This window comes from Phoenix dactylifera, unplaced genomic scaffold (assembly GCF_009389715.1).
Source record: "Phoenix dactylifera cultivar Barhee BC4 unplaced genomic scaffold, palm_55x_up_171113_PBpolish2nd_filt_p 001330F, whole genome shotgun sequence".
NCBI lineage: Eukaryota > Viridiplantae > Streptophyta > Magnoliopsida > Arecales > Arecaceae > Phoenix > Phoenix dactylifera.
The window spans coordinates 1-108,441 of NW_024068660.1; the positions used below are offsets into that span (position 1 = coordinate 1).

The 108,441-nt window shown below is 38.7% G+C and overlaps 7 protein-coding genes and 1 long non-coding RNA gene across 10 annotated transcripts; 4 read left to right on the forward strand and 4 right to left on the reverse strand.

Annotated features, from left to right (window-relative positions):
* The first annotated feature begins 6,427 nt into the window (after positions 1 to 6,427).
* LOC120108435 (elongation factor 2-like) lies at positions 6,428 to 12,128 on the forward strand. 2 transcript variants are annotated; one of them, XM_039122044.1, is made up of 4 exons: positions 6,428 to 6,517; positions 9,034 to 9,088; positions 9,178 to 9,265; positions 9,384 to 12,128. In XM_039122044.1, the coding sequence occupies exons 2-4, from the start codon at positions 9,086 to 9,088 to the stop codon at positions 11,822 to 11,824; spliced, it is 2,532 nt and encodes an 843-aa protein (XP_038977972.1). In that variant the 5' UTR covers positions 6,428 to 6,517; positions 9,034 to 9,085; the 3' UTR covers positions 11,825 to 12,128. The 2 variants fall into 2 exon arrangements, with proteins under 2 accessions (XP_038977972.1, XP_038977971.1); XM_039122043.1 differs by lacking the exons at positions 6,428 to 6,517; positions 9,034 to 9,088 and having other exon boundaries at positions 9,172 to 9,265.
* Positions 12,129 to 15,237: 3,109 nt separating this feature from the next.
* Positions 15,238 to 16,615, reverse strand: LOC120108437 (low-temperature-induced 65 kDa protein-like; the record flags this gene model as incomplete). Its single annotated transcript, XM_039122046.1, has 4 exons — positions 16,478 to 16,615; positions 16,188 to 16,400; positions 15,916 to 16,095; positions 15,238 to 15,791 (listed from the first exon to the last, which is right to left on the reverse strand). Coding segments are annotated over exons 1-4 (1,023 nt in total), but the record flags the coding sequence as incomplete, so codon positions are not given.
* A 4,759-nt stretch (positions 16,616 to 21,374) lies between these two features.
* On the forward strand, positions 21,375 to 29,257 carry LOC120108436 (protein SHORTAGE IN CHIASMATA 1 homolog). The gene is made up of 5 exons (XM_039122045.1): positions 21,375 to 23,517; positions 25,095 to 25,299; positions 26,408 to 26,917; positions 27,461 to 28,936; positions 29,029 to 29,257. The coding sequence occupies exons 1-5, from the start codon at positions 21,911 to 21,913 to the stop codon at positions 29,140 to 29,142; spliced, it is 3,912 nt and encodes a 1,303-aa protein (XP_038977973.1). The 5' UTR covers positions 21,375 to 21,910; the 3' UTR covers positions 29,143 to 29,257.
* A 246-nt stretch (positions 29,258 to 29,503) lies between these two features.
* Positions 29,504 to 35,367, reverse strand: LOC120103989 (myosin-J heavy chain-like). Its single transcript, XM_039122041.1, has 9 exons — positions 34,829 to 35,367; positions 34,524 to 34,727; positions 34,331 to 34,453; positions 33,999 to 34,036; positions 33,762 to 33,891; positions 31,011 to 33,152; positions 30,366 to 30,458; positions 30,121 to 30,263; positions 29,504 to 29,978 (listed from the first exon to the last, which is right to left on the reverse strand). Exons 1-9 carry the CDS (start codon positions 34,904 to 34,906, stop codon positions 29,732 to 29,734), a joined length of 3,198 nt encoding a protein of 1,065 aa, XP_038977969.1. The 5' UTR covers positions 34,907 to 35,367; the 3' UTR covers positions 29,504 to 29,731.
* Positions 35,368 to 52,448: 17,081 nt separating this feature from the next.
* On the forward strand, positions 52,449 to 56,873 carry LOC120108432 (probable ascorbate-specific transmembrane electron transporter 1). The gene is made up of 4 exons (XM_039122040.1): positions 52,449 to 52,672; positions 53,876 to 53,924; positions 54,009 to 54,208; positions 56,246 to 56,873. Exons 1-4 carry the CDS (start codon positions 52,457 to 52,459, stop codon positions 56,552 to 56,554), a joined length of 774 nt encoding a protein of 257 aa, XP_038977968.1. The 5' UTR covers positions 52,449 to 52,456; the 3' UTR covers positions 56,555 to 56,873.
* A 13,425-nt stretch (positions 56,874 to 70,298) lies between these two features.
* On the forward strand, positions 70,299 to 77,812 carry LOC103710553 (remorin-like). 2 transcript variants are annotated; one of them, XM_008796322.3, is made up of 5 exons: positions 70,299 to 70,689; positions 72,813 to 72,863; positions 72,964 to 73,051; positions 75,879 to 75,960; positions 77,377 to 77,812. In XM_008796322.3, the coding sequence occupies exons 1-5, from the start codon at positions 70,533 to 70,535 to the stop codon at positions 77,575 to 77,577; spliced, it is 579 nt and encodes a 192-aa protein (XP_008794544.1). In that variant the 5' UTR covers positions 70,299 to 70,532; the 3' UTR covers positions 77,578 to 77,812. The 2 variants fall into 2 exon arrangements, with proteins under 2 accessions (XP_008794544.1, XP_026661797.1); XM_026805996.2 differs by having other exon boundaries at positions 70,383 to 70,689; positions 72,822 to 72,863.
* Positions 77,813 to 100,936: 23,124 nt separating this feature from the next.
* LOC120108434 (stress response protein NST1-like) lies at positions 100,937 to 101,451 on the reverse strand. The gene is made up of 2 exons (XM_039122042.1): positions 101,218 to 101,451; positions 100,937 to 101,075 (listed from the first exon to the last, which is right to left on the reverse strand). Exons 1-2 carry the CDS (start codon positions 101,447 to 101,449, stop codon positions 100,945 to 100,947), a joined length of 363 nt encoding a protein of 120 aa, XP_038977970.1. The 5' UTR covers positions 101,450 to 101,451; the 3' UTR covers positions 100,937 to 100,944.
* A 116-nt stretch (positions 101,452 to 101,567) lies between these two features.
* On the reverse strand, positions 101,568 to 101,832 carry LOC120108433. The gene is made up of 2 exons (XR_005509793.1): positions 101,743 to 101,832; positions 101,568 to 101,648 (listed from the first exon to the last, which is right to left on the reverse strand). It is a non-coding gene; the product is annotated as an uncharacterized LOC120108433 (long non-coding RNA).
* Positions 101,833 to 108,441: the final 6,609 nt, after the last annotated feature.

The window sequence follows — 108,441 nt, forward strand, 5'->3', positions numbered from 1 at the left end:
GCATATGCTAGGAGTGGGACGTGGAGACTTAAGCTTACTTCTGCACGGCATCCAACATGTTTCGATAGTTAGGAGAAACCTAATTAGTAGTTCCTTGCTTGTCCAGCAAGGCTATCGTCCTGTTTTTGAGTCCAATAAAGTTGTTATTTCTCATGGTGTAATGTTTATTGAAAAAGGATTCCTTAGTGAAGGATTTTTTAAATTGAATGTAATAGTTCTTTCAATAAATGAAAATCTTTTGATCATGAATATAGAACCTCCTTCTATTTGGCATGGTAGATTAGGTAATGTAAATTATAATACAATTAAACAACTAATGAACCTAAATTTAATACCAAAAAGTGATCTTAAGAAATATGAGAAATGTGAAATTTGTGTAGAAGCCAAACTTCCTAGGAAGCCTTTCAAATCTGTTAATAGGGATTCAAATCTATTAGAGTTGATCCATAGTGATGTTTGTGACTCTGATTGAACTTCTAGGAGAGGTAACAGATACTTTGTGACCTTCATAGATGATCTATCCAAGTTTTGTTACATCTACCTAATTAAAACTAAGTATGAGGTGCTCAACAAATTTAAGATTTTTAAGATCGAAGCTGAGAACCAATAGGAAAAGAAAACTAAAATTCTTAGATCAGATCGGGAAGGTGAATATACATCTAATGATTAACTTAATTTTGTGAAAATTATGGAATCATTCATAAAGTGACTGCTCCCTATTCTCTCCAAGCAAATGGAGTAGCAGAAAGGAAGAATAAGAATTTAATGGATATGATTAACTCAATGCTTATAAGCTCAGAAATACTAGAGAATTTGTAGGGAAAAGCTCTAGTTTTAGTCTATTATATCCTCAATAGGATTTTCTTCAAAAATAATGATCTAACCCCATATGAAGTTAAAAAAAATAGAAAATCTAATCTTAGCTATTTGAAAGTGTGGGGGTGCTTGGCAAAACTAAAAATACCTGATTTTAAGAGAAAGAAAATAAGGCCCAAAATAGTGGATACCATATTCATAGAATATACAACAAATAGTAATGCCAATAGATTTCTGGTGATTAATTCAGAAGATAGTGGTATTAGTAACAATACTATCATAGAAACCAGAGATGCAACATACTTTGAAGATATCTTTCCACTTAAGACTAGAGTAAATAGTGGTATAGCTGTAGCTCTGGTAGAATAAGGACAAGAGAAGTAGAAGTAGAAGCAGAATCTAGGAGGAGTAAGAGATACAAGGTAGAGAAAACTTTTAGAGATGACTTCTATACCTTTCTTATAGAGGATTCTCCAACTACTTTTGAGGACGCAATGAAATTCTTGGATTCATCCTTTTGGAGAGATGCTGTGGACAATGAGATGCAATCAATTATCCAAAATCATACTTGGAAACTGATTGATCTTCCTTCTGGTTGTAAAACTATAGGATGCAAATGGATCTTTAAGAAGAAACTTAGGCTTGATGGGTCTGTAGATAAATTTAAGGCTAGATTAGTTGCGAAGAATTTTACTCAAAGATCTGGAGTAGATTTATTTGATGTTTATACATCTGTATCTAGAATTACTATTAATAGGGTTTTGATAGCATTAGCCTCCATCCATAATTAGTGATTCATCAGATAGATGTAAAAATAGCTTTTCTAAACAGAGACTTAAATGAAGAAATTTATATGGATCAGCTAGAGAAATTTATAATCCCAGGCCAAGAAAAGAAAGTTTGTAAATTAATCAGATCTCTTTATGGTTCTAAATAAGCACCCAAACAATGACACTTGAAATTTGATGAAATCATACTGACATTTGAATTTGAAATCAATAGTACAGACGAATGTGTATACCATAAGAAAGTTGGAAATAAATTTGTGATCTTGTATCTCTATGTAGATGACAAACTAATCTTTGGGACATATCTTCAGATAGTTGATGAAATAAGTAATTCTTAAGTCATAAGTTTGATATGAAAGACTTGGGACAAGCTGACTTAATTTTAAATACCAAAATAATTAGAAGTGCAAATAGTATTAAGTTATCCCAAAGTCATTATGTAGACAAGATTCTCAATAAATTTAATTATTTTGATTGTCAGCCTGTCGCAACTCCCTTTGATCCCTCTACACATTTCAAGAAGAACTTCAGAATTTCCATCCTTCAAAGCCTACATGCTCAAATCATAGGCTCACTAGGATTCCTAGCAAACTACACCAGGCCAGACATAGCATATACTATAAATAGACTTAGTAGATATACTACTAATCTAAATAGAGATCACTGGACATCATTAGAGAGGATCCTTAGGTATCTTAAGGGTATCAAGTTCTATAGTTTACACTTTAGTGGGTTTCTTGCTGTTCTAGAAGGCTATAGTGATGCCAATTGGATCAACGATACCTTAGATGTTAAATCCACCATAAGATATGTCTTTCTCCTAGGAGGTGCTGCTGTCTTAAAAATTCACCAAACAAACTTTGATATCTAGGAGTACCATAGAGTCTGAACTGATAGCTTTAAACACCACTAGTACTAAGACTGAGTGGCTTAGAGATCTACTTGTAGACCTTTCTGTAGATGAGTCATCTTTACCACCTGTTTGCTTACATTGTGACTGTAAATCTGCAATAGATAAATGCAACCAAGAAAATGCCAATGTAAAAATGAACAGATACTTAAAAGTGTGTCATAAATCATTAAGATATAAATTGAAAAATAATATTATTGTCTTAAATTTTGTAAAATTAGAAAATAATTTAGCTAATTAGCTTACAAAAGGTTTGTCTAGAATAGTAGTTCTAGAGTCGTCGAGGGGATGGGGCTTAGCCTATAAAGATAGATCACCACGGTGGGAACCCAACTATAAAAGATTCAATGGGTAGAAATAAACCGGAGTGTGACTAAGAGAAGCATTGTTTTATGTTTTCCTCATCCCTATGGCACTAGTGCTCATAAAAGCAAGCGGTAAGATGAGTTTGTTTGTATAACTCTTAATGAGTCTGAGACCCAAAAGGCAAGGAGCTTTCTTGCTAGCTTTTTTATGAGAACTCACCTATATGTGCAGTCGTGAGACCGCGATTATGAAAAATGGGCGATTTCCTAAAAAGCACATGAAAGATACCTGCGCATGGCCATATTAACGCAACCCGCTTGGAACCTAAATCGGGCTATATTATGTGTGCTGTTGATTTAAACTGAGCCATGAACCGAGGTTCAAGGTTAAGACCACCTTGGCTCCACAAATATAATCAATTGTCACTAAGTGAAGGTTCAAATCGAAAGATACCTACACCTATTACATAATATAAGATATCCAACATTTTGTTTTGATTTCAAAATTATCTAAAAATTAATTTTTGTGGGGGATCGTTAAAAAAATTAAATGCGCATGCGGCCATCTTGGGCCGCGTGCGGAAGCGCCCGTTGGCGCCTGCTGTGTTTTTTTTGAATTAAAGGTGGGCTGGCCGCATCCGCATTCTGCGGATGCGTGCCAGCTCTCTTTGGCCTCCGCAAAAATACTCATATGCCCCTGCACTAATATCCTTATATATACCTCTCAATTTCATCCTATTCGGGAGACAAAAAATTAAAAAAAAAAATTTCGAACAAAAATTCTTCCACTTAGCCACTTCTGATTTTTATTTTTGCAATTATATTCAATTTATTTTATTTTTTTATTTCATTCTTCGCTGTATCTACAAGTCCGATCGGATTCGATTTGGCTTCTTTCGAGATGTACGGAAGAAGAAGTTTAGGATCGTCATATCTCTGAGGAGGATTGCCGAAAGACCCGTACGTGGGGGCAAACACTTCTTTAGGATAGCATCTACGCGCTTCGACCGGCCTTCAATCAGACTATTTCTTCTTACTTTTGTTTTAAATTTAATATTAGTTGATCTGTAGGATATACAATTTTATGATTTGAATTTATTAAATGAATAGATTTATTTTGTGCTAGAATAGATTTCTTTTATGATAAAATAGATTTATTTTGATATCGAATAACATATATATATATATATATATATATATATATATGATTTCTTTTAAGAATTTATATTAATGATAATTATTAGATTTATTTGCTTAGTTAGATGATATATTACTAATAGAACTCACCATCAATTGCCCTACCGCCATTAGAGGCAGTGCAAGTAGCTCTGGCTAGTCCTTGTTGGCCTCCAAGATCGAAAAGCTCACACTTAAGACCACCTACAACATTCCCCTCTCTTCTTCTTCCTCTTCTCACTCTTTGCTCTCTCTCCCCCTCTCCCTCTCTATATCGACTGTCGTCGATGCTGTCAAGTGCCACCCCTTAGTCATTGATTGACCCAAAACCTCTCTGCCTTCTCCCTTCCTCCCTAGTTTCTCTTTTCTCCTATTTTTCACCCCCTACGGCCGAAATCACCACCCTCTGTCACATCACCAATGGGTCACGGCCACCTTGCCGGTGAGAGCCCACGGCCCCCTTCTCCTACCCTCCTCCTCTTATTCTCTCCCTCTCACCTGCTCACCTGATGGACATCGCAGGGCCGTCCCTTACCCCCCACCCCCACACTAGAAGATTTAGGGATGGGAAAGGAGTAGGGCTGTCAACGGGCCGAGCTGCTCGGGCTCGACTCGGTAAAAGCCCGGCTCGAGCTCGGCTCGTTAGTCAAATGAGTCCGAGCCCAAAATGAAGCCCGTTTAAATCCGAGCCCAAGCCCGAGCTCGAGCCCGAGCAGCTCGCGAGCCCAAATGAGGGCTCAGTCCAATTAACAATTTAATTGGGTCACAATTAAACTTGGACTTAACCCAATTAAATTTTATTTAGCTTAATCAATTTAAATCCCAATCTGATTGAACTCAGTTGGATTTAGATCAGACCCAACCCGAGCTAACCCAAATCCATTTAATTTCTTTAAATCGAATTGGATTGGTTCGGGTTCGAACCCAACCCGTTAACCCGAACCCAACTCGTTAACCCTTTTTTTTAATCTCTTTTTTTTTTTTGGTTTCTCCATAACCTTCCCTGCTTCCAAGTTCCAACCCCTCCTTTCTTCTTCGTTCTCCTCGCCGGCTCGCCCCCAAGCCCGAAGCTGATGCCCCCCTCCCCTCCGACGACGACTATGACGAGGACGACGACGATGACGATGCCGTACATCTGATTCCAGCTCTCCGAGAAGCTCCGCCGCCTCCTCCTCTCCCTTTTCTACCCCTGATGACGATGCCGAACACGGTACACCTGATCCAGCTCTCCCTTCTCCTCTCGAGACTCCGGCTCTCCCTTCTCCGCCCCCAATGACGACGCCGTACTCCCTCCCCTGTGGCCAAGCCCGCGGTCGTGCCCACGGCCGTGCCTGCGGCCGACGCCCGTGCCGGCGGTGCTCGTGGCTGCCCCCTTCTTTCTTCTCTTCTTCTTCTTTTCTTTCTTTCTTTCTTTCTTTCATTCTTCTCTCCTCCGAGGCTCCGACGAACAATGGGGATGGGGATGGGGCGGGCACGGGCTCGGGCAAACGAGCCTTACAAGCCCAAGCCCAAGCCCGAGCCAGGCTGTACCAAGCGAGCCTGAGCCTGAGCTCAATACAAGGCTCAGTACCGAGCCTGAGCCCGAGCCTAGAATTTTCTGGAACAAGCCAAGCCGAGCCCGCGGAGACCCAGGCTTGGCTCGGCTCATTAACGGCCTTAGAAAGGAGAAGAGGAGCAAAGGTTTTGGGAAGGATTTGGAAGAGTTTGGTGTGGAAAGTGGTGGAGAGAATGGGAGACGAACAACATAAGAGAAATAGGGGACATAACCCATCGGATCCATCCTGCTATAACCTATCTCATGACCCAATCAACCTTGAGATAGATATGGGGTGGATATAGGTACAAAGTTTCTATGTAGTATGGTAATAGCCTATCCAACTGATACCAGAATGTTACCATCCTTTTAAAGTCTCAAACGAGGAGCAACTGGGCCCAACTCATTGCAAATATGGGCTACCTCACTCCTGCACATCAATAGTTGCATGTGATCTAATCTCTTTTACATCTATGAGGACTCGTGCAAGCATGTGTTTACTCTTGTATTGATTATTTGTTAGATAGATCTTGGATACTTATACAGAATCAAGAAACCTAAATAATATTTTTCAGCTAGCCATTTTGAATAAGGTTCTAGGTTGTTATAAATGGTATCAGTGTGAACCATGAGTCGATCGTGGTGTTTGTATTAAATTTGAATGGTTGCTAACACATGCGTAACCCGGTAACCTGGCTAGCTGATAATATACATCTATTGTTTTTAATTTCTCCTGCATCTGAATCGTGCTTGGAAAACTACGCGTGCCTCTAAGAAATCATTAGGGTTTGTTTATCAAATGATCTGAGCCGTTCATATCAGATCAAACAATCACGTCTACCGGCATGGGCCCAGTCCCTCTATAAATACGCAGGCCCCAAACCTACAATCTCCACATTTTTTAATCGCCGCCGCTCCTGGCTCTTTCTCCTTCCGCATCCGCCTCGGGGCTCTCAGCCCCTTCTTCACCGCTCACCATCTGAATCAGGTCCGAAGTTTTTTTTCTCTCCTTGCTTCAATTCTCCTTTCTTTCCACGGTTTTATTTGAATCTTGTCGTTGTTTCATTTGATTTGGAATGACGTTCGTTGTGCTTGGAAGGATCTATATATGGATGCTAATCTTTTGGCGATTCTAATCAGTCTTTGTTTCTGTTCTCTCTCTTTCTCTCTATTTTCTTTTTCGGCGAAGAACTTTGATCATTTTGGTCGATATCAGTGCTCATGGTTAACATGTTCTAGTATCTTGCGATTTTTTTAGCCGCAGTAACTTTATTTTTTTTCATTGATTTATGATTGGTTGGCTGTATTTGGTATCGTATGCTGTTTTGGTGTCGTTGACATAAATGATTGATATTTTGTCTGTGGGATGATCTATGGAGCTGTTTATATGATCATTGTTTCTCTTGTTTCCTTTGTTGTTCCGATGTGTTTTTTGAAATATCCGTGATGCTATTTCTAGTTGATTTGTTTTTCTTTTTCATTTTTACAGATCCCTTATACTGGTTCTTCCAACTTGTGTTAGATAAGTGCAGTTAGATCATGGGATCATGAATGTTATTTTGTGGCCTTTTGAAGGGTGTGAACCATGGAACTTTACCTTTATTTTTTATAAAGCAAGATCAATAGAACCAAGTAGAAGATTCAATGGAGCAAAACCTGTGATCATATTTATCATTGCCTCCTTCCAAGGAAAGAATGGGTTGGATTTTTTTTTTGTTTGAAGTTGTGGGAAGGGGCTGTGGTGGAAAGAGATGTTTTCTTGTTGGATCATCCTCACCTCTGAAACATTTTTATTTCGGTCTATTTATATTTTAATCTTTATGGCTTTTATTGTGTTAATGTTTTCTTTGTTTGACAGCATTATGTGGATGTATGAGTGCTATAAAATCTTGCAAGTCTTTCTGGGCAGTCTTAGAAATTGCAAGTTATAGATGATTCTACTTTCATGAGATACAAGTTGCCATATGTTTTGTTCATGTTTTTGATTTATAAGTTTTGATTTAAAAACAATAACCAGCTAAGGCCATAGATTTGATACGATGTTAGAGGATGGAAGTTAAATTATTGCATTTTCAAAATCAAAGGTGAATGCCATAATGTTTCATGTATATATCATAGGTGGGTTACTAGAAGATCCCAGATTTAACAAAAACTTTAAAGAAAGCCCTAGAGATTTGAGGTGTTTAGAGGCCATGGCAGCAAGCCCCAGATAAAAAAAACTATCTCCTATGACTTTCGGTGTGCTATTTTGGTATCATTGCTCAATCATCAGAAGACAGTGACCTATAGCTAGATCTGGAATAAGTTATCACAATCATTGCCTGATTCTTTTCCTGAGAGAAGAGTTTGATCTTCTTGTTGATAAAACAAAGCGGTTTTGACACTTCATTCATTAAAGGCAAGATGGGTTTTACCCTGATCAATGATCAGCTTGTCTTTGTTGGAGTCAGGGCATGCCATCCGGTAGATTCAAACAATGATTTAAGTGGAATTATTTGCCTCTTTGATAAGAACGATTTGGCATAAAGATCTCTTCGAACTTTTTTCAGGAGGAGCTCAATTCCTACACTTATTAACTGATTTCAGCATAGAACCAGATTCTTGCCACCTTTTCAATCAATTAGAAAGCGTATCTCTTCATTCAATTGGATGTGTACCCTGTGCTATGACATTCAGAGTCTCCAGGCAGCAGTAAGATGCTTGAGATTCCCTTCTCTTAGCAGTTCTCTTACTTTATCACAAGTTCCCATGTCTTCCAAAATTCCTGATTGACACCCTGTCTTGCCACCTCATTGCTGCCTTCCCCTGAGGTGGTGGATGGCTCTTCTTGGCTTATGAGGTTGTTGTATCATGATACCATCCTTGAGGAGGAAAAACTGCCCACCTCCCTGCTGGTTGGATGGTTGCTGGACTCTACATAAGCTAATGAGTTATTAAAGAGAAAAGAACTAGGTGCAGCAATTAAGTGCTGATTGAAGAAACATTGTTTGTGGTGCCTTCCTAAGGTAGAGATTAATCTTAGTTTTTTGCATTCTTAGCAAAGGTTCTAAGGTTTATCTAGAAATCTCTGTTGTCAGAGTAAGTGTTATGCATTTAATATTTAATATGTAGTTCCTCATATTTATATTATAGGTTTAGATCTCCCTAGGTCTTGAAATATCAGAGGTAATGCTGCCATGATGTAAACGTTGCACTCCATATATTTCAGTAATCTATTTTTCAATAAAATATTATATGAATGTCGCTTAGGCGGTTTATCTTTTAACGTAATATTTTTCTCAACCAAATGCATGATTACTAAATAATGAATAGAATATCAAAGATTAAAATACATGAATATACCTTTTGTTTGATGTGAATTTGTAGCACACTGTATTAATGTTCTAGGGATGTGTTGTGGAGGCATTATATGGTATCTTTTATTCAATTGGAGTGTTTTTTTTGTCAATTATCCGATCATACTAATATTACGTTGGCTGAAAAATATTTTTGTTGATGTTACAGGATTTTTCTTGCACAACTGCAGTTTACCTGTTGACTTTTAACCGCATTCAAGATGGTATTCATGCCAAACCACTATTTTAATCATTGTTCACTTAATTTTTTTACCATATTCTAACTGCTGATGAATATTGTTGGTATATGCAGGTGAAGTTTACGGCAGAAGAGCTCCGCAGAATTATGGATTTCAAGCACAATATCCGTAATATGTCTGTCATTGCGCATGTTGATCATGGTGTGATGATAATCTTTTTCTATTTTCTGTTTTCAACCATTCTGTCAGAGTTCTAAAAACATCACACTGCGAATCCTTGAAAGCATTGGTTAACATAAATCTCTGATGAAATATGCAGGAAAATCTACTCTTACTGACTCTCTTGTGGCGGCTGCTGGTATCATTGCACAAGAAGTGGCAGGTGATGTGCGTATGACTGATACACGCCAGGATGAAGCTGAACGTGGCATCACGATCAAGTCTACTGGGATCTCTCTCTATTATGAGATGTCTGATGAGTCACTAAAAAACTACAAAGGTGAAAGGAATGGAAATGAGTACTTGATCAACCTCATTGATTCACCTGGGCACGTTGACTTCTCTTCAGAGGTCACTGCTGCTCTCCGTATCACTGATGGTGCACTGGTTGTGGTAGACTGTATCGAGGGTGTCTGTGTTCAGACTGAAACTGTCTTACGACAGGCTCTTGGAGAAAGGATTAGGCCAGTTTTGACTGTCAACAAGATGGACCGCTGCTTCCTTGAGCTCCAAGTTGATGGAGAGGAAGCCTACCAGACATTTCAACGTGTGATTGAAAATGCCAATGTGATCATGGCCACATATGAAGATTCTCTTCTTGGTGATTGCCAAGTTTACCCAGAGAAAGGAACTGTAGCTTTTTCTGCTGGCTTGCATGGTTGGGCTTTCACGTTGACCAACTTTGCCAAGATGTATGCATCCAGGTTCGGAGTTGATGAGGGAAAAATGATGGAGAGACTCTGGGGAGAGAATTACTTCGACCCTGCCACAAGGAAGTGGACTTCCAGAAACACAGGTTCACCCACTTGCAAGAGAGGATTTGTTCAGTTCTGCTATGAACCTATCAAACAAATTATAAGTACATGCATGAATGATCAGAAGGACAAGTTATGGCCCATGTTGCAGAAGCTAGGTGTCACCATGAAGTCTGAGGAGAAAGATTTGAATGGGAAAGCACTGATGAAACGTGTGATGCAGACCTGGCTGCCTGCAAGTACTGCCCTTCTTGAAATGATGATCTTCCACCTTCCAGCTCCAGCAAAGGCACAGAAATACCGTGTGGAGAATTTGTATGAAGGCCCTCTTGATGACATATATGCAAATGCCATCAGAAACTGTGATCCAGATGGGCCTCTGATGCTTTATGTCTCGAAGATGATTCCAGCATCGGATAAAGGTAGGTTCTTTGCCTTTGGTCGAGTCTTTTCTGGGAGGGTAAGCACTGGTTTGAAGGTCAGGATAATGGGGCCTAACTATGTTCCTGGTGAGAAGAAGGATCTGTATGTTAAGAGCGTGCAGCGAACTGTTATTTGGATGGGTAAAAGGCAAGAGTCCGTGGAGGATGTGCCATGTGGAAACACTGTTGCTTTGGTTGGTCTGGATCAGTACATTACAAAGAACGCAACTCTAACCAATGAGAAGGAAGTGGATGCTCATCCAATCAGGGCAATGAAGTTCTCGGTTTCACCTGTTGTTCGTGTTGCTGTGCAATGTAAGGTCGCCTCTGACCTACCTAAGCTTGTTGAGGGCTTGAAACGACTTGCCAAATCTGATCCCATGGTGGTGTGTACAATTGAGGAATCTGGTGAGCACATTATTGCTGGAGCTGGAGAACTGCATCTTGAGATCTGCTTGAAGGACCTGCAAGAAGACTTCATGGGCGGCGCAGAGATTATTAAGTCTGATCCTGTTGTGTCTTTCCGTGAAACAGTTCTTGAGAGGTCTTGTCGTACGGTGATGAGCAAGTCTCCTAACAAGCACAACCGTTTGTACATGGAGGCCCGACCTTTGGAGGATGGACTTGCTGAGGCTATTGACGACGGGCGTATTGGCCCCAGGGATGATCCCAAGTCCCGATCCAGAATCCTATCTGAAGAGTTTGGATGGGATAAAGAGCTTGCAAAGAAGATCTGGTGCTTTGGGCCTGAAACCACTGGTCCTAACATGGTTGTTGACATGTGTAAGGGAGTTCAGTATCTGAATGAAATCAAGGACTCTGTGGTTGCTGGGTTCCAATGGGCTTCAAAAGAAGGGCCATTAGCTGAAGAAAATATGCGAGGCATTTGCTTTGAAGTCTGTGATGTTGTTCTCCATGCTGATGCCATCCACCGAGGTGGCGGGCAGGTTATTCCAACTGCAAGAAGGGTTATATACGCTTCCCAGATGACTGCCAAACCTAGGCTTTTGGAGCCTGTTTATCTTGTTGAAATTCAGGCACCAGAACAGGCACTTGGAGGCATATATAGTGTTCTTAATCAAAAGAGAGGTCATGTCTTTGAGGAGATGCAGAGGCCAGGTACTCCACTTTATAATGTCAAGGCTTACCTGCCTGTCATCGAGTCCTTTGGATTCTCGGGCACTCTGAGGGCTGCAACTTCTGGTCAGGCGTTCCCTCAGGCTGTCTTTGATCACTGGGATATGATGCCTTCTGACCCATTGGAGCCTGGGTCCCAGACTGCAAACCTGGTTGCTGATATTCGCAAGAGGAAGGGTCTCAAGCAACAGATTACACCACTCTCTGAGTACGAGGACAGGCTATAAGGAATCCAATATTGGAGACGTGTTTTGGCTGGTCTGTCTTAATTTTTTTTCCTTAAATGGTTTATTTGGTATCAATTTTTTAGTCACTGAGTTGTGCATCCAGGCAAGTGGCTGGGGTGCAGTTTTCAGTGAGGTTCCCATTTATCTTTTGGTCAGAAAACTTATAGTTGGTTTGAGAGAATTCTATTTTGGTACTTTTTTTCTGGCATTTTAAGCCAGAGTTGCTATATTGATTTTACATGACTGGAAATTTGGGGATTAAAATTCAGAATAATAATCACAGTTATACTATATATTTGGAGATTGTGTGTTCATCCTTTGTTTATGCACTTATTTGATGAGTCATCTGCACTTAAAATCGATTTATCTGAAAGATGTAATAGGATTTATTTGGATGGCTTAGTTGCTTGTTATACTTGCTGCAGTTAGTAATCTCCAATTAAATATACTATTCTGGATCCCTCCCTCTCTTGTGCTAACATTGTAATTGCTGTCTCCGTGTTTAGCCTTCTGAGATTTTGGTATGTGGAAGAAAAGGTTGTCTAATTGATATATAATTCTCAATTCAATGTAATCATATCGCCATTTTGATATACATACTGCAGATGATTTGTTCAGTTATATTAACTTGTGGAACATTAAATCCTTTTGTCAGTGATCTGACATTGCTAAGAAATCTTACATGTTTCTAATTACTATTCTGACTGCTGTGCAAGCTTCTTTCAAGGATATCTTTGCAATGTGATGGCAATGTTAGCACATTATTTGAGCAATTCATGATATGCTCTCCTTGGTATATGCACCGGAATCTGTTTTTGGCAGCTTGCTTCATTAAGCAGCAGCTCTTTTAATCTGATACGTCTTCATGCTTGATCTCACAGTCTCGCTTGTAATGGTGGTCCACAAAGCACTAATTGAAGCTTTAGTGTGAAATAAAAGAACTTAATTACCTACATCTGCAATTAGTGTATGCTTTTAGGAGGTAAAGCGTTTATTGTGATGCTTACATTCTATAGAGGTAGAGTACCTTGCTACTATGATGGCAGTTTAGGAGTTGATTTGGTTCACAAGGTTGCTTAGTGATTTAGATCAAGGTACTGACTATATTTTCCTATTTTTTGTGATTGTAACAGTGCTATCCAATTAGTGAGGAATCCAGCATTCCATGCAAGGACAAAGTACATCAAGGTTCATCATCACTTTATTACAGAGAGAATTGCAGTTGAAGAAGTCGATTTGATTCCAGTTCTCACAAAGGATGAGCTGATGACTATTTTCATCAAAGGATTTGCTGTCGAGCGGTTTGAAACTTTATATAGCAAGCTTGGTTTTATTAACATGGAATTCGTAATAAGGGAGAGTATTGAAGGTCGTCATGAATTTTCATACATTAATTAATTTTTTAGATGAATATTGGGTTACTATTTAGCTAGAGTAAGTTTTGGGCTCAAAAGAATCAGTGTTTTATCCATATTTTCATACTCATGAACCAATCTAGTGGTAAAATAATCTATCTTTTGAATTTTAGATATTGATGTTTTATTTCATTTCTACAAGCACTGCATGAACTTAATTTATTACGTAAACAACGCATGAAGTATTTTGCCTACTTTCCATTATTTTTACGGTGGAATTATGATTAGATGCAAAATAAAAGGTAAAACCTGAATTAATTGATCTAGAATTGATTTCTAGTTGTGGAGTAGCAATGCCTCAATGGTCGCACCTGTACTCTATTTGGAGTCTCTTGTTTTGAGACTTTGGGAGGTGCATTTCCAATATTTGGACTAGAGGTATTTATCTTAGAATGGATAGGCTGCAAAGAAACTAACCTAATCATGAACAGCTCAGGCTCATTGAGAACAAGCTTGTTTGAGCTTAGTTCAGCTAGTAAGAAAAAAAGAGAAGCTTAGACTTTTTTTTTTTAAGCTTAGCTTTTACTAGAGGTGAGATTGAACATTTTAGTTTTGCAAAATAAGTAGAAGCTCAAATCATCTCGAAGAGAAGCTTATATAATGTGAAGTCCTGCTTGATTTCAATTATCTCTTTCATATAAAAAGTGATGACCGAGCAGCTCCCAACTCGGTTTAGCTTGGTCAGTTAAGCACCATTGGAGCGGGCATTTCCTTCTTTTTCTTTCAACAAACTTATGGTTGAAGCCTATCAAAAGATTCAAAACTGATTTAGTATACGTAGTAATTTTTCAGAACTCAGATATGAGAACTCAGAAGGGAGGAAGCCAGGCTGAGATCCATGTGCTGGCGGTTTTTTTTTTTTTTGTGAGAGAGAGAAAGGAATGGAGGTATAATTTCTTGGCAATGCACAATCCAAGCCTGAACTATCAATCATGTCAAATATAATTCATAATTTTATACCTAAAATTAATCAATAATTTAAAATTCATAAGATTTGTGTCAAGATCACTTATAACTATTCGCCCATGAATCATTAGGTTCAGTTGGGCAAATCAGCTATACCTATCAAAACCATTTAAAAAAATAGATTACTTGCTACTCGCTATTTAAAATCTAAATCTAAATTAAAAATCTCTAAGCAATCTTAAATGGACTTGAGCAAGCCTTTAGTCTTGATTGAGTAAATCAGACTAGGATCTTCAAATCAGGTAGAGAGAGAATGCTTGCACCCAAAATGAGACCTCTCTCTCTCAATTTTTTTTTCTTTTGTTTATATATACATTTATTTAATTATTATTATTATTTTATTATTTTTTCTTTTTTTCTTCTCTGATTTTCTCTCTCTCTCTCTCTCTCTTTTTTTTCTTCATCGCCCTTTCTCCTTAGAGAGGAGGTTTGAACCTGCCCCACCGAGAAACAAGGAAAGGGAGAAAAAGGGGCCTCTAGCCTGGTAACTTTGCCTCCCTCTTCATCAGAAGATAAAAAAAAATCGAACTGACAAAATTAATATAAACCCATCTAATCACAATTATTATCTCTCTATTTTCTTCTTCTTTCTGCAACATATGACCCATTTCCGTTTCCTTAGTCATATTTACAAGCACACACAAGCATAGAACATATACAATGCCTACTAAATTAACAGACAAGAATTATTATCATAAGCCACTCCAATATTCTGCCACACTCTAAATAATGTGACATGCAACAACTCTACAAAGGGTCTTCTTATTTGAGATCCTGCTCTTCCTGCGTTTGACCTCCTGCGTCCTTATGAGTTTCTTTCTGCTCCCCTTCCCCTGCCAAAATACGACACAGACCGAAACAAGATCAGTAACATAACATAACATAGCCTAACCTAGGTTAGCAGAAAGCTGACTTACCTTTTGTTTGAGTGCTCTCGCTCACCGGCGAAGCACGAGAACCCCCGCCACCCCCGACCAAAGATGTAACCGCTCCGCGAATCTTCCCCACCACCCCCGCACCCCCGCCCCTCGCGCCGGATCCTGTCACCTCCGGTCCCCCCTCCGCCTCCTCCTCCCTCTTGTGAAACACCCCCGATATCACCTCGCTCAGCGCCTTGTCCTCCTCCCCCGGCCTCAGCTTCTCCGCCAGGTACTCCCTCACCGACACCCCCATGCCTTTGTCCTGCGCCGCCGTCGGATCCCCGCCCTCCGTCCCCGTGGTCCCGCTTGGCTTCTGCTGCACCTTTCCCTTCACAGCCGTCCCGGCCTCCGCCACCTTCTCGTAGACGGTCGACGCGATCTTCTTGCCGTACTCGGCGGACTCCGCCGCCGCGGACACGGCGGCGGACTTGGCCGCGGCTGCGGTGGTGGAGAGCTTCTCGGTGTAGCTCGGCCCCTTGGGTTCTTCGGTGCCTTGGAGCTTGTCTTCTTCTGGGGTGGGCGCCGCCGCCGGAGAGAACTGGTCGTGGGTCCCGGTCGGAGGAGTGGATTCTTTAACCTCTTCTTCTTTCTGGACGTGGGGCTGGTCGGAGATGTTCATGGCTTCGAAGGACTGGATTACCGGCGACGTCTCTATCTCCTCGCCACCTATCGAACACATCATCACACGACATACAACAAGAAGCAGCAGTATCTTGTAATAAATCATATAAATGTTCTTTGAGGAAGAAATCATGAAAGAACTCTAAGAGTTTTCTCCCTCAACAATTACCTCTGGTTGGTGGGGGTTGGGTTGCACGGTCGTGGTCGCTCGCGCCGAGTGTTTCAGTCTTTGGAACAGCAGGGTCCTCTTGAAACGTTGGGTTTATGCTTCCCAAATTGGCCTCCTGTGGTGCCTCTTTGCTCTCTTCGCCACCAATAAACTCTTGAGCCGCCGGAGTGTCATACAGTACTGCATCCACCATAGATAAGAGCTCACACATGCACGATTCTTAATTAATTACTCGAATTTTCTCTGTATAGGAGTAAGGAAGACAAACGTACTGGGAGCGCCATGGATGACCTCAGGATCCTGTACATTCTCTTCGTAACCTTCTTCTTTTTCTTCATCACTGGTGTCATGATCGTCGTCGCGGTCATGCTCATCACCATGGCCATGCTTCTTTATGTTTAAAGTGTCCTTAATCTTCTTCACCTTGTCCTTCACCTTCTTCAACACTGGCTTCTTGTCGTGGTGGTGCTCCTCTCCTACTTCAACTACAGAAAATAATAAGAAAGACTTATTAACATTATACAACTGTATACATGATTCCATAACAGAGGCTTGAGCTTACCGGGAATGAGACGAGTTCCGGATGGGTCTGGTTGGTAAGTTTGCTCCTGACGACGGGCTACTTCCTCATAATCCATTGCAAGAGAACAATAATTCGAGAGAAAAATATGTGTGTGTGGGAGTGAGTGAGGGAGAGAGAGAGAGGTCGGAGAGGAGTAGAGAAAGGGGGGGAGGAGGAGATGGGAGTTATAATAAGGAGGGAGGGGATAACTTTCGGTGATCTCTTGACACCTTTGGCCACACGTGGAGGCCGAGCTTGCAGAGTTTAAAGAGACGTGGCACGTACTGGGAGTTCCGCGATGCAGCGAGGCTTAGCCTCGAAGGTGACTACGCTTTCTGGCAACCGCCGCGATACTTTGCATGCGTTCAAACTTGGACCCAGATTCGACCGTTCAGGATGGAGACTCTACCATTGTCATCAATTAGATTTGAAAGACACAAGAGGTAATGTTTGTATCCACGCTTTACTCCGAGATATCTGAACAATGATCTAAAACGGAGGAGCCTTTTAAGCTTAGCATATTTTCCGTGAAGCTAATGAGGCTGCGAATTGGATGGCTGCTTATGTACCTAATCATGCCGATAGTAGTATCCTGTGGACTGGTGATGCGGAGTTGTACCTGGCACTCCGAGATATTCTATTTATTGATTTTATTAGGTACATACGTACTCGTCAAGTATGATCCACCAGCCTTAATATATATATATATATATATATATATATATAATCGGGTGGAGCGCGATGACCAAATTTGCCACCTTGCTGAAAATATTATTAATTTTTGTAATTCTTTAACCATTAACATGCATTTAATGGTCCATTTATTTGATCATTTTGCTTTAGTAAAAATGTAATTAATTGGATTTTAAACCTCTAAGTTATATCAAAATTATAGGTGTTAGAAACATGCTTCACCGTGCCATTCTCATTTCACAGCTAATGATGCTACATCAATCCCCAAATGCCATGATATGATCACAGTGGGACTGATCAACTTTGTTGGGCGGCTACTAATTCTTTTTTTTGATGGAGAGGGAGACAAAGCCATCCGATTTTTATCAAAAAAAAAAAGAGTTTACAAAAATTATTTATAAAAATTTTGTAAGAAAGAAAAATATAAAACAAAGTAATAAAAAACTTTTACAAAAAATAGTAGTAGACCTATTAAATTATTCAACAAGTTTAATAATCTCATAAATAATTTGAAGGATCTCTATATCTTTAATGTACAACTATATAAGCTTTGCATTCTGATGTGAGTCAGTCTTTTTTTAAAAGATAGATCAATGTCTTTCAGCGTGCAGCGCCAATATTACGAGGTTATTTTCAAGTTTGAGTAGGGCGGTTTCTCATTCAAACCAAGTCATCTTACCTTTATCACTTATTTAGGTTTATCTATTTTCTTTTTGAATATCTAAAAATTAAACGGGCGAATAAGAGTTAAAAACTTTCTACTGAAAGTTGGTGTGGAACAGAACTCCTTGTAAACAGTCCCTCTTACAGGGTGGAATTAGAATTCATATTCTGTGATCTTTGCCCAGTTGGCAGCTATCAGCTGGATGCCTTCAGGGCTTTTTTTCTTGACTCATTGCCGGCATTTTTCAATTTATGGTAGAGAGGGGAACTAGATCTCTAATGCCTTATATCATTTAGTCTTTATGGACAGCAAGAAACCAGAGGTTGTTTGAAGGTAATTCTCTCACTCCATTGCAGCTGGTAAGAAATGTTTTAAGTCACAACTTAATTTTGGATTCCCTCATACTGCACATCCTACATCTAATTTTAGTGCAACGCAAGTTAATTTACCTAAATCTTTGATCCAAACCTACCTTGATATGATATTTATGTATGAAACATACACCTGCTAAGGCTCAAAACTACTTACAAATAATATAGCATTTTTTTTCATGAATATTTTTTTAAAAATTTAAATTTACGTGAATACCCTCTTAAAACACTGTTTTTGCACAAATACCCCTAATATAATTGTTCTTCCAAAACCGTTAATAAAAACTGTATTTATTTTAATTAAAATAAATTAAAATTTTGAAATTACTTTTTTATCTCCAATCACAATCGCCTTATAAATATTTTTTTTTGAGCATCTACTCATTAAGAATATTTTAGTCATTTTAATTTGAAATCATTAATTTTTTTAATGGCATTAGATGACGTGGGTATATATGCAAAAATAAGAATAAAAAAAATAGAATAATAAAATAAGTATTTTATGAGGTTATATATGTAAATATTAATTTTGAATGAGTATTATATAAAATTTACTATTTAAGAGGGTATTCATGATTTTTTTTTTTTTTTAGTAATATGTATAGATCCAACCCAAACCGCAGACCCGGGTCAGAGCTGGTCCAACCCAAACCGTTTGAGTATTTGAATCCGGATGGATGGCGGTCGGAGGCTCGTAAAAGTTCGTGCGGCCCAGAAGGAATCCCGCCAGTGCCGTGGGACTGACCGTTCCAGCTAACCCGCGCCAATTGAAACAGAAGCGCACGATAGCATCAGCTTCTCGTCGAAACACGTATATAAACCGACTCGAGGCGCCATTTCCATTCCAAAAACGGAGACCAAAACTAACCATGAGGACTCGCTTCCTCGCCGCCGACTACTTCGCCTCCCAATCCCCGATCGAAACACTAAGAGACTTCCAGTTCCTCCCCCTTCCGCCGCCTCATCTCTCCCCTTTTGATCCTCCTCTCGGCGTCGAGATCCCTTTCTTCGATCTCGATCTCCGCTTTCCTTCCGAAATCGATGGATTTCCCATCGAGAATGCCCTCTCTCAGTTCCTCTCCGACGTTATCCCTCGGTTTCTTTATGCTGGAGAGGGGATTTCCGTCGATTCCCGCTCTCGGAAGAGAGAGCTGCAGCGATTTCGGTCGGGATCGGCCGAGATCGGCGTATCTGAGGTGAATCGGCCATTTCTTCGCGTTTTAGATTTTGGATTTAGTGTTGAAGGCTTGATTCTGGTTTGAATTTTTTTGTTTGTCACAGAGAAGAGATGATGGATTCTGGGAGGAAAAGAACCGGGAGAGTTGGGAATGCTTCAGCGCTGGAGCAGATGCTGTTGATGTATTAGATGTAAACACTTTATTTTATTTTATTTTCTTTGATTTGCTCTATTGGAGGTGGTTTTGGTTGTTTCTACTTTGGATTTTCTAGCAGGAAGTAGCGGATTTTATTCATGAAGAGAAGAGAGTAGAGAAGTGTTCAGATTCTGTCAATAAAACTCCAGAGGTAGGTGGCGTATTTCGATCTTATTGAGTGGAAAGTGATGATTTCTTCTTCTTTTTCCTTTTACTATCTAAGGAAAACTCTTCATTTTTTGTTGTATGGAGCCAGAGGAGCAAATTACAGAAAGAATTACGGTTTGAAATAGTGGAAGTGGAGCTCCCCCTGGTAAAACGACATATTTTATTTATATTACTTATTTGTGTGTCCCTCCTGCATGCATCTTTCCTTTTTTTATAAAAAAAAAAATTATTTATTGTGTTGCTGTTATGATAAAAGTTGTAGTTGTTGTTGTTGTTGCTGCTGAAGATGTTTTGGGGTCTTTTTGCAGAGAGAGACTATGAGCTCCTGTGAAGCAGAGGAGGCTGGGTTCTGCTTTGAAATTCCGAATATTAAAATTCCTCTGGTATGCCATTAACTTTATGTGAAAATAAATACGAAATTTTATGTTCTTCCTTTTGTTTCCTTCTGCTTTTTAATGCTTTATAATCAATTTTTGAGCGAGTGACGGTCTTGATATTTATTTGCTAAGCAGTATTTTAACTAGGCAATAACTGACACAATGGAAAGAATTGAACTATTTAAATTTTTGAGCTGTGGTGGAGAACTGCAGGTCAATTGGGCAAAATAGGACAAGTTGAACTGATAAGAACAGAACATTGGGAAAGGAAACTTTCAAATGAATATTATTTTCAAAAATTAACCTGCAAATGTGTGCACCTGTAGTTTAGTTACTATTTTCCTGCAAAGTTGAAGAAAACTAGTCTATGGTTGCTTCCATAGCATAAAGGTAATCAACTGCAGAAATTACATCTGCTAGCTTTTCTTTTCCATTTTTGGAGAAAAATTAAAGCGTGGTTTGAAGGAGAATATCAGATTCAAGTAGTTTTTGGAAAAACTAGCATTTGTTTCGCAAATCATTTTATTATGGTTCTGGTTTTATAGTTTTGTTTCCTTAAATTTTAGTTGAATAATCATTTGAGCTGTTAATTCTTATGAAAACAAATATGATATTGAAGCTAACTTTACAATGGGAGGGGCTGGAGCTGAGGAAACATAGAAACTTGGGGGCTTATAGTTATAGCTGAGTGTGGGACTCCTTTGCATTAACTTTGATGTGGATCTTATGGCTGAAGAGAAACATCCGAATCTTCCTATGCAACGAGTTCACTGCTTAGCAGATCTTCCTTAATACTATACGGTTGTTTTTAAGCTGAGTACTGATAATGCCTAATCGGTCGTCAACTTGTTTTTCACTTCTGTGGAATACCCTTAAGAGTGCAGTGAGAAGTTAGCTGGTGTATCTTGATCCTCAGCATATTGAGGGCAATGTGTGTTTGGCTTCGTAATCTTAATGAAGATAGTAGAGCTTAGTCTCTTCCACCTTTTTGAAAAGAAAAGGGAAGAAAAACCCATGAGGGGGAAAGCTAATGTAAGCTGCCTGATCTTTAAGGCCAAGGTGGCAGTGGGTGTGACCTGACTATGATTGCAATTTGTATATTAAAAATACAAGATGATGCAAATGAAATGCAACAATAAACAGATAACTGCATCATGGTCCTGAGAGGCAGGTTCAATCATTTGCCAGAAACTTGAATGATGGCAACTATCAATAGTTTCGGTGAGATGGAGGAAAATATGCTACATGACTTCTAAAATTATTGTCAGATCTGCGCTGAATAACATTTGATTTACTGAGGCTTCTATGTTCAACATTTTTAAGATAATGCTGTGATTTTCTTCGTGTCATGACTCTGTTTCATGTGATCGTAGGATATTATTGACATTGAAGTCGGAGTAACAATCACACATCCCATTAGGGTCGCAAAGTCACTTTTTTCGGTGGAAGATATTTCTTCCAAACTCAATGATGACCAGGACACTTTTTCTGTGAAACATATTAGCTCCTCCCCGGACAGGACATTGAATCAGTGTATCAGATTGCCCCAATTTGAGGTCTGTGAGAATGGTTGGGAGCTTGATGACAGTATTTCCACTATAGAAGCACTTGATTCTTTACTTCCTATTATCAAACCCTGGCATGGGCCACAAGATGATGGGCTCGTGGTTAATGCAAAAGAGTTTTTGGGATCTGCTAATATAGATCTTTTGGAGCATTTTTCGGGGGATGCTCCATCACAAGATTGTCCTGGACACGAACCTATCTCCCTCAATTCTGTGTTAGAAATGGACTATATAAATTTTGCAGATAATATGCTCCTTGAAAGTAGTTCAACAATCTATCAAATTGCCCCTGATGGAGCTTGTTCTTATTCATCAAGCTCTTTCCATTTACAGGAAGGCCAGATTTTTGATTTTCTTTTGGGTGATGTCTTCCAAATGTTTATCAACTCAGAAATAGCCAAGAAACTGGATGTGTCTGAGCAGATGTTCAAAGATGAAATGGATCTTGCAGAAAACTTATATGAATCTGTTGTTAGTTCTGAGTTGGCTCTGGCAGATGATGTGTTCAGATCATTGCCTACACCCATTCTTTCTGATGATAAAGCAATTAAATCACTGACTATAATTGTTGGAGATATACTAAGTGCTCTCAAACCACATTCTCTATCTGCATGTGATGGAATTTACTTAGATTGGCATCTGTTGCTGGAAGGAACATGCAATCGTGAAATTTGCTCTACTTTTATGAGCATTCTAGAGGAGATTAGTTGTGAAGGGATACAATGTGATTTGCAAAACGAATCTCAGGAAGTGGTAGCTATTGACATTGGTTTCTTCGATGATTTTCAGGAAAGGGTAACTACATTATATTGCAATGAAGTACCAACTGAGCTCCATACAGGTTTCATGCTAGCTAGCAATCTGCATGCTAAATCTGAACTTACTCAGATGCTTAACGATGGAAATTATGAAACTAGCAGTTCAGAAAACAAAGGAACTAAGCCAAACATGAATTCCGAAAGGATTTCTTCATTATTTGAGTCAACGTCACAATCCAGTGATCTCAACTTCTTCTTGGATGTGAGAAGAGGCACTCCTAGGATGAATTGTGAGGATGGAACCATGAAGAGAACTTGTAGCAAAGTCACACAACCTGTTGCTTCTTTGAAAGAGCAATCCATTCCATGTATCATCCCTGAAGAAAAGTTCCAGAAGTGGGATATTGAAATCCATCAAATTAGCCTTTCAGATCTTATTTTAGGCCTTATTGATCATATTCACCATAGTTTTTTAGCCATCTTTGAAGAAAATGCTTATTTAAGAGAGAAAATATTGTTCAAAATGGCTAATTGTTTTGAAGTTTTAAGCCTTCCAAAGCAAAAGCTGCTGGGGCTGATTAATGAAAAATTTGCAAGCCAGTTCAACTTAGGCAGTAAGGATGAAGATGCCATGGCACTTGTTGGAATTTATGCTCTTAAGCAGTTGGCATATTACTTGTGCATTTTTGGTGTCCATACTGCTCATCTATATCTATGCAATTTGACAAGAAGCATTGACTATATGGCAGAAAAATTAAGATGCCTCAAGTCCTTAATTGAAGATGTGCACTGGAAAGCTGAGAAGCAGTTAATTGAATCCCATCCATCGCTGTCTCATATTGAGAGTGTTCTTAGGTCAAATATTCACAATGACAAAAAGATACTGATTGTAGCCGAGAGAGTTTTTTGGTTGCCTTTGACTCGGAAATTAGCTTCCATGAGGATAAAATCTCATGAAGTAAGGCATGCCAATTCATCTGCAAAACAATTTGGTTCTCTGGAAAATATTGAATTTACAAATTCTGTATTGGAAGGTCTGCTGCATTCAAAATGCCTATTGATATGCCATGAGTAAGTCCTGAAGGCTAGAAATAGAGGACGTTTTCATGTTGCAATTGCTGCTGATCAAATATCAAACTTATGCTATATTCTGGTTTTCTTGAACATTTAAAAAAATATAATTATAGTCAAGTGTTTCTGTATCTTTTTTTTTTCCTGATTTTATCATGGTCTTTCTTTACTTTCAGAATTTCTGAATAAAGATTTGTGCCGTGAACCTATTTCTTTCACCTTAACAAATGTATCAGCAACATTTCCATAATCTCTCCCAAGTCATGTAGAATTATGTATTAGTCCTTGGGTGACTTGATTTGACTATGTTGAAAACTAACTTTGCTTTTACAGATTCAGGAGCTGCACATAAAGGACACTGACTGTTCTAGTTAAAGCTTGCTTTTCCTTCATATATGTTATATAGTTTCCCAATCTTCATTTCCTATGACTCTGTTTCAGCATTCAAACATTGGCTTTAGGACTACAAGTGACAAACATCAATGCGAAGCACTGACGGCGTTCATGCTCAACGATAAAATATCAAGTCTTATAAATAATTTCAGGAATATAGTTGGAAAAATCTAGTATCAAAACATTTAAGTGATTGTTTTTGTCTCTTAACTATTGAAGTACTTGAGAAGGATAAAGCAATAGCAGTGCTTTGATTAAACGAATATCACCCACCTATTTAGTTAGCACATAGATTCAAATTCATGGGTCTCATAACCTTGTTCTTTATTTATAAACATCTATTTATTTTCCTTGAATGGACTGGGATGGGGAAGTGGGGAACAAGGGTTGTTGATGCAGCCAAATAGACTTTAAGCACTAGCTCTTAGAGGCAAGGTCCGCAATATCGGTACCAGGTACTATATCGCTGTGTTATCAGTTCGGTACAGTACAGTATGGTACATCCCTATATCGAATAGCTCTCTAACTATTTTTCTCAATTTTCATTTCAGTATGTCTCGGTACATACCTCGGTATGCCTCGATACGGTTTCGTACATACCTCGGTACTCTCGGTACGGGGTGGTACATCTTGGTATGACGCAGTACGGAGCTTGTACTGACTTGAAGTTAAGTTTCGTACTAGTTTCCTCCTGGTACGGTACGATAGAGCTATTTTGGTAAGGGGTGTACCGTACTAGTTTCCTCTCTTAATTTCAGTAAGGGGTGTAATTTTCTTATTTATTTCTAAGTTAAGTTTCGTGTAGGTTTCCTCCCTTAATTTTACTGCTCCATTTTGTGGAACCAATGATTTATAATGGAAGTCTTCTGATGCATGAAGTCAATTTTCAGAATGTATTTATTTATACTTTCAAGGATACATCTCCCAATATACTGGTGCTACCTTGTTGAATGGTGTGCTCTAGGAAGGTATATGATGTTACCATTACATTATTGAGATATTTCTGCATATCCTTTGATACTTGTGTTTTCAATACTCATGAATTTATGTGATAAGATGTCCATTCTAGGTTCATTTTGCTGTGGTTGTTGATACATGACAGAAAGCCCATATTGTTGAATGTTTTATGTTTCTTGGGTATATTAGATTTTTTATAACATGTTTTCTTTTCTTGTATTCACAAGGAATGTTTTGCCTTCATTTCCTTTTAACAAATTCAGCATCATCTTGGAATATGGAGGTTCATATGGATCATCAAGATTATCCTCTATATGTCTAAATTTAGATGGTTTGCCTCGACTTCACTTCTTCCATGTTAAATTGGAACATCATAATCTTCCTGCTTTGCTTTGTGAAGGCTTTGTATCCCAGCATCCCAAGTCTACAATGGTAATCCTCTTCCCTTATGTTTGTCTAACTTGTGGCTTGTCTATTCATATCATGAAATAATTGATACTCTGAGAGTTTCTTATATAGTTGCTTCCTCACTTTGGAGTTCATCCAGAACAAATAATATAATATTATTGTTGACATATTGTCTAGTCTGAGACTTTTGAGTTTCATATGATATATTAGTTACGGAGTGACTTTTCACCTTTATCTTCTTTTTCCCCATGAAGAAATTGTAAATGATAGCCAAATGACATAGTGCTGGGGCAATCCTTGTGTTTATCTTGTTAAGGTTATAAATATCCTAGTAAATTAACAAGATGCATCAATCTTCATCTAATATTGAGTAGAAAATTGTACTAGCGAAAAACAATGAGCCATCTTTCTTCTGAAGAAATTTTGTCTGAGAGCCAAATGACAAACTGCTGGGGCTACCCTTGCTTTTGATCTTGTTATGACTATAAATCTCCTGTTAAACTGACAAAACCTCATCAATCTTCATTTAGAGTTGGATAAAGCATTATACTACTCATCAACAACAAGCTGTGTCTCATGTACTTTGTGTGGCTTTTACCTGTCGCTTCTCCATCCATGTCTATTGGAAGGCAGCGAACTTCTTCAGAACTTCCTCTTACTGCTTGAAATTGTGGCATTAACATCTTGGCAAAACCAATTCTAATATGAATGAATCATAATTCGTTTTATGCTTGGTTTCATACATCTTCTGATTTTATCCATCATATTAGTAGAAACTGAAGTGTAATGGTGGGTCGTTGCTGGCTTGAAAAAAATGATGTGACCTTATATTTTTGAACCCCGTATGAAGAAATTTAATCTAGGGAGATGGATATCATCACTTCAGTGACAGAAATTTCTCTTTGTTGGAAAGCACCAAAGTGATCTCTTACATCCAACTTAGGAGTAATATGGTGAATTTCAAAATACTTGTCTTTCTTTTCCATTTTATTCTGGTCCAGAAATTTACTATTGCATTTTAAATGACTTTTCTTTCTCATTGATCACACTTGTGGTTCTAGCACTTGGATATTTCAAGAGAGCTCAGCATCCATTCATATTCTTACAGTTCAATCCCTGGATTTTGGTTTAGGAAGCAGTCTCAGAATTCATGCCAAATCTGCAGACGGTCCTGAACAGCCAGCACATGGTAGAAATCCTAAATTTTGTGCCAACAGAGGAGAAGAGTTGTGTTTCTTCTGCATCTGCAAATCAAGTAGATGACTCTCATGACGTTGAGTCTGTTAACATTCTGTTCCCAATGAGATCAAAGAATATAGAGTCGGTCATGCATTCCTTCCCTGATGTAGTCATCGTTGTTAATACCCAAAGTTGTAAAAAAAAAATGCTCATGTCTCGAAGGTCTTCATATCAAAAAATTTTAGCAATGGAGAAAGGGGGAGTGCAAGTTGTGGAGCGAGAAATAGATCTACCTCTGGACCTAATCTTCAGTGCTGCAGTTTGCCTGGTATGGTATGAGGCTGGAATTTTTGGGGACAGCGTATCCCTGACATTAGAAACATCATCTGCTCCAATATTCGTGGAGAACATTGCTACCAACATTCTGATGTCGCTCAGTTTCGCTTTCAGTGGCTGCATACTGGTAAATGCATTTTCTGCCTTTTTTGTGAAGCTTAATATTTAGCATATGACCTGTAATTTTAAAGGAGTTCATAACTCGCCTTTTTCATTATGAGTATAATGTTCCAGACACTTGTTATGTTGGTCCTTCAGACCTCGGAAAGGTGATAAATAGCTTTCCAGGTTGACAAAGTTTTGTGGAACAATCTCACTGATGCCCAATGAGAAAGCACTAAAAATCAAAGAAAAAGTGCTCACAGAAGAAAGCTGTAGCATACCATATTTATAGGAAAGAACCACAAATCAAAAAGTTACAGTTAATGGATGGGAACTTTACTTCACAGCTGCAAAAGTTACAGTTAATGGATGAGTTGTTCCAGCTGAGACATTTTAGCTTATTCTGCAGCTTCGATTTTCTTTGTACTTGTTCAAACTCCCCAGCCTTGTTTTTACTATATGATCCTCCAGATATATCTAGTTCTTCTGCTGTCATCAAGTTATATTTCGTTACAAAATGACATACAATTGTGTCCATGATTTTCTTTTGCACATTTATGCCTACCAGATTTTTGAGGGAGGAAGCGACTTCCTTGCGGCCATAATGGAGTCGTCTGATACACTTTATGCAGCAGCTGCTAGCCTGGATATGAATTTACAGTTATTTTGCTCATATATGCCTGAATCAACTGATGAGCTTATTCTGAACTGCATTAGGAATGTAACTAAGTTAGGTAGAGGTCTTTATCCAGCAATGCCTGAGTCAGAAACCCTTGGTGAATCATTTCTTACAAGGTTTCCTTCTATAAATCCATTCTCAGCTCATGCGATACTTTCATCTGGTGGTACGCTTGTGGAGGTTCTGGAGTGGTCGCATGAGCACAGAATTCGGGCTATTGGGAAATATCATGTATCGGATGAAAGCATTTCTCTGTTCAATACTCTCTGCAGATATGGGGAGATGGGAGAATCTAAATCTGTAATGACAGAATGTTCCTCTGCAGATTCAGATATCAATAGTGGCTTATTGCAGTCACCAAGGAAAAGGAAGAGGAATGCCTCTCGAACCTTTTCCATGCCTATCAATGATTTCTTCTCTGATGTGCCACTAAATGAAACAATTAATGAGATGCAGCTGCCTCAAGCTTTCCAGGCATATCACTTGAGAAAATTTTCTAATATCCAGAATAAATTGAGAAAGACTGAGGGCCACAGTTTAAGTAAAAGGCAGGCAGTGAACACCTCAACAATAAGTAATCACGATGGGAATGACAAAGTTGGACGTGAGTATCTCAATCAAGATTTTAGTGATGAGGTCATGGATCATAGTTACACTTTGGATGAAATGTTTCCTTGCAAGTCAAAATCCTCAAGCTTCTTAAGGAGATCAGAATCAAGAAGTGAACCAGCAATCAGAAGTTCCCTTCCTACTAGCAGAGAAGCGTTTAACACAAACAGTCAGTGTACCTTCCCAACCTCTGCAGGGATCAACCATGACAAAAATAAATGGACTTCTTTAAAGGATCAAAATATAACTTTGGATGACAAAATCTTTGAAAATACAGCCATGAAGTCCATAAAAAATGACATACATTTCAAACAGCAAGACTATTTGAAAGAGGATTTTATGCAGGACTGCACAAGAAATATTCTTGGTTTATCAACTCAAGAAAGATTGCCACCACTTTACGGTGAGATTCCATACCCAAGTCCAAATCAATCAACCAGGCCGCAACAGGTCCCTGGATGGACAATTGAACTTCTTCATAGGGTCAAGAAGAAGAGCAGAGGCCATCAGCAAACCTTGCCATGCAATACATGTCTCAATTGTACTCAGAGTTTGAAGAATAAAGATACACCTTCAAGAAGTCAAAGCCCCTCCATCTTTGACAGTTACAGGTACCAAGGAAGTACCCAAACTAAGCAAACTGTCAAGCCGAAGTGGAGGAAGGATATTAAGGTACAGCTGAATTCAAATAATGAGGAAAAGAAGTCATCCCTCATAAATCCAACATGGACCCCTATTGACAAGAGAGCAAGACAGGTATATATTGGTGAAACACTATAGCTGATTTTTACATTATTGGTTAATAATTTATGTGGTGTGAATAATGTTATTTGATAAAAATGCTGCAGAATCTGTCTTTCATGAGAAATGGAAATGAAAAACAAAGCAAGCTGGTCTGGAGAAACAGAAATAGCCCTGTTACAGGTGGTAATCCGAGGAAAAGATACCGACAGGAAGGTTGATTGCCTGTTGTATAACAATGTGATGCAGTTCGTTTACTTTTGATAGATATCACTAGTTTCAGTCATTTAAACATCACTTGAACTCCTATGTATAAGTGACTTGTAATTGGTTGATCATGTGACGTGTGAAGTTCTCTGCTGAAGATTGCACCTCGTAACACTAAAATGCAGCCAACTAAAAGCCAAAGTTTAAGGACCTAAAAGGAAAATAAATGACGATGAAGTATTTTGGCTCATTATTAAATGTAGATATTTTCTGCAACTAAATTTTGTCAAATGTTGATGTCCTGGGTCATACTTGAAGTGAAAGCTTGATAAAGGAATTTAAAATGGTACATTTTTTTTTAAAGCACTCGAACATCAGTATAAGACTTTGTATGCCACTCAATCAAATTTAACTGAAAGTTGTACATTTTTTCAACAGAGGAAGCCTATAGCATCCAAATGGAAAAAAAATAATATATATGGATGTACACGCTATATATCTCCTGGCATGCCCTAGTGGCCATGCAAGAACTGGATCTGCCATCTGGTGCATCCAGTTGCTTGCCTATACAGAAAACTCAATCTCAAATAAGCTAAATCAACACTAGTTCTTCAAAGCATTTTTAAGAGTCCGAATTGTTTTCACAAGCTGTTGCCTTTCACCTTCTACTTCTGCGAACTTCAGGCTTATCTCTGAATATCTTTCTTGCATGTCTTTTAGCTCAGCTTCCATTGATTCATTTTGTTTCTTCAGTACTTCCATTTCACTTAATGTTTCAGCCATATTATGCTGATTCCAGGTACAGGGTACAATGCTTCCCTCTTCTTTCTCTGAATTAGCTCCATTATTGCTGCAGAAATGTTTCACATTTGCAAGAAGAACATGTGTTTCTTATTCAAGGTCCTTTTTTTGTAAAATGCCGATAAATATTGACCAAATTCTCATGTTAATAAGGGAAAAATCCAGAAGGTAAGTAGTTCACAAATGTTTACCTTAAGACTAGTTCTTTGCTGGCACCATTTATATCACGTATGCATGCTTTATCTCCCATCCTGCGGCACCAATCGTAATCCTCATTCTTTTTGACATCATTGGTGCTAACAAACTTCAAGTTCTTAAGGGAATGCTTTCCCTTCTGCATTTTGCAATCAACTCATAATTAGTATGTATAGAGTCGAAGCACAGTTATCCATTCCATGACTTACATTGTTGTATAAGTTATACTAAAGCAGGATACCTGTACTTGGGCCATGTCGAATCTTTCAATATTTGTTAGTATGACCTTCCCATCTTCAGGTGTATCTCCAGCTTGTTTGTTAGAGAGATTGCCCTGACACCAGTGAAGTATGCATTAGGAACTTTAAACTACTAAATTAAAGATTGCTAGTTTGAATCCAGTCAGCAATATATTATCAAATGAGTTTTATTATGATGCTGTAGATATGCTTTCTTTGTTGAAATTAGACAGTATTTTGATTTTTGTATAATTTCAAAACATATGGAAAGAATAACATCTACATCTGCATGCCTACCAAAAATTATTGTGAGAGGGAAAAAACCACTGGACATTGAGAGGGTTCCATGCACTCTGAATTTTTTTGGAGCAAGAATTCTTATCGTGCACTATGCAAGTTCCTAGCTTGATTGGCTAGTTTTAAAATTATGCTGAGCTTAAGTAAAAGGGAAGGTAGAACATATAAGTGTGTTTGTGAATGTATTTATACATATATGTTTATGCATTTTTTGGTATGTGCGTGTTGTGTGTGGCTATGTTGTGCATGCTTTGGTCTATCCTTTTGTGCTTGCATAGGAAGCTAATATTGCTAGCAACTACTTTAGCACCACGTGGTGCTAGACCAGATCATTAAGCAATATTCATTACATTTGCATTTGTTGCCACATTGCTGTCCTCAGGTTTTCTCTCCATACTTGTGATCATGTCTTCCTTCTTCTGAAGGTCACTGCATAAGTCAGAAACTTGTTTCCTCAGGTTCTCTTTTTCTAACAGATCCTCAGACAAGGAAACTTTCAAGTCACCGATCTGCACTTTGTGGGTTTCTATCTCTGCATTCAGCATTCTGATCATTTTGTCTTTTCCATCCTTTATATGCCTAAGTTCATTCAGCTCTGCCAATTGTTTATTCAGTACCTCCTTGAATGACGTGATTTCTCTTGCTAGCAGATCTCGCTCCAAATCTTTATCGTGCAACAACTTCTCATTTACTTTAGTTGATGTCTTCAATAATTCCATCTCAGCTACCAGTTTTTCTTTCTGTTCTATCTGTTCAACAAGAAGATTTTTCTCTCTTTTAAGCTTTTCAATCTCAGCTCTGAGTAACAATAGTTCCTCTGAGGAAGCTTTTATCCTTGCTGCATCAGACTTCTTTTGATTCTCAAGCTCCTCACGTTTATCTTTAAGTTCCAGGAGTAGCCTATCAGTTTCCTTTGATTTGAAATCTATCAGGTTTAGTAGCTGTTGGGTTTTAACATGATACTGGCCTTTTACTGATGCAAGCTCTTCATTAGTTTTCTCTAATAGTTCTTCCACTTGGCTTTTTTGCAGACGCAATTCACTAGCTTCTTTTAGTGTTTTCATGACTAAATTTTCGTTTGCATGAAATGTAGATGTCATTTGTTCAGATAGCCTTTTAAATTCCTCTTGGAGCCGTTCAGCTGTGCTAGCGTTGTTCCATCTTGTCTTCCACAATGCCTCCTCTGCTTTTATGGCTTTCTTCTCTTGTTCTACTTTGGCTTGTGTTAGACTTGCTATATCTGCTTCAAATGCTTCAGCCTGACTCTGAAATTCTTTCTCCAAACTTTCAACATGGGCTTCAAGGTCATTGATTGTGGCTAGGTGTGCGGAACATTCATACTGCATCCTGAGTTGTTCTCGTAGCTGGCTCTGCTCCAGCTTTGAAGCTATGTCATGGTTTTCCTGTTTCAAAATCTCATAGTCCAGAGCGAGCTGTTCCATTTGCATTTCTAGGTCTTCACGATCTTTCTTGTACAATTCTACTTCGCTGTTGAGGTCTATGATCTTCTTTTCCAGTGAAAATGCCAGTTTCATATCATCACCCTCCTTTACTAATACATCCAATGCAGCATATTGCTCTTCACCATCATGCCCAGAAGCTGTTTTGAGTAGCTCTTGTCTATGTTCAGAATTCTGCAGATGCAAGCGTCTTTTTCCATATTCCAGTTCTTGGAAATGCTCATTGATTTCCTCCCTGATATCCACTTTGTTGCATTTACTGGAGGAGATTTCCCTATTTTTCTGTTCCAACAGTTCATCAAGATCTCTGACAGCAAGTAACAGCTCAGAGTTAGCTTCTTGTGTCTTCTGAAGTTGCAAGCGGAGATTTGCATTCAGATTTTTCTCATGATTCAGCTCTTGTTTAATTTCTTCAAGCAGGGAACATGGATCTTCCCCATCAGGCTGCAACGTACTTGTAAAATTTTTATCATCATTTGTTCTTTTCTGTGGGAACTTGAGTTCTTCGCATTCCCTCTTGAGTGCATCTCTTTCCTCTTTTAGGCCACTTATTTCTCTTGAAAGATCTTGCCCTCTCTTGCTTTCCTTAACAACTTGCTTTCTGAGAGTCTGCAGTTCCAGCTCTGACACTTCTACCTTTCTCGTCAAAGAAACAATATCACTTCTTAGTTTCTCAAGGGTTTCATCTGAGTCCAATCTTTCTCTCATCCCAGCCTCTCCTGAACTGTTTGTCGACCCATCCGTGCTTCCATCTGGAGCTGACGTCCCAGACCAGTCACCTGAGCTGGTCATCAGCTTTTGAGCATCACTGTTGCTGAGAAGTGACAGCAAACCAGGTGAATCCTGATGGATGTTGTTATGCTTGAGTCCATTTTCTTTTGGTGTATATACCGAACCAGTATCTGAGCCTGATGCTGATATAGCATCAAAGCTGTGAGATTTGCTGAGGTTGCCATTAGAATCATCATGAAGCGCCAAGTTTCTGCTGGATGAGAATTTCACTCGTGATTGACTGTTGATTAGGGAGGTGTCCTGGAAAAATTTAAAACCAAAGTTCAGAATCAGTCACTGAGCACTGTTCGTAAAAGGATGATAAAAACTGAATGAATTATATTTCATTTTTTTCATCTAAGCATTCTCTCGACCTGAACACATATTCTGTATTTGCAATCAGCTTCTTGAATCATTTTGACTCAAGGAAGTTCAAATATTATTATTATTTTTTTATTGAATGCAATGGGAAACGGGGACAGTATATTACGTTTTCAAATGTAACAATCCAAATTCACTTCACCATCATATGTTCTGTTTCAAGACTAAAGTAACAGAGTCTCTGATTTTACATACAAAGTATACGCACGGAAAATGGTAAAGATCTAATTCAGAGCAGAATATGGATCATTACAAATGCTGGTTTCAAAATTAAATTTTCGCCATAGAAAGTTGCCAATGGGAAATTCATATTTTCATTTTCCTTCTTCATTCACAATGCATCCTATGCACTACAAACCATAATTCTTCTATTAAAGCATTAAGCATCAGCAAGCTTTACTTCTTTAATAATTTGCTGCTAGAAACAAGACTAGTGGAGGGGGAAACAGAAAACCTTAGATCCATATCCTTAAAAAGATTTAGCCTTACTTCCACAGAGTTGATTCCATTCGTGTCATCGACAGCCTTGGTGACTTCATCGTCATCGCACTTGCTCAACTGGCTCTGCAACGTTCTGCGTTGCTGTCTGACTGTTGTATCTCCATTTTCGCTAGTTTCTCTGACCCATTCGAAAAATGATCAACTAATTAGCAAATATACCTTAAAACAGGAAAAGTAAATCACTGATACAATAGTTTCAGTCTTTCAGAGCAGTCAGACCATTACCTTCCCTCACCATTCCCCTGCAATCTCTGCAGCGTAACCTGTCATTTGAGTTACAATCAAGCATCAGAAAATGCATACTTAACAACCAAATCCTCATGGCTCTCGGGTCACATGAAGTGTCTGAATAATTTCCCCCTTTTTTTTCTTGTTTGCGAGGGTTGGGAAAAATGTGATGAGATTTAAGACATATTGGCATGCAATAAATATTGATCAGTTCTTTATATGAGGGGATGATGATCTGGTGGGAATCTTGTGATATCTCGGAGGTTTTTTGTACGAGAAAACAAATGAGAAATGAATGCAATGAATTCAAAAAATTGGGGAATGCTCACATGCAGTACCGCTCCTGTGTCCGATGCCTTGAGAGGGAGAGAAACAGAGGTAGGCTTAAACACCTCGGCATAATCCGCCAGATCAATGGCGACTTCTCCAATGACTTGAGCTTTGGTCGATCCCTGCAAGGCCATAACAAGTCAGCGACGTCGCAAAGAACTGTGTATAGAAATCGAAAAGGATCTCTCGTACCGTCGTCGAGACGAGGAAGTGGTAAACCTTCTCACTGACCCTTCCTGTTTTCGGATCATGGACTAATTTCACGGTTTCATAGATTGGATTTGCCCACCGACAGGTTCCCTCGATCACCGCAACCTTCTCCGATCTCACGGTCGGTCTTCCGACATCCACAGGAACCAAGGCTATCATCACCATCTCCCATCCGGCCCGAGGTATCTAAACCACTCGACAACACAAAAAAAACCCAAGACATCCTTGAATCATTTTGCATTTAAAAGCGTGCAATTCTGGCACTAAATATTGATGATTCGCGTTACCTGGGTCGCCAGGAACTGGAATTTGAACACCGCTTTGACCTTGTTCTTCTCGCTCCGCCACCTCGCCGCCTTAAACATCTTCGACCAATTCCTCAACTCCTCATTCTTTCAGCCAACCCGGCAGCTCTCCGGTCGGCCTCCGGCGTCGCAATGCAGGAAAATAACCTCGTCCACTTCCTCACACCACCCAGCATTGCGACAAAGAGAAGGTCCGAAACCGGCTCTGTATCCTCCTCTGTCCTCCTCACTCCACCTGGAGAAAACAACAAGAGAGAGAGAGAGAGAGAGAGAGAGAGAGAGAGAGAGACGGAGCCTTGTGGCAGGGAAAAAGAGAGAGTATTGGAAGGGGAAGCAGATCTGAGAACTCTACTCTCTTCCTGCAGCAGTCTTGCTTTTGTTGGAGCGTAGGGATGGTATAAACTAATACAAAGTTGAGAAATTAAGAAGCTTCTGTGGAATAAACTATACGCATTCCACTTGTAGATCTCATTAAAAGACGACAACTTGATGGTGAGGGAGAGGGAGGGGTGGGACGATAGAAACTGTCAGCCGGTGAGTTGCGTAAGACTTACAGTAAAGGAAAGAAAAGAAGAAAAGAAAAGAAAAGAAAAGAAGAAAAGAGCTTGCGGTTGTGAGAGGTTTTGCGGATGGTTGTAGCGATGGATCCTCGTTGGGTTGACAAATGCGCGCACACAGGCCAGCGTGGTCTTGGCTTTAATGCATTGCTCCTTTTTGAGAGCCTTTTTAGAAGGACTAGATCGGATGCTGGTCCTCTGCATCAGAGATTGAGGAGATACAGGATGATCAGGACCGTCCAGCTAGTGGGTCACCCTTCTCCTGTGTCTTGCACTGTTGTCTCAATCCATGGCCTCCTTATCCAAACAATGCCCATGGGATTGCTTCATCAAAGCTCACCTAATTCAGTGCTCATATGTCCGTTCCTCAAAGCTCTGTTACTTGGACCTTGGTGGGTGATTGGTATTGGGACTAATTAAAATGATTATGATATCCTAATATTCTGATTGATATATAACAACCAAGACATCAAATCAATTTTTAATGTCTATACCCATACCATGAAAGTGAGGATAACAAAGTTAAAAAAAAAAAAAGTAAAAAAAAAAATGAAACTTGGGACTTGATATTTTATTTGTAAATAATTTGTGATTGCGTCATATCAATGCAAATCGGAATCACTAAGTCGAGATCTTGGCTAATGTCGAAAAATTAGGTATGTTCAAATCCATTGGCTTCAATCAACCATCATATATTCCTTGTGGAATTGAAACCATGATGGACCGGTAGCTCTCCTTTTAGGCATCCCTGAACCCTTCGTACCCTGTGTCTCATGTTCCCACCAACTTAAGTCTCTATCCCTGCGTTGCAAATTGCAACCGGACACGTCACTGAAGATTACCCATGTAGAAGGTTAAGATGATGCCGTGGTACCAACCCTCACTACCCTTGGGAAAGAAGAGGGCTCTGTTTGCCTTACTGTATTATGGACCCCAACTACTTATGCTTCATGCTTGGGGTGGAATCCTAAGAGCATCTTGCTTGCATGCAGACGAAAAAATAAAAGAAAAACAAGTATATTTCTAATGCTTGTTATCCACAGCTATATTGGTCCATTGCTATATTTGACATGAAAAAAAAAAGGACTTTGGGATATTTAGGCGATGATGAGTAATGGTGCAGCCTTTCAACCTAAGTATGTTTTTAGAGAAGCAAACAGGATCGCAGACTAGGTGGCTTCGTATGTGGTCAGTCACTCTGTGGGTAAAAGAAGGGAAGTTGATTAGGGCGCTCCAGAACTTATTATTTTTTAACTTTATTGGATGTATTTGTACTAGAAATACATGAATTATCGGTTTTCAGTAAAAAAAAAATAAAAGGCTTCTGTGTCCTGGATAGGAGGGCTCAGTCATTGCATTGCTTCTTGAGGGTGTTTTGGTCTAGATAAAATGGATTGGAGAAAACCGAGGTGGGAAGGTGAAGTCTAACGGCCTCATTTTTTCAAACTTTACACATGCTGCCAACATCATGCCCCCTTGGGGTCATTTATTTTATTATTCTTAGGAAAATGACTGCTTACCTGAAAAAAAAAAAATTCTTTCGTTTTCAGAGATAATGTTAACAAGAAGTTACATGATTTCAACCTTTCGTTTTCATGGTTTAAAATAATAGCCATTATAATAGTTTTGACTCCTATTTGTGCAGTTATATAAAAATGGTGACAAATTCAAATAATGGACATTGTTTAAGTATCATTTTGTTAAATAACTATTATGCGTGTGGATGATCAGCATTTGTTTTATTGATCCTTTTGTCCCATTAAGTGATTTGTTTACTCATGCAACCATGTTATTTTAGAAAATTTTTCCAGTTAAAATATAATTTAAATGAACTTTTATCAAAAAGCCTTTTTGTTTCCAATTTTGTAGCGATGGATCACGTTATATATTTTTTTCACGGATCCATTTCGAACATTATTAGATCATTATGCTCTGTTTATCATGACTCTTACAAGAACATATTATTTTGTATTTAACGTATATATGTGTTCTAATGCTTGTGTTTGCTATTATATCATTTAGTTAAGATTAAAATATATATTTTAGCTTGGAGGCATAATATTCAAGGCATCATCCTGAATGAAAAGATAGTGATTGTATTTTTGGCACAAAAAAAAAGAAGAAGATGTATCTTCTTTCACATGAATTTTCTTTTGGTCATTTTGAAACCTGTGCAATAGATGATCCAACAGTAGATTCGTAAGATGGAAGGTCAATATTTCTTTTGCGCGAAAGATACAACCCCTATTCTGAATGAAATAAACTTAGTAAGATCACAGGAAAAAAAAGTGAATTGGTGCATTACTTTTATAAAGTTAATTAAAAGTGGATTGTAGCTTACTACCAAGGACATGGCAAAGTCTGATGCTATTTATAGCCGTTGGTTTGACAAGCAACAAAAGAGGAAGAAAAGCCATCAGAACTTGCTGCCAAAATCCACCTTATGTTGTCATGCTTAGAAATCTTATTGATGCGATGATCTCTCCCCCATTCCTTGTATATTATGTTATACTTGCAGAACAAATTAGCTGCTACTATTCTCCATCATTTATGGCTTCACATGGATGGCTGCCCGGATTTAATATTAACCAAACCTGGCCCTACAGCAAGATGATGCACATAACCCACTGAGGGACCCAAATATCAGCTTTTGGATCCGTCATGGTTGTCAGCCCTCTCAATCTCCACCAAGAAGTTACCATGAATCATCTTTCAGTGGGCCTTAGTCTTGGCAAATTGCCACATCATTAGCTTATTCTACTGCATTTGGCTAGATTGGCTTCTGGTCCATTAGATGCTGCCTGCACTTTATGGTAAGTTTATACTAGCTGCTCGGTTGGATTGGTGTTTATACTTTGTAAGTTTCTTTTTTCAACTATAAATTCATAAATGTTGTTAATTGATATTTATCAATTATCAATTACTTGAAAAGTTTATCAATTTCTTGGCTTTGGAAAGATATGCAAGATAACATACCAAAAGAAAGACATGTGAGAAAAATAATATAAGTTACATCTGGAGAGCATTAAGAAAGTTCCTAATTTACACAGAGTTCCTAATTTGCTTTAGCTTTTAGTGACCCATGTGGACCTATATTTAGTCTCATATCGGCTATGTACTAGATAGATTTTAAAATCGGTGCAGAACTTCTACAAGTAACTAAATTTGAATGAGCGACTGACCGAAGGAAAAAAAAAAAAAAAGACATATTAACTTGAATTGCTATATAATGTTGTTTAGTCTTAAAAACTCATTTCTAATGTTGATTGTACCTAAGGTCCGAAACTAGAAGTTACTCGTTATCTTTCCATTATTTGCAATGTCCAACTCAGAATTCGATATTCTACTCAAGCCCTAAAGTGCATCCACATTTCTTTCCTACAAATTTTTACCTAACATCTTACCTAAAGTTAATTCCATCTCAATGCTGCAACAACCCCAAGCAGGTTGATTGTAAAAATCAACAACCCCAGATTCGTGTTTTATTTTCTAAAGTTTATCATGACCTTCCCATGATTTTCTACCAAACCTTTTGCCCTAATCCCAAAGTTTTAAATAACACATGATCCTATGATGATAGCCCCCAACCTCATTATTGGCTGTTATAATAATTATAATTAATAGTCCCCCACCCCATTATTGACTGTTACAATAATTATAATAGATGTTATTTATCCCAAAAAATATATTTCGAATTTTACAATAATAAGTTATTCGCTAAAATTTAACAGTATTATAATGAAAAATAATAGATAATAGCGAAAAAATAATGGCAGTATTCTTTATCACATTTTGTTAAATAAGTTTAATTTTTTGACAGCACAATGCTTTTAGAGAAAAAAATCTCAGGCAAAACAATTTGAATTTTGCACCAGTAGTTTATTTAAAAGAAGGTACAAGAAAAAATAACATCCATTATTTATGTCATAGTAATCCGTTATAATGAAAAATAATGAGAAATAATGGAAAAGTAATGATTTTTATATTTTTCTACATTATTCATCCTGCTAACGTAATGAAGGGTGGTCAAAAAACCATAATGATGGCTATTATAACGGTTGATATAGCACCGATACCATGCCCAATCCAGATTTCATGTCATTCTTAGTAGTTCTTGGATTGCATGGAGTTAATATGATGAGTCTTTTTCATAATTCGAATCATGTATACTTATGAATTTGATTTGTTCTTTATAACAACTTATCTGGATTCCTACATAAATCCTAATATGATGTTGATTCTGAACAATTAATTTTCATTCTTTATTTTCTTCTTCACCTTTTTCTTGAGAGAAGATAGGAAACTAAATTCTTCTATTTATTAAGTGAATTCTCATTCTCTTAGGTAACAGAAACAGGTCTACATGGATATAGGAAAGTGGGTCTCTTAACCAAAAAATAATCAAATATAATCCAAATATTTGTATAATAATGCATTTTAATATGATAGGAAATGGGTGCATCATTTAAATGAATGATTCCTTTAACTAAGTTCGATATCAACATCATAACTGACCTCGCTCCTGGGCTTATCTCACTTTTAATCCTGAAGTCCTTTCCCTCAATGCCAATTTTAATATCTTTGCCAATATATTTAAAATCTTAGTCCTTGCAAATTGATATATCCTTTGATGATTATAGCAGTTAAGACGAGCGAGGCTTTTCTGTTTTTCTATTCCTATCTTAATTGAGTTTTTAACAAATAAATATATGTAGAATGAACCAAAAAATGTACTTTAATTTTGACACTAATATGTCATGCTAGATATTTACATATGTTGGTCACTTTATATATAATATGAGATCCTGTATTATCTCGATTTTTTCAGAATTTTCTCAGGTTCCATCTTGGTCAAGATACATCTCCATCATCCAACAAAAACATGATATCTCGGCCAACTTTGCTTTGTCAAGGGTGCGAGCTAGTTGTGTCAGTATAATTATTTGGCATGGGATGTCAATGGGCCTTAGAACAATCGTATTTTCGCTTCCATGAATTATAGTGCTAATTTGTTAAAAAAATTGCAGAAGAAATGAAAAACAAGAGAAAAAGAGAGAGAGAGAAAAGTGATTTTATTTCTCTCTTCCATCATATTCGGTACATATCAAAAGTTATATATACTCGTATACAGACTACATAAAAGAAAATAATATAGGCCGATATAGTATCATACTAACAAAAAAACAATATTACTTGCTGATACAAATTGTAATACGATTCCTAAAATCACTCTAACAAAATAATGCCAACAAAGAAAAATAATATCGATCGATATAGAATCATGCTAATAATGAAAAATATTATGGGCCGATACAGATTGTTATGCGATCTCTAAAGTTACGCTATCATAGTTTTAATTAAAATAAAAAGGAAAGAAGAAAGAAGAAAAAAAAGACAAGGCTTTGCTTTGTCTTGGTCTTCACTAATTTGATTAGAACCCTCTTTGTTCTAGATTCTACATTTCTTTTCAACTTGCATACCACTATTTCACATAGCCAAGCAGATGCAATTCATGTTGTAGATCTACTTCCATCATGATTAATAATTCCCATTACGTGGACTAAATGGACCCATGGCATCAAGAACCCTTCTTTTTTGCCCTAATGATTAAATATCCTACGTGCCATCAGCCTCTAGCTCTTCTGTCACAAAGTGTAACAACTACAAAGAAGCCTGGTCTCTCTGACCAAATTTGGCTCCCCCTTCAAGTTCTTCTTCCATAAGCACACGCAATGATTTAGTTGTCTTTACCTCAATGGACAACACTTTCACTTCCTGGACCACTAGAGTAATGTGCAAATAAAAGGTTGATGGGCTTAGGGAGAACAATTTTGTAAGCTTCTAATGGCAAGCTTGGTGGCTCAATTTTGTAATATGGATGAACAATTTGTTCTTATCCATAATACCATCTCCCAGAGGTTGGTATAAATAGATTTATGGTGCTCAATCCTCCACTTTGTCTTGGACAAATCCTTAGCATTTCCTGCTCAAATAACAAAGGAAACCACTTGCATGTTTGGGAACCAGGTCCAAGTCTTGCCTTGCTTTGAAGGCTCTTACCAAGTGGCTTAAATTGATTTGTGCCTTCACTTGGGGAAGAGAGAATTTAGGGTTTCTGAGGGAGGACCAACCTTAGCACTGCTTGTGTAGACCATCATCAAAAGCCTTCCTTGGCATGGATATTTCTGTGTATGCTTTTCTTTTCTTTCTTGAGCTTCTTTGCACTTTGTTTCCTTTTCTTTATTTTGATTCATGCTTCAGCATATGCACATTAATTATTTGATGGGTTCAAAACCACTGGAGGCCAAGTAGATTTATCTTCAGCTCAAAACTGGAAAATTTTGAATTCGCATTTTATATGATAATTTCTTCAGCCTCCTTTTTTTAATGTACTTGCACATTAGCATGGTATGAGGTTCTTTTTCATAAAATTTTGGTGATCTCTATAACCTTTTATTTCTGCTTCTTTCGATATATTGCTTCTTGCCAACAAAGTCCAATTCTTTGATCATACAATGACTCTAGTACTATTTAGGGAGTTCTTTTCTCATTTTTCCCCTTTGATCATACTAGGGTACAGTGTGAATAATTTCATCACACTTTTTTAAGGACATCTTAAACATACTTTATCAGGCTTTTAACCTTTTAATTCTTGAATAAAAGACTGGGGTACATCCCTTAATCATGCATCTCTTATCTTTAACAAGTCTTAAATTCTTTTAGCTGCATACCTTTCTAGGATGCTCTATTTCGTTCCTATTCTGAAGGATGCGATTGTTGCTCCGCTTTTTCGAAGGAAAGCTTCAATGCTGATCTTCTCTGCGGTCCTGCTTTTGTTCAGAACTTTTTATGCTTAATCTGAAATGTTGATGTTTTACAATCCCACATGTAATCCACTCAATGTCATATCTTTGTTAGCTTTCAGCTCATGATTGAAGTAACCTAAGGTATTCATTTACCTTTTCAAAGAGCTATTTTGAAGCCATATCCATCATCATTACATTAAAGTAGTTATAACTTACCCCACCTTTGTTCAGCCTTGTTAGTGGTTGTTATATCTTACCAAATGTCTGTTGTTTGTCTGCTACCTATGACATCAAATATGAACTTCATTAATGGTGGATTCCTCTTCCACTTACTTGAATGAGCTTTCAATCTCTTTCTTGTCTCAATTTTTGACCATTTCTTCTCTAAAACAACTCACACACAGTACTTAACACACTTCTATCAGTGCTCTTCTGAAAACTAAAACATACTCTATTTTGCTTGATTTAGGCCATTAACTTTTGCCATGTGGTCTTAATTAATGGCATTTACTTTTTTCTTTTAACTTCAGTGATTCTTTTATCTTATAGGTATATTGTATTTTTTTCCCTTTTCCTTTTTTTTTTCCTCTCTTTAAGAAAAGGGAAGAAGAAGACCCCACTGGCTTTATCTAGCATTTACATGGTCTGAATGTGTCGGCTCCTCAGAAGGACCCCATGTTAGATGTGAAGTAATAGACATTAATGCTAATCTAATTGAATGGTAGCCAGTGATGTTGGTAGGATTCTCAAAGGATGGACAAGGAGACTCATGAAAATGAGATCTCACAGTAAATAAATAAATAAAATAAAATAAAATAAGAAGAGCAAGACCAAGAAGGGTAATGGCTAGGAAGGCCCAAACCTTGGATACTGCATGGTAGAAGGGGATTGGTGCAATCATGGGGTCATTGCAATATACATTGGGGCGGTGGCATACCAACTTGGCTAATAACATATATATGGAGCACATGTTGGTTCTTGAGCCATTTGTTATATTAAACAAGGATAATTTCATAATGTGCCAAATAGATGACTTGGATAGGGTGAGTGCAAGATCTCAAACTTGTATTAGATATTCAGATCTCAAACTCGCAGCAAGTCTAATCTCAAGGTTTGTCAAATGATTCATACAGTTCTAGTACAGATATATCCAAAAAAAAGTCAAAGAACAACAAGTCACGGAGCACTCTAGGCAACTTCCTTTCTCCAACCCACAAGACAAGAACTTGCCACTTCTTGCATGTCTATCTAATGATGAGTTTGTGTACTAGGGATAAAGAGAGTGCAGCTATGTGACGTAACATACAAAAGAAAAGAAGTGTTCAGGAAATCATGTATTCTAAAGCTCCAAGCAATCAAACTTTAAATTGTAACCATTTTTAATGAAACCATTTTTCTACTTTATTATTTAATTGATGCTTATCAAGAACATGTTATCCAAGTTGCTTTGTTTACTGTACATGGCTCCTAATTGTTAACAACAAACTTCTTGGAGTTACAAAAAGAATGATTGCATAGCGTGGTGTGCGCTCCAAGTCCAGATCTGACATTATAATCTATGGAGGACTCCTGAATAAAATAACAAACAAGCAATAGATTGTTTAGTCCCATGCAATCCCCTGTTCCACCTAAAAAAAATCAATGAAAGACTCATGGAAGTAGTAACTGGTTTTATTAGAGAGGTCTAATTGTGAAGTCTGGCAAGTAAAGGGTGGGCATTGCAGGTGGAGAGAGCTCGTGGTGGGGCCTCAATGGGTCAGGTTGGGTGCAGGGGTTGCTGGGTTCCTTTTACTTGCCTTTAAAGCTGGTGGTCATGCCTTTGGGCATGAAGTCCTTTAACCCTGCCAGGCTCCTCCTGTGGACAGGAAATAATGGGATGGATCTGAGAGGACTGGAATTAAAGTGTGAGTTGGTGCAGCCTAAGAAAGTGATGTCTCACTGGTATTCATTGGAAGATAGGCAAATTGTGGCTCCCCTGGGTGGATCATCATCCATAGAAGCCTTTTTTTCTGCCACACAAACCTAATTCTTGCATGTAAAATGCTGGTTAGATTCTAAAGTATGTTACTTTAGCATGTGCAGTGCCTTGGATCAATTAGGTGTAAACAAAATACTTGTTGAACTTCTATGTAACTTTAGCATGTCTCTATGATATACTGTTCATCAATTAGATTGGAGAATAATAAAACAATATGATCCTTATGATTTACTGTTCTCGTAGAATAGCCATTCCGAGCCAACATACTCAAATCCTCGTTTCTTTTCACATGCATGAAAGAGTTCTCTCTCTAGCTATTTTCTTTCTTGGTGTGAGGATATGTACGGGCGTGTGATTAGTTTCACATCAATTATTCGCTGAATAGATCTTGAGTACGTATACAGGATCAAAGAATCCAAATAATACTAATACCTTCCGGCTAGCTATTAGGTGAGATCTTGAGTTGTGACAAATAGTATCAGAGCGGATCCGGCTCATAACTTATGTGGACTAGAGGACACTGCATCACGGATCCATTGGGGCTGACCATAGGCCAATCATGATGCTTGTGATTAGATTTGACCCTTAGTCTGACGACTACGTCATGGCTTAAATGGGAGGAGTATGTCAGGATCTGTGCGGACGTGTATTTAGTCTCACATCAATTATTCATTGGGTAGATCTTAGGTACTTATACAGGATCAAAGAATCCAAATAATACATTCCAGCTATATATTTTAGATGAGATTCTGGGTTATGACACTATGTCTCTGTTTCTTTCTCTCTCTCACCATCGCTCTATCTCATTTCTTTCATTACTCTCTGTTTCTGTCAGTACACTCTCCCTATCATTTTTCTTCCTCCCTCCCTCCCTCTCTCTCTCTCTCCCCCTCCTCTATCTCTCTTGTTCTCTCACGCTTTCTCTTATCTCTATTGTGTTATCTCTCTCTCTTTAGCTTTATCTCATTTTCAGTCTCTCTCCCTTTATCTCTATTCCATTGTCTCTCTAGGTTCCTTGCTCTCTCTCTCTCTCTCTCTCTCTCTCCCTCCCTCTCTCCCTCCCTGCTTTCTTTTGCTCTTCATCTAAACAAATTGAATCAATAGAGGATATTTTACTATTATCCACCGAGACGTAAATGGTTAGAAAACTAATAAACTAATAAAATCTATATTTTCATCGGAAAATAGTTGTTAGTTTACTAGTTGTGAAGAACAAGAATGCACATATGGCATTAGGAAAGCAAACAAATTGAAATTAGCTAGATTTTTTTTATGCCCATCACATTTGATATATATTGTTTGACCCATGTCTTAAAAGCTTTATGGTTTTAAAACTGAGTAGATTGTTAGGAGCCTTACTTGCTTTGACCTCTCCAAATTCTAAGGATGATTTGGAGTTATTAAATCCAAATCCTCCAGTTCTCGAGGTAAATCATGAGGCTTGCTCAACATAGTTAAAGAGACTGTTGGTCTTATAACAACCTATGACCTCATCCAAAAATACTAGCCGATATCCGACAAGAAATCGATGTAGAACTAAACACACGTCTGTACGGATCTTTACATAATCTATCTGTTTAAGCTCCGACGTCTTCGTCAGACTAAAGGTTTAAATCCATTCAAATCTAATCACAAGCACCATGATCGATCCGTAGTTAACTTCAATAGATCTATGCTGCAATGTCCCGTAGGCCTTATAAATTATAGGCCAGATCCGCTTTGATACTATTTATAACAACAAGCCAATACCTTATCCAAAATTGCTAGCCGATAGATATTATTTGAGTTTCTTAATTCTGTATAAGTTTTTAAGATCTACCCAGCGAGTAAACGATGTGGAACTAAATACACAATCGCACGAGTCCTGACAGGTTTTAAGAAAAGCACTAAAAAGCTCTAAAGCAAATGCATCTTCTAAAATTTGCAGGAGGTGCCGAAGAAATCATTCAAAAAAAACATGAAAAATACATATCTAGCCCTTCTTGTAGTGAATCCTGCTCCATGGAAGAGTTTAATGGAGCTATCTGAAAAGGCTTTGACTATTCTAGGGGATGTAGATTCCTCATTAATGGGATTTCAATAGGAATTGAAATCATCGATAAGTGCCATAAGAAACTTGATTAAGCGCTGATTATCTCTGTAGGCAGTTCTCTTTAGTTGAATCTGTTATACATCTAGCTTGAACAAAGACATGCCTTATTGTCTTCGGACAAAAAACTAAAGAAAATGATGATAAGTTGTTCTATAAAAAAAAGATATTTGGATTACTACATTTATTGAGCGCTAATTAAAGTTCTTACTCTTTTGTGCTATCACAAGGTCATTCATATTTCGTCAAGTTGCTTATCTTCGATTATGATCTTTGATCCCTTTATACCAAAAACAAAAGAAAGAAAAATAGAAGACTCGGGCTGGGCCTGTGCCTATTTTATCTCCAGGCTAAACCGATCTGGTTAGACAGCCCATGGGCCAAATCTGGCCCACTATGGGGTTTTGCCGAGGAGCTCCTTCGCAGCGAAGATGAAATAGAAATAATTTTACCAACATCTTAAATTGCAAACCAAATGCCCAGATCTGTGGAAATTATAGGAATCAAATTGTGGAAAGCCAATTAAGTACGAATTAGGAATAGCATATTTCCAAATATTTGGACATGGTGAAGTTACCTTGATGTATCATCCCTCAAAAGAAGATTATAGAAATATAATGAATGCAAAATACCACTAACATTTGAAGGGACAAAGTGTTAAAATGGCTCTAGGTTCATGTCTGTGATCGATCGGGCATGACATTAGGGTAATTCCCTCAACATCCGACTGCATGTTAGCTCTATGGTAATCCTGCTTCATATGTAAATTTGTTTAAAAGTACTAACCAATGCACCATATCTTAAAATTGGTTTTAGGTTGGCTCTTAGTTGAATGGATAAAAGTAAGAGCATAGTATTTACCAAAGCATTTGATGAAAGAAAAAGAGAAAGTTCCACAAAGCTTGGTAGATCAGATAGCTAGAACGGATCCAACATTTGGTGAACAAAGGCAATGGAATCAATTCCTCCATCTTTCCCTGCTTTAATTACGTGGACCCAAACTTAGATCATGTCTGTTGGCCTCCTTTTTCACGTAACTCATCATTAGATCTGCTTTTCCTGTCTTTTTGCAAGTTCATCAGGAGTTCAAAGCTTAGATCATAAAGAGATAACCTTTGTTGCAGTAATTATTTTGCCATCATTATCATTGGACAGTGGCAGAAATCCAAATTGGACATATAGAAGCATGCAAATGTTAGGAACCAAAATTTCTGGGCTTCTTTTGGAAGGAAGTAAGTTTCCACAGGTTTGCTTGCTTGCATATTACTAGCGGAACCTAACATTCCTGCAATCAGGTTGGATTGGATCAGATACAAATTGGATCAGATATAAAATAAATTAAAAGTTTATCAATCTAAACCTAATATGTTTTTTAAACAGATTAAGAATCCAGATTCGAGTCTGACCATTTTATTAAACAAATAAATTAAGCCGACATATAATGGATTGTATCGAGTTAAACGGGTTAAGCGATTAAAAAATTTAGTTTGATCTTATATTTTTTTTAGAAAATATTGGTCATATATTTTGAAATTATTAAAAAAATTATGTATTTATTTATTTATTTATTTCTTATTATCATTAGTAATAGTACTAAATAATTACTAGAATATAATATTATATACTATTATTATTATGGTCCGAACCCGACACCCAAATCGACCATGTGACATGGCAACACACACCCTAAGGCAGGCCCAAGATAATATGCAAGGCCTAAAAGAACTATTGACAACCTCCATATTTATGAGCAATAATATCCTCAGTTCATACTAAATTGCAAACTTGTATAAAATTATTCTAGCTTCCTTTGACACTTAGATTTCAAATTTTAAATTTTGCTTAGACCTGGGTTTGTTCAAGACCCCGGGTAGGACCCAAACCTTGAAGCTGTGCATTGAGCAAGACTTGGGCTTTGCCAAGCTGGGCTCGGGCCCAAAATAATATTGTTGATATTAGACCCAGGCACAACTCGTCTCAATGCATGCTCGGGCCTCCTGTCAACCAAAAAAAGTCTAATTAGGAGGAGCATGGTTGCAAAAGTATAATGATTTGAGCCGTATAGACCTTTCCGCTGGGGGCTGTATTGTGGAAATAAAGGGTCTCAGACTTAATCCCACATCGACTGAATAGCGAAAAGATCTGTGCCTTAAATGGAGGGCTTGATTACCCTTCCCTCATGAGGCACATTTTAAAGGACAAAACTGTAAGGGGTGGCGCCCTCCAGCGAGCCCACTGGGCCCGGAGTCACCGATCCCCAAAGCGGACAATACCTTCTATGGGGACGCAGTTTTCTTTTCCTGTTCCAGTTCAGTAGGGGCTAAGGTCTGAGGTTGGAGGAACTTCGACCTCAACAATGGCATGCCGGGTAAGGGCCCTTGACCTCGGCATAGACCTTTCCGCTGGGGGGTTGTGTTTCCTCCGACCTCAACAATGGCACGTCGGGTAAGAGCCCTTGACCTCGGCATAGACCTTTCCGCTAGAGGGCTGTGTTGTGAGAATAAAGGGTCTCGGACTTAGTCCCACATCGACTGAATAGCGAAAATGTCTGTGCCTTAAATGAAGGGCTCGATTACCCTTCCCTCAGGAGGCACCTTTTAAAGGACAAAACCGTGAGGGGTGGCGCCCTCCAACTAGCCCACTGGGCCCGGAACCACCGATTCCCAAAGTGGATAATATCTTCGGTGGGGATGCAGTTTTCTTTTCCAGTTCGAGTTCGGTGGAGGCTAAGGTCTAAGATCGGAGAAACTTCGATCTCAACATGTGCAAATAATGACTTTTAAGAGATAAATATGCAATAATCTATTTTTGTAATGGCATATACACAAAACAATCGTTTGTTTCTTTGTGTTTTAATTTAGTATGAAATTTATGCCATATAATTAAGTTGGCTTTGCTTGGCTGCTTTGGTTGGAGTACACTTTTGCTTTCTCTAGCTGAATTGAATTAATACTTTATTTAAACATTTTAATTGATTATTGTAATGCCACGTCGATATAATCCGATTCTATTTTTTCCCAATATTATAGCTATCATTATTAGCTTTTAATTCAACTATTCATCTGATCAAACCGGCATAACATGTTCCAATTGATAAAATATCTTGATTCGCACAACTTGAATCCACCATAATTTACTTTTTATCTAAAGTTTTGTTGTTTCTTGCAATTATCATTAGTTAAAAGTACAGAACTTATATTTGTGAACTAACAATCATTGAGATGGAGACATACCGTCTACTAAAAATATTATAAAACTGCACACTGTGCCTTTTTTTAACGTCTAGTAGATGGATAGATCATCAACGTATACTAATCATGGATCGAACTTGAGCACAACAAATATCAAATTTTATATAAACTTAACCGATTAAAAATGAATAGAGTTTAAGCTCGAGTTCTGATCTATGATCAACTTTACTTGCATGCTATATAAAATAAGTTCCTCTTCATGATTTCAATGCTCAGCCCATCATTCTGCACATTCTTGCCTTTCTTAACTTCTACATGATGTATCAACCCCTTATATCACATGCAATACAAAAATAAATCCATCCTCACCATTTCAAAGCTTAGCCTGTCATCCTATGTGTTACTAAGTAGAGCCAACTTAAGTATTGTATAATCTTCTAGTTATTTGATACCAGAGTCCTGGTTTCAGAATTGACGTTGACTCATGGAAAGTGGGTCGTACTCATCCTGAATGCCAGACAAACACCCCAGGGATTCATCCTAACCTGCCGACTGATTCATATGCCATTGAGGGGGCCACCAAGTTAAAAATTAAAAATATCAATTTATGATCTAATCCATCAGCCCAACGTCCAACTTTATGTTTGGGTTTAATATAAACTGATTTAGATCATAAATAGAACTGCTTGTCTAAATCTATTTATTAAATAAGTTTGGTTCAGATTTAAATCTTTGATCTATTTATCTCATTTTGACCTATTTAATAATTGAGTCAGATTATGATCCGATTCGTTTATCCTATTTAAAATATATTTTAACATATTTAACATGTTTCTGACCTGTTTAACTTGACCTGCTTAACCTATTTAACCTGTTTAAATCCATTTAACCCATTAAAAATCTGTCTGGCCCATTTAACCCATTTAGCAGTTGATAAATTAGTTATATGGGCCAAACAAGATACCTGTTTAATAAATAAGTTGGATTCAGATTTAAAATTTTGACTTGTTTAATAAATAGATCAAGTTTGGATTGATGAATTTTTTATCCAACCAGCATCTAAGCCAACTCGTATCTGACCCGATCCGACCCAGCCCAACCTGATTGCTACCTCTAGTACCAGAAATTCAAATCCTCTTATGGCTGAAATTATGGATGTAGCACGAGTGCACGACCTTACCAAGATGGATACATTCCTTTGCGCTGGCCTATAAACTGGGAATTGCCCAAAAAGAAGATTTGGCTAGGAAGTGCTCAATTATCTTGTTCTAAATAAAATTTTTTCATTCAAAAAAGAAGAGTATTAGCTATATTTTGGTGGTAAAGGACCGCATGGTTGGTTGCTAGACTTCTTATAATTAACAATCTGATGGGCACCTGACTTTTCCCTTTTATTTTCTTTACAGAAAAAAGAAAGTGGAAGGAATGAAAGTCCTATGCTAGGAGAACAAGGCTTGAATCCAGATATCCTTAGCAACTTTGATAGTACCTTTTTAGGAATTGGATAATTAGATAGTGTTTCTCTATGAACAACAATCTTGGATGCTTGTCCTGATTTTTTTTAAGGCTATAGTTTCAATGGAGGGTTCATGCTTAAAATGGACAATAGAACAGATCACTCAAATAAATATCAAATTAATTATTTTAAACAATATATTGGCTTTGAATCTGGACATGGTAGAAGAGCAAGTATTTAGAAATAAGATACCAATTAACTTTGCTAACAATTATTGATAATATTAAATTGATTGCTAAACAAAATAAAAATACTCAATACATACATTTTAAGATAATTCGGTTGGATTTGTCGTAGAATCTAATGCATATACCAAATCTATAGTGTTTTCATTAAGATTTTAAAAAGAATAAAAATATTTATTTTTTTTATAGAATGGGACATCATTCCATTGATCATTCATGTAGATGCATTCTATCATTTTCTCTTTCTTTTTTTTCTTTATTTTTTCATTTTATTTCCTTTTTTCCCCTTTTTTTTGTTTTTTCTTTTTCTGCTTTTATTTCTTTTTTTTCTCTTCTTTTATTTCTTTCATTTTGTTTTCTTCCTTTTTTTTTTCTTCTTTCCTTTTTTTTGTCCTTATTTTTTTTTTCTCCTCTTTCTCCAACTTGTTGAAATCCTACCCCTACTCCGGATTTTTTTTATTATATATAAAAAACGAGATAGCAGGAGAGCCGCCACTAGTTTAAAACTTTGATTCTAATTATCAAATACTCTGAGATATTCACATACAACGGAGGTGGATGCAGCCCATAAAATAAAAAAGAAGCAGAAAATACATAAAAAAACGAAACCAAGACGTAGTTATCCCAAACAAAATCTTCTGATTGATGAGATGTAAAGGATGCCACACAGTCTGCCGTGCTATTTGTCTCACGAAAAATATGGGCAGCTTGGTGGGGGACACTTCCTCAAAAGACTACGGATGTCATGTAGCAGCCGCAGCTCATCCGCCATAAGACTCGAATCTCGGATCTACTCGATTAACATGGTTGAGTCTCTTTTCAAGACAACATAGTCCGCGATCATAGAAGATATTCTCCTGCTGGGCCGTGACCGCAGCACCTACCGCAGTCTGATAGAAGATACTTTGATCTATTTTTTCTTCTCTCCCTTCTTTTTTTACGTGTCCACATGTCCACGGTGGACCATATTCATCTAGAAATTTCTCGCCTCTTACCTCGCTCCATTACATCACCGCGGACCAACCAGACAGATACAAATGTTCTTCAAAATACAAAGATAGATTTCATGTTCGATCTTCTTCCGCCTTTTTTTTTTGTTTTTTTTTGGTAGAAATCTTCTTCCGCCTTCCCACCAACTTCGCCCGTCAATGTCTGGAACATGCGCCCAAACAGAGGGACCCACCCATGACGTATGTGCTTCCGAAACTGATGGAAATCGGACGGCCCGGATCTCGCGGCATCCGGTTCCAAAGTAATAATTCATAATTATCGCCCAAGGTAAAGACAAATGCCTTCCGGGATCGCTCGTCTGAGAAGTAAGGAGAACAGAAGAGAGCAGAGGAGAGGAGAAGAGATGGGAGGATTGCCGGGGGTGAGGGCGTTGCCGTTCACGTTCGCGTCGCACGTGCTGGCGGCGGCGGCGGCGGCGATGGTGCTCGTGTGGAACATCCATTTCCGGGGAGGGCTCGCCTTCGAGTCCACCAACAAAAATCTCATCTTTAATGTGCGTTATCTTCGATTTCCTTGTTTGTTATGCTTCATCCTTTGCTGTTCTTTATTTCATCTTCTTGGGATTTTATGAGAGAAAATTTATGTTGTGCATTAAATTACTCCTCTTTTTTTTTTTTTTTTTTTTTTTGGGGGGGGGGGGGGGGGGGTGTTGGTGTTGGAAGGTGACATGATTGGTGTTTTCTTTAGTTTAATATAACCTTGTGGTACGACATACGTGAGTGGAGTGGGTCTGATGGTTTTGATTGGGTGTTCCATGTAGTGTGATTGTTACTTTTATTGGAAGTTGCGGTGTTTGTGTTTGTCTTGTTTTATTTTTTGGATTGGAGATGATTGATGCCCTCTAATATTTGTGAATTTTCTATATTTTTATGCTTTTATAGATGTTTTTGGACAATTTTTAATGGACGCAGGATGCGCCTCTTGCTCTGTCAAACAAAAATGGCTCCTTTTAAAGAACATCCTTCTTCTGTTTTTCAGCTCAAAATAGCTCTTTTAAATAATTTCGATGCTCAAAGAACTTTTGGTTTTCAGCTTAAAAAGTCCTTCTAAATAAGTTTGATACCTAAAGAATATTGATCATATTAAATGACACATGCTTCTTGTTTGGTGAGATCTGACCAATGGTCTGTCATAACGAGGAGAATCCATCTTTACTGGAGATTATCAAACCAATGAATTTTGAATGTTAATTTCTTTTCTATGATCTCAATAGCAAGTTCAGTGGTTCACCACTATTCTCAATAGCAAGTTTATATGTTATTAGACGCCCAGTGTTTAACACATACTGTATAACTGATATCGCGAGGACTGTGACTAAACACATTAAAATTTGGTTAAATTTGAACTTACAAAATTTAAGATTGCTCCCATGTTTGATCTTAATTGCTTTTGTTCTAGTTGCTGATTTGACACAACTTTTTTTGGGGGGGCATGAAAGTCGATCATTTTTCCCCATCGCTCAGACTGCCACTTTGTTGAATTATAATCTAGATTGCATTAGAGAACTTCATTCCAACTGCAATTATCATCTTTTCCACATAATCTGTTGTTTTGTTTCTTTTGTTTTCTAAAGATGAAACTATTGATGTTGTTTTACTTGTCAGAAGAGATAGATTTGATGAAATGGGAAAATATGGAATAATTTCTTATTGCTTAAACATTCACGATTGGTTTTTGTAATTTTTTACTGTTGCAGGTTCATCCGGTTCTTATGACAATTGGATTCATTATCATGGGAAGTGAAGGTAAGCAAGCTGAAGGACATTGATCATTAGCCTTGTATGTTTTATAATGGATATATCGTTTCTTTTTTTCAAACTGATATGCAGCTATAATGAGTTACAAAGCTTTCCCCTGGAGTCATGAAGTACGTAAAGTGGTTCATTTGGTTCTTCATGCAATTGCTCTTGTACTTGGAGCTGTGGGAATCTATTGTGCATTCAAGTTTCATAACGAAAGTGGAATTGCTAATTTGTACAGCTTGCATTCCTGGGTTGGGCTTGGTACTATCTGCTTATATGGCATTCAGGTGAATTACAACAATCTACACTGTAATGCTCTGACAAACTAGTTTAAGTTGTTATGCATATTAGAAATGAATCCTTATGAGAATGCATGTCGTGCATTTCTAAGTCATAGACACATACTCTGTTAGCATGTGAATCGACAAAAGACAGATGCTGCAAACTGCATGCGCAATTGTATCAAAAAGCAGCGCAATTGTATCAGATAGCAGCATGGTGTTAGATATGGCTAGGATATAACAAAAGACTTCAGATACATTTAGGATACTTATTGAATATGTTTTGGTTTGACATAGAGAGGTGCTGATGTCTTTCTTTTGGATGAGTGTTTAACGACGAATACTATAGATTGATATGAGTATATGGAGTGTGGACTATGGTCTGTTCATTTGAATGATGATATGTATGTATGGTCATGTATGGTCACATAGCTTGTGGATGGCCGTGCAGTTTGTAGATGTTGATATTGTTGAATGGAGTAAGAACTATGTTATTGTGACAAAAGCCACTACACTATAGAAACTTTTTTTTCTTGCATATATATATATATAACGTGTGCTTATTTTTGTTATATCGCAATTGTATCATATCCAAATTTTTTTCAACATTTGTCATATTGATATATTTGTATTATACATGATCTCAAGTGCTGACCATGCTGGTTGGCACATTCTATGCAAAACCAGTACCAGTACCTAGCATGGGTCAGCACAGCACTCACCTAACTTTTTTAATAATTTTAATTAAAAAATAGTATGTTCTAGCAAAGTGTGGGGCTTAGCATGGCATAGCACATACTATGTTGGAGGGTGTCTAGCATACTTGCATCAATATTTAAAACCTTATGGTGTTCTATTGTATCATTATCACAATCCTATATCCATATTGATGCTCATAGACATGGATTAATGATTACAAATTTACAACTGAAAATAAGAAAGACCTTGTTGATAGTGTGGGGCTTAGCATGGCATGGTACATACTATGTTGGAGGGTGTCTAGCAAACTCACAGCAATATTTAAAACCTTTCAGTGTTTTATTGTATCATTGTCCCAATCTTATATATATATTTGATGCTTCATAGACATGGATTTATGATTACAAATTTACAACTGAAAATAAGAAAGACTTTGTTGATGACAAGTAACAGTAGCAGTGTGAAAAACAGCAAGACAAGCAGCAGATATTGCATTAACAGAAGTGGCAATTCCTCAAAAAAGATATTTCTCTACTTGTTGCTTACAATAACATTCAAAGTGGCAACACTTATGTCAGCATCACTCACAAGATGCATTTTAAGCAACACAAAACAGCATCTATCCTGGTGATCTTCATGCACTGTATTCATCCTATCTTATTATCATAACATTTGTAACTATATCGTCTTCCAAACATTTTTATGAGTCAATATTCACTGCCATTATTGCTTATCATTTCTTGATAAAACCCATGAATATTAGTACTACTTGAGCAGTTTGGAGTTTTAGTTATTAAGTCAAGGAGGGTGTTAGTTCTAAGTATAGAATTTGAACTTTTCATATCTAGAAGCCTGAATTTTCATAACTATAATAAAGATTATGAAGAATTGTCTTAGATGTTTTTGGCTATTAGCTTTGAAGACTGAGAAGTTTCAAATAGGAGAGGGTTCGATTAAATCCATCGAGTTGTATGAAATGAGGGAGACCTGAAAATATAGATGGCAGCTCGGAAACTATGAAACTTAAAATATTGAATAAACTGGTGAAGAGGTGAAAATTTTTTAAATAAGACAAATGAAAAAGAGAATTTCATGATGTTATTAGAATTACACAAGTATTTTTGGGGCCATCATGGTAGATCAGCAGTCAGCAGCATAATTATATCTTTTTTCTAATTATTTTTTGGAAAAAGAGAAGGATTAGTTGCATTTCAAAATGATTTGCTACACGCACATGTTATCATTGTATTGTTTTAATTTCTCCTCATGCACTCTGTTTATGGAGCTTTTCTGCATCAATATTTGGTATTTATTTCAGCTTTTCTTCTGCTTTTATTTTTTCAGTGGATTTTTGGCTTTGTCACCTTTTTCTTTCCTGGTGCTGCCCCAACTCTCCGTCGTGATGCTCTTCCTTGGCATGTATTTTTTGGGCTCTTCGTCTACATATTGGCCTTGGCCAGTGCAGAATTAGGCTTTCTGGAGAAGCTCACTTTCCTACAGAGCACAGGCCTCGCCAAGTATGGTTCAGAAGCCTTCCTCGTAAATTTCACAGCTCTTGTTGTGATATTGTTGGGAGTCTCTGTTGTGATATCTGCTATTGCTCCTGCCCACATTGAAGATCCCCATAGTTATACTGCAATATCAGAAAATTAGTATATTTTAAAAATTCTCTGATGACCATGATTCTCTCTTATCGAAACATTATCACTTCTACATATATTTACCTCTGCATATCCTTCTATATTAGGCTTGCATGACCCCCTCTTGAGTAATTTGTTGGTTGAATGGATCTTTGAAAGAGGGATTTGTATGGGCTCTTTTGTATGCAAAGTTTCTATCCTGCTGAGAAAAGCAAACATCTAATTGAATCACTTGCTTTTGCAATCTGTATTGTCTTTAATTAATTATCTTTTCTTCTACGTTGCCTTTCAGTGGAACTTAAATCATATTTAAAATATTTTGAACATTGTAACTTCTTTTCTAGTGGTATTAATATTTGTGACTGCATGTTTAAACTATGCAAAGGTTACTTGGTTGTGGAAACTTAATTTTTCTTTTGCTTTCATGCTAATTTTATTTTGTAATTAAAAATTTTAATGAGCTATTGAAGATATCATTTAATGGATAATGGCTTAAAAATCAAGGGAATAAAAACATATTAGTATTTGTCTTCGCATATGATGATGCTGTTGTTGCTTGAAATGGCATTGTCTAAACCTGTATTCGTTTCCTTGGCTGAAGCTGACATACTGCCGACAAAGTTGATAAGGAATTTATGTTCATATATTCTTTTATGGGGAAATCTGATGCCAGATATATTCACTGTTAATTAGTGTTGACACTGGCAAGTGGGGAAAAAGTGTTATAATGGCAAGAGGAGAAATAAAGTCATGAAAAATTTTAGATAAGCAATATTAGAAGAGTACAAGGAAAAAATGATATTACCACTTCAGATTGGGAATTCTGAAAGGCCCCCTTTACAAAAGCTTATGGCTTAAGCTCATCAACTTAATCGTCAGAAACAGCAGGCCAACCTTAATTACAGAAGTTCAGAAATCATTGTAGGCAGATCTAATGGTTAGTTTTGTTGTAAATTGAAAACTTGTTTATGATATGAGATATATTGTTTACTCTTCTGGAAACTTTTAGGTGACATGGAATCTATGACTCCTTATCTCCATCATGGGGAACAATCAGAGAAATGGTTTATATTCCATTATATGATAAATTTCAATTCTTTGGGCACTGTATCCTACTTCCTCACAAAACAAAGTTTGAAAAAGAAACGGTAGGGAAAAAAATAATTAAAAAGGAAAAGAAAAATATAAAGAACTTTAAGTCAAGGCAAATAACAACCATGCTACATAAACATCTTGATTGGGGATGTTAATAAGGAGCAATTAATTCTGGGCATTTCATTCAGGTCCTAAATCTAAGACCAATCCAACCAAATCCAATAGGCCTAATCCTGTCCCGACCTAGTCTGACCATATTTTTCCCTTGCCTACTGAACCTGACCTTCCCAACCTGAAAAGGGGAAAAGAAAAAGGGAAAAAGGGCAAAAAGTATGAGCATGAAAGCAAAGTTGTGCCTCTTTGTAGAACATCAAATATTACCCTGTTATCTGCAAATCCTAAATAATGTCACTTTTACTTCAGGAATTTCTGAAGAAACAAGAATAGTTAGAACTACACTGTTATCATAGAATAGAAATGGCCGGTACTTTTTCCTATTTTCATTTATGAAGATTATCGAGCTCTTCCGACTCTTTATAGGATCATGAGATATGGTGAGGGTGGTGGTGCTTGGCCTTAAATTACTAGTAGGGCTGCAATCGAGCCGAGCTGAGCCGAATAGTTAAAAGCTCGCGCTGGACTCAATTCAAATTATTTGGACTCGAAACTTGACTCGAGACAAAGCTAATAATATCTTCATGTTAATAACTTTCCGAGAAGGAGGAGAACCTGTTGAAGATTGATTGCCAAAGCTTCATACAAGTAGCTAATCTTTCCCCATTTCACTACGCAAAGGGGGGAATAGAATAGATTGAGACGCATGGATATTGAACTAGAGAAGGTTAGTAATATTATATATTTTATATTTTTCTCGTTTTGAAGATTAAATTGTCTCTTCTATATCATCCAGGTTTAGTAATATATTAAGATGCTAACCCTCAAAACGTGTGAATTAATAAGAATATGCACTGGTAAAGTAAACTTTTACGACGTTGATGTAAAACTACAATAAATTGGCCATGCTGCGCTATCCCGAACAAAGGGGAGGAGATATCCTAAACTAAATGGGAATAGGCTAAACCATGGCACCTCCAAAGAATCTCCACACTCTCTAAGCCGAGAAGCAGCTGAAAACGATATCCTCCTTTGTCCCGGCCCCCACCAACTTGCCACCCTTCTCCCTCCCGAACCCGGCCATCCAAGCGTTCGTCGGCTTCTTCTCCTCGCCGGCCGATTCCGAGACCACCTCCCGCCGTTTCCCATCGTCGGCGGCCACCCGCATCTGCCTCTCTCTCCGCCGTTTGATCACGTATTCCTCCGAGATGTACACGTCCATCGCCGATTTGAATTACCCACAATGCCCTCCCCTGGTGCCTGTTATAGCTCTTGCTATAGCTAAGCAGGCAAAGTTAGGGAGGGCTCTGCAGCTGGTAGCAATGTGGGGTATGGCTTCGGAGAAGAGATTGGCGAAGCTGTGAAGGTGGGGTGGTATTTATGGCGACGTAGTAATTGGAGGTGGTAGGAATCCAGTGGGCACCAGTCCCAGTTTCTCTCCTGCTGTTTCTAGTAGAGAATGGAATGGAATGGAAAGTATTCACCAAAAAGGTGGCGTTGGGTCCTTCCAAATGCCTTCATGGCCCTTGGGCTGGGGTGGCTGGCAACATACGTGGCCGCCACGTGTCCAAGTAGCAGCTGTTCTCATGCATGGAACGTAGGCAGTGGTAAAGGGAAAACAAAAGTAACAGGCTTTTGTATCTTTTAGCTATGGAATACGTTGGGCAGTGGTGCTGTAAACCGACCACACCATTGCAACTCTGCTTGAGGTTAAGAAGAAAACAAGAATATAATTTTATTTGTTTGAAGTTTGTGATTTGTAATCCTGAGTGTGGCAAGCATGCACAAAGATTGCAAGAAATGGCAAGTGAAGGTAAATATGGAGCTGGCCCATTGTTTTGGCATAGGCCATAAACTTTAATAAAAAGAATGGAAGAATTAGGAAGAGGTTTTTTTTAAGTTGACTGAAGATTAGTAAGTAGACATCCAAGTCAAAAAAAGGAGGGTGTAAATCCACATCACAGAGACCACAATTTTGGGCCCCTGGTTTTAGGAGGAGGATGCCTTCCACTTGTGTTTATTGTTTCTTAGGGCATTAAGCTTGAGGTTTGGTACAATATTGGAGATTAAGGAGTTTCCTGCTTGATTGGAGCAAACAGTGGGCTTTTTTACGGCGGGCGGGGTGGGGGGAATGGATGTAACCAGGTGGGGAACAGCGTGGGATTATATACTCTAATGCTTTGGGTCATGCGAAAAGAAGTTTCTGAGTAACTAAGGGTCCTATGGTGGTATTGCATGACAGTGCTGCTTTCTTTTTTTTTTTTTTTTGCTAGGAACAGTGCTGCTTTCTTTCGGTAGGGGGATCGAAGTCCTTGTCTTGCCTCGAGATGTTCAAAATATATATAATGGATGGAAGTTTGTTGATTTTTATTTTTATACATGGCCATAGATACTTTGAAACATGTACTGCTTCTTAAAAACTTGTTTGGTTTGCGCCAAAAAAAAAAGAATCAACAGAAAATAAAGAAAGTGCTTCATATTTTTTTTGGAGTTTTGCAAAAAAAAAAAAAAAAAAGAGACAAAAAAATAGCTTTTTTATGAAAATAAAGTTTTCATAGTTTATATAAAAGAAAAACTCTTATGAGATATGAAAAAGTCACTTTTCCACGCACTAAAAACTCTGTCTCTTTATTAAGAGTATAACAAGAAAATAGATGTTTAACCAAACAAAAAGCATTTTGAAATGTGTCATTTTTCGATGGTCGACTAAACATGTAAAAAAATATTTTTTCAAGCATCATATACCCATGCATTAGCTTTTTGTCAAAAATATTTTAGTAAAAAAAAAATCCGCAAACTAAACGAGTCCTAAATTTAATAAGGGATGGAGTACTCTTCTGTACTAAAATGTGCTGAAAGATGAGAATGAAGAACATGAGCATTATCTTTATGAGAGGCCCTCAATATGTATGTGCAAATCTTGGACGCATACTACATTCTATTTCATGCTTGCTAGAATTCTAAACACGACTTGTTAATTTTAGGCATATCATCAAAGAAAAATGCTAGACGAACATAAAACCAAACAAATAACCATAAGAGATTAGGTTAAGGGTTCAGCGCTACCAAACAAATATTTTTATATATATATTATTTTATTTATGTTCTATAAAATTATATTATTTATTTATAATTATAATAAATAAATAAAAATTATATATTATAAAATATAAAGTTATATATTATAAAGTATAAAGAAAAAAAGTATATATATATATATATATAAAGATATAGGCAATAGTTTTTGAATGCTGATCCTAGTTCTTCCATGTTATTCATGTTGAGTAACTTTTAGATTTTATTGTGATTTCTTGTTTACGATAACTTGGAGTCTTCCTAGGAAGCCCACCAACATCACATGAAATATAATTTTATAGATTTGTTAGTGTTATCAAAACAACAACCTTATGGCCTCAATCATTATAAACCCTCAAATCCTTCGATATGCATGGATGATTTCACATTGTACCTACCTCCATCAAAGCCTCAGCTTGCATGCTAGAATGATCCAAGGTGGTATAAAATAGAAATAGAGCCACCGTCATGATGATGCAACCATAGAAGAGATGACATGGATTACTTTCTTTTCCTCCCTTCCTTCATTGTTACTATGCCAATTGTCAACTGTTGAACTTGTTTCATTTAAAACAGAGCATTCATTACTGGATAAATAATATGATTTTGTTTGAACGAGATGGGAGAGCCAAGTTCCACAGGAGAATTCATTATGAAAACCTTCCATTCTGAAAAATTAAGAAAAGATCCTTTGTAGAACGACGTAGTCTATGTCCTTTGATTCCTAATGAAAGTTGGTCTCAGAATAATATATACCTCAGACTCTTCATTACACTGTTTGCTTTATCAAGAAGTCCAAATTAGTGGAGGTAACTTCTTACAGCGACCTTTATTCTTCAACAGCTTATTCAAGGACCATCAGATTCTTCATGCAAATTAACTCACATGTGAATATTGCACTATTAGTCTTTTCGTCTGCAAATAATAATAATAATAATAATAATAATAATAATTCAGCTAATTGATCGGTCTTTTTTTTTTCTAACCTTCTTGTGTATGGAGTCTGTTTTTAGAAAACAATCGTATAAACATCTTCAAAGTTGGTGAAAAGCGTGCACGTACACACATATATACATACATACTGTAAAATATTTTAATAAGAACATACGTTGCCTCTATGAATTTGGGTGTCCTATGTTTCTATAAACATTCAAGCATCTTTTTTTCTTGGCATGGTGAGGAGTTGCGAGTTCAAAGGAGCACAAAAAGCCTCACTAAAAGAAAAAGAAAAAGAACATACGTTGATCATTAGGTTCCCCCTTTGAGATTTGTGTTGAGACTTCAAAGTGCTTTAAGATCTGTGGGGTAGGTGATCAACGATGATTTCGCGCGCGAAAGATACAATCCGGTCGACGCCTGGTGAGGTCCATCGAACAAAGAAAAAGGCTGCACTCATACTATATGGGACCCTTAAAACTCAAAAATAAGATTTTTTCTTAGAATAAGCGAACATACTTTTTCTTAGAACGAGAAATAAGTACTTAAATAAAACACGTATCTTCCTACAGCCATAAAGTAGTCTACCTACCGTTCAAAGAGCATGGAAACAAGGAGAATCTCTTATCTAACTTAATCACAATATTTTTTTAAAAGTGCTACTTTAGTGTAGATTTGAAAGCAGTCTTACAATTTGGGCCAGCAATGAACACTTTAAAAGAAAATATAGAAAAAAAAATGGTGGTAAGCTCAGCAAATCACAGATACCATTTGGCAGTGGAATATTGAATCTATAAAACTCTCCAATTATTACATGGTTAATTGTTTATAGAACATTTTAGGTCCTATGCTATTTAACATAGATCTCCATGATTGCATCAACTAATTTATGTATCTTTGGTATAACTATAATGATTCTCTTCCAAAGTTTCTTATATGTACTCATGATCTTATCTACTCCTTGTCGCTGTTTCACAATAAAGTATAGCCATTTGGAAGAGCATTATACTAGAAATATAGTCCTTTTATTTATCTAAATTTAATGGGATATTGAAAAAGCAATGATACGCCACCAAGGTGGTAGCCTAGTGGTAAAGGGGCTTAGAATCTATTCGAGTTGTCCAGGTTCGAAATGCACGGGCGTCGATTAAATCGGGAGACCGCATGCCCCATGCGTGGATGGCCCAGTGGGGTTTTTCACCGGTTGGAGAGGGCACACAGAAACTTGCGACCCACATCGAATATTTTTCAGTGGAAGAGGGGCTCAGTGGGGGCCCCTACATGGGTGGAGTTCTGCCCCTCCCCCTCCCCTCCTATTTTTTACCAAAAAAAAAAAAAGAAGCAATGATATGGACACGAAGAGGGACATGTTTTTTTTCTGATTTTTTTTTGAACTTTTGATAAATTTTGGATAGATGGCTTCCTCTCCCATGCCCAATTAACCAATGTTGGTAGCTTAACAGACGTGAAGCCTAGGCACACTTTTCTAATAACAAGATAGCTAGGTGAGATGCATGACTCCAATGACACAGATGTGTACAATTCTTGCTAGGTCAAATGTTTAACCAATTTTGTCGCATCAAGAGGCTAGGCGCCCCTGGGCTAGGTTGGGTCATGAGGCCCCACAAAGAAAGCAGCAGTGTGTAGATTAATTGCATGTTCCCAAAATCCAAATGTCTTATGTGCAATTTGCCGCATACAGTTATTAAGTTGCTTTCTTTGTTCCGACAGAGAGTTGAACTAAAATTTATCACATCGGTTATTCATTGAGGAGATCTTGAGTACTTATACAGCACCAAAAAACTTAAAAAATATCTTTTGGATAACTATTTTGGATGAGATTATAAATTATTATAAATGATATCAAAACAGACCCGATCCATAATCTATATAGAGCAGCACGAATTTGAATTCTTAATTCTTCCGGTGTTGGTCACCCACTACTATTCTCCTTTGTTTGGTTCTACTACCAATTAGTTGAGTTTGTGCATCAGTTTCTAACACCTGCCAATATCTAATATCCAATGTCTTTTTCGAATTCAAGCGGAGACGGCTTCACTTCATCTACCCATTGTGCAAAATCTCAGAAGATCGAATCTTTGAAAGGGTCTCTTAGTTGGTGGAATCTTGAACCTAACTCTTGTCTGACATAAAAAAAGATGATTGGACAAGGAGAGGGTGATGATAATAATAAAAATAGGTAGATCCAAGGTGGAGCATTTTTAAGCCAACTCATATAATATTAACCACATTGAGGCTATATTACAAGACTCTGCAACAAATCTTCCTGTTGAATATTTTATTTTCTGATTTCTATAAATATATTTATACATTCATGTATAATATATCATGGTACGTCAACCAATCAGAACTTTCTATGAAGTCTCCAACTAATTAGTCAAAGCTCGCCATGTGGCCGACTCTAAAGACGTACGGAGAGTCCTTTAAATTTTAAACTCTCCCTAGCTGGCAATATCTCAACCATGATCACAAATAATTTTCATAACCATATGACGAATGAATGAGATGTGCGGAGCATGATGCATGAGCGAAATGCCCATGCATTTCCGAACATGCAATCGGTTACCAAACACAATTGTTCAGCACTATGGAACTCTTCGGCGACGAGCACTGATCCTCGTCTATATAAACTTTTCCTAGGGGGCTCTCTAAGTAAGTCCTCTTATGCCCTTGTGCTGTCACTCTGCGGTTTTTACAACATCTTCGTTGTTCCGTAAAAATCTGTTTGACTTTAGCATTGGAGGATCTTCTGCCGGATACTCTCCGACAAGAAGACTTTTTTGTCTTTGCTGTTTCAGATCAGAGTCGGCATCAGAATGAAAGTTCAAGCATGATCTTGTCCTCCTAATACCACATTGGGAGCGACCACTATTAGAGCCCTCGCCATCCTAACATAGCCGCTGCTGAAATTACCATTTGTCCCAAAAGCTTAAGCTGATAGGATGAGGTAGAATTATTTATATATTTATGTTTTCTTACACTCCCCTCACATGTGGGCCGGACTTTCTTTTTAAAGAGTGAGCCCAACATGTGAAATTTTTTTAATAATGGGGTTAAAGAGTGCAAAGACAGGGTTCAAACTTAGAACCTCTGCTCTGATACCATGTTGAAATCACCATTTGTCCCAATAGCTTAAGCTGATAGGATGAGGTAGATTTATTTATATATTTATATTTTCTTAGCTGCCACCATATTGCCATCTTGAACATACATCGTGATCTTCAACCGACTATTACAGTCTGAGCAACTGATCATCCGAGTACTTCAGTAACTCAGCCAGCTCGACATTTTGGTCAGGCCAATTTTCAGTGGCATTATATACCATACACACACATAGACAAAAGAAAGCCAACCTACATAGAAGACCAGCCAAAGATTGTGGTCTCAGCTTGAACATACTCTGAATGGGACTAGTAGCTGAAATTTAACTCCCAAGACAACTTACCTAAGCCAGGATGGAGATGCCAAAGAAAAACTACAGCAAAGAGAAGGATGGGAAGAGAGAGGACAAAAGTAAAAGTTGGGCTACCGACATAAAAAAACTTTGGATTCCGTATTCCGAATAAAATGCAAAGCCAGGCTTTAGAAACGGCAAAGCGAAGGCAAGGGCGCTGTTTTCCGACTGTTCATGCCCCTAGAGCTAGGGCCTACAGTCTTGTGAAAACCAGATGCTGTTTAGGTCTACATTGGCTTGTTCCCTTTTCTTTTCCTTTTTTAAAAAAAAACAAAAAACTAGACATTAGCTTCTCTTCTTTTTTTTTTTTTGCTTAAAAAAAAAGAAAAGGGTGGAGGAAGGGACAAGCCCAACCCCCGCGTAATAGCCCCCATTGGTCCCTATTCCGCCAGGAGAATGTTCGATGCGGGCAGAAATGATCATGTGTTGGGCACCCCGGCCGGTTTTACTCATACCCTTTCCACTCGTGGGCCCGGCTCGATTATCTTTTTGGGCTCCGGCACGAAACCACATGTGAGTACGTCACACCTGACACCACTAAGGCTATCAGCATAGCATACGCCCTTCCAAGGGCCGTGTTCGAGCAAGGAGCATCCGGTCTCCACAATTTAATCGACATCCGTGCGTTTCGAACTTGGAACCACTTGATTGGAAGTAAGGTCACGCTCCCACTGGGCTACCACCTTATTGGTATTAGCTTCTTATTTTTTTCTTTGTTTTTTTCCAAAGTACTTAGTATATCTAAATGTCTCAAAACCCAATCGTGCAATCTTTTCGTAGACACGGGTCCTGATTGTTTAAAGATAATGACCACTGTAAGATCATAATAATGGATGATATAGCACTTTAGAAAGCCTCTTTTTATATGTAACATACAAAGGGACAATGAATACTCAAATGATGAACATTATTTAATTTATTATGCTCTATTAGCCATTACACAATGGGAGTGATGGTGTTCTTTTTTTGACCATATATAAAATAATTAATTAATTTTAAGAAAAATTGATTCAGAAAGTCAAGCAAAATCTTTGAAATTTATATTCGATATAATTACAATTGATCCAAATAATCAAACAACAACTAGAAATAAATCTATTGGAATAGAAGAAATCAGTAAAAAGGTTCCTCGATGGTCATATAAATTGAAGAACAGGAGGAAGAAAATGAGGAAAAATCGACGGAAGATCATGAAATTCGTTCAAGAAAAGCCAAACGTGTGGTAATTTATACTGATAATGAGAATAATACCAATTCTATTACTAATAGAGGGAGAGAGAAGCGGTAATCAAAATAATATATATAATGTTTGAATAGTGGTTTTCCCAAAATAAAGCCATTATTTTGCTACTTTTTTATTCACTAACAGCAATTGTTGTTATTAATTATTACTTTATTTTAAACTACCTAGTCAAAAAGAGGAATTAGGCAAATAAGGTGGTATCTCCATTAAAAGTATTTGTATATCTATTATACCATGAAACCAAAACTCCACGTATTATCGCCATCTATTTATTGGTTTACATGTTTCCACATTGCTACAATTACTTCTATATTAAATAAGTTTACCTCCAAAAATTAGAAGCATATATATTGAATTATATAAATAAAAAATTAATATATTAGTCTCTTATGTGCATCGCAACTGCTAAGAATGTCATGAAAATAATCACATACATAGCATGGGCTAAGATCAAGTGTATGTGGTACTAAAAATGTGGCATTTGGGTGTTAGAACAAGAGGCCAATCCTCTTAAAATGTTTTTTTTTCTTCCCAAAATTTACCTAACTCTTGTTTGGAAAATGTTGTGGGTGGGCCTTGAGAAAACAAAATCCTCCTTGATTTATGGGTTCTTGCACATATTAGATGCGAGGGCTACTTAAAAAAGAGTCATGAAATACTTATCCATTGTTCCATTTAATCCACTTGACGTGTTGACATGAAAGCCAACTTGGTTCTGCCAAATCATCAAATATGAAAGGGGCTCTTAAATCACATAGTCCCACTTCATTGATGAACAATTAATGCAAAACGCCAAAGCAACTATCATGTAAACGGACAATAGAGCGTGAGAAAAACTTTGAAAACCAATTCAATCATAATAAAATTGCAAGTACATATCCATATTAGCTCATGCTGCCTGAAGCAAACCACAACATCTCGATTGTGTTCTTTTGAGAAATCAATAAGATACATTATTCTTTCCAAAATTATCACTTTATGATTGTTGAAAAAAATTAGTTGGAAGATATTATTTGAATTTTTTGATCCTATATAAATATTCAAAATTTACATAGCACATAACACATAGTCGATGTGGACTAAAAATATGTCTGCACGGATTCTTATATATTCTTTGCGTTTAAGCTTTAGAGTCCTCATCAAACTAAGGATTGAAAGTCATTTAAATCTAATCATAAGCAACATAGTCGACTTTTGGCCAATCCCAATATATTTATACTGTAGTGTTCTCTAGTCCACATAGATATAAGATAGATTCGTTTAATACTATTGTCACACCCCAAGATCTTATCTAAAAAAAACTAGTCGAAAGGTATTATTTATGCTCTTCGGTTCTGCACAAGTACTTAAGATTCATCCAGTGCATTACCGATATAAGATTAAATATATATATATATATATATATATCTATATCTATACGAAACCTCATAATATTAAAATATCAAATTTGAAAATTATAGATATTATTTCTCAAAAAATGAGGCTTTTCACTTCTCACTTCATTAGCCAAAAAAAAAAAAAAAAATCTTGTAGTCTTTAGCACTTCCTTCATCAAAAGCAATGTAAAACCTAAATCCAAGCAATAACCTTCCGAAGAGAGAGCAAGGGTCCCATCACACCTGCTCAATAGTGCACATGTCGCCATCATGTTTGGTGCTCGTCTGCGGTATACTGTTCAGCACTATCTTCTTTATAATTACTTTCCTACTATTATTACTATTATTACTATTATTATTATTATTATTATTATTATTATTATTATTATTTTTAGTCAATTAATTAAAATTTTATATATAATAGGCTATTTTCTTTGCCAAACATAGCCGTTCGAGTATTACTATATATAATTAGCAAAACTTAATTCTTATGTTTGCTGTTGATCATGATTGGCAAACTTGATACTCAACCTTGCTTCCTAAACTTTAGAGGATTCAATAAATATCGAAGTTGGTCACGTCGACCTAAGATTTTTATGCAAAAAAATTAGCTATGTTTACGGTTAAATCTTATAGGAAATGCTATCTAAGACTCCAATCTTGATCTTATAATTTTCTATGATTTGAAAACTTGATGCTCGTGTTATCTAATATAGCAGCTTCATACCTATAATTTTTTCTTTTTCTCTTAATTTGTCCCGAAACTCTCCTCCAATATAATCTTAGAGAGCCAATCTTTGACTTGTGGAGTTCTTGATTTTTCATTAACATTTAGGCGACCAACCACTTGCTAACTAACGTAAACTTCATTGGAAGGAATAAAATTATAAATAATAAATTAAATAAAAACACAGACGCAAGTGGCTTAGCACTACACGCTAGAGACCTAAGTGGGGTGTTAAATGTTGCACTCAAAATCGTTTGTGCACGGAAGCTGAGCCATCCAGTTGACAGCTGACCCTTCTATTTTTTTTTTTTTTTCCTTTTTTGGTACAGTAGCTCAAACAAGGGATATGCGAATACGGCTAATAAAATCAGAAAATAAAATACTATATAAAAAATCTGACATCGGTCCATAGTCTGCCTAGACGAAGCCTCTAGAATAGTAAGCCGTAAAGAAAGCTACCCAGTCTACTGCATTGTTCATCTTTCGATATACGTGCATAGCCTAATGGAATGTGCACTCTCTCAATAATTTACAAATATCGTGTAGCAGCCGTCGATCCTTGACTAAAGCGGTCTTGATTCCGGATTTACTCGATCACCGTGGCCGAGTCTCTCTCGAGGAGTCTCGGTCTGCGTCCAGTATCCACCTTGCAAAGGAGATACCTTTTCAGACAGCTCGAAGCTCGATGCACACTACTGACGAGTCGAAGATCTACCGCCCGTATGCCGCTACGGATCTTTTCTCCATTTCTTTTTTTTTAATTACCATTTGGAGAGATACCTTGGGCCACACGTCCATCAAGCCGATGGCTTGTAAGCAAACTCCTTACAACCTGTCCGGATTCCAAAACCACCAGCACTAACGGACCCGTTAATTAACCCCAGTCCAAGCGAAAGATTAGCTGGCAAACTGTACGTTTCATGCAAGCGACCCCGCCACCGCCGTTTGTCGGAAGAGACCCCTAACGGCCGTTCACCCTTACTCGGCGCCCCCGGTCATCCTGCGCCTAAGTCACCGCCCCCGCACTTATTACCCGACCCCACCTTGCACTCTGCCAAGCCCAACACACAACAACCGAGCAAGGTCTCCATGCCATATGGCATGCAGTAATTGGTTGAATTCTAGTAAGGAGCAAATGGGAACATGACGCGTTGCAGGTGTGGCGCTTTGGTATCCTTAGTTGGGCTCCGAAGGAAAGGAGCCACGAGATTCAAGTGGCTCACCAACCCGCGTCGTGGTAGGAATCTGGCTTTCGTCTCATAAAAAAAAAAAATCGGATAAGGTGACAACGCCCACGTGGATTGCTACGTCACCGATAAAATCTTAACAAAAGCTTACAACATCATGAGTCCAATACCACCTTCTGATCAGCATCAAACGGCCCGGACGCTTCCGTACGCAACTGAAGCTATGGACTCGGTGGTCCACCGATCGCAGCCGACCAATATGGAGATCTCATCGTGAATGCCACCCTAGCGATCGCACAACGTTCGCTGGACTTGTCCATCAAATCGTAGAAAAGAACGTTCAAATCATAGCCGCTGGGGTCCATCGATTGCGTGGTCCAGATCGACATTTGGTGGCGGAGGCATGTGAATCCATAAATCCAGCAGCTCCAACGTGGTCCTCAGGACCCCATGCGGACAGTTGCATAATTCTACCTATAATCTTTTCCTTTATATATTATATATATGTATATATTTTTTATAAAAAAATCTTGCTTTAGATACGAATAAAAATAATAAGTTAATTTAGAAAAGCGTTAGAATCCGTTAAAGATTTTTCTTTAAATCTTTCGGCCGGCGAAGAGCCAACGCAACTTCTCTCTCTATTTAGCGGCGGTTGGAGGACTCCGGGTGGTACTGTTCGTGTGCTTGCTTGGTTTGGTGGAGTCGGAGCGAGCTCTAGCTGTCGGTGTTTGGTTTAGTTGGTGGTGTTAAAGGAGGAGGGATGGCGAAAGAGGAGTCGAAGAAGGTGGCGGTAGAGGGCTCGTCAGTGACCGCTCCGCCGCCGGAACCCACCAAGGACGTTGCTGAGGAGAAGGTGGTGATCCCGCCGCCGTCGGAGGAGAAGCCTGACGATTCCAAGGCTCTGGCCGTCGTCGAGAGTATGACTTCTCCTCTCTGTGTGTGCGCGCGCGCGCGTTTGCATGTGGTTTTTGAGTGAAGCTTTAGTTTTGGAAAATTCTGTGAATTTTGGTGAAATTTCTACTTTTTTTTTTTGTTGTTGTTGTGTTAGAGAAACGTTGTTTTAAATTATTCGTCGGGTGACAGTCTGAAGAAGCTGTTTGCTCCGCTTTCTGATAATTTGTCCTTTTTTTTTTCATGGGGATAATGTTAGTTGAGGCCTGGAATTAAATTTTCTTTTTTCCTTTCTGCTTTACTCGAAAATTTGCTCTCTTTTTTTCTTTAAAAGGTATTCTTTTATATAATTGGGTAAAAGACTCTTATTCAAGAACTTATGAATTGATTAAACTCTTAACCATAATCTGAGTAGATCTTTCTATTTTCCTTCCAAAAAAGATGAATAGAATTTTCCATATCAGAAGGCCTTCATTCAGAGGATAATTTTGGCATTATTATGTCGCTTGATTGTATTCTTTAGATATTAAATGTTGCTGAGGATTATTTCCCCCCTTCTTCCCTACCACTGGTAGGTTCTGGTACACTTTCATGCCTGACTTGAGTAACTCCTTTAGAACATTAGGTGCGGCTTCGCTGTTTCCTTTGTTATTTTTATTATCTTAAATTCCTGGTGATGTTTTAGTGGGAGTTAGATCTGGATTCTTTCTGCAAAGCTTGTTTCTAAATTCACCATTTTCTGTGTAGAATCTGGATAATTTGATGCGTGATATGTGTATTGCTACACGATTTCTTTAGAATTTCTTTCGGATCTGTAAATTGATATGAAAATCGATTGTTAGTTTTGTCCTGTTTCAATTTAGTGATATTCTGTGAGCTGAGGGATTTGTTCTTCTGTCAGATTTCAGTTTTTAATTTAAGTAAGAAGAGTTTCTTTCTTGTAATTTCTTTGGTAGTCAAAGGAAACTTCTTGCTTTTACTTTTACGGATGAAAGAATCATATTGTCTCCTTTTCATTACATATGATTGTATATGGTATATTTTGAGGGATAGTGCAAACTATTATGATTGTGTTTGCTTTATAGATTTATAGTTTGTTCAGAGCCTTCTGCTTTTTGCATGAGAAGTTCCTTTTTGACGAAACTGTGCATATGATCAACAAGGATATTTTACTTTGTTTATTAGTTTATTTAGTCCCCGATCTAAAGGTTGTGATACGCTCATCGATCATTATGTTGGAAGATGTTAATTCATCCACCTCTGAGATGAGTCTAATTAAATAAAATCTCTGAACAAGACTTTTATTTGATATTCTTTCTTAGCTATTTCCATGGGCATATGAAGAGAATTCTCTGCATGAGAGTCAACACAGACTTTGCACAGCATAACTGAAGTCCATAATAGAGTGGTATATCATGAAAAGCAATTAAGAGTCCAGGTTTAAAATTGCAATCTATATTTCGAGGCCTATTACGGTAGTTTTTATTCTTGAACCATTCATTTAAGAAAAAGTGGTCAATGGATTTCACTTTTTATACTATTTACTTTATAATTTTTGGATATGAAAATGTGGGAAGAATCAGCTTTAGGTGATAAAGGAAATGGACCGTTATATTTTGTGAAGAAAGATGGGCAAGCTGCCTCGGTCTTGGGTCCAATAGTTGGAACACCTTTCCTTAGCACATGCACTAAGGGGAGGTCCCTGGTTCAAACCCAGGTTTGTTTTCCACCTACTCTGTGTGTGTGTGTGTGTGTGTGTGTGAGAGAGAGAGAGAGAGAGAGAGAGAGAGAGAGAGAGAGATGAATTTTTACCAATGAATAGTATAAATTTCTAGTTTTACCATTTAATGTATGTGGTTTTGTGTCTACAAATATTGTCCTTGCATGTCTGTATGTGTACTCATTCTTTCTGCATATGATCTGTCTTAATATAATTGTAGGGTGATGGGTTACTTATGTACCAGTTGATCATTTCCCTGAAGATGCCTTTAATCAGCATAACTATACGAGACTTCAGAATATTAGATATTTGAGATCACCTAATATGCAATTATCAATGCGTCACTCTATAATACATTTTAGCGACATAACCCACTTCAAACTTGTAAGGATCATATCTGTAAACTTTGAATAATTTTTCTTTGTATAGAGGTTGCAGATGTTTTGACAGAGAAAAGCACGGGGGGTTCGACTGAGAGAGGTAACTATTTGAGAAATGTTAAATTGAATTTCTAGTTTATTTGTTGTGTATTATATACATAAAAAAGAACAGGAAAGTACATCTAATTTGGCACTTTCAGATGCTCAACTTGCAAGGGTTGAAACAGAGAAGAGAATGTCTTTAATAAGGGCATGGGAGGAAAATGAAAAGGCTAAAGCTGAAAATAAGTAAGTTATTAATATTTTACCTTTCAAGTGGTTATAAAATATTCTCCATTGACTTGTTCAGCATCGAACAACAGATGCCTCTTTCATTGGAAATCTAGATAACCAAAAGGTGTAACATATATGCGATGCTTCTTGTAAGTCTTTATAAAATAGCTATACTATAGCTTCATTAACTTCTTACGAATTAAATCAATAGATAAAAGGCTACACTATAGCTACACTTTAGCCTTTCCAAATAGCATTATGAAATATTGACAAAGTTGCTATTAGCAGGAATGCAGAATGTCTTGGTTATGATTTATGCCAGTTTGTCATATTAGGTTAGCTACTGTGCTATGCTGGTTTTGGATGAAATTGAGAGTAAGCATCCCATTCCAAAAAGTTAACAGGCTGGCCAGGCCAGACCTTGACCTCCAACTAAAATAGTTCCATCCTGTTTTAAAAATGCTCTGTACTCTTTTCTCTCCCCCACTAAATGCTAGTGAGTCCCACCTCTCTCCACCAACCCATCCCATTCCTTACTACAGTTGCCCTTCCTGTAAGTTAGTCCTCTCTGTTGTGTCAGGGACAACGTCTACTGCCAGCTTCAAGGAGATGCAGTGCTTGATGATATTTGAAAATGACATACTGCAGATTATTTTCAGAAAAGAAGGGTATGCCATGGGCCAATGACATGAACATAGGTTTAGTTTTGTTGGTTGATATGGAAGAGTTTGATTAGGGTGTTCCATGCTTCTAGCATGCTTTGCAACTAATGGAAAAAACTGTAAAGACCAATGATGTTAATTCAGATAGTTTGGCAGTATATGGAATGAGTATCACAAAAAAGAGCTTGTTAACTTCTGTGTGTTCAAACTAGGAACTAGTGTGTATGCAACATTCAGGAAAATGTAAACCAATTGTGGATGAATTGGTGGAGAACTTTTGTGGAAGACCAGTGGAAAACTATCAGTTTTTTTACTACTGTACTGCTTTTTGCTAAGCAAGTCTGTAAGAGCATAGAAAGCATGGCCTGCCGTACCAGTCCGTACCGATCAGTACGGGCCGGTATGTACCGGTCCGGCCTGGGACCGGTATGGGATCAACGTGAATTAGCGTTGGATCAGCGTGGAATTCGAAATCGGCACGGGACCGGTACGAGACCGGTATAGGACCGGTACCATACCGGTCCGGGCCACCATCGGTACGCCAATCGGTACCGGTACGGCGGATCTTGATAGAAAGGGTTATGATATTTAAAAGTTATCCACTTTCTCTACACTACAGAGTCGGTACAGACCTTTTGGAGAAAGAAAAGAATTAACATATCCATCAGATTGGCTTGGGACAATCATTGTTTGCACAGCAAGAAAAATTTATGAAGAAACAACAAATCGGCTTAGTCATTTACTATACAAACTTTGCGTATTTTCAAAGATCCAGCTTGCCTTGGCAATTCTAAGATTCAGCAAGCTCATTCTAAGTTGTGGGCTTCAATATTAGTGATCCTTCCTTAGGTAGTTTATTCTTGCTTTGCCATTTTCTCTTTTTTTTTCCATTCCTTCTATCTTCTCTTGTAAATACTTTTTCTTCAATAAATTGGGTGGTTTTCATTTCTCCCCTATAAAAAAAAAAAGGTATAGTAACAAGAAGTTAAAGATTCCTCACTGGGAGCAGGACTTAGAAGATCAGTCTTGAAACAACTATAGAGGAGGGACAACCTCATGCCACCTTGATGAACAAGGATGTGAAAATGTTTGTGCTGGTGGATGAGGCCCTTATAAATTAGTGAATAAAGATTCATAAAGCCAATCCGGTTATGGAAACTTGTATAGTTAATTAGGCTAAAGAATTTTTTCTCAAAAAACCTCTACTTATATAATGGGAAAGCCTGGACTCCATCACACTTGTTAGACTCTGGGCCTTCCCGCTAAGAGTGCACAGCATGCTGGACTCTTGGATTTTCCAAGTGCCATGGCTGCGAGTTCAGTGCATACTAGGTTTCACAAGCCTCTCAAGCAGTTTGTTAAGCAAGAACCAGGAGAGGAGTTCAAGATGAAGCCATCAATAGCACAAGGAGAAAAAAATATACTTACATATGAAAAAAAAAGAAAATGTGCATATTTCTACTTGTTCCCGAGAGAGATCCTAGCACTTGCTGCATGCTAATAGTGATAAAAGAAAATGATCTTCTGGTGTTTAATTTGTCTCGGAGCACAGGGATAAAAAGTATCATACAATAGAAGCCAGTTATGGGAATCTGTCTAGCCTAGTTTATTATGCTAAGGATTTTTTCCTTAAAAAATAGGCTAAAAAAGTTATCTTGTGGTGTTTAACATGTTTCCAAGCACAGTGATCAATAAGTATCATACAATAGGTTAGACAATGTTAAGTAATGATTGAGAACCGTGCTTAGAGCCACTACATGTAGAATTAGATATTTCGTCAGATTTCTGGCTAAAATTCACGAAGCACATTAAATTCCATCTCTTCTATCACATATAATGTGACAAATGGTTAGAAACTGATATTTGCAGAACTGAATTTCTTTATTTGCTAATCCATATGCCATGAAATTGTGATAATATTTGTGGTTTCCCCACCAAGATTCATTCTTTCTTCAGCTAATTGTCCAACACTTAGCTTTCCATCTGTCTCAAGACTAGGTTGATGAAAATTTTGTCAAGTTTGTATGATACTGGTGTAGGGTTTTTCTAGAACAGTGCATTACCTCTTCATATTGGTGGATGATTGTGGAAACATCAATTGTTGCCTTTACTATTGATCGTTATTCAAAATATATATCAGGTTGGAAATTATAATCTGGCTTCCTGACAATGTCAAACAGGGCTGCTAAAAAGATGTCATCTATTACTGCATGGGAGAACTCAACTAAGGCAGCTATGGAAGCTGAGCTGAAAGCAAAAGAGGTAACTGATTTCTCATTCAGTCTGTCCTACAAGAAAACTTTCAAGCCTTTGTATTTCCAGTCCACCCAACTTATAAATAGTCGTAGTCACCAGAGAAATTAACAGTGGCAGAAAAAACAACAAAACAGACTTAACTACAAGTCAGCCAAATAAATTGACCCCAAGAAGGCATTAATTTTAGAAGTGATGCCAAGTAGTTGAATCAATATTTGTTTCTTTCTTGTTAAAAGAAAGCATTAGTTGTATTTCCAAATCGTCTCTTAATATTTACTCCATTTTGAAGATGGAGTGGATGAGAAACGAGGAACCCAGAGAACTGGAAACAAAGGAATAATACTGGGTGTTCTAACGTGTTTGTGGACAGTATCAGAAACGGATTTAAGTCAAATAGAGTAAAGTCAAAATGGCAGCTTTGCCAAAACAAGGTTGACACTTGGTTTAGAGAAAAATCTTCAGCATTTTGCAAGTGTTACTTCTATACTGCTGATCAGGATATGATGTACCGTACCGAACCGAACAGTACTGGGCGTACCAATTCAATACCGATACCAGTACAGGTGGCGTACTGACCCTCGGTATGCCAAAAAAAAATTCGTATTGTACCATACCGATGCTATGCTAGTGTGGCACTGGTACGGAGTTCGGTACCGGTACGGCGAGCCTTACTTCAAATCATTCTTTTTTTTTTAGAAAGAATACTTTAGATCACTCTCCGAAAAATGGCTGATTATTTTTGCTTGGAAAATCTATTAAATGCCTTCAAAAAATGTAATTTTTATGCACCAAACGTTTCACAGGAAAAAGCTTGAATCTCTGCATGCCTAAAATTATCATGCTTTTAAGTAGGAATCCTTATCATTCAATCTTGAAGCCATTCCTAAGTCTCAAAACGCATGGGCCAAGCTGAATACATGGCTTCGGATTTCTGTTTGGTTGTTCTGGTTCTCAAGGTCCCATTGGTGTGCTCAAAATTTAAGGGCATCTTTTTTCATGTTAACTTGGAGGGACATGCCTCACTATGACCTCGAATGTAGACCATGACTAAATGGAATTATGATTGCACCTCGTGTCCATTCGTCCTTTGACTCATGTTATTGCTCATCCAGTGTCGACTAAATTCTGGTCTTAAACATGAATGTGATATTGGTGGACCTAGGTCTTGCTCCAAAAATATTGGACCTAGATGCTTCATTACTATCAAAGATTTTAAATTGTCATCAAGAAATGACATCCGATGAAGAAGCCAAAAAAAAAAAACTTGCTCCAGCGTGGTTTCTAGTATGTTTCTTCCTATGGTAAGAAAACATAATGGATCTAAGAACTTAAATTGGTCTGCAGCATCTGCATGGTGATGTAACTTGTATTACCTACTGCTGTAGAGAGCTTGCATCCAATACTTCTTTAATATGTGAACAGGAAGCATTAGAAAAAAAGAAGGCAGAATATGCAGAAAAAATGAAAAACAAGGTGGCCATGCTTCACAAAGTAGCAGAAGAGAAGAAAGCTTTTGTTGAGGCCAAGCGGGGTGAGGAGATCTTGAAGGCAGAGGAAATGGCTGCAAAATACCGTGCCACAGGGCTTGCTCCGAAGAAGCTCCTCGGGTGCTTTGGGGCCTAAGATCTGACTAGAAAAGAGGGCATTGATGGTACATTCTCTACTTTGTTTGTGGGTTATGTTTTGATTTAGTTAAAGCTTTAATGGGAAATCCCAGTTTGTCTGGTGTGTAAAGTGTCATGTACTTGTATATAGTTGTAATTTTACAAGAACAAAGATTTGGTGTTGTACAATTGTATTCTTTTAGTTTGTGGGAAAAGAAGCAAAAAAAAAAAAAAAAAACATTTGTGTGTATTTATACAACATCAAATTATTTGCTAGCATCGAAGCCCTTTAATGTTCTTCCAGAAGGAAGTTGAAGCCCTTAGATGTTCATATTGGATATATTTATACAATATGCATTGAGATGTACTGCGGACTGATGAAGTAAAAAGATGGCAATTGGCAGAAAAACTGCTATAGAAGTAGCAAGGAAGCAAGATAATCCGATAGTTTTCAGTAGTTCTGGTGGATTCTTGAGAGGCAACCAAACAATAAACTGGGATTTCACTGTCATAAACAGATGGATGGGCGTGGGGTCATGTAGTTGTTACAATGATCTATTCTGCAGTATTCAGCATTAATGCCCATCAAACATGGAAAAGCTGCTGAGTTGCTATCATTTGATGGTATAATAAATTTGAAGACACCAACTTATTGCACATCTCACATCTTTAATAAAGCATTTAATTAGAATATTTAGTAAGAATTAAATATATTTATTTTTTATAGAAGTAATTTTGATAATATATATGTTATTTTAATTTAGGGGTGACAATTTATGATGTGATCCGTCAATCCGATCCGCGAACGACCTGCCGGTTTGGGTTTGACATAAACGGATTTAGGTCGTAAATGGGTTAATCCATCTAAACCTGTTTATTAAATGGGTTGGGTTCAAATTTAAACTTTTGATTCGTTTTGACCTGTTTAATAATTGGATTATGACCCAATATATTTAACCTGTTGAAAACATGTTTAACTTGTTTAAAATCTGTTTAATCTAGTTCTGATATGTTTAATCCAATCCGCTTAATCTATTTAATCTGTTTAAATCAATTGTTATCGTTTAAAATCCGTTTAACCTATTTAACCTATTTAATAAATGAGTTTTGTAGGTCGGGTCAGGTTAACTGTTTAATAAATAGGTTGAATTTAGATTTGAAATTTTGACCTATTTAATAAACAGATCGAATTTAGGTTGATGAATTTTTTATCTGATCTGCATCCAATCCGATCCGTATCTGACCCGATCGCCGGCCCGAATCTCATTCCTATTCCTTGCAAGGATCCAAAAAAAACTTACAGATTATAATTTTACTCTGCCCTCTCTCTTCTGTTAACAGCTAGCTGCTTCGGGTGCCCATTTTAGAGGTCAGAAATTGTTGTGCGGTGGTTGGCCCATCTTCTTACCCAACAACAAAAAACTAGAACAACGATAAAAGCACAAAGGCATATACATACAAGTCATCTGGCATATGAGAGTTGATGGGAGGCAAAATGGATCGTTCTGCTCTAGCATGAAACCACCCAATTTCTGCCGAACAAACGTCAGAGCCGAGCAGGCCTCGATCTCGCTAAGAGCTAGGCCGACCTCGGCCAGAGGCCAAACTGACCTCAGCCCCCGTTGAAGGCCAAGCTGACCTCGCCAAACATATGCCGCGGCCTCCAAGCTTGCCCAACCTTGCCCGCCCGCAGTCACACCCGTGCGCGCACCCACGCCTGTGACCGAACATTCCAACCTAGACTTCATATTCCATATAAAATATTTAATTGTAATTAAGGTTTTTTTTTTCATCATCTTTCCCACGACTGGTAGGTTCTTGTACATTTTCATGCATGACTTGAGTATCTCTTCTATAATATTAGACGTGGCTTTGCTTCTTTTCTTTTTTTAAACTATTATCTTTTATGTTTTGTTGAGAGTTAGATCTGGATTTTTCCTGCAAAGATTATTTGGAAATTCACCACTTTCTGTATGTAAATTTATAGCTTCTGTATAATTTAATGCGTGATATGCGTGTTACTAGCCGAATTCCTTAGCATTTCTTTCATACATATTTGGAAACTGATATGAAAGAAAGTTGGTAGTTTTGTCCTGTTTCATTTGTTATTTCCCTTGATATCTTTGTCCAGTATACTTATAATTTTATGATATGGCACAGACCTAAGGGATTTGTTCTTCTGACAGATCTCAGTATTTCAAACGAAAGTTCATTACGGATTGCTTTTCCTTTTACATGGAATGAAACAATCGTATGGTCTGTGCCTTTTCCTCCCATATGATTGTTTGTGGTGTATTTTTTGAGGGGCAGTGCAAATTATTATGATTTTGCTTTATACCTTAATAGTTTCTTCAGAGCCTTCTGCCTTTTGGATGAGCAGTACCTTTTTGACCCAACTGTAGCAAGGATATTGTAGTTTGTTCACTGGTTCATTCTGTCCTCAATCTGAAGGTTGTGATGGATACCCTCATCAAACATTAAGTTGGAAGGTTTAATCCATCCATATCTAAGATAGTTGGCATCTCTTCCCTAAGAGCTTGTTATTGGAGCAGGTCTAGAATTCTTCATTAAGATGAGTTTAATTAAATAAAAATCTTTGGACAACATTTTTATTCTTACTTATTTCCATTGGTAACTGCAGAGCACAAGAGTCAGCACAGATTATGTAGTATCTTATTACTGGGAAGTGGAGAAGTAATTCTATGATCTTGGTATGTGTAGTATAGCTAAAGTCTCTGTTATTTAGCAGAGTGGTATATCATGAAAAGCAATTAGAAGTTCAGGTTTAAAAAGGAAATGGACCGTTACTTGTTGAGAAGAAAGATTGGGATGCTCCCATGGGACTTGGGCCCAAAGTTTGTCACCTGTTTGCTTAGCACATGCACAGGTCCATTTAATTCATATGGTTTTTTTTATTAATGAAAAGTTCAGCTTAGTTTTAGGTTTCCACTTTTTCATTCATTGTTCATGTATGTCCGTATGAGCACCTCTTTTTTAGGCATATGATCAGTATTAATATACTTACATGTACTGATGAATCATTTCCCTCAATACATCTCTAATGATCTGTCATTTTTAGGCATACAATCTTTGTTAATATCATGGTATACCGTACCAGTCCGAACCAGACGATACGAAGCATACCGTACCATACTGATACCAGTATGGATGGCGTACCGAGAAAAAAATACTGATACTATGCTAGTATGGCAGCAGCACTGGTATAAAATCCGATACCGAGATGGCGAATTTTGGTTAATATACTTACGGAGGATGAATTACCTATGCACGGATGAATCATTTCCCTCGATATGCCTCTAATTAAGATACCTATACAAGTCTCAAATATATAAGATTTTGGAGATCACCTAATGTGTCATTATTCACTCTTCACTCAGAACTCATATCAAGTCTTGAGGATCATTTCTGTGTAACCTTTAGTTATTTTTTCATTGTACAGGGATTGTGGATACTCCAATGGTAGCTTATTTCTTGGAATTATATTACTGGAAGAGATCAGGAAATGATTTTGATTTTGGCACTTCCAGATGTTCAACTTGGAAGGGTTGAAACAGAGAAGAGAATGTCTTTAATAAAAGCATTCGACCAAAATTAAATGGGTAAAGCTGAAAATAAAACTAATAGACGAATGGAAATTCAGATTTAACTAAAAAGCTATAGCATATATATACGGTTCTTCTTGCAAGGCTTTGGATAATGGCTAAGGTATTGCAACTGTCCCATTCCTTGATACGTTTACCCTTCCCGTAATCTAGCCATCTCTATCTTGCCAAGGACATCATCTACTGCCAGCATCAGATGCAGTGGTTAATGATATGCCAAAATGATATATTGCTGGTTCCATTGAAGGAAAAAAATTGGTACACTGGATCAACGAGGGTTGATACAGACAAACAGGATCCTCTGCTGTGCATGCTATGCAGTGCTTGATGGCCGCTATCAGAAGATAGACGGTCATCAAATATTGCATGCCGTGTATGACACCAGTGCATGCTCGTGGACCATCTTGTTCGATTGTTGTCCATCATCTGATGGCGACCATCGAGGACTACACAGCACTCTACAGTTTCGCACTGCAGAGGATCCATACTATGATATGGAAGGGGCTCTGTAGGGTGTTCCATGCTTTGCAAGTAATGGGAAAAACTATGAAGGTCAAAAGCATTAATTGGTGTATAGCTCAGCAGTGTAGAGAGTTCCGGTATATGAGATGAGTTTGCAAGTAATAGTTTGCTCAGTTGAATATGTTGAAACTAGAAATGTAAACAAATTGTGAATGAATTGATGGAGAACTTGTTGTAATGGTACAGCCTTCTGCAGCAAGAACTTATTGATTCCTCACTTGGAGAGGGACTTGGGTCAATCTTGAAGCATCTGGAGAGGAGAGATTGCCCAGGGTGGATGATGGGGACATCAGCTAGGTCCCCATTTTATTTACATATTTGCTTATTGTTATTTCTGGGTTTATTTGTGTTTAGGGATTTATTTGTGGTTTATTTTATTCTGGGCTTATTTTCATTTTAGGGCTTATTTGTGGGGAATTATTTTATGTAAGGGGTTTATTTTAATTGTTCTTATGGGGCCCTATTTAAAGGGAACTTGTAAGCTGATTAGGGTTTTAATGCAGAATTAAAGAATTTCTTTCCCCACGTTTCCCTCTTCTTCTCTTCTCCTTCCTTCTCCTTCTCCTCTTCTTCTTCCTCCTTCTCCTCTCCTCTTCTCCTGCTTTCATTTTAAAATTGGTCCGGCATCAACTTGGTATCAGAGCAAGGCTGGTTTTGCCCCTGCTGCCAAAGCCCCGATCCAACAACAGCCTTCCTTTCCCATTGGTTCTCACGGTGCTTCAAGGAGAACAGGACCTTTCCCTCTGTCAGTCTGCTAAAAAAAAAAAAAAAAGAGGACAAAGGGGACAAAGGGATCAACCCTGATTCACCGAGCTTCTCTCGGTTCCTCTCCTTCCCTCTGTCAGCTTCACAAAAAAAAAAAAAAAGGAAGCTCCCCTGTGGCCGAGCAGTTCCACTGTGCCTCTCCCTGCCGCAACCACCTCTTTCCATCAGATTCCCCGGAGGCCTCCCTGCAGCGCCGCCTCTGGCCCTCCACCGGAGCCTGCAACCGACGCCACCACCACCTCTGCCGCGTCTTCACCGTCGTGCCACCACCGGTGTATGGCTGAGCGTCGCCGGATTCCGGGATTTCTGTGGCCGCACGAGTATTACGCCGTACGTCGACCACGGACACCGGAGCGCGTTGAAGGACCGCGTGTGACTCCCGCTGCCGGAAAGAGAAAGAGCGTCGCCGATCTGTTTGCCACCTTGTCCCTCGGCACTGTCGACGCACCCGCCGACCACCGCGCGCAAGATTCCGGCCGCCACCACGACCAGCCGCCGCCGACAACGGAGTCTCCGTCGCCGTTCAGTTCGGCCACTCCGCAACCACCGCCGAAGCGGCCGGAACGCCCTCCCGAGTCGATCGGGAGGTTGAAGAAGGAGTTACGGTAACGGGTAAGTTCTAAACCCGTTACCCCAAACCCGATAGCCCGGTTCACATCCGGTAAGTTAAAAAAAAAAAAAAAAAAATTGGCACGTGACCCGCACGTGCTAAGTTTCACAGTTATCGGAGCGGGTTTCCTTCGAAACCCGAAACCGATAACCCGAACCCGTTAGGGTTCAAAACAAAAAAAAAAAAAAAAAAAAAACCGAGGATCACGTGACCAGCACGTGTTTCCAAAAAAAAAAAAAAACACTAACCTCTGTTTCAGTCGAACGGAAACCCTAGGGTTTCCGCCGCCGTCGCCGTTGCCGCCGCCTCTGCCCTGCCATCTCTGCCGCCGACGCCTTCTCCTCCGTCCAACCGAGCCGCGCCGCCTCGCCGTCGCCGTTCCCGCCGCTCCCGCTCCCATTTTCCTCCCTTCTTCCGCCTCCTTGTACACCCCTGCCATTTTTCCTCACCATCGGCCGACTCCACAGGCCGCGTACCACCTACCTCCACCATCCACCACCGCACCCGCCGCCGGTTCCGTGTCCGGGCGCCCATCAGCCAAGCTCTTCTCCCGTCGGCCGCTTCCGTCCTTCGCTGAGTACCATTGACTTCCCTTCCCCCCCTTCTTGCACTCAGTCGGGTCATCACTGTGGGCTTCATCAGACCCACTTTACACCCACCAAATTTACAGTTGGGCCCAACAGATCTGGCCCTGTTTTCACTTGCCCATCAGGCCACATCCGAGCCCGACCTGGTCCAGTTCCTTGCAGCAGGCCGCCAGCCCAGCCCGCGTGCTGTACTGTAGCACGGTCCAAGCCCAATTGCCCGCAGATCCTTCTACTGGCCCGATTCAGCATCTTCTTCAGCCCATTCCAGAAATTCAAACGGTTTTTGTGCTGCAGCCCCGGGTCTACGGTTCCAGCTAACTTCGCCCAGTACTGACTTCGTGTTCGAGACTCCATGAGCAGACGATTCTGGTCAACTGCATTCACCACAGGTAATTGGTACTTCCTCCTTTGGGCTTGCTTATCTAAATATGTTCTAGTTCTCTTGCATGACAGTCCGATTTTGAAACTTATTTTCTTGTCAAACTGCAAAAAAAAAACCTAGAACATTTTCCACCACACCCGTCCTACCTACCAATTAAATCTAAATATTAAATTAGCACACCTTAGTGTCAGGACATCATCAACATCCATAGATCAGATTACTTTCGGACTTTGAATGACTGTAACACGTGTTTGCAACCTAACTTCTTATAGTGACTAGTTTTCTACTTTAATTCTGAAATAACCAAAGTACAAATTAGTAAAATTTAATTTTAAGTTACTTTTGTGAAAAAGTTGCTGATTTCCGAATTCATAGTAGGTTGCATTAGTGGGTTGCATCAGTAGGTTGTCCTGCATCACATTTAGACAATTAGGGTTCATTCGTAGTATTGCATATCATATCACCAGTTAGGGTAGCTCCTGTATGCCCACCCGTAGTGGTAGAGAGTACCTCCTCACTGACTCTCAGACCCCTTCATCCACCATGGACCCCAGAGTCATACAAGATATTCTGGAACAATTAGCTGCAATACGAGCTGATAACGACGAATTCAAACGTGAGATCCGTGCTCAAATACAACACCTTAGGACTCCGGAACCATCATCCCCAATCGCAGCTTACCCCGAGTTTGGTTTGACCACACCGCCTGCAGCTTTTCCCCATCCCCCTAGGAACCAACATCACCCTGATCACCAGCGCGATCTTGACGAGCGACTACTTCGTACCGTGCGAGTAGAAGCCCCCACATTTGCTGGTCAATTAGAGCCGAGCGTGTACCTTGATTGGAGAGCAGCCATGGATAATTATTTTGAGTGGTACGATATGACTGAAGATAGGAAAGTACGGTTTGCCAAAATGAAGCTTATTGGGCAAGCTCACTAGTACTGGCATAACGTTGAACATCGACGTGAGACCCAGAGGCTTCCACGCATCACCACGTGGGAGGATATGAAAGAGAAACTGAATGAGAAGTATCTGCCATTCTCTTACCGACAACGCCTTATGGATAGGTGGCAGAAACTAACTCAAGGAACTTCAACTGTTGCCGATTACATTGCACAATTTGAGGAGTTTCACATGAGGTGTGGTGTAATCGAAGAGGAGACTGTTACTCTTTCTAGGTTTCGAGCAGGACTCCGTGAGGAGATCCAGAAAGAATTGATCCTCCGAGAGATTACTACCCTTGGCCAGGCATACCAATTGGCTCAAGACGTGGATAGTTTTTTACGAGTCCCTGTGGTGAGACGTACCGACTCTCGGTTCTTACCCCCAGGAGCCCGACCTAATCAAAGCCATCTCCCACAACCCAGACCACTCTCCAACCAACCTTCCCAGCCCGGTTCTAGCCAAACACCGACTAGGACGTTCCCGGTGCCTGCTCAAAGTACATCAACTGATAAAGGAAAAGGCATATTAGGGTCCAACCCGCCCTTAAGAAACCAAACCCAGTGTTTCAGGTGCCAGAAGTTTGGCCATATTGCGTCCCAATGTAATGCCAAGACCTATTTGATGACTGAACTGGAAGCAGGAACCCAGGATACTGAATGTGTCGAAGAAGTCTATGAACCAAACATCGAGGATTTTGTAGATGACTTTGGAGACGACAAGACCGGATTAGAATTTGTTCAGACTGAACACCAAAATGAGCCCACTGATAGGAATGACCAAAACCATAGGCTCCATGTGGTGAGGTGCACACTAGCCCAAACAAAGACCGAACAAGACTGGCGAAGAACCTCCCTATTTTATACACTTATTAAGATCAATGGTAAAACATGCAAAATCTTATTTGATAGCGGGAGTTGCATCAATGCCATTGCGTCTGGAGTTGTTTCTCGCCTTGGCCTAAAATCTACCCCTCATCCTAATCCATATAAAGTAGCCTGGGTAGATAAGACGTCCATTTCGGTTTCAGAAAGATGCCTTGTCCCGATTCAATTCCTATCTTATAAAGACGAGATTTGGTGTGACTGCCTTCCGATGGACGTAGGTCAAGTCATCTTAGGAAGACCTTGGTTATACGATAGGAACGTCACACTTCATGGTCGGTCAAATTCGTGTAGTTTTATGTTCCAGGGTCGGAAAATTATATTGAATTCATTGCCTCCTAGAGAGCCCGTACCTGAGAAGAAGGGCGCTACACCACAAAAGGAAGAGTCACTCCACATCATTACTTCGAAAGAGGTAATGAAAGATATCGAAAGCCATTCACCTGTGTTCGCCCTTGTGGCTAGAGTTATTAATGTGGAGTCAAATGTCGAACACCCGGCCGCCGTAGTTCCTCTGTTGGAGGAGTTTCACTCTGTCTTTCCAACTGATCTTCCAGAGGCACTTCCTCCAATGCGTGATATCCAGCACGTAATTGATCTCATTCCTGGAGCGTCACTGCCAAATCTTCCCCACCATAGACTCAATCCAAACGAGCACACTGAACTGAAACGCCAAGTTGACGAACTCGTCACTCGAGGGTATATTCGTGAGAGTTTGAGTCCCTGTGCTGTACCTGCACTCCTCACTCCCAAGAAAGATGGCTCTTGGAGGATGTGCGTCGATAGCCGTGCTATCAATAAAATCACGGTAAAGTATCGTTTTCCCATTCCTAGGCTGGACGACCTTTTAGACTACATGTCTGGTGCTACAGTTTTTTCCAAGATTGACCTAAAGAGTGGGTACCACCAGATTCGGATTCGTCCTGGGGATGAATGGAAAACAGCATTCAAAATCAAAGATGGACTCTACGAATGGTTAGTAATGCCTTTCGGATTAACAAATGCTCCAAGTACTTTTATGAGGGTGATGACACAGATTTTTCGACCTTTCTTGAACAAATTTGTCGTTGTATACTTTGATGACATCCTCATTTATAGTCAAACTCAAGAGCTCCATCTTTCACACCTAAGGCAGGTTTGTGAAGTCCTGCAGAGAGAAAGCTTCTTTGCAAACCCTAAGAAGTGTGCCTTCCTGACTGATCACGTCACTTTCTTAGGGTTCATACTATCTTTCAAGGGTGTCTCTGCTGATCCAGAAAAAGTAAGCGCGATAGTCGATTGGCCTGAGCCCAAGACCTTAGCCGAAGTACGCAGTTTTCATGGTCTGGCTACTTTCTATCGTCACTTCATTAGGAATTTTAGTTCGATAATGTCTCCCATCACAGATTGCATGAAGAGAGGAGACTTTATCTGGACTAAGTCGGCATCCCAAGCATTTAAAGATATTAAGCATAGGATGACCGAAGCACCTGTCTTGCGCCTCCCTGATTTCACTAAGGTATTCGAGGTCGCATGTGATGCCTCTGGAGTTGGCATAGGTGGTGTGTTAAGCCAAGACGGTCACCCTGTCGCGTTCTTTAGTGAAAAGTTAAGTGACGGCAGGTTGCGTTATTCCACCTATGATAAGGAATTCTATGCGGTAGTGCAAACTTTGCGACATTGGCGACACTATTTGCTACCGCAAGAATTTGTCCTGTATTCAGACCATGAGGCTTTAAAGTATCTCAATTCTCAAAAGAAATTAAACTTTCGACATGGCCGATGGATTGAGTTTCTACAAGCCTATACTTTTGTGCTGAAACATAAAGCTGGAGTTGAGAATAAGGCTGCTGATGCGCTCAGTCGACGGATCTTCCTCCTATCCATGATGAGCACTGAAGTAATTGGTTTTGAAAGGATCAGGGAACAATATACCACCTGTCCCGATTTTAGTAATGTATACCTGACCTTACGAGATGGAGTAGAGAGAGAGCACGATGATTTCTTTTTACACGATGATTATCTCTTTCGCTCCGACCGATTGTGTATTCCTCGAACTTCTTTGAGAGATTTTCTAGTATGGGAAGTACACGCTGGAGGACTGTCCGGGCATTTCGGGAGAGACAAAACCATTGAGATGGTGGAAAGACGTTTCTTCTGGCCGAGTCTCAAGAGAGACGTGGCCAAGATCGTCGCTCAGTGCCGCACATGTCAATTAGCCAAACAACGTAAACAGAACACTGGGCTTTACACTCCACTACCAGTTCCTGATTGTCCGTGGCAAGATGTTAGCATGGATTTTGTGTTAGGGCTTCCACGTACCTCGACCAAACATGATTCCATTTTTGTAGTAGTGGACCGGTTCTCTAAAATGGCTCATTTTCTACCATGTTCTAAGACTTCTGATGCTTCTAGGATTGCGAAACTCTATTTTGACGAAGTCGTTAGACTCCATGGTCTCCCTAAATCTATTGTGTCCGATAGGGATGTTAAATTTATGAGCTATTTTTGGAAAACTCTTTGGCACATGATGGGTACCAAATTAAAATTTTCCTCTGCCTATCATCCCCAAACTGATGGCCAGACCGAAGTTATCAACCGAAGTCTAGGGAGTCTTCTCAGATGTCTGGTAGGTGAGCATACTAGGACTTGGGATCTCGTGTTACCAACTGCTGAGTTTGCATATAATAGTTCGGTCAATAGGACCATAGGCATGAGTCCTTTTGAAGTGGTGAATGGTTATAAACCTAGGCAACCCATAGACTTGATCCCCATGTCTCATCAACATAGAGTCTCTGAGTCTGCACAATCATTTGCTTCACACCTGCATTCATTGCATCAGGAGATCAGCAAACTTATTCACTCTAATAACTTAAAATATAAATCCTTTGCTGATTTGCACCGCCGTTATAAAGAATTAAATGTAGGTGATTCAGTCATGGTAAGAATTAGACCTGAACGACTTCCTTCGGGGACGTTCAAAAAGTTGCAATCTCGTAGTGCGGGACCATTCAAAGTCCTAAAGAAAATCAGTTCGAATGCGTATGTTGTAGATCTTCCTGAAGACTATGGGATTAGTGCGACATTTAATATTGAAGATTTAGTCCCATACAAGAAATCAACATTCATTCCTTCTGACCCTTTTGTGGATACATCCACTGTTGTTGATCACCCTGCTCTAGCACCTGCTAGTGAGCCTCCACTTCCACAGTTTCATGCACGCAGAGAACATATAGAACATATATTAGATGAGCAGGTTATATCTACCAGGAGAGGAAGCTACCAACGTTACCTTGTTCGGTGGAAAGGTCGACCCGAATCAGATGTGTCGTGGATTTCGCGAGCTGAGTTGCAGCGCCTTGACCCGGATCTTCTGGAGCAGTACGACAGCCGCCCCGATTTACACTCGACGGGGTCGAGTTTTTCTCACCCGGGAGGAGTTGATGGGGACATCAGCTAGGTCCCCATTTTATTTACATATTTGCTTATTGTTATTTCTGGGTTTATTTGTGTTTAGGGATTTATTTGTGGTTTATTTTATTCTGGGCTTATTTTCATTTTAGGGCTTATTTGTGGAGAATTATTTTATGTAAGGGGTTTATTTTAATTGTTCTTATGGGGCCCTATTTAAAGGGAACTTGTAAGCTGATTAGGGTTTTAATGCAGAATTAAAGAATTTCTTTCCCCACGTTTCCCTCTTCTTCTCTTCTCCTTCCTTCTCCTTCTCCTCTTCTTCTTCCTCCTTCTCCTCTCCTCTTCTCCTGCTTTCATTTTAAAATTGGTCCGGCATCATCTGGCTTATGTATTTTTCAATCCGACCCAACCTATATGTCATCCGTGTCTAATTTTGGTCAACAAAAAATATATCGGCCTAACCCAAACCCGATGCAACCTAATCCAAAAATCTGAATCATAGAAACCTCCTCCTTCACTCTAAATATCTTTCCAATTTATTTAGATTTCTTATTTAAACTAATTTCTCTTTTTTAATCTCAACAACTACATTTTCTCTCATCTTGTTTCATTTAACTATGTCTAAAAGCTCATATTTATTATCTGCTTTGATGGATTCTTATTAGTAATTAGGTATGTTCATGGGTTGGACAGTTTGCTCAGGCTAGCCCGCCCGAGCTAAAGCCTTTTAGGAAGGCTCGAGCCCAAGAGTTGGGCCCAGGCCGATCCAGACACAAAAAATAGGCTCTTTTAATAGGCCATGCTCGAGCTTAGAGAATAAAGACGGGCTTGAGCCCTGCCCAACTTAATTTTTTTATTTTGCTTGTGTTATTTATATATGTTTGATATGTTTGTAGATTTAATTGATAATTCTTGTTGATATATAAACTTAGTAGGATAATAAATATATTGTAGGTTGTTGCCGATATTTAATTATTTATATTTAGCTTTTCTAAATATTATTGAGTATTTTTTAAAAAACTAAAAAATAAAAATAATCATGAAGCTCGAGGCTTGGTCTAAAGCCCAAAGCCCGAGTAAGAGTAGGGCTCGAGCCTAGAAGAGAGGCCTGAAGGCCAAGCTGGGCGAGGCTTAGACCTTAGAAAATTGTGTTGACCTTTGGACAAGGCCTGGCCCGACCCGACCCAGCCCATGAACATACCTATTTATAATGCCCTCAAGTATATCAATATATTTTCAAAATTGTAATTTATAAAATTAAGTATGAATAATTATTTGGATAAAATTAAAATAATTGCGTGAAAATTCAAGTTTGGCTCTTTTTAGTCTTGTTTTATTTTTTAGTGATTTATATTTAATTATTATTTATTATATTTTCGCTATAAAAGAATAGTTAGATACTTGACTTGAATTGTAAACCTGATCCAACTGAGTCCAAATCAAAATCTAAACATTTCGGTCTCCGATTAGGTCGTACTTGCCCCCAATTCAGTTGTTAGGTCATCCATTGACCTAACTTGATCAGCTTGGTCAGGTCCAAGTCTAACCCAACCTATTTGAAGCCACAAACAAGCCGCCGGAGGCCATGCTACCCACCTAGGTAGGTACCTCTAACAAATATATTTCTTTATAATTTAAGCTCTAAGATGGCTAAGCATACATCGGTTTTTTTAAATCTTTGAATGTTTTTATAACCATTGTCCCGAATTGGATGAATAGAAAAAAATGACAAAAGACTATAGTTAATTGTACACATATCTAATAAATTTGGTTCATGAGTAAGTTGCAACTAAACCTTGGAATTTGAGCCATTTCAGAATGATTCTAGGTTGAACTGAATTTTGGTTTTGGTTCTAGAATTCTAGTCAAGAAGTAAAGATGCTAGTAATCTCTCCATTTGCTCTTTTTGTCTTGTCCAAGTGTGCTGAGGAATTTGTTGGTCGATGAAGATGGTGCCAAGTCAAATTGCAATGATGTAGATAAATGCACAGGTGTGCCACCGGCATTAGAGTATCCGAAAAAATGGTGATCAAAGGAAGGATATGAAAGTGCGTGGATCCAAGTGGCTTGATCTTCAAGAACTTTCACCCCAATTAGTTTCCTATACCCAACCAGTTTAATTCCTTTAAGTTTATTCTCATAGGCTCTTTGAAACCTCTGAACTAGTATATCCTTGTCTAGGAGATTGGGCCAACAGCAAATAATCTCTTATGAGGCAATCAATTGCCTTTGAGGGCTAGCATAAATATTGAGTAGCAACAATGAAGGTCCACAAAAAGAATCCTGCAGGTGGATTGCGAATCATATAAAGCAGCAACACTTCATCGAGGAGAAAACAACAAGACAACCGGGTTCTACAACTCCAGCGACCATGATCAAACACCTTGTGTTTCATGATCCCTAGATGATTTCTTCCCCTTTTCTTTTAGCTTCTAGCGTTCTAGCTTTATTTTTGGATTACATTTTTTAAAACTTTTTGCATGTCATTGCTGGGATTTTCCTTGGTTTTGAACTCACGGTGGTGAAGAGTCATCAGATTTGTACAGATGGTATTGGCATGAGCATCCCTAGTATACTAATGGTAGGACATGGTCGTTGGATAGATATTGATGGTAGGCGCGTGACCATCAGTTTTTTGACCCCTTGGTGCTTTCAGGTCAGTTCTTTCAATGAACTCTATATCTCCGATTGGCGATAGATTCTCAACATCAGCTAGGTTCCGAGACAATTGTCAAAAGCCCAAGTTTCGGGACTTCCCTTCATCTATTACTTTTTTGCTCAAGTGACACGAGATAGATTTTGATTATCAGTTCCAAGATACATGGTTGGCGGAACCATTCTGAACCAGACAGATTGAGATATTCCAAACTGTACCGGTGACGGATTGGGATGGTTCCAGCAATTAAAATGAAATAAAAGTCGACGGAGGGGGAGAAGGAGAAGGAAAGAGAGACTGAGCGACAGAGGGAGGGAGAGGGAGAGGAAGAGGAAGGAAGAGAAAGGGCCACGAAGGCTCGGAGTAGAGCCCCTCCTCCGCACGGCTCCACCGGCCTCTGCCACCCTCCTTCTCTCTCCCTCCATGTCTCCATCCTTTCTTTTTTCCTTTCTCCCATTTTCTCTTTACCTCGACTCCTCTACTATGTCGGTATGTGCCCGGCATAGAATGATACGGGGGTGTACCGACCCATGCCGCTGGCAACCAGTCCGGGCCTTGATTCTGGCATAGCAGACATTGAGTAGAAGGCTTGTTTGGGTACCGCCATGATTTTCGGATAGTACTAGCAATATACCCATGCTACGCTGCATTTTTTAATATATTTCAAAAAAAATAGAGAGAAATATTTTGCTTTGAGGTAATATAAAAAATCTATAAGTATGTTTAAAACCCGTAGAAGATAGGGTTGAATATGATGCTGCGTAGCAGTGCTTCATGATGATTATAATCAATTACCCTACCTTCATGTGAAGGTATATATGATCATCAATGTATTCTGAGATAGTCATCTATCACTTCTTCATTTTTTGCAGGATGGTTTGGAAAATAGAAAAAAAAATGATTAGGAATTGATAGGAACATATGTTAACGATATATATCTTTGTATGGTACGTTAGCTAGTATGCATCCTTTTTTCCGAAGGAAGGTCAAGTAAATTCCTACATTAAAAAAAAAAGAGAGAAATAAAAGTTCAAAATTTTGAAAATGATAAAAATTGATCAGTATTAAAGATATAAGACTTGACTGATGGATTTTTCTTGAGACTTTCATCTTCAAAGAGTTCGGCACGAATACGTTTTTCTGGAATAGAAACAATAGCTTTGTCCATAGGATAAGAGAAAGAACCTTTAGCAATGGAAGTTAGTTGTTAATTACATTTTTCTGAAGTGGAAACAATAGCTTTGTCCATAGGATGAGAGGAAGAAGCTTCAACAGTGGAAATTATATGTTGATCGTCTACTTGCAATTCCTCTTGTTGGAAAATTTTCATTACTTTAAAGTTAATTGTATATGCACATGAAGCTGCATCCATCCACACATATATATTTATAATTATAATTATATAAACATGTATACAAATATATACATATAATATGTAAATAAATTGGTTGACTTATTTTTATCTTTCTCAAGATTAGTGATATTCTCTGTATTTTTTTCATTCATGTATTTTTTTCATTTTTTTTTAATTTTACTCTTCCTCCCCAATACACAGTATACACATGCACAATGCACATATAGAAGGCACCTAGGTATATACATTTGTATATAGCCTTGCATACATCTGCATATATATTTTTAAGTATGTTTGTATATAAATATTTATCCAAGCACACGCATAAATGTTTATAAAAATCTATGTGTGTGTGTGTATATATATATATACACTTATATAGATATATCTATACAAAAAGAAAAGGAATAAGAAAAAAGCAGCATTAGAACATAAACTTAGAAGTAGTTAAATACTGCATTATATCTAGCCTTTTTTTTTCAGTACATTCACATAAATAAATATATACATATATCATATCCTTTGTACAGTCACCAATCTTTTTTTGCATATATTTTTTGATATACAAGCATAAATAGACATATAAATTTATACGTATTCAAATAGAGCCAAAGATATAGTACCACAATATTTCCAAAAAAAGAAAAAGAAAGATAATGGTGCAGGATGCGAAAAGCTCTTCATCCAGAATTTTCTACATTGGATGATTCTCCATTAGGGTAGAACATTTTTTTATACTTTGTTAATTCTTTTTCTATTTCACCAAAGTTAGCTATTATAATCTTTTGTGCCCTTCAAGCGGAACCTGGTGATCCCACCTTGATTTCCTGAGTTCCATCTCAAGTTGTGCATGAGCATTATACGCTCTCTCATACAAATATTTAAAGTACTCTTTATCAACAATTGAAATCCTCAATTTCAAATTCATTTTTTTAAATTTTTTGACTGCAAGCAACGCGGAATCTTCATCTGAACCACTCTCACCAGTACTTGAACGTCCCCAAACTCTGGCTACCTCTAATACTTCATCTTCTCCTCATTTTTCCTTCTTTCTCCCCTCTTTTCTTCTTCTTGTTGATGCCGCACCAAGCACAGGAAATCGGCTGCAGTGAAGGTCCAACTCGGAGTGTCTGCTGTGGTGTTACAACGGGAAATAGAAGAAGAGGGAGGAAGAACAGGAGGAGAAGAAGAGAAAAAGAACGGCAGAAAGAGGAGAAGAGGGAGAAGGAGAGGAAGGAGAGAGAAGAGGGAGACGTGGGGGGGAAAAGAGTTTCTGTTGCCCAGATAGACAACCCAAGAGGGGGGGTGAATTGGGTTTTAAAATAATTATTGCAATTAAAAGCTTTGTGAGTAACTAATTAAAACTTTTTGCTAGTGGATTAATTAGTTGCTATATGCAGTGGATGAAGGAAAAGTAAGAGACAATGGAGCAATCACAAACACAAGCAATTTTATAGTGGTTCGGAGCTAACCCTTGCTCCTACGTCCACTCCCCAAGCCTCACTTGGAATTCACTATAATCCCTCGGATTACAGCCGGTTGTTTTACAAGTTTACAACCCAACTTGTTGTTTTACGAGATCACAACGAACTCGGTCGGTTTTCACAGGCTCACCGACTAGAACCACCCGATTGTTTTTCCGGGATCACAATCAAACCCTTACACCGTTGGTTTTAACCTTGGCTCACCAACACAAACCTTAACACCCTTGATTCAATCCCCTGATTGAATCAAGTAAGAAACAAGTAGTTTGAAAACAAACAGAAAAAGGAAGCTTCTCAAAAGCGTATTTAAACAATTTAAGCAAGGAAGAGTAAGAAGCCCTCAAACTGATTTCGGAGATGGAGGAAGGGGCTTTTCAAACTCTTTGACTCCTCTTGAATTTGATGTAGACTTGCTGTCAGGAGGGAGAGCCTTGAATGTGAGGAAGAGAGTTGGAGAGTCGACTTCAATGCACTTCTTCCTTCTTTTTCGTGTAATCACTCTAGAGAGCTCTTGGTTGGTGGAAATCCCTTTTGCTTTGAATGGAGTCTCTCTTCTTACTCTATTATTGTTCCCTCAGGCTATTTAAGCCATTCCCCAAAGAAAAATAGCCGTTAGACACATCTTTCTAGCCGTTCTGCACATTCTGGCAAATCCTGACAATGTTTCCGTTGGGATTGGAGTTGACTCGCGCGATCTGGAGTCGACTCGCCTGTTGCAGGAGTCGACTCATGCTTTTCTGGAGACAGCTCGGCAACTGTTCTGTATTTGAATTAAAGTGCTGTCTTGACTTGGAGTCGACTCGACTGAATCTGGAGTCGACTCCCCAATGTCTGGAGCTGACCCGACACTTTTGGGAACGACTCGTTCTAAGGAATCCAAAGATCTTTCTTTCAAGTTTGCTCACTCGAGTCGACTCGATATTCTGGGAGTCGACTCGGCACTCAGAGCTCGAAATCTCCGATCTTCTGTCTTGTTGACTTGTGCTGTCTCGAAGTCGACTCAAACCCTTGCTGGAGTCGACTCGGCTCTCAGTGTCCGAAAAAAACAGTCTTCTGTCTTGGGGTTGCGCTGCCTTGGAGTCGACTCGGCTCTTAGTGTCCGAAATTGGCTCTCTGACTTTTAGCCTTGCATTTCTCTGGGAGTCGACTCGTGCTTCCTTAGGAGTCGACCTGCCAACCATCGGAGTCGACTCGAGTTCTTCGGGAGTCGACTCGGCTCTCAAGTCCAAAATTGCTTCTCTGTCTTTCTGTCTGTTACTCTTTGGAGTCGACTCGTACTACGCTGGAGTCGACTCGGCAAGCATCGGAGTCGACTCGAATTCTTCAGGAGTCGACTCGTTGACAGGTTCTGAGATGAATCTTTCTGTCCGGCTGTCTGTTCTCAGTCGGAGTCGACTCGTAATGTGCAGGAGTCGACTCGAGCTTGGCAAGAGCTTCTGATACGCTTGGAGTCGACTCGTAATCTTCCGGAGTCGACTCGAGATTCAGACTTTGGTTCAAATTGAATTCCTTACTTATCCAAAGTGTATTGAACCAAAGCTAGAGACACTTGAACATAAATTTACAAAATTTGACTGAAACACTAGATTGAATTCATTAGTATAACATAAGATATACTCAAATGCTTTGAGCTCATCAAAATCAAATAGGATTATAATCAATCACTCCACAATCTCCCCCTTTTTGATGTTGACAAAACATTGAGTATTTGTAAAGTAAATTGCTCAACCAAAAAGGAGATTTATAGTAAAGTTTTAAAATGAATTCAAGTGTCTAGTCATTTAATTTATCCAAAACTGAAAGGTGTGAAACAGTAAATTCTGAAGTTAAAGCTCCCCCTTTCATTTGGAATTATATAAGCCTTCATGTCATGCAATCAATTGTTTGGCTTATATATATTAATGAGTTTGCTTTCTTAAGATTTCAGATTCTCCCCCTCAACACATGCATTCAACTTTGTTTAGATTCTCTGAATTTTCTTTTAGTGTATTGAAGCTTTTGAACTTAAATTTTTGGTTTTAGAGGGAAAATCTGCCAATTTGTTCTTGAGTATGATTCAACTAATCTCCGAATATCCCTTGAATAGATTCTGGAGATTACTCCTTTAGGAGCCCCAACAGAGAGATAATGAGCCTCGAGGTATCGAATCCACTTAGAACAAATTATTTTGTGCTTTAAAAGTTTTCTTTTTATTGATTCCCTTTACATGTCTATTCAATATATTTTCTCCCCCTTTTTGTCATCATAGCAAAAAGGCAGAAGCATAGTAAGATGCAAAAACTCAAGAATGCACGATTTTTGAAAAAAGTTCTACTCATTGTATTTATCCAAAATTAAGTACAAGTGTGATTACATATCAAGTGAGTCCGCAAGGGACTGTACAACATAAAGTAAAGAAAATATACAACTCTAGCCCTTGCTCAGTCTAGTGTGTTTGATGACCATGCTCAGCCCCTCATTGATGTTTCCCAGCTGTTCAAGAATCTCTGAGGTGGCTCTAGACTGAATAGTTGATATGTTGTTCACACTTTCTTGGGGGTGTCGAGCTTGAAGATCAGTGCGTTGGCTAGTCTCTCAGCACCCTGACTCTGGTTGCCTAGTTCCTTTTTGATGCTATCTCGCATCTCCCTTGTGTCGTCCTTGACGTCACTTATGTTCCAGTATTGTCCTTGAACTAGGCTTCGGATGTTGAATATCTCCTCCCTCAGATTTGCAACCATCTCCGTCACGGCTGCTAAGGAGGGTACTAGCTGAGTGGAGGGAGCACTCTGAGGGCCTCGGATCTCCCTCAGTAGATCATCACGGAGATCCCTCAGGATCTCCTGCCGCAACTCCCGGAGCTGCTCAGGAGATATCCGGACCTCCAGTGGCTGAGAAGGTGGTGCAGTGGAGGGTCCGGCTGAGGTAGATGGTGCTGAAGTGGAGGGATAGGTGGAAAATCTGAGTCATGATCAGGGCTGGGGGAGTGTCGAGTAGTAGGGTCAGAAGGTGTGGAAGTGGATGGTTTCCGGACCCAGACTCCCTCAATTTTATGGAATCCCATCCTGTGCAGAGTCCCCTCACCCATGCGATCTGTGTATCGCAGTGAGCGAGAGGGTTCCCCCTCAGGAATGGGACCTCTAACTCCCTGAAGATCAAGGTATACAGCATGCCATAGGGAAGAGTAAGCCTTGGTTTGTCTAGAGGCTCACATAGGTATTTGTAGATGAGTTTTGGGAAGTTGATTGGAGTATCTTGAAGAATGTAGAACATCAGGGCTAGGTCCCTCTCAGATACAAAATCAAAACGGCCTGTCTTGGGGAAGAGGGTCCTAGATATGATACTCAAGAGGAGCCGCATTTCAGCTGATAGCTGATTTGCAGACACCTCTTCTAGGGGGGACTGAGGTGGACTCTCTAGTATGGCCGTAAAGGCCTCAGTCCTATCCGTGGGGTGAGAGGGAGACACTCCTACTTGGGAAAGATGGAGGACTTGAGCAATGAAGTCCTCCGAAATAAATATAGGGACTCCCGCTACAGTTTCCTGAATACCACCATTACCCCTAGCTACAGTACCGTAGAATTCCCTAACTAACCCCGGGTAAGTAGGAAGATCTAGGGAACAAAACCTTTCTAACCCTTGAGCCCTTAACCTATGCCCTAGGGTAAAGCCTTCCCGGGAGAGGAAGTCAAAGTTGACGTATCTCCCGGTGGAGACCGCCTTCCCGGCGCACGGGTACGAGGGAATCGGCCTCGGCGGGGAAGGAACCGGAGGTTGTGGCCTCACGGGTTCATTCCGAGCCTTTGACCGTCGCTCGGTGCCGCTCGCGGAATGGGGCCTTTTCCGGCTCGGGACAACAGATTTCCGAGGCATCCTAGACCTAAGGAGGGGGAAAGGACACGAGGAACGGAGGGAAACTCGACGGAAATGCCCTAACAAGGGTCGGAGACGAGGTCGGAGACGACTCTAGGGTTTTTGAATAGTGACGGCGGTGAATAGAAGTGTCGATTAAACGTTTCGATTAGGGTTAAAACATCGGATTTCCGACCTCGAGTCGACTCCAGTAAGTCGCGAGTCGACTCGACCTCGAGTCGACTCCAAAATCTGCGCGAGTCGACTCCCCCTATGATGCCATCGACCTCGAGTCGACTCCAAATATGTGCGAGTCGACTCCCCCATGAGCCGACTCTAAAATGTATCCGAGTCGACTCGAACTCTGGCACGCACCCAAAAATCATGTTATTTTCATGCCAAAGAAGGGATAATCAAAAAGTTTATAAGCTGATTTGATGATCATAGATGAGAAACTCTATATTTAACTCAAGCTAATCATCAAAATCAATGAATTAGAAGAGAATATCACTAGGATGGATCAATCACTCCTAATCCTCTCCTAAGTACACAGAATCGCTCTTCACTCAAGGATTTTGTGAAGATGTCAGCTAGTTGATCATCAGTGCAAATAAATTGAAGTGTCACATCACCATTCAGTACATGATCTCTTATGAAGTGATGCCTTATCTCAATGTGTTTGGTTCTTGAGTGTTGAATTGGATTCTTAGTTAGGTTAATAGCACTTGTATTGTCACAGTTAATGGGAATTTTATCTTGTTTAATTCCATAATCTTCAAGTTGTTGTTTGATCCACATGATTTGAGAACAACAACTCCCGGCAGCAACATATTCGGCTTCAGCTGTAGATAATGCAACCGAGTTTTGTTTTTTGCTAAACCATGAGATTAAATTTTTTCCTAAGAATTGACATGACCCGCTGGTGCTTTTTCTATCAAGTTTACAACCAGCAAAATCTGAATCTGTATACCCTATTAAGTTTAGGCTAGATTCTTTAGAATACCATAAACCTATATTTTTTGTTCCTATTAGGTATTTAAAGATTCTCTTAACTGCAATTAAATGTGATTCCTTAGGATTAGATTGATATCTAGCACACATGCATACACTAAACATGATATCAGGTCTACTTGCAGTGAGATATAATAAGGATCCTATCATACCTCTATACATCTTTTGATCTACTGATTTACCTGATTCATCTTGGTCCAGTTTGCATGATGAACTCATGGGTGTGCTGATTGACTTGTTTCCTTCCATATCAAACTTCTTAAGCATCTCTTTGATGTATTTAGCTTGATTGATTAAGATCCCTTCTTCAGATTGTTTGATTTGGAGCCCAAGGAAATAGTTCAGCTCTCCCATCATGCTCATTTCAAATTCACTCTGCATCAAGTCAGCAAATTCTTCGCAGAGGCGATTGTTAGTAGCACCGAAAATAATATCATCAATATAAATCTGCACTACTAACATTTCTTTGTTTTTCTTCTTTAAAAACAGTGTCGTATCTACATTTCCTCTAGAGAACTCATGATCTAGTAGAAATTTGCTAAGTCTTTCATACCATGCTCTAGGTGCTTGTTTCAAACCATAAAGTGCTTTGTTTAATTTATACACATGATTGGGATATTGATGATTTTCAAAACCAGGCACTACAAGAAAATACATATTCAGCGACTAAGATTCGAGTCGCCGAATAACCATATTTGGTCGCCGAAACTTTTCGCGACTAGAATACGCTTCGTCGCCGAACCCTAGTCACTGAAAGGTTTTGGCGACCAATATTGTGTGGTCACCTAAGGTACACCAACAACGACCAACGTTTGGTTGCCGAAGCAACTTTTCAGCGACCAAATTTGTTGTCGCTAATTCCCACGCCGACCAAATAGTTGGTCGTGGAATGTTTGTCTTCCGCTACCAAAAATATGGTCACTGAATGTCTATCTTCCCCCACCAATAGTTTGGTCGTAGAATGTATTGGAATGCATTGGCAACAAACATTTTTTGGTGGCAGAAAGTATTAACCTGTATTTAATTAATAATTCAAATTATAAGCTTAATATTTATTTTGGGCTCGTTCCAAATCCTGTACAACCAACACAGCCTATCCATTATCCATATTGCACAATACATTTGCTCATCGAAATAGAAGTATACACAATGTTGGAGAATCCATAATCATTTATTATAAATATCATCATCTATAAGTCTAAAGTCAAGCAAACCTATTAACCATTCATCAAAATGTTTCATCCATACCATATGTTAAGGTGATAATCATCACCAACACATCAAAAATGTAAATTAAAAATGCCAAAATATCTGATCTTACAATTCATCCAAACAACCATCATGTAGATAAAAATATGAAATAAACAAAAAATTGATTTCTGCTTGTAGACAACTCCACCATGATCATCTGAACAAAAGCAATCCATGTACCAAAAACTAGATTCACATGCTCATAGCTCCACCATGTATCTGAGAAAGCAAAAAAGAATACACAATCAATACCACATGAAAAAATAATAAACTAAAATTCAAGTATAAGTTCACAATGATATTCGCTTAATTTGGTCCAAATCTCTAAATAACCTTACGTAATATAAGTGAGAATACATACCAACGAGTATTTGTGCCACCAGTTGATGACATGCCCCATCATGATGGATAGACGACTTATGTGTTTGAGTCTTTTCCTTTAAGAACTCTGTCACCAAACTTGTAAGATGTGCAATTTGCTTCTGTTCTTCCTCTCGCTCTTTCTTTTCCTCCTCACGCTCTCTCCTCTCCTGTTCCAATTGCCTCCGCAGCTCCTCACGCTCCATCTCACGCTCCATCTTCATCTCCTCCATCTCAGCTTAAGTTTCTGTAACTCCCCAACATGTCTTGTGACACACGACTAGGTGTGGAAGAAGATGAAGAGGGCTTCGGCCCATCCCCAAATCCAAGAATGTATCTCTTCCTTTTTCCAAGTGCCTGCCTAGACATCTCCTCTGATGTTAATTGCACACCGGATTGGGAAGATTCTTCTCGCAAGCTCAACATCTTTGACTGTCAATGCAAAGGTAACAACAGAATTAAATGTATATATAATTTTGCAAAAGCATAAAGTGATTTAAATATTATTGAGATTTTAGATACCTACATGTTTCACGGCGCAAATAGGATCAATCCACTCTTTGTTCTTCTTGGTATGAGTTTTCTTATAGAATTCTTATAAAGTGCTTTTTCTGTATCCTTGCATTTCCCATCTATGCCCAGTAATGTCCCAACAATATTTTCTGCAATGTTCTTTCTATGTGCATGACATCCAAGTTGTGACGCAGCTTGATGTTTTCCAATAAGGGAGATCAACAAATCTTTTCTTGGCCCAAATCGTGTCAGCATCTTTGCCCCTTTTTCTTTTCTTATTAATGCTTGGATGCTTGCCCAACGGCTTGTATGTCCCTGAATTAATTTGCTCCAAGATCTCTTCTCCCGTGAACTCTCGTGGCCTTGACCTGTCTTCACTTTTACCATTAAAGAGCTTGCTCTTTCGCCATATGTGGTTCTCAGGCAAGAAACGCCTCGCACCCATATAGCCAATCTTACTCCTCAAACGTTCTGATGAAGCATCTCGTTACAAATGGGACAAGCCAAATAACCTTTTGTGGCCATCCAGACATGTTACCATATGCAGGAAAGTCATTAATGGTCCACATGAGAGCAGCACGCATTCTAAATGTACTTCCACTAGAGGCATCATAAGTTTGCACGCCATCCTTCCAAAGCTCTTTCAACTCATCAATTAATGGCCTCAAGTAAACATCTATTTCTTTACGGGAGCCGTTTTTCCGGGAATAAGCAATGACAGCATACAAAATTGCTCTTTCATACACTTCCAAGGTGGAAGATTATAAGGCATCACGATAACGGGCCACATACTGTACGATGTGCTCATATTTCCAAAAGGATTGAAACCATCGGTGGCTAGCCCTAACCTCACATTCCGCGGATCCTTGGAAAACGCAGGATGTTGCCGATCAAAGTTCTTCCATTCCTCCCCATCAGCCGGATGTCTTAATGTTTCGTCATCCACTCGCTTCTCCTTGTGCCATCTCATATCTACAGCTATTTTCGGAGACAAAAATAAGCGCTTCAATCTCGGTGTCAGGGAAAGTACCGCAAAATTTTATGAGGAATCTTCTTACCGTTACCATCATTCAGCTTATATCTAGGGCTCATCACATATAGGCATTTCTCCAGGTTCGCATTCTCCTTCCAAAAAAGAGCACAATCATATTTGCATGCATGAATTAGCACATATCCCAAACCCAAATCTCGTAAAAATTTCTTGACTTCATAAAGGGTCCATGGAACAGACTTATCACACTCCGGTAGAATTTCCTTGTATACCTTCATGTTCATGTCAAAAGAGGAATTGCTCCACTGGTTGTACACCTTAATATGAGCATTTTAATAACGAATGATAATACTGTAAAAGTTTTGCAACCAGGATAAATGGGTCGTTGAGCATCATCGAACAACTTATCAAAATTCTGTGCATCCTCCCTCCCCAAGTTATTAGGCAATTCGTCAATATCGTCATTCATGAAAGCGCCCCATGCAAACATCTTCCAGCATATTAGACAATTCTTCCCTATCATCGGTGCCATCCCCAGCCATTCTATCCTCAACACCTCCACCATTGCACAGTTAGCATTATTGAAACACAAGATTGATGCACGTGAACCGATTCTCCATGTTGCACCCAAGTCTTGTAAGAAGGCGAGATCCTTTCAACATTAAATGAATCTTGACAACTTGAATGCTTTGTTTTTTGTCATTCATGCACTCGACACAAGGACACCAAATATCATTTGCTGAGCCTAAATTTGCCACCGCAAATTCAATAAAGGACTTCACCCCTTCTCTATACTCTTTACTCTTCATTCTATTTTTATTGTCATCCAACTCTTGTCCATTTTGACTGACCTACAAAGTACTTCATCAAGTTAGATTGATTAGTTTATAGATTTATTTTTGTATCCTGCAAAAAAAAGTTGCAGCAGAAAACCAGAGACGACCCAATACATTTGGAGGCCTAAGACAAATTCAGTGAATGAGACATTTTCTTCTTTTATTATTATAATAATAATAAATTTAATAAGTACAAATAGTTAAAAAATGATATGAAAATAGATAGCTGTCAAGTATACTATTTCAACAAAGATGCATGAATCTAATAAAGATAAAAAAGCCTCTTCAGTTTAATATAATTCTTGAAGAGGAGCATGAAAATATATTTAGTTTAAAAAAAATCCCATCTCCCATCTCCCATCTCCCTTCGATACCACAGCACGGCAACCATTCAACCCAAATAGAAACGGGAATAAAAAATTAAAAAAATCTCCACCCTCTGAGAAGTCCATCTCCAATCCCCCTATCTTTCTTCCCGATGGCCCAGCTGGATCGGGAGTAACGTGAGGGAAGGAAAACCAAGACCAAAACATCCTCTGTTTCTCTCCACGCAAAACAAAACCACCGTCCCCAAATCCCTCCTCGCTCTTTCCCTGCCGGCCCAAGAAAAGGACCTCGCCCCAAATCTCCTCCCCGGTGCGGCGGCGGCGGTGAAGGAGGAGAAGCCCTCCGCGGTGGATGCGCGGCGGCGAAGGAGGAGAAGCCCTCGTCGGTTTCTTCTTCTCTCGCCTCGCCTCCAAATTCCCCGGTGGCGGCGGCGGCGGCGGCGAAGGAGGAGAACCCCCGAGGACCCCCGGCCACCGCTCCCTCTCCCTCTCCCTCTCCCTCCCGGCCTCTGCAAAATAAAAGGGTTTCTTCTTCTCCCGGCTCGCCTCCACTAGTTCCCGACGACCCCCGACGACCCCCGGCCACCTCTCCCTCTCCCTCTCCCTCCCGGCCTCTGTTTCTCTCCCAGCTTATCAATCCTCTCCCGGCTGGCCTCCTAATTTCCCGACGACCTTCGGCCACCTCTCCCCTCTCCCTCTCCCTCTCCCTCTCCCTCCCGGCCTCTGCTAAATTAAAATCGAGAAGAGAACGTACCTTGGGACTCCGACGCCGAAGGGATGACCGAACGGGCGAACCGGCGAACGGGCGATGCCGACGTGCAGACGTGCGGGTGAAGGCGGGGTGAAGGCGGGATGAAGGCGACGTGCGGGGTGAAAAGGAGAAGAATGGAATTAGGTTTTTTTTTATTTGGTTTCCCTGCATTCATACTTTCGCGACTAAATTGGTTTAGTCGCTACTAATGAACCTTTAGGAACCAAAATTTAGTCGCCAAAACTTTTACCTCCAGCCCGCGCGAAATACTGGACTCGCGCCAACTTGGTTTTGATTTTCTACGATCAAATATGCATTTAATTGATGTAAAACAATCATTCAGTAACTAAAAAGGATGCGTGCAAATTTATTTCGGAGCGGATTTTCGATCCTGCCCGTAGGATGTCCAAGAATTCTATATATTTTTAAGTGAATTTTCGTCCTGCCACGTCCGCATGTCACGTATCCTGTCGATCCATTTATTTATTTGATAAGGAGTCAAGCATCGAGCTCGAGCTTTTAAAATTATTTTAATAATAATAAAAAAAAGATTTAAGTATGAAGAAAAGTTGTGGGATTGAGATTTAGCCGAAGAGACAAGAATATGCATGCCTAAGTGAATAAGATGTCAAATGGCACCGTTTGAAAATAAGCAGTTTTTTTCTTTTTTGAACTTAGAAATTAGCATTTTACAGGGGCTAGCACAACATCGTTAGTTTTACCTCAGCCCGCGCGAAATATTGGACTCGTGCCAACTTAGTTTTGCTTTTCCGCGACTAAATATACATTTCGTCGGGTGTAGGATATTTATTCCGTCACTAACAGGATGTTGGTCGCAGATAGCCTTCTTTTCCGTGACCAAACGTTAGTCGCCCAAAGTTTTACTGCCACCCGCCAACTTGGTTTTGCTTTTCCGCGACCAAATATGCAGTTCGTCGGTGTAGGATAATTATTCCGTAACTAACAAGGATGGTGGTCGCAGATAGCCTTATTATCCGCGACCAAACGTTAGTCGCCAAACTTTTACCTCCACCCCGCCAACTTGGTTTTGCTTTTCCACGACCAAATATCCATTTCGTCGGTGTAGGACAATCATTCAGTAACTAATAAGGATGTTGGTCGCAAATAGCTTTATTTGCCGCGACCACGATTCATGTAGTCGCCGAAAGTGGTCGCTGAAAGTATATTTTCTTGTAGTGAGGAGGTTGTTCTACATACACCCCCTCATTAATATACCCATTCAAAAAGGCACTTTTTACATCCATTTGAAATAATTTGAAATCTTTAGAGCATGCAAATGCTAGTAACAATCTAATTGCCTCAAGTCTAGCTACAGGAGCAAAGGTTTCATCAAAGTCTATACCTTCTTCTTGATTATAGCCCTTTGCTACTAGTCTAGCCTTGTTCCTAATTACAATTTCATTTCATCAAGTTTATTTTTATATATCCATTTGGTACCCATTATTGAATATTCAGAGGGTCGTTCAACTAGGTTCCATACCTTATTTCTAGTAAATTGGTTTAGTTCTTCTTGCATTGCATTTATCCAATTTACATCCTTTTCAGCTTCTTCTATGTGTTTAGGTTCAAAATGTGAGACAAATGCTAGATGATTATTTAAGTTCCTAAGAGATGCTCTAGTCCTAACAGGTTGAGATGGATCATCTAAAATTAATTCCTTAGGATGCCCATGAGCATACCTCCAAGCCTTAGTCAGCCCATGATCCACAATTGCTCTTGGCTTGATGATGTATTTCCAATTAGTTTTTGTTCATCTTCTTGTAATGTCATCTCATCAATCTTTTCTTCAAGAATTTCAGCATCATCATCAAGATCAACTCTCTTGCTAGAAGAGATATCACTAGTATCATCAAAAACAACATGTATAGACTCTTCAATAACAGGGTTCTTTTATTAAAACTCTATAGGCTTTACTTGTTGTAGAATACGCCAAAAATATACCCTCATCAGATTTAGAATCAAATTTAACCTAAGTTATCCTTCCCATTATTATGAATGAAACACCTACATCCAAAAACATGAAAATAGTTTACTTTGGGCTTTCTATTTTTCCAAAGTTCATAAGGGTTTTTTCTTTATAGTGGGTCTCAATAAAACTCTATTTATATAATGACATGATGTATTAATGGCTTCTCCCCCAAAAATACTTAAGGAGGTTACTTTCACATATCATGGTTCTAGCCATTTCCTCTAGGGTTCTATTCTTCCTTTCTACAACTTCATTTTGTTGTGGTGTCCTAGGTGCAGAAAAATTATGAGTTATCCCCTTTTTACTACAAAATTCATCAAATAGATGATTTTTAAATTCCGTTCCATGGTCACTTCTAATAGCTATGACTGAAGCATCTCTAGCATTAGTTACTTCCTTATGAAATTTCTTAAATACTGAAAATGCTTGATCTTTATGAGCTAAAAACATGACCCAAATATATCTAGAAAAATCATCTACAATAACAAGACCATATTTGTTTCCACCTAGACTTGTGGTTCTAGTTGGTCCAAGTAGGTCCATGTGTAGTAGTTCAAGAGGTCTAGAGGTAGAGACACAATTTATGGATTTAAAGGAGTTCCTTGATTGTTTGCCATATTGACAAGCTTCACAGATTTTATTTTTCTCAAATTTTAGTTTTGGCAACCCTATCACGGAATCTCTTTTAACTAGTTTTGATATTGTATCCATACTTGCATGACCTAACTTACGGTGCCATAACCAACTTGCATCATTATCCTTAGTATCATTAACAACTAAACAGGGGTTATGTTTGGCAAGATCCTCAAGATCTACTACGTACACATTGCCACGTCTTATTCCTTTAAATACTAAACTGTTGTCAATTGAGTTGGTTATGATGCATAAAGATGGTTTGAACAGAACATCAAAACCTCTATCACATAATTGACTAATTCTAAGTAGGTTATGCTTAAGACCATCAACATATCGAACATTATCAATAAAGGTTGAAGGGGTGATTTGTACTTTACCTATACCAATGATGTGACCTTGGTAATTGTCTCCAAATGTCACAGCACCTTCCTTCTTAGGCTCAAGGGTGAAGAATTGGTCTTTGTCACCTGTCATGTGTCTTGAGCAGCCACTATCCAAGTACCAACAGTTTTTTGTCGACCTTGGCTGCAAGACACTCCTACACAAGGAAATCATACAATTTTAGGTACCCAAGTTTTCTTGGGTCCTTCATGGTTAGTAATGTTGGTTCCTTTTGGAACCCAAACCCTTTTAATTTTTCTTTTAGCTTTTTCTTTTCTATGATCACACACATTAGCTTTATGTCCTATTGTTCCACAGCAAAAACAGGTTATTTCTTAGTTTTGCTTTCTCCCGCTTTTACAAAGAAATTACTAAGGAGCTTTTGCTTATTTTTAGGTTTATACCTAAACCAGCTCTATTGAACACAGCTCGTTAAGTCTCATTTTCAATTTTTCAGAGCTATATGTAAACTTTTCTACAATAGGAAATCGGCTCTCAGTGTCCGAAATTGGCTCTTTGACTTTTAGCCTTGCATTTCTCTGGGAGTCGACTCGTGCTTCCTTAGGAGTCGACCTGCCAACCATCGAAGTCGACTCGAGTTCTTCGGGAGTCGACTCGGCTCTCAGAGTCCAAAATTGCTTCTCTGTCTTTTCTGTTGTTACTCCCTGGAGTCGACTCGTACTACGCTGGAGTCGACTCGGCAAGCATCGGAGTCGACTCAAATTCTTCAGGAGTCGACTCGTTGACAGGTTCTGAGATGAATCTTTCTGTCCGGCTGTCTGTTCTCAGTCGGAGTCGACT

What these genes read in the sequence shown, in the direction of transcription:
- LOC120108435 (XM_039122043.1), top strand. Translation starts at nt 9,172, where the DNA reads ATGCAGGTGAAGTTTACGGCAGAAGAGCTCCGCAGAATTATGGATTTC. An exon ending in CATTGCGCATGTTGATCATG is followed by an intron (nt 9,266 to 9,383) that starts GTGTGATGATAA and finishes TGAAATATGCAG; the next exon opens with GAAAATCTACTCTTACTGAC.
- LOC120108436 (XM_039122045.1), top strand. Translation starts at nt 21,911, where the DNA reads ATGGACTATATAAATTTTGCAGATAATATGCTCCTTGAAAGTAGTTCA. An exon ending in AGCATCCCAAGTCTACAATG is followed by an intron (nt 25,300 to 26,407) that starts GTAATCCTCTTC and finishes ATTTTGGTTTAG; the next exon opens with GAAGCAGTCTCAGAATTCAT. An exon ending in TTGACAAGAGAGCAAGACAG is followed by an intron (nt 28,937 to 29,028) that starts GTATATATTGGT and finishes AAAATGCTGCAG; the next exon opens with AATCTGTCTTTCATGAGAAA.
- LOC120103989 (XM_039122041.1), bottom strand. Translation starts at nt 34,906, where the DNA reads ATGTTTAAGGCGGCGAGGTGGCGGAGCGAGAAGAACAAGGTCAAAGCG. An exon ending in ACTTCCTCGTCTCGACGACG is followed by an intron (nt 34,454 to 34,523) that starts GTACGAGAGATC and finishes ATGGCCTTGCAG; the next exon opens with GGATCGACCAAAGCTCAAGT. An exon ending in ACACAGGAGCGGTACTGCAT is followed by an intron (nt 34,037 to 34,330) that starts GTGAGCATTCCC and finishes CTCAAATGACAG; the next exon opens with GTTACGCTGCAGAGATTGCA.
- LOC120108432 (XM_039122040.1), top strand. Translation starts at nt 52,457, where the DNA reads ATGCCTTCCGGGATCGCTCGTCTGAGAAGTAAGGAGAACAGAAGAGAG. An exon ending in CATTATCATGGGAAGTGAAG is followed by an intron (nt 53,925 to 54,008) that starts GTAAGCAAGCTG and finishes ACTGATATGCAG; the next exon opens with CTATAATGAGTTACAAAGCT. An exon ending in TCTGCTTATATGGCATTCAG is followed by an intron (nt 54,209 to 56,245) that starts GTGAATTACAAC and finishes TTATTTTTTCAG; the next exon opens with TGGATTTTTGGCTTTGTCAC.
- LOC103710553 (XM_008796322.3), top strand. Translation starts at nt 70,533, where the DNA reads ATGGCGAAAGAGGAGTCGAAGAAGGTGGCGGTAGAGGGCTCGTCAGTG. An exon ending in GGGGGGTTCGACTGAGAGAG is followed by an intron (nt 72,864 to 72,963) that starts GTAACTATTTGA and finishes TGGCACTTTCAG; the next exon opens with ATGCTCAACTTGCAAGGGTT. An exon ending in CTGAGCTGAAAGCAAAAGAG is followed by an intron (nt 75,961 to 77,376) that starts GTAACTGATTTC and finishes ATATGTGAACAG; the next exon opens with GAAGCATTAGAAAAAAAGAA.
- LOC120108434 (XM_039122042.1), bottom strand. Translation starts at nt 101,449, where the DNA reads ATGGAGGAGATGAAGATGGAGCGTGAGATGGAGCGTGAGGAGCTGCGG. An exon ending in GGTGGCACAAATACTCGTTG is followed by an intron (nt 101,076 to 101,217) that starts GTATGTATTCTC and finishes TTGCTTTCTCAG; the next exon opens with ATACATGGTGGAGCTATGAG.